This window comes from Engystomops pustulosus, chromosome 5, assembly GCF_040894005.1.
Source record: "Engystomops pustulosus chromosome 5, aEngPut4.maternal, whole genome shotgun sequence".
NCBI classification, from domain to species: Eukaryota; Metazoa; Chordata; class Amphibia; order Anura; family Leptodactylidae; genus Engystomops; species Engystomops pustulosus.
In genome coordinates, this window is record NC_092415.1 from 29,269,189 (window position 1) to 29,413,367 (window position 144,179).

Sequence of the window (144,179 nt, forward strand, 5' to 3'; positions counted from 1 at the left end):
TAAAAATTAACATTTGTATCATTTTAACTTTTGGCCATGACTAAGTCATAACATTGATTTTTCTTTTTTTAAAAGTGACGCAGCCTGAAAAGGCTCTAGTGACCTGGCATTTTTAGCACATTTTTGTTTGCGCCAGTTTAAAGGCCATAGCTCTTTTTTTGCCAATTGTTTTCAGGACACAGCTAGTTATAAAAGGTAATAAAAGTTTAAACATTTTTTCCCCATTTTTCATTTGGGTTAAAAGGTTTTGTAATTTATATAAGTACTTTTATTTTTCAAATTAACTCAAAATGAACATTAATGCATTCCCTATATTGTTTCGGTCATTTTGATATACAATATGTATGATCTCAGGCAAAACGGGGCAACTAAGGTGATGCTTTTTGTAGTGTAGCAGGGGATTTGTTTTTCTATTATATGGGGAAATGTCATTGATTTTTTTTTGTTTTTACTTTATATGTCCCCAAAGAGGTCATAAAAGAACACCTGTGACTGGGGACTGATCAGAGCTGTACTGGGTTTAACGAGACCCAGCAGCTCCGATTAACCCCTTTAGACCCGGCGGTCACATGATGTCTTTGTAATCTATAGAGCCGGTGCCACGCCAGCTCTGCTCCTCTATGCATCTCGCCCAGTATGATGCTGTGAGGAGTGGAGAAGTGGTAACAAAGAGCATCTCCCTAGTGTCCTGCTCCCGCATCGAAAGAAGTCGCTGCAGATTCTGGACCTGCGCTCGATAACGTCTAAAGACAGCAGGTGGTCCGAATAGAGTTAGTCAGGACTGGAGGAAGAGTTCTCCTTTAACCACCCTGAAAAACGTCTGCACATCCCCTTCCCAGAATCCTCAGCATGCATGGCCATTAAGGTTCTGGATGCCAAAGAATATTTCGGCTTTAAACATAATGTTACTTTTAATTTGATAGTGATATGTAAGGTGAGGCCCCATACCCACCAAATGTATGTGAAATATGCCTAAAAATAACTAAGACTGCAATAGGCTAAAGAAACATTTTTATGCCAGTTTTTGGCAGTTTGTTACAGGGGGAGAGTAATCAAGGAACTGGAGTATAAAAAGGAAGCTGCTATAAGTGAACCTCCAGCCTTATGGTAGAATGTCCCCAAATTGTACTGTCAGCACCAAATTCTGGGAAATTTCATCTCTTATGCAGGAGCAGACATGTAAACAAGTCACCTTAGCCTGGTTGTCCAATTTTAACCTCAAATGTTAAAGGTCATCAGCAAAGAATAAGTTATCCCGCATCTTCCCATTAGAGGATAAACTGACCCGACCACTTGGTCCTATTCCATGTCTTAAGTTAAGGGATCACCGCTGCTCCATTCATGTAAAGGAGTGTGAAATAAACCAAGCAGTGGCAGATGTATAGAGAATGGAGTAGAGTGACTGAATGGCCTTTACATGCATTAGGGCTACAGCACTTCATCTTGGACATCCCACACTTGGAGACCTACAGGTAAGCACACAGCGAAGATTAGGGGGCACAAGAAAAATGGATTTCTCTACAACATACGTTGTAGTCACTGCATAGTACAGAGCAAGGCTGTGATTCACATCAGCCAAACTTCTAGAGAAGAGTTTAAATTAAGTTAAAGGGACCCATCTCCAGATTTGACCCTATTAAACTATCAGCTTAAGTTCAGAATCCCCCTCATGAAATCTCACCCATGTAACTACACTGCTCAAGAAATAAAAGGGAACACCAACACATCCTAAATCTGAATGAATAAAATTCTCATCGAATATTTTGTTCTGTACAAAGTTGGATGTGCTGATCACAAAAAACCATCAATGGAAATCAAACTTGTTAACCAATTCAGGCCTGGATTTGGGTCACAAGCAAAATTAAAGTGGAAAAACCCCATTCCAGGCTGATGTCATGTCCTTAAAACAAGACAAAATTAGGCCCAGTATTTTGTGTGTGGCCATCATTCATTACCCATCACACAAATTTAGTAGAGATGCACTGAATTACCACAACTTGACTCAATGTTTTAAGTAATTTTATTAAAGCAAGAATTTTATAATCCAAATGATGTTTGTGCCCAGCTATCTTTCCCACAAGACCAACTGTGGCGAAATTCTGGACTTTTGAACAATAAAAGAATTACAAAATCAAAGAAAGGAATGCTTAACTTCTCGTACTGTGTTCAAAATGCCTTTCCCCGGGTCTTAAAAAAACAATTCCATTTGTTTTTATTATTTTTGCTATTTTTTTGTGTATTTTTTATTTATTTTTTAATATCTAGGACCAGCACTGATAGGCCGGACCTGGCATTTGTGTGTACGTAAGCATTGTCGTTTCCTTCCTTTTTTATTTGATTTTCATGTTTTTCAGTGTTTTTCAAGAGATTTACATTTTTCCATGTTTTGATATTTTTCTCAGATAAAGTGAAGTTCCCAAGTTGCCTAGGAGCAAAAAGGAAAAGGCAATTAGTACAATTTTCCAGATTGTTTATTTTGATGTACCCAATTAAAAACCAGGAAATCTACCATCAAAATCCATCATAATAAACCAGGGCCACTTGCCTTATATACTTGAGCATAAGCCGAGGGCCCTAATTTTACCACCAAAAACTTGGAAAACCTATTAAAATCGAGCACAAGCTGATGGTGGTAAATGCATTGGTCAGCCTCCGAGTATATAGCCTGCCCCCTTTAGTAGCTGTTAATACCTTCTCCCAATCCCCTCTGCCTAGTGTAATCTGAGAGTATAGGGAGGCATTTCTGCACAGTGTAACAGCCTGTGAAGCTTTATGCACCACAGCCCTTTTGCCTCAGCATAATTTTAAAAGTGTTTTTTAGGAGGACACAACATTACCAGTCACAGTGCTTGGTTCTACGAGTAAGTGTCTGATTTATCAACAAGGATTTAGGTAGTACATTTCCTTTAATCTTTTTGGCAGTAGGTTAGTAGCTTTTGGCATTTTCTGTACAGCTTTTTTTACATTTCATGAACACATTTTATAAGTTATTAAATGCATTGTAAATAAGCTGACAAGTTATCACCCCAACAACAGGATAGGGGCGTACTACACCAGCTTCACTGCATCATAGCATAGGCACTGTAAGCTCTGGACCGAGATCAGTTTGACTTTTGCTGTGGGCTCTACATGGCAATTTTAAGGGAACCTGTCACCAGGGTCCTCATTTTCACCAAAGACATATGCAGAAGCCCATTACACCAGGATTGCAAAGATAATGTCTTTCTGTGCATTTGCATTACAATATAATTGTGTGTTTTAACCTACCCTGCATCCTGACAGAATCCTCCAGAAAGTCCCAGGTTTGGATGCGCAATAGAAAAGAAAAGTGACTCATCTGTGCCGGTTATTCACTCTGCTCAGCCCCCACATTTGTGCTCCTGCACAACTCCTTCCCTCCTGTCGTCATCTAACCAGGCCATGAGCTCTGTCCCTGTGTGAGTGAAGGAGCAGGAGGAAGGACTCATGTACAGGAGCACAAGGGTGGGGGCTGAAAGCTGAGTATTGAGGTAAACAGCACAGATTAGTCACCTTAAATGGAGCCAAACCAGGTACTTACAACGCAATTCTGTCTGGGTGCAAAGCAAACACACAATTATAGTGTAATGCAAATGCACAGAAAAGGCAGGGAGACATCTTTGCAATGCAGCCCGTCTTCCGTGACAATGAGGTCTGTGGTGACAGGTTCCCTCTGACCAAATCACCAATCCATAAGGACTTGTGGGAGGTTAGCGTCCAGAATCAGCCTGAATGCTTCATTTAAATATTTCGGTAGTGTGGGAAGTTGCCAAGCACGGCTTGTTCTCGTACAGTGGCACTAAATGTCTATGCGAGTGCAGAATGTAGCCGAGAGCTTTGCTCAACCATCTGACACTCCCTTACATGTCAGATGAATGAATCAGGAACTCTACTCTGCAATCTGGAGAACAAGGGTCCCCAATTCTGAGGGTCAGTTCTTGTGATTTGTGAGGGTGCCAGCAGTATTAACCCCCTTTTCCCCTGTGCCATGGATAGGGAATAACTTGCAAAATTGGTACACATCCTTTAAAGGGGAATTCCCATTACAGCAAAAGCAAATTGTATTATAAAAAGTTAAAAAACATACAAGACATACGAGATTGGAAACATACAAGTTACATACAAGATTGGATCGAAAGGTTTGTTCTTAAGTTGAATTTGTATGCAAGTCGAAACTGTACATTTTATTGTGGCTCCACACATTTCGTTTTGACCCAATGACAATTGGAGTTTCAAAATTTTTTGCTGTAATGGGACCTTAGATGATCATTGCAGTCTGGGACTATAACCGAGAGCTTCACCATAGGTCACAGTGGGAAGAGGGGTTCGCCTGTAACTAGGGGTCATCCAAGTCTGGTGTCCGTAACGGGACCGCCTGTACTTTCAGTTCCTTCGTTTTCTAGGTTTCTGCTTGCTATTCTATATTCTATTGTGTATTGGAAAGAAATCTGTCCATGTCACACACGTGCGCGGCTCGTTATGACAGTAATCAGAGCTGTGGGTTATAACGAGCCGTGCACATGTGATCATTGCCAGTTTTCCATCCACAAGTAGTAAACATTGAAGCTTTCAATAGAATGACAGCAAGCAGAGATCTAGAAGAGTTGAATTGATACAGAAATTATATTGGAAAGTTGTATATTTTATTTTATTACACAAATATCAATTACTTGCTGAAACGGGAATACCAATTTAAACTACAACACCCAAAGCTTAGTTGGTAGGAGCAGAACCAGTCCACAGTAAGTGACCTGTACCAATTCACGGAAAAAGTGCTGATATATCCACAATATTTGTGGGTGTTAACCCATTGATCAGCAGCGGCAAAGCCACCAGAACTTGGGTGCCCCCATGTTGGCTGAAATAGTTGCTCCCAGTACTATCAGGGTGTGGCGATCCTTTGCTATGGCAGCCTCAGCCACACAGAGCCATGGTAATCTTGTTTTACACATTGTAATCCATGTGCAAAATTCCCATACTGTAGTATGGCAGCAATTCATGATCAGACAGCCTAGGGTTAAAGTACCCTGTATATCATATGATCAGACATACCCTAGTTGGTCTGAACAATTTAGAAATAAGTTCAAAATTAAAACTAAAAATTCTAATCATCCCCTTTCCCTATACTGATAAATACAAACAGTAAAAATCATAAACATGTTAGTAGGCATTGCCGCTTCCCAGTGTCCAATCAAAATATTTATCGGAGTCTAACCTTGTAACCGAAAATAGCGTCTGAAGTTGAAAAAGCCACTTTATTACCATTTTTTTAAAAAAATTCAATACTGTAAAAAGAAAGCTAACGGCCACAGTCCTTAAAATGGTAGCAGTGATAACGTCAAGTCACAAAAATGATACCACACAGCTCCGTATACCGGAAAAAAAAAAACATTTGTGCCAGAAGATGGCAAAATTTTTGAACAGGTTTAAATTTTTGTAAATTTAAGAATTCCCGTGATCGCACCAACCCAAAGAATAAAAGGAGACACGTCAATTGGGACGCACAGTGAAAGCCGTAAGATACAGGTCTACAAGAAAATTGTGCGAAATGCAGCGGTATCGATTAAATACCAGCACAATGAAGTGCAATTCGTTACGCAGAAAACAAACCCTCACACAGCTCTTTACATGGAAAAAAAAAATTATGGATTTTTGAAGGTAGGGAGTGAAAAATGGAAACGCAAAAGGGCCGGGTCAAACTATTGTTGAAATGTCTTAAACGCAGCATGGACCTCTGTTCGGTCCAATTGTGACCGGTGTGGAATTACCACACATCTAGTTGGTGACTAAAGTTGCTAAAGCGCCAGCTTCTTCTATACTGAAGTCATAAATGCAGGAGCTCGGCTGCACCACTTTTTTTTTTTAACTGATTTATTGAAAAGAAAAAACATTGTATCGTACAAACAAAAACAAAAATTTGTTATCAAGATCGTACAGATTCACATCTGAAAACACAGGCAGTAAAAACGGTACATTAATAGAAAACTTTAAGGTGCGCATTTTATCCCTTCACGACTGCCATATGGCTATACATGTCCGAGCAAGAACGTTTACAAAGCTGAAGGGAAGACTTCGCTTACAGCTTGCAAAGCTGTAGAAGTACATGCACCCTCTGCATCTAATGAACGGGGGAAAGGGTGGGACTGATGCTGTAAATATTTATAACATTTTGTTAAAAGTTTATTCAGTTTTATTTAAAAACGTTTTCACAAGTCATGAAAAAAAAATCAAAGTAAAAGCCGTTTTGATACGCAAAGCTTTTTCCAAAGATAGTCACGTAAAGAAACGCTTAACTGTAAAAGTTGTCCTGGACATACAGGCGTCAATGACCCTCAGTCACGAATGACGTCAAAGGGTAGGGCCCATAGAGTTCGTATTCCAGTAATATGGATTATATGGAATGTCGGAGAAGTTAAAGAGTCACACCAGTCATCCCATTTCTTGGACCTGACCACTCCTTTTAGAGGGTAGGAGGAAATTTTAGAGGATGACATGGGAATAGGGAGTGCACTGCAAGCTGTAGAATAGTTGAGTTAGTATATAGTTCCCCCACTGTGGACACCACGTTGCAGTGAATACACTGATAGTTTGTAGAATGAATGTGACAAAATCCGTTCCGATTCCCTCGAGCGCGATCGGTTCATCAAAAAGGAGTAAAATGGGACGCCTTTGTTCATCGACGCTGCAGATACGACAACAATGGATAAAGAATACAGTTACCTCTGCATTAGGAGAGACGCTTTAAAAATGTGTCCGATATATAGAGTTTTACACCAAAGATCTACACTACGTGTTAGACTTCTGTCCTTTTAAAACAGGGAGAGCACAACTCACATGCACGTTAGACGGCTGCCACCCCAGTAGCGTTGTTCACAGCCTTCTGTGCGGCTTCCTTAGCCTGATGGGCCTGCAGCACAGCGACCGCTTCATCAACCTAAAATTAAGAAAGCACTTGTTACCACTGTACACTTACACCATGGCAGTGACAGCCACTAGGAAATTATGCACTACGCTGCACATACCTTAGAGCGGAGAGATTCTGGTGACTCAAGCATGTGGAGAAGCTCAGAGTTATCGATCTCCAGTAACATTCCTGTGATTTTACCGGCCAGCGTTGGGTGCATGGCTTGAATGAGAGGGAAGAGACGCTCACCTAGAAAACAAGAGCAAAGTCACGTCAAGCTCTGCCATTTCACAGTGTGCACTATATGGTGGTCATGTAGAGCTGTACATACCCAGCATTTGTTTCTGTTCCTGTGGCGGAGCAGAGGCCAGCATAGAGGCAGTCAGCGGCTCTTGTCCTTGCACATGGACAGCAGGCTGCAAAACAAACATTTATACATTAACACACTACACAAATCAATGTTTCCCCAAAAAATGTGCACACAAATTTGAATACAGTCAAATAGAAACAAAATACACCGCCTTATACTTTGATCTGCAGGCATAATGTTACATATAACGTTTCCTAAAAATAGTCACATCTAATTTCACTGCAGATTTTACCTTGGGTCACCCCTTCATTATTAGACTAAGATGTAGCGAGCAGGGCCTTCTCTCATTGTTCTTTGACTTGGTAATCTAATTTATTTTTTGTATATGTCCCTTATGATATGTAAAGCACTACAGTATATCATTGTGCTATATAATGGCACAAGCTCCAAGAACAATTTAATTTTTGTCCCCGGAGGTCCCGCTAATATTAATGCATTTTTATCTCATTGCACCCAGATCCATCCAAGAATCACATTATCTACCTACAACTATGGCAACAATTTACACTTTAGTTTACAAGTCCATATGGAGATTAATTGGATTTGACAAAGAACTAATCACTGCTTACCTGCTGCATAGCGCATTGCGGCTGAGCATTAAGGTGTTGCTGAGGATTACGAACACCAGCAGCGTATTTATACTGAGGCACAGAGCGCACATTGGAGGTGGCGGCTGCTGCAGCAGCTGCGGCCGGGGGACGAGGTCCCATTGTTTGCGTTGAAGTATTTGCTGTGAAGAGAAAAGAAAAACTAACTATAGGTAAACATTTTATGCATAAAGTTGTGTTAAAGTGATAACATTTTGAAAATCTTCTACCGCATGAAGACTTTCATTTAGTGCAACTACCGCAATAGTGAGGGGAGCAGATGTCATGCATGAGCAGAAATTTACTCCACACACTAACAAAAACCGGTATCCCAGAACTTACCAACACGCTGAGCTGATACTACACGTGGAACTGAAGTGGCTGGTCTCATTGTGCCGAAAGTTGGAGGTCTTGGAGCAGCAGGTCTGATGGCTCCTGGCATATTCTGGAATGCTGTTATACAAAATTGAAAGTTCATATTATGCAAATTATTCAATTAAAACCAAGCCAACAACAAGGAACAAAGCTGCACCAGTACCATTTAATTTTAATAAACTACTTACGATGAGGTCTAGCTCCTTGCGCTGTCCAGCGAGGACTAGGTCTAAGCTGAGCGATTTGTCCAGCTGGGTAGTATGCAGCACGGTTTTGAGCCTAAAGAGAAAGCAGCCATTTAGTAAAGCCAAATTTTCACATGACCCAAAGTTAATTTATGGACTGTAGTTATTAAAACATACCGGTGGAATAGCTGCCATAAAGTAGCTGGATGGTGGGGGCTGGTAAGGATTGATGACTGGGTTGGGTACAGCCCTGACACTGGCCATTCTCTGCATGTACTGGTTGGTCAGATGAGCTTGACGTTCCTCCTTGCGCTGGGCCAAGGCGACATACAATGGCTTGGTGGCTACAATCCTACCATTCATTTCTGTGACAGCTTTGGTGGCTTCTTCTGGAGAGGAGAAACAGACAAAGCCGAAGCCTTTGCTGCGTCCGCCTTCCATCATGACCTGAAACATTAGATCACATTTAATAAAACAGAAATGAACATGATCAAATAAAATATTTGATTGTTAGATTTAGTTTTACACGTCTCCTTGTTGAAAATGGATAAAATTGAAAATTGCAATAGTAATATGATGGAGCTTATAAATTTAGGAGAACCACACTCACCTTTGCACTGGTGATGGTACCAAAAGGGGAGAACTCTTTCCTGAGCCTTTCGTCATCAATTCCATCATCCAGATTTTTTACATAGAGATTGACTCCCTATAGACATAGAAATTTGATTAATAACCCATCGTCAACATTAAAATACACAGAAAACCAAGATGACACAACATACCTGATATCTGGTGATTCTGTCCTGCTTCATTTGCTCAAACTTCCTCTTAAGCTCAGTTTGCCTCTCAACTTTCTTCTGGGCTCTTCCAACATAAATGGCTTTACCATTCATGTCTTTGCCATTCATTTCATCCACAGCCTAAACACATAATTTTCATAGTTAGCTCGTGTAGCCTTGTAATTAGGGGTATCAGCGCCCACACCAAACAGAACATGGGTAAGCCAGTTTCGCCATTCCATACAAATATAAAAAGGGCACATAACACTTAAAACTTTAGTCATATTTATGTCAGGTTGTACTGCCATTTACTGTTGCACTGGCACTTTACAATATTTCTTGTGATAAATCTATGTATGTATATCGGGGCACTGGCACTTTATAATACCTTTTTGATTAATTTACATGTGGACAGTAACCTGGATATATTCCTGTGGAGTGTGGACGCTTTAGTGGAACTCCCGAGGATAATTTAATTTTTGCTTGTATTTCACAAATTATATTGTCATACTGCTGTTTTTAAATAAGTGTAATGATTAAATAAAATGAATTAAATTTTAACTAAACGGTATAACGAGATTTCTATGAACCAGATTTCACTCATGTGCTCTTTTAAGGTGTTGTTGAGCCTTGTAATTAGGCATTTTGTACAGAATTTCCAAAATATGTATACATAACGTTAAGCCTAATAAATGGACAAGTTAGTTGTTTGGCCACTTGACTGAAACCAACTAGCATTTAATTTTACCAAAGCATTCAAAAAGCCCCAAACCCAGTTTTTGCTCCAACTTACTTTTTGTGCATCCTCATGTCTCTCAAAGCTAACAAAACCAAATCCCTTGGACTTCCCGCTTTCATCAGTCATAACTTTAACGCTAAGCGCTGGTCCTAAAATGATATAAGAATGTAGTTCAGCTTACAAGTGAAATAGGTGGTAGATGATTGGACATAAAACTGCAAAAACAAGTGCAAAGGTCTTTACCATATTTGCCAAACATCTCCTTGAGCCGTTCATCGTCCATGTCCTCACCGAAGTTCTTAATGTAGACATTAGTGAACTCTTTAGCTCTAGCTCCAAGTTCTGCCTCCCGTTCTTTGCGTGACTTGAAACGACCAACAAATCTTTATTGGAGGAAAGAGAATAATTATTCAGATGCAGGGTTTTTTTTTTATGTCTAAAAAAGCCAGGGGAAACTAATAATTATGGATTAGGTGCTCCTTGGATCACATCTGAAAGTGATGCTCAACTTCCGACCTATGCACAGTGGCCTATGGTTATCTATATGGGCCCTAAAGGAATATGGCCAGACTGTTCTCAAAATACACCCACATAAAACTTCACATCATTGAGGAAAATACATACACTTTGCGGTCATTTAACAGCATGCCGTTCATCTTGTCAATGGCCCTCTCTGCAGCTTCCTGGGTCTCAAAATGTACAAATCCATAGCCCTTAGATCCGTTTTCATCACAGACTACCTGTAAATATCATATTGTTAGTTACACATTGATACAGCAAAAAAAAAAATTAAAAAAAAAATCTTTAAAAAAAAATATCTAAAGGGTAATTACCTTGCAAGACAGGATATTGCCAAAGGCAGAAAATGTGTCGTACAGGGCTTTGTTGTCAATGGATTTGTCAAGGTTTTTGATAAAAATGTTGCCCACGCCGCTCTTGCGCAGAGATGGGTCACGCTGAGACCACATAATGCGAACAGGTTTTCCCTTAATCACGTCAAAGTTCATGGTATCCAGAGCACGTTCAGCTGGTAATAGAGGAAAGAAATTAGCCAAGTATTCACACGAGATCTTTAAGAGTCTTTAGTACAGTCTAGCCAGGAGACCTTAAAGTTTAATTTGTCACCTCTATACAAGATGAGAGATTATGCATTACAGGGATGGGTGTCATTATTTTACTTCTACAGAACTTAATTCAATACTTAGGAAGGCTTCATTGGAATCTGCAGCCCTGTAAACACAATATAGAAGCAGACGTTCCATCCTGCAACCTGAACCTACACCCAACTTTGCAACATACATGACTTTAAGCGTAGATGGTCTTGTGATTCACAATGTTTAAACCATATGTGCATGTCTGACCACACACAAACAAAACAGTTCTTACCATCTGCTGGCTGCTGGAAGTTGACATAAGCATAGCCCAGAGATCGCCGGGTGATCATGTCTCTGCATACTCTGATTGACAAAATGGGACCGGCAGGACTGAACTTTTCGTACAGCATGGCCTCTGTGACATCAGGGTGAAGGTCCCCCACATACAGGGATGCCATAGGATAGCTGGGAGCACTTGGATTCATTTTTTCCGGTGGTAAGGTTTAACTAAAAAAAAAAAACAAACAAACATAAGCCAGTTAATCTTACAGTCAGACATTTGTCACATGAATATAACCTAATGGGACAGTTCTTTGTACTTGGCTTAGGTTTAAACCTAAGGGCTCTTGTACTGCCCGCAGAATTATTCTGGCTCATTAGCACAATTTTAAAGTGTATTTTAGAAGGAAAGAGCCATGGGTGATAATTATAAAATATTACCACCGTCACAGGGCCTGGATCCAAGTCCTTGGTTCATCATGATTTTGATGTTAGATTTCCTTTATGGAGACCAGCATGAATGGCTGGTGCAAAAGTAAACTCCATTTGGCCTATTAAGCAGGATCGGCACATATGGTTACAACCCGTCAGGTACACTGTATATAGTCAAGCTCATAAGGTTTTTCCAGGGACAATTGGTATTTAATATATAATTAAGGTCAAACATTAACCTAACCTACCGTATAATCCAATGTCTCACATGTGTTATGTGGAGGCAGAATATAATGTGTATTTTAGAAAAGACGACAAGGGAAGCAGCTGTAGTACTGCGCTCACATGAGTCACACATTGCCAGATCTGACCATGTACATCATAAGCGTGATATCAGGAAGGACACACCTCATGTCATGCAGAAACAACCTCCTACAACTACTACTAAAGCCTCCGAAGGGATAAACAAGGCCTCAATAGCAAGAGACCAGCAAGAGCGGCCTCCATGCCACCAGCTGTCAGGTAGTTACACTGGTACAAGAAAATGTCAACTTTGTCATATCGAATACAGTAACAAAGAAAAGCAGGAGAATTACTAATTACTATAACAAGCCGAGTTCTGCTCCGCCACCGACCCACCTGGACTCTGCTATCAAAGACCTTTTCCCATGTGACCTGGCTCTGGGTCATGTGATAAGAGGAGATTCCCCAATTCTGGTTATTTTTAAAAGGGGGGGGGGGGGTCTTTAAATTCCTGTAATCATGTGTAATACATGTGTGACCGCACACTGACACACACAGGAGTCACTGCTGACGTCAGAGATTGAACGCCATATATGCATGTGCAGCACTGTCATCACCGAAACACATGGCAAAGGCAAGGTTTAGGAGGAATCAGGGCAGCAAGTAATAAAGCAGGTGGAACAGAACACCTTATACATACTCTAACATGCTGCTTTAAACAACCTGCTCAGCTACATCTGCTCTATAACATGCTGCCTTTTGATTGCTTTATAATCTACTTTGCTCCTCCTGCTCTATAACATCCTACCTGCAGATAGGAAACAATGTACAATCCATTCAGCTCCCCCTGCTCTATAACGTACTGCATAGTTGAGGTATTCTATGCAAACTGCACATTATAGAGCAGGAGGAGCTGAGCAGTCATACAAAGTACACTAATCCTACACATACAGGAAATACCAAATCCATATAGAATATTCTGCACAAATTCATACCTTAAAAAGGTAATTCCAATCTATACATTAGCCTACCTATAGATACTAACAGGGGGAATACCAAACCTATACAACACCTACAGAGGAGAGATGGATACATACACAAAATAACAAATATATTCAAACACATGAGAACACTACCTACACAATATCAAACCTATAGAGTACAGGGTACCTGTAGTTATCCATACAAGGCATGTATATACAATACCAGATCAATACAGACAAAATACGTTATATACTGACAAATATACAGGGAATACCCATAGAGTACCTCTACACTTCTATATAGACACTAGGGCAATAACTTACCTCTACATAAAACCACAGGGAATACATATACTAAGTATACAGTTCCTATACATTGGAGATATTGTAGCTATACATTATATAGGGACTACAATCTCCCTACCTATAGATCTACAACACTAACCCTTACAGAACTACTAACCCCTGACCCCATTTACCGCAGATATAAGCAAAAATAAAGATTTTACAAAAATAATAAACCCTCCATTCCTCTATCCAGGAACACGGGGAGGATTTACCCCACCACACGGAGGGTGCAGCCCCCACCCTCTCCCGGGCCATGAGCAGGGCCATGGCGGCCGCCTCCCCCGGGCTGCTATGAGGAAGCTCCGGCCATGTTGTGTCTGCTGCCGGAGCTCCATGAGGCTCCCGTCCCCCACCCGGACCCCGGCTACTCACCGCTGCTGTTCACGACTCCTTGTGACGATTCTCCTGCGGTTCTTCACTTCGCGTTACTTATTCCGTTTTTTTTTTCTTTTGTAGAATTTTTTTCTGTTTTCTCGAACGTTAAAATCGGCGGCGGGATGAGAGCGCTTCTGCTTCTCGTGTTAAAATCCACAGAAAAAAAAAAGTGAAAAATAAAAAACGTCAAAAGAGAAGAGGAGCTGAGGTGCGGGGGATTTTTCTAGGATTTTTTTGAAGGGAATTTTCTGCTTTTTTTTTATTTTTTTAAATTTTTTTTAATAATAAGAAATGTGTGCCGAGGCCAGGCTCCGAGCACACACTCACACACAGCACTAACAGCCGGGGTAGAGGGGAAAAGGCCGCAGTGCCGAGGCGCACTATTTATACGGGCGTACGCACGTACGGCGTCCTTTGACGCGCCTGACGTCACCAACTCGTGACTGCAGTGGGCGGGGCCCGGAGGGGCGGGGATACCTCGCAATCCTCTTCGCAGTCGCCGCCATTTTGTATACTGATGACGACAACGGTGGAGAGCGCGGTTAGCGGCGTGTTCTAAACATAACCGTTACCGGGATATGTATTACATAGCGACATATAACAGAAACTAGCCCGTTCGTATAGAGTTAGAAGGACCTGGGCTCGGAGACGCTTAATGGACTACAACTCCCGGCGTCCCTCCGCGCACTTTCTAGCGGCTAAGCATGGCAGTGCATGCCGGGAAATGTAGTTTCGTAATTTTAAAATGCTGCTCGTTTGCCCGCACGTGTGCGGCACATGTCTTTTTTGCAACCACATGCACACGTCATGCACTGAGCTACAGGCGTGGTTTAGACATGGCGACTGTGTGCCGGGCAGGAGATTACTGTACTGATAAACTGTAGACCTAATGGTTCAGCTTTATATTAAAAAAAATAAATATATATAAAAACATACAACCAAAAACAATTTACAAAACTGATATGTGTAGACACAGCTCAGACAGTCGTAATACATTTATATTTCCCCCAAAACTAGCAGCTTGTGAAAGGGGTAGTCATGGTGGACCAACACAAGGGGCTCCCCTAAAAAACAGATACCTCAGCTGAACGGCGAGTAATGACGCCTTTCTTATTATAAATGATAATAAATCTTCATATAGCGCTATCATACTCCTCAGCGCTGTACAGAAAAAATACGGCATTACTAAGTAATAACATGGTTAGGAGTGAGGGCGCTTTCACACAATGCTTTTCGTCCCGTTTTCTGATGCGTTTTTGACGCATTCCAAAGGCTTGAGCTTTGATCACATGCTGAGGTTACATTGCGTTTTAGCAGAGGAAGTGGAAACACAATTTAACCTTAGCTGAAGCCTTTGGGTGATGTCACACATGGCGTTTTTGATCCGTTTTTAAACATCCGTTTTCAGTCCGTTTTTGGCTGTTTACCATGCGTTTGGCTGCTTGCAACCTGTTTATCTATTAAGATAAATGGGAAAAACGGACCAAAAACGCCATGTGTGGCATCACCCTTTGGAATGCGTCAAAAACGCATCAGAAAACGTGATGCAAAGCATCGCGTAAACGCGCCCTCAAAGTCCTGCTCACAAGAGTTTACAATCTATCCCATGCTGAAGGAGAAAGCTGAGCAGATGCCGTAACAATTTACAATATAATTTGAGGGCCACTATGGGCAATTTACTCTTTGGTAAATGGTAAGCTTGATAAGGGGCATATCTTAAGATATGAAAGTGTTCATTTTCATGAATCCACATTCCTTTATTGTCTAAGGTCGCGGTCACACGTACCGCCAGGCGTCCGTTCATAACGCGACGCTGGCGCAATGGGGGCAGTCCTCGCCCCGAACGCACATGTGAACAAATGTGTGTTCCGGCCAAGGACCTCCCCCTGTGCGCTAGTGTCGCATTATGAACGGACACCTAGCGGTACGCGTGACCGCGACCTAAAACACAACGCATTACATAAAGTGGAACAAATATGACAGATGTGTGTTGTAAATCTTCTACAGACTTTGCTAATAATTTCCCCCCAGGAGATCAATAAAGTTGTATTGTATGTAATACTGTAGTGTCTCAGACCGTCTACATAATGTGGATTCATTGTTCTTTCATTAACATGTTAATTGATATTCACACTGTTACTGTGATCCCTTTTGTCTTTCTTGGTGCCGGGGAGGTGGTGGGTTTGTTTTAAAATAAACCTGTTTAACAACTTGCAGTCCTAAAAGAACTTAGTCATGAATAAGCACTTCCACACAAATTAAAGGGGTTGTACCAAGTTTGATTGTTATCCCCTATCTGCCTGCTGAGACCCCCACTGATCACAGGAACAAGGGTCCAATTCTCACTAATTGATGGAGCCGCAGGTCTAACATGTGTCCTGCCTGCCCTTGTAATACTATATAACCTAATACACACAACTGTTTTTTTTTCAGACACAAAAATGGCCAGCGCAAGTTTTTTTTTGTGTCGCAAAAAGGCCCAATTGACTTTAATAGCCGATGTTTCTGGTCACCTCATTTCTCACCACAGCATGAACTGACCGTTTTTAATGTTTTTGCGATACGGTCTCACCATAGAAGTCTGTGGGAGTACAAAAAAAGGCCTACATACAGTGTTGTCCACCACAAAACAATGGTCTGCTGGGCAACTTCAAAAAAATATAACATGGGTGCCAGCCTACTGTACGTTTGTAGATATGGGTTACATACAGTTGACACACGGCAACCTCAAAATGCACGCAGTCATATACATGAGGCCTAAGGCCTACTGTCCATGAGCAATTGACCTGCCTGAACCATAATCTTATATTCATAAATACTATCATAAGTTTGCGGCAAGGTGGTTCATGAACACTAGGAGATCACATGACCCTCCATCTGCGGCCATTTTATGGTCAGGAATGTTTGGCTGATGAGGTAAAAGACAGGAGTTTTCATTTTACATATCAAGAAAGTGGAGCAGAACTTCTTATAGATGTATTTGTAAATTACCTAATATCCTGCCCCCCACACTTGGGGCTCCGTAGTTTATTGATTTCCATGGATGCCTCTCAAAGCCATTGATTTCTATGGGTGTTTTCACATTGGCTTGTATTTTCACTGATCCGTTGGAAAAAATTATGAAACGTCCTTTTTTTCACTGATGTGGATCACGGAAGGCAATAGAAGCCTATGGGTTCTCCAAAAAAAACTATGATACATCAGTTTTTTTTTACTGATGAGTCTGAAATTTCAGATGTTAAACCTTCAGTTTTTTTTTTAATTTGTTTGTGTTCACAGAGATAAAACGTACGGATGACGGAGAAAAAGTGGAAAAAAAACAGAGACAACGCAGCGAATGCGCAACTGAAGCGGAGTAGCAACACCAATGTGAAAGAGCCCTCGTACACACATTACAAAAAAAACATGAGGTAAAATGGCCAATCTTTTTAATCTTTATTTAAGTGTTTTTCACCATCTGTATGTAGTGTATCAACAAGGGTGATGCGTTTTGAACCCGTTTTGAATCCGTTTTTGGCCTGTTTTTAAGCAAAAAGCATGTGTTTTGCTTAAAAACGGGTCAAAAACAGATTCAAAACGCCATGTGTGGCATCACCCTAAGAGAACAGAGTTATTCTCGATGATCCAAGGATCCAGTAGAAGCTGCAGCGCTGCCTCTGATTCAGCGCTATGTAGTATGAATATGAGAGGAAAGAACCTGTAATAAAACAGACTCAGAAACTGTTCCATTCACCATCAAGAAACAGCGGGTGGTCATCATCCTGTTTTACCGGGAGTGATTGTGGGAAAGAAAAACATATACTAAGGCTACATTCACATGGCCGTATGGGGGACGTATATACGGCCGATGTATATACACCGAATATACGCCCCCCCCCCATAGACGGCAATGGGAGCACCCCGCCATACAGGAGCGGAACCAAAGCCGGGAGAAAGATAGGCCATGTCCTATCTTTACCTGGAATACAGCTCAGTGTGCCATATATCGCTGTGGTGAGCAGCGCTCACCCCCTCCTCCTCTACGGTACGGAGGGCACACGTTCATGTGAATATAGCCTTAGGTTGGCTACTGATTCCCACATTGCTCCAGCACTTCCGGATTCTGGTCCTGCGCCCATCCACAAGTTCCAATTGGTTATGGTACCCGCTCATGACTTGTCATCCATGATTGACCTGAGAAGGCTGTTATTTTAAACGTGGCCGATCTGTGGCCTTATCTTTATATATATATTTGGACATAACAACAACCAAAAAACTCCAGAACATCAGTTTTTTCACATATTCTTTATCTGAGTTTCTGTGGTTTCGCTGACCCCCACCACCACTTCTGAAATCAGCATTTAACAGTAAATAGGAGTCAGTTTACTTTTGGCCAAATGACATGTATCTTATCACAAGCCAGGCTGCAGATGCATTATGTAAACCCGGTGTAACCTTGAGAACAGGCTCAGATGAAGACTGCTTAGTATGCGGCTATCAGCAGTCTGAAGATTGCAATCTATTGTGTACTCTTATGGCTGAAAACAAATGTAGAGTGTTTACTATGCAAATGTGATTGTCCCTCAAGAAAAAGTCACATTGTACATACCTGTGTTTGTATCTGAGTTTTAGTGATATAGGGTAAGTGAGGGGGTTAAGGCCCCTTTCAGGCCCCTTTCACACTTGCGTTTTTCACGCGCGTTTTCTGCGCGTGCTTTTGACGCGGAGAACTTGCATTGCACTCTGACCCATTGTAACCAATGGGTCTTTTCAGACTTGCATTTTTTGTCACGCACACACGCGCGTTTTTTTTAACGCGCGTTTAAATCTCGACATGCTCTACTTTTGCAAGTCACGCGCGTGAAAAATGCACCATACAAATCTATGGAGATGCATCAAAAACGCATTGCACTCTGAGACACTTGCAAGTGCAATGCAAGTGCAATGCGTTTTTCACGCATCAATTGCCATAGAAAAGATAGAGCTCAGTCCTAAGTCCATTTCACGCGCATTTTCTGCGCGTGAAAAACGCATTGAAATTGCATTGCAATTGCATCAAAAACGCGCGTGAAAAACTGAGACACTGAACAAACTCTGACTGAAAACTGATTGCACTCTGATGCAAAATGCGCGTTTTTCACTGACCAAACCCTGAGCGCACCCTGATCAGACTCTGACGTGAAATGCAACGCGAGTGTGGAAGGGGCCTCACACTTGCGTTTTTCACACGCGTTTTCTGCGCGTGCTTTTGACGTGCAGAACTTGCATTGCACTCTGACCCATTGTAACCAATGGGTCTTTTCAGACTTGCATTTTTTTTCAAGCACACACGCGCGTTTTTTTTAACGCGCGTTTAAATCTCGACATGCTCTACTTTTGCAAGTCACGCGCGTGAAAAACGCACCATACAAGTCTATGGAGACGTATCAAAAACGCATTGCACTCTGGACACTTGCAAGTGCAATGCGTTTTTCACGCATCAATTGCCATAGAAAAGATAGAGCTCAGTCCTGAGTCCATTTCACGCGCATTTTCTGCACGTGAAAAATGCATTGAAATTGCATCAAAAACGTGCGTGAAAAACTGAGACACTGAACAAACTCTGACTGAAAACTGATTGCTCTCTGATGCAAAATGTGCGTTTTTCACTGACCAAACCTTGATCGCACCCTGATCAAACTCTGACGTGAAATGGAACGCGAGTGTGGAAGGGGCCTAACACTCTGTTTTCAGAGTATCCCTAACATTGTTCATGGGGTCGTATTTCTCGTCTGTGGTCAAAAAACTCATATGCAAAATGAGCAAATATTGCCGGACACACAAATTATGGCTGTTTTTTAAATTAATATTCTTTATTATTAGAACAAGAACAATAGAATACAAAAAAAATCAAGTATAAACAAATGTAATGTCCTTTACTGAATGCTGCACCTAAATAAGTCCTGGTTGGCTAGAGAGGGCATGGCTAGCTCTCAAGGTCCCCTGCAAACTCAGAGCACCTTTAGGCCGCGGTCACACGTACCACTAGACGTCCGTTCATAACGCGACGCTAGCGCACAGGGGGAGGTCCTTGGCCCGAACGCACATGCGTTTCCAGAGAAACGCATGCGATCAGCTTAACAATCGCATGCGTTTCCCTGGAAATGCAAGTGCGTTTGGGCCGAGGACCTCCCCCTGTGTGCTCGCGTTGCGTTATGACGGATGCCTAGCGGTACGTGTGACCGTGGCCACACAGCTGGGTCATCCCTTTAAGAGCCATCAGCCCCTTTATCTATGTGCTCAGCTATCCTGTGGTAGTTAGTATTTGCATTTCACACTGTCTTGTTCCAAAATGGTTAAACATGTTTGATGTAGTTTACTTGTATCTTCATCTTAGGTACTGCAGACTGCTCATTGGCTATTTTCCAGGAACCTTCCAGAAGCCAAATCTTGAAGATCTTGATTACGGTTTAGTGCTGCTGAGGGAAGGCAAGGATTTTTTTTGGCACATTTTGTGGCGCAAAGTTAGACCAACAAAAAGCAAGTCTAACACCTACTAAACCCCTTCATGAATGTGGTTTCACAATTCTGATGCTGATTTGTTCTTACGGTGCGCCAAATACATCGAGGGGCCACATCACAGTGCAAAACACTGCTAAAAGTTGTTTACAAAAAGAACAACTATCACCAAATATAATCCATGGTGTCATATTGGAGACGCGGAACGATGCCACACCACCGCTGGGCCGCCATTGCCGTCTATGGGGATGTATATACGTCCCCCAGACAGTCAAGTGTATAGAAAACAAGCAGGTTGTTCGCAAGTTCACTGGATACAGGTCTTCAAGCTTCTACTGAGAACGTTTATGATTGTTAAAATTAAAATTTGTGACTCTTGAGCATTACGGCCTACAAGTAGAGCTATACACTATCTATACACTAATTCAGCAGTACATATACAAAATTAGGGGTTACTTTACTTCTGACAGTGTAACTATTTGTTTGCCATCCCTAACAATTTACTTTTAACTTAGCTCCCAATTCATTTTATACAAAATTAATAAAAGTTATATTTTATCTTGCCCTCTTTCCTTCTTACTCCCCCCCCCCCCCCTCCCATCTAATGTATCATATTGGTGGTGAACACTAGGGCATACATGCTAATCACCTCTATAAGTAAACCGTAGTGTAATCTAATCTGAAGGACAATGCCTGCACAGAAGATTTGCACAACTAAAGTCTTTGATGTACTGTGTGAAGAACACCTCCTGGAGGTGACAGACCCGCTCACATCATTTTCACCTCCCAGCAGTGCTAAAATGATTAGCTCCTTTATTCACAGTGGAAGATTTCCATTTTTTATGTGTTTTGAAAGCTATGGTAATATATTCATTTGTGTTATACAAATACATTTTGCCTGTTTTCTTGGTGTGATACGTAGAGATTTACTGTTATGTAATCCTTATTTTCTCACAACATTTCACAAACGTATTGATGTTAAAATTCACTTTACAGGCAGTCCCCGGGTTACATACAAGATAGGGTCTGTAGGTTTGTTCTTAAGTTGAATTTGTATGTAAGTCGGAACTGTATATTTTATCATTGTAATCCCAGCCAGAACTTTTTTGGTCTCTGTGACAATTGGATTTTATAAATGTTGGATTGTCATAAGAACCAGGAGTAACACTAAAGCTTCATTACAGGCACCTGTGATAACTGTTATAGCTGGTTATTGTAGCCTAGGGCTAAACTACAGTAAATTACCAATATCCAGAGGTTCGTTTGTAACTACGGGTCGTATGTAAGTCTAGTGTTCTTAAGTAGGGGACTGCCTGTACTTATTGCCTTTGACTTCTTGTATATTTGACAATCACAAAATCCCTGTGGGCCAGAGATTACTGGCTAGTAAGAGTTCACGTCATGACTAATATGTCCAGATAAAGACTCAGGGCGCATTCACACGATGTGTTGCGTTGTGTGTTGCGTTTTTGACGCTTTCCATTGGCTTCAGCTTTAAGTACATGCTAAGGTTACATTGCGTTTTAGCAGATGCAGTGGAAATGCAATGTAACCTTAGCATGTAATCAAGGCTGAAGCCAGTGGAATGCATCAAAAACGCAACGCACAACCCAACGCATCGTGTGAATGCTCCCTGCCACTGCCCATACACCTCTAATGGCTTTCGCCTGAAATCACATTTTGCTCACAGCTCATCTTATGCTCGACTGAGTGTGCATGTGTTTGGAATAGTGAGAAGGAAATAAGTACCTCTGCCATAATAATACTAAGAGGGGATGTTGAACCATGTCCAATTCAGATGTAGTTGAGTCAAAACACCCTAGATTAGAGGGGATCCAAAGAACAGTGAAAAACACCCAGGTACTGTCCAGGTTCCATTAATCATAGTGGTTTAGAAAGCTTGATAAATATGGCCTGTGAGGTCTCAAAAAAGTCTTTATTGTATTTGAAACGGATTGTGTGCTGATTTTTATGTGCAAATTTTGTTGCGGAAGATCCGCAGCGTAATACAGTAGCTATAAAGTGAATTGATTGTGATTTCATTGATTCAAAGTGATTTGGAAAAATAAAAATAATGCAGACCAAAAAAATTGTTGCTCAAAAAATAAAGTTATGATCGTGACACTTTTCTTGTGCCTTCTTGTGGATTTGTACAAGCATTTTATTTTCAAATCTGCAGATTCTTGCTTGAAATCAGATTAGGTGAAACAAAAAAAGAAAAAGCAGGAAAAAAAAGAAATATGGGAAAAAAACACATGTAAATCCGCATTAAAAACCTACTACAAAATACGCAAATCCGATTCAAAAGCGCAAGTAAAAACATGCAGGTTTAAAAAAAACTTTATTAAAAAAACTTGCAGATTTGCATGAGGATTTTCTGCATGATAATCCGCAATGTGTATAGATATCCGTAGATGAAAAGTCACATTTTTGTGTAGTTATTCCTAAGGGCGCAGTCACACAGGACGTTTTGGTCTGCGTTTGCAAAGGGTGATGTCACACATGGCGTTTTGGTCCGTTTTTGGCAGTTTACCATGCATTTGGCTGCTTACAACCTGTTTATCTATTAAGATAATTGGGAAAAACAGATTAAGGGCGCTGTCCCACGTTGCGTTCGCAAACGCAGACGCAGACCAAACCGCGCCCACTGGGGCGGTCCGCGGTCCGATCGCATCAGTGTTTTTCTATGGAAACGCCTGCGATCGGGAACGAGCCGCGCTGGCGTTTCCATAGAAAAACACCGATGTGATCAGGCCGCGGACTGCCCCAGTGGGCGCGGTTTGGTCTGCGTCTGCGTTTGCGAACGCAACGTGGGACAGCGCCCTAAAATCGCCATGTGTGGCATCACCCAAACACAACCAAAACGTCCCGTGTGACAGCGCCCTAAGTATTTGCTACACCAGGAGGAAACTTCACTAAATTTGTGCCTAAATTTCTGAGTTTTTGAAAAGTCACTGGCTTCATTGCATTGCAGTGCAGGCGCTGGGAGCACCAAAGATGGGTCCAAAGTGCCTCATCAAACCCATCACTAGGCAAGTATAGTGGTTTATTTAATTTTTTTTAAATAGTCAAACTTAGGCCGCGGTCACACGTGTGACACCCCTGTGCGCTAGCGTCTCGTTATGAGCGGACGCCTAGCGGTACGTGTGACCGCGGCCTTATGGTAGATGTCCTTTAGTCATTCTCTGGCTGCCTGGGTCACAACACAGGTCCTATTCCTACCTGTGATTAGGCCGCGGTCACACATACTGCTAGGTGTCCGTCATAACGCAATGCTAGCGCACAGGGGGAGGTCCTCGGCCCGAACGCACATGCATTATGACGAACTTTATGACGGACGCCTAGCGGTACGTGTGACCGCGGCCTTAGTGTGTAGTTAGCTTTACCCGGCAATTTTTTTTTTAGCAGGAATGAGACATTAGTTCTCCATAAAAAGGGTTAAAAGACAACAATGTCCGCCTTCAAAAAGTTTTCCACAGCCCCTACAATACATGTAAATATTTCCTATTCTCCTTGTACAGTCACCATTGACTTGCTAAGTGGTTTACAAGACAAGACCTTTAGTTTATCAATGCACAGCAGGAGGCCCGCTCCCAATTATCACATGCCTGTAGACTCTGGGTGTGGGACTATATTGAAATGTACTCCCTCTCCAGACTTCTGGCTGCACGTATTAGCACTTCAATGCAGTATTCCCCTGCCTCCCCTCTATGGGCTGTATTTTATTTGCACATCATTTGCATTGAATCCTCCTTTAGCATGTGAACATCTTTGTGAAGCTTCTTTTTGGCCTGTATAGTGCAGAGACCATGGTCACTTTGTTCCACCATAACTAATTTTAGCAGCACCACACACAGTTAACGTTTTCCCTGGTTCTGCTGTCCTGGCTGGGAAATACGCTTTCTCAGCAACTTTCATCTCAGTGTAGCAACAATAAGAGCCCATTCACACTCACAGTATTTGCATGATGTAAGTGCCTGGGATTGTTCTCATTGTTTTGCATGGGCATTGGAGTAGTATCACGTTACGGGAGCTCAAGGGTGTCATATGCATTTGTAAAGCCGAGGTCAACTTTGTCCCCGTTTACAACTACAAACTTTTCTAGTAGTTTGTGTGTTTTCTCTGTATTTGGCTACCTGCACACAAACAGGCTGCAAACAATGGACCCGTGGTCAGTTGTTTGCCGCCCATGTATCATCCGCATATGAGATCTAGGTGATGACCGGAGAAAAGACTTCCCAAGCTTTGCGACTTTGGGCAGGAATGGGACCTGCTCTGGCTGCATTCATACGTTGTGTTAACATTGCGTTAACATTGTATTATTTTTATGTCCAATACTACGGGATACAATACTCCAATATTTATTGATCACCATCCTTGGGACCAGTTCCCATCTGAGTTTTGGGTTCCATTCTGCGGTTTCATTTTTTTTTTTTAAACGGATTGTAATTTAAATAGATGTCCGAATAGTTATAATAACCCCTTAATAACTTTTGACGCACTACTGGATTTGTTCGTCATCGGGGATCGATAAACAGTTACTATGACAGCCTGGAGTCTTTATAAGACTCCAGGTCCCGTCATTGCTACAGATCTCTAACAGTGTGCCAGTGGCACACTCTTACAGATCTGTAGCAAATTCTCCATATACCGCTATGCAGTAGTAGAGCAGTATATGGTAGGAGCAGGGTTCAAAAAAGGGGGTTAAAAAAGTAGCAAAAATTAAAAACAAACTTAAATAATTAAAAAAAAAAATCTCCCCCTTTAGAAACTACATAAAAATTAAAAAAAATACTATCATAAACATGTTAGGTATTGTTGCTGCCAAAAAATTCCAATATATCAAAGAATTCCCAGAATTGAAAAATTTTAAGTGATCAAAAGGTCATACAGTTCCGAAATTGGCATTACAATCACAGTATGAAAAAGTTATTGGTATCAGAAGATGGCTGAAAGAAGAATGTTTTTTCCACACAGATGGTTAAAATTTTTTTAAAAATGTATGAAAACACAATAAAACCTTAATAAATTTGGACACATCATTTATGACACACAAGCACACAGAATTTTTTTTAAACGATTTCTCCGCATATGGATTTTTTTGCCACTTTGTTACAGTTTATTATGCAGAAAAGACATACCCTCTGCAGGCAGAAAAATAAAAAAAACTTATAGAATTTTGAAGGTGGGGAATGAAAAATGGAAACACAAAAACAAAAAAGGGCCAAGTTGTTAAGGTATTACAACAGCAAAGTATGTTTACCTTTAACTGATCTGTTAAAAAAAAACTTTTTGTTAGCATCAGGTAGTTTCTGTTTTTCATTCATATAAAACCATTGTTTTTTTTTATTCCTATTATCTGCTCAAATAACAGAAAGTGTAATGGGAGATGCAATGCTGTAGGGTACTGTCCAATTATTTACAAGTCCATTGAAATAAATGGGGGGGGGAATAATCTTTTATTCCGCAGTTCTTAAACTGAACCAGTAAGGGTGCGGTCACACGTCGCATTTACCGCATGCATTTAAAAACGCATTGCAATAGCTGAAGAGTGATTTGCCTAATTATACAGCTGTTAACACGTGGGTTTACAAAACGCAACCGTAAACGCATTGTTAACGCATGTGTTTGTTAACACAATGTTAACATATGCATTCATGCAAGCATTAACATTCACGTTTTGTAAACGCAAGTTAATAGCTGTTTAATGTATAGCTGTTGCAATGTTAAACACATGCGGTAAACGCAACGTGTGACCGCACCCTAAGGGCGCGTTCGCACTATGCGTTTTGATTGCGTTTGAAACGCATATACAACAGCTAATGAGAGGTGATTTTCCTAATTACATTACCATTTACGTTTGTAAACGCAATGTTAACGCATGTGTTAACACAATGTGTGTGTTAACATCGTGTTTACAATGCGTTTTGTAAACGGAAATGTTAACAGTGATGTAATTAGGCAAATCACCCCTCCCCAGCTGTTGTATATGCGTTTCAAACGCAATGAAAACGCTGGTCAAAACGCAATGTGTGAACGCGCCCTAAAACTAAAGCCTGAACACAGATGGGAAGTGACCTGCAGGTGATGAATATCAGAGGAGTTTATTCACCTCATACACTTTATATGGCACCGTACTTGGCAGCAAATGCTGTGTGCCAGCTGTGTAACCCTCGCCACTGTATTTCTGCTACGTACGGTCATAGAAGTCAATGAAGAATTATAAAATACGGGCTAAAGTACTTATAAAAGTAATTACTAGTAAATTATTATATTAATTATAATAAATAAATAATATAATAATAATTATTAAAATAATTATAGTTAATAATAATTTAGTAAATAAAAAGTAAAGTAATAATTAAAGTAATTATAAAATACGGGCTAAATATACGCTGCACCGTATGCTGCCGTATATACATGCGGTATCCAGAACCAGTGGGAGGTGCATGCTGTCAGCCAATAGTCCTCCATCATTTACCAGCCCACCGTATTTTATACGGACACGGTGCAATACGTCCCATATTAATGGCCAGAATACAGCCATATACAGAGAGCAGAAAAGACCATATGGCCGTGTGTGGCCAAAGGGTGGAAATATACGATGCGGCTGGGATGTCGCCAGCTGCTTCTAGTGAAGGAATTATTATTTAGTGACTGCCTCGTGTACTGTTAACATGATACAGTCACAAAATAATAATTCTGTAATGATTTATTGGCAAAATTTCTTAATTTGATGCGTCCAGTCACATTATAACTGGGCCACATCCCAGGCGCTCAATGGTCGCGCTGCATATTGGCACCCAAATGCGTAAAAAAATGCATCCGTTTTCAAAAAACGCATGCGTTTTTTAACGGACTGCTTAAAAACAGACCAAAAACGGTTTCAAAATGCCATGTGTGGCATCACCCTCAGGCGCACCAGATTATAAGGCGCACCATCAATAAATGCCTGCTAAAACGTCTAGGTTCATACATAAGGCGCACGGGATTATAAGGCGTACCTGATTATAAGGATGAATGACCAGCAGGTGGCAGACCTGTGCACAGTTCAAGGCAGTTGTTGTCTGTAAGTACCGTTCATATATAAGGCGCACTGGACTATAAGGCGCACCTTTGTTTTCTGAGAAAATCAAAGGATTTTTTGTGAGCCTTATAGTATTTTTGCATTTTACATTTGGGCAGTCATGGGCCTTTTTGCAATGGGGTAAACTTTTTTGTTTTTTTGTGAAGGGACACTGTGCTGCTGTGGACTTTATTCTTATATATTACACACACACACACATGCAGATTTATACAATTTTATGCTTTGTCTTTTTTGTGCTTTACCACCCATTGATGTTGCATCTGTTCATCAAGAGTTTGTATGTTCTCTCCGTGTTTGCGTTGGTTTCCTCCGGGTCCTCCAGTTTCCTCCCACACTCCAAAATATACAGGTAGGTTGATTAGATTGTGAGCCCCATGGGGGCAGGGACTGACTTGGTAAGCTCTGTGCAGCGCTGCGTAATCTGTGTGCGCTATATAAAGTTATTCTTATTATCATTATTATAAGTGAGCTATTAAAGTTAATAGAGCTTAGCTGCAATACCAAGTACAGCCACTATTCAGTGTGTGGCACTGTATTTGGTAAATTTAGTAAAGTAATCATCCAACCCTAAGAGTAACAGCTGATCAGAAGAAGTGCTAGCTGTTGCCCCCCACTAATCTGATATGGATCATCTATCCTATGAATTAGGGGATAAGAATAAAAATAGTTTTTTTAATTAAAAAAATGACTAATTCCTATAACGCCATTATATTCTGCATAGCTTTATAGTTCATGGGTTACCTACAGAGACACAATATTACATTACAGAGTAATAACATGGTGAGATGGAATGATAGGAATGTGGGGCCTGTTCCCAAGAGCTTACAATCTATTTACAAAACATGAAATACCCCTTTAATATTACAGCAGTGCACAAATTGAGACTCCACATGATCTAAATGCTCCTGGAAGCCACAGCTTCTTATAGTTATAGTCATATTTGACTGCGGATATAGGTTTTGATATCAGCTTTTCTCAATCCGGCGTGAAACCTGCCATATTAGTAATTATAATTGTGGGTCAGGACGTGGAGGTGTATAGTCATTGGTAATAAATGACTTTATAGGTTACGCTTGGAATATTTTTCTCCGTAGTAAGCAGCTGGTAGAGTCCACACCATTCCCAGGCGTTGCTCACCTGTCACCTTCCGCATGGTTTTCACAGTCATAGCCGAAAAGTTACAGGCTGGTGGGAGGGAGGATCCAGGGAAACCTTCTCCGATTACACAAGTGGTAGGATATTCTGGGCGCACACAGCGCTTCCTTTCCTGTTTGTTCTGTTCTACAGGCCTGAACAAACTAGGACTGTTCTAGTAAAACCAGATTATTCGGATGTTTGTGTATCCAGGGGGATGGGAGAACCTCGGAGACAGCAAAACACTGGAGATTCTTATGCCAGATTCCGACACTGGTCACAGGGAAAGACAAAATTGGATATATATTTACTTATCATTCTATTTGCTAGAAGTAACCAGAGCTGTATATTATTCTCAAAGTGAGACTATGCTCAGATATAATATTACATTACAAGAACTTCCAGTCTATGAGGATGAGGGGGTGACACAAGAGCTTACAGTCTATGAGGATGAGGGGGTGACACAAGAGCTTACAGTCTATGAGGATGAGGGGGTGACACAAGAGCTTACAGTCTATGAGGATGAGGGGGTGACACAAGAGCTTACAGTCTATGAGGATGAGGTGGTGACACAAGAGCTTACAGTCTATGAGGATGAGGTGGTGACACAAGAGCTTCCAGTCTATGAGGATGAGTGGGTGACACAAGAGCTTCCAGTCTATGAGGATGAGGAGGTGACACAAGAGCTTCCAGTCTATGAGGATGAGGGGGTGACACAAGAGCTTCCAGTCTAAGAGGATGAGGGGGTGACACAAGAGCTTCCAGTCTGAGAATGAGGGGGTGACACAAGAGCTTCCAGTCTATGAGAATGAGGGGGTGACACCAGAGGTGTAAGAGCTTGTATAATGGTCCAGCCATTCTGTATAAGGGAATGTGATAAAATAATTTAATAATAAAGATGCTGCGGCTTGAACCGGCCTTCAGCCACCATCTTATATACAGAGTCCAAAATGAATGTGACTGCAGAGAAGCCTGGAGCTTGGTATATATCTGGAGTTTGATAGATAACAGACCGGAAGGAGGACATAGAATGGGTTAGTAAAGATAGAGTTGACATTTCATGCAGTTAGTGAGTGAGATAACAATATGGGTTTGAAACTTTGGAGGTTGGGTATTAGGCTGATTGAGTCGTGCTTGAGAGGTTTGAATTCAGGTAGAGTTTATTTATATCACTGGCAAATCAAAGATCACGGGTTGGGCGACAGCTTGAGATAAGAGATCAGGTGGTGCAGAATTATGCAGAGCTTTGTGGATGAGGGTGTTTATTTTAAACTGTATTCGGGACGAGACAGGCAACCAGTGCAGTGATTGCCACAGACTGGAGGCATCCAATAATATATATACTCACCGGCCACTTTATTAGGTACACCTGTCCAACTGCTCGTTAACACTTAATTTCTAATCAGCCAATCACATGGCGGCAACTCAGTGCATGTTGGCATGTAGACATGGTCAAGACAATCTCTTGCAGTTCAAACCGAGCATCAGTATGGGGAAGAAAGGTGATTTGAGTGCCTTTGAACGTGGCATGGTTGTTGGTGCCAGAAGGGCTGGTCTGAGTATTTCAGAAACTGCTGATCTACTGGGATTTTCACGCACAACCATCTCTAGGGTTTACAGAGAATGGTCCGAAAAAGAAAAAACATCCAGTGAGCGGCAGTTCTGTCTTATTGATGCCAGAGGAGAATGGGCATACTGGTTCGAGCTGATAGAAAGGCAACAGTGACTCAAATCGCCACCCGTTACAACCAAGGTAGGCAGAAGAGCATCTCTGAACGCACAGTACGTCAAACTTTGAGGCAGATGGGCTACAGCAGCAGAAGACCACACCGGGTGCTAAGAACAGGAAACTGAGGCTGCAATTTGCACAAGCTCATCGAAATTGGACAGTAGATGATTGGAAAAACGTTGCCTGGTCTGAGGAGTCTCGATTTCTGCTGCGACATTGGGATGGTAAGGTCAGAATTTGGCGTCAACAACATGAAAGCATGGATCCATCCTGCCTTGCATCAACGGTTCAGGCTGGTGGTGGTGGTGGTGGTGTCATGGTGTGGGGAATATTTTCTTGGCACTCTTTGGGCCCCTTGGTACCAATTGAGCATCGTTGCAATGCCACAGCCTACCTGAGTATTGTTGCTGACCATGTCCATCCCTTTATGACCACAATGTACCCAACATCTGATGGCTACTTTCAGCAGGATAATGCGCCATGTCATAAAGCTGGAATCATCTCAGACTGGTTTCTTGAACATGACAATGAGTTGACTGTACTCAAATGGATGAATCTATGCCACGAAGAATTGAGGCAGTTCTGAAGGCAAAAGGGGGTCCAACCCGTTACTAGCATGGTGTACCTAATAAAGTGGCCGGTGAGTGTAATATATTTCATTCTATTGCCACAACCCATACTCCTAAATTTGACATTTATCTATGATTATTATATTCTATATTCCAAAACTTCAATTCACGAGCTGCACCAATTCTCAGTATTATGCTAGACTGCATCACACGGATAGTGAACTTCCAAAGTTTAAAATACACCCCCACCAAAAAAAAAACACAACCTTCTTAACGGACGGATTTCACTGACTGAACAGAGTCCACGCATCATAGTGATATCTGTGTCTCACACATGTGTATAGCAGAACATGTCAGGTACTTGTGTAGCTGATGTCTGTGTCTCACACATGTGTATAGCAGAACATGTCAGGTACTTGTGTAGCTGATGTCGGTGTCTCTCATGTGTATAGCAGAACACAGCATGTCAGCAGATAAAGCACAAGCACCTACTATACATTACAAATGGACATGAGCAATGAGCAGGGGGAGGAGAGGAGTAACAGGGTGACATCAATTTTTCAATGCGACCAGCCTCATTTATACAATAAAGAAAAGAGGATTTTAGAATCATTAATATATGAATTGACTAAAAGGCTGGGATGGATCCTTGTGAGCTTCTCCAACAGGTAGTGGTGACAGGACTAGTGACCTGATGACAGGTGTCCTTTAACATAAAAGTGTTATTACGAGTTGTAGGATACGCTACAAAACACTGCAAACTTTTCGGTAAAGATCCTTATGTGAAGTCACAAAAGTTACCATGCAATAATTTCAGATAAAGTTTACAATCAGCAATATTTATTATACAGTAGATATTAAAAATATACACATGTGTACATATGAGTAATTGGTTTTACTGGATTTACATTATTTTGAACCTGATAAAATGTATCAAAACTTTATTTACAACTTACATTATGCACAAATAGAATTTGTAATGAGGTGGGGGGGGGGGGGGCGGGGTCCATGACAAAACCTATCATGGATTCGGCACCGCTTTGATGCAGCATTTTTGTTCATTGTGTCTGATCAACATCTTTACTAAGGACTAGCATTGTTCTCCATTGCCATAGAACCATAGAACTATAACAATAAGGCGACACGTGAACAGGGCCTTCTACATACTAAGAGAAACCAAACCGGCTGCATATTCTTTATACTATTGTTTCTCATGCTCTTTGATCTCTTTGTTGCAGTTTGGCAGCCAATAGTTGGTTCCATTTCATCGGCTTTACTGGAAAAAAGGTGAAGAAAAAAGTAAAAACTAAATCAGGTATCCGTTAGGGCCCATTCAGAAGGGCGTTTTTAATGTTTTTATGCTATTTTTTTTGGCAGTTCTTTTTTTCATGGATGTGCAGCAGTCTATTATGGAATTCGATAGACTGGGAACTGCACCAGCAAGATTAAAAATAAGAGAACCAAGTATTCTGACTATTCATTCTGGATCTATTGGGAACCAGAGGATCTTAAGACAATAATTGCTCATAGTGAGAACAAAGGAAAACTACTGATTGTCGTCATACAGATCTGATGAATCACATTCTCTTAAGCTTGTATAAATGGGATCCTTTATTCCACAAGCAACATCTATCTGCAGAGATAATACAGGCATTTAGTATTCACCGGAACGGCATCAGTGATTTTTAAGTGTTTATCAGGTCTGTAAAAAAAAAAAAATAAAAAAATAAAAAAATAAAAATATTATAACATATAAACACACATATATATTATATACACACACACATATATACATACACACAAAACACTACTACTAGACAAAGTGCAGTACCTCATCTCTTAGTATGTTCCCTGAACACCCCCAACTACACCCCTAGCCACAGATGTTAATTATTGCTGATCCAAACAGGATAAATATAAAATTTTATAAAATGAATAGAACAGGTGATAATGGGGTACATTCCAAAGTTTACATCTAAGAAAAAATTAATATATATATATATAATATATATATATATATATATATATATATAATTATTATGTACACAATCTGTCCCATGTTTTTGTTCCTTCTTTCTCTTGTAGGGAGCACCGTTTTGAAAGCCTTCTTATTAACCCCTTAAGGGCATAGGTGTCATTTTTTGCAAAATCAGCCAACGTTTTCATTGCTACCATTTTCAGGTTTGTGTGACATTTTGGTCACTTTTTATTCCATTTTTTAAGTGATGGAAAATGGTTTAAAAGTCGGGATTCGGACATTTGGGCGCTATTTTCCATTATGGGGGGTCACCGCCGCCAATTACCAGTTTTATATTTTGATAGTTGCTTGCGATTTTTACTGTTGATTACGTTTTATATCAGTTCTGGGGAAAGGGGAAGAACTTTTAGGATTTTTACTTTTTTTTTTAATTATTTTTGAAACTTTGTTGAAACTAGATGGTCTGATCGTTCCTACCATATACTGCTCCACTACTGCAGTACACAGCATTTCTGTACAGTATACATTACAACGAGCCACTGACTCATTGTAATGAATCTGCATAAACCAGACAGCATGGGTCTGCTGAAGACACCAGGCTGTCATGGCAACCAATCCGCCCCCCCCCCCCCCGGGGGAGCAATGATCCAATCCAAGATGGCGCCGCCCATGCGTTACCTTCCTCTAATTGCTGCCAGGAAATTTTTTTACGCAATATGCAACAAACCCCACCTGTGTATGAAGAGGGCTCAGCAACTAATGACATAAAAGCTTTTAAAAGATTTTAAGGTCCCATTTGAATATGAATTATATTTATTCCTGGACTACCTCTATAAATTAGGAAGTACGGCAGGGGGAAAAGAAGGAACATTTTTCTGTAATAAAGTATATTACAAAGTTTTCTATTATCTGTACTGTATGAAAATGGTGTCTAATATGAAGTTAAGCTTTAGAGAAGTTGTTTAGGATAGTGAATTTACATTCATTTAGTAGATGTACCTTTTTGGGATTTCTGCTCAGAATATTTGATGAGGTGATGTTATCTTGCTGAAAAACAAAAAAAAAATAAAAAAAATATGTATAAAATAGAAAATCATAGAAAATGATGAACATGAAAAATGGTCACTTACAATCTCCAGGTTCTCCTTCACACAAGGCAGTGGTTGCTCACTCAGCATCTTTTTTATCCACGTACTTAGCAGGAACGCCTGAAAGTGACAGGGAATTTTATCATCAGGATTAGAATACTACCAAGAAACTAAGGATTTTATTTTTGATGTAGGAATTATCTAGATTTTTCTTTCCCTGGTTAAAACATGTCCAGCTCAGAACTTCTTTAACTGAAGAGTAAGTTCATATGCTGCAGTTTCCTTGGTAACAGACTACAAATACATTTCATGTAGTCTGAGTCAGCAGTCGTTCTACTCCATTCTGTTTTGACTCCTCCAAAACAAATCTGAAGGATCCGACTATAAATGGGGTTTTTAATGTATAACCATGGAGATACATAGGTTTGCATTGTACATACAGTTCATATAGGATCTATCTACATTAAAGGGGTTGTGTAATGTGTGTGCACAAGTGTGAGGGGCAGGATATTAGGTAATTTACCAATATACATCTATTAGTAGTTCTGCTCTGCTTTCTTAAAATGAAAAGTGAAGCCTCCTGTCTTTTAAACCATCAGCCAGAGATTCCTGACCATAAAACGGCTGCAGATGGAGGGTCATGTGATCTCTATCTGCCCATGAGCAATTGCCCTGCCAGGACCTTATGATTTTATTCATGAATAAGAGATTAAGGTCCTGGCAGAGTGATTGCTCATAGGCAAATTGGAGGATCCTGTGATCCTCCATCTGCAGCCATTTTATAGTCAGGAATAACTGGGTGATAGATAGGAGGCCATACTTTACACAAATAAAGCGGTGCAATACCTTTAACCCCTTAACAACCTGGCCCTTTGTTTTTTCATTTCCATTTTTTACTCCCCACCTTCAGAAATCTACAACTATTTTTACTCGAAGAGCTTTGTGACAGCTTGTTTTCTGTGTAACAAATTGCACTTCATGGCATGGAATATGCAATACCATCACTGTGTACTGGGAAGCAGGAAAAAAAATTCCAAATGCAGTCAAAATGGTGAAAAAAATAATTGCGCCGTTTTCTTGTGGGCTTGGATTTTACGGCTTTCACCGTGCGTCCCAAATTACGTGTCTACTTCTTTGGGTCGGTACGATTATATTTTTTTGATTATGCCTTCTTCTGGCGCTAATAACTTTCATACTTCGATGTACGGAGCTGTGGGTGGTGTATTTTTGTGTGACTTTTGATGACATTTTCAATGCTACCATTTTTAGGACTGTACGACCGTTTGATCACTTTTTATAGATTTTTTTTATTTTTCAAAATGGCAAAAAAAAGTGCCATTTTTGACTTTGGGTGCCATTTTCCGTTACAGGTTTAAATGCAGTGAAAAACCGTTATTATGTTTTGGACGTGGAGATACCTAATTGTTTAGGATTTTTTTATTTATGTTTATATCAGTTCTAGGGAAAGGGGGGTGATTTGAATTTTTAGGTTTTTTTATTATAATTTTTTTTTATTTTATTTTTTTATCTTTACTTTTTACTGTTTTTCAGACCCCCTAGGGCAGTGGTGGCGAACCTATGGCACTGGTGCCAGAGGTGGCACTCGGAGCCCTTTCTGTGGGCACCCAGGCCTTCACCTCAACACAGAGTTTGCCAGCTAGGAACAAGGCTTTCTCCTATGATACAATACAGCCCAGAATGTGCCAAACTCAGCGTTGTTTTAAAGCGACATCCTTGGCTGCCAGGACTACAGGAGGAGCAAGAAGGTGTGGATTGAGATGGATTGTCATTGGAGCTCCTGCTCTGGGTCCCCTGATTCTTCCTCTTCAGGGGACCCTGGAGGGAAGCTACAATCCAAATTTCTCAATGATCTTTCGTATTGGTGAACTCAGGACGCCAATACGATTAAAACCTGTGATACAGCAGGATCAAGTTCATTGATCATGTTGGCACTTTGTGACATATAAGTGGGTTTTGGTTGTAGCTTGGGCACTCTGTCTCCAAGAGGTTCACCATGACTGCCCTAGGGTACTTTAACCCTAGGTTGTCTGATTGATCCTACCATATACGCCCATATTTCAGTATGGCAGTATATGGGGATTTTTCTCCGAATTCATTACAATGTGCAAAAATCGCACATTGTAATGAAATGGTTTAAACATAACAGCCTCGGGTCTTTGGAAGACCCGAGGCTTTCATGGCGACCAATTGCCGCTTCTAAAGTAGGCTGTGATGGCCAACACAGGATACTACAACTCCCATGTTCTCTCACTTCTTAGTAAAAGCTCCCCCTTATGCTTTGCTCCCAGTGATGATCTAACAGTCTTTCCTGCTCTGTTACTATAGTAATGATGTGTAACTGCCATCACTGCACTGAGACGGGTCTGAGCACAACACAGGCCACACGGGGTACTGCAAGCAATTGACAAACAGCCAGACAGAGTGATGATCACATGACCTGCTTACCCCTCCCCTCTCCATAGAGAATCATGGTGCCCGGCCGTAAACACGGGAAAAGATAAAGCATGCTCTCTTTTTCCTGTGCATGGTACAATAGGGTGGCACATGGTGTTCGCTGGCTGTATATACTTCCCCACAATGCCAGTGTAAAAGGGGCCTTATATTGTAATGACCCATTTGTATCAAGGGGTGTTCCAGGAAGAAGCAGAATTTATATTCAGTCATCTGTGGCCAGAAAACCCAATATTAGATGCACTATTTGATCAGTGCTTTATCACGACTAACCTGTTTTGTCCGTATTGAAATCAATTTTGGAACTTGTCCATCTATGAAACACAATTTGCACTCCTGTTGATCCATGGTATTTTCTGGTTGCTGGAAAAAAAAAAAAAAATAATAATAATAATAATATTATATATATATATATATATATATATATATATATATATATATATATATATATATACACACACACACAGGTAGGTAAAGGGGTATTTTTGTCTGGGCATTCAGATTCAGTTTCATTAATCTGCCATACATAAACATTTCTTCAATTAGATGTTATTAAAAAAAATGTTCCTGTGTGAAGATAATTTCTCATCAATGTAGTCATATGGTCCCTTAGAAAAAAGACTGTGCCCTTGGATACGACCACCTCTGCTGGAGGGATTGCATAAAGACACAAAAAGTTTCTGAATATTAAATGTCCAGGAGTTACTGCATGTCTCACATCCGTACTGTGGTAATGATCACTGAAGCCAGGGGGTCAGGCAGGACTCAATAGCACATGTCTGGCCACCGCTGCCAAAATGTTAGGTGGTCATATCCGAGGAAGCTGATCTCATTTCAAAGGGACAACATGACTACATTTATGAGACATTATCTTCACACAGGCACATTTTTTTTAATAACATCCAATTGAAGAAATGTTTACATTGAATTTAATTAAATGTGAATGCCCTGATGGTAATACCCCTTTAATGATATATTCCTCTACGGCAGCCATCTTGGAGCAAGAGAACCAAACAGAAGCCATTTTAAGCATTAGCCGGGGGTCAAGCACTGTCCAGCTAAGGTCATGATTCAAACTTAACTTTTATGCTCGCCTGCCAGCTAATTCCCTTGACATTCAACCTCTTCCCAGAGACTTATCCGCCGCTGAGATGATGCCGACTCAGCTCTGGATCAGAGCCAAACCGGCATCGGGAGACACGGGGTGCCGGCTGTAACTAATAGCCGGCACCCCAGTGCAACACCCGCGGTAGTAGTGGGCTCCGATCGCAGGTGTGTAACCCATTAAGCCTGCAAGAACTGCCGCTAAGATGGAGAATGTGACGTCATCTTACTGGCACAGTGCCAGCCTATGCATGTGCATAGGCAGACACTGCTAATACTCTGCAATGCATTAGTATTGCAGAGTATTATCATGAACAAGCAATCAGATGAATGCTTGTTCATGTCCCGTGGTTGAAAAAGTGAAAAAGAAAAAAAAAAAAACAACAACAACGTTATTCAATAAAAAAATAGAGTAACAAATCAATAAAAATGCCCATAACCCCCATAACATATAAAGAGACATATAACCCAAAAAACGTCTAGATCATAACACAAACCCCACATATATAGTATCAGCGCGTCCATACAAACCCATAGAATAAAAGTAAATCACTATTGAACCGTAACGCCTTAAAAAAAAAAAAAATTAAAAACCGACCAAAAATTCTTTTTACCTATTCAATCTTACAAAAAGTGCAATAAAAAGTGATCAAAAAACATATGTACTCCAGAATGAAATTGGTGCAAAGTACATGTCCCGCAAAAAAACAAGCCATAAACCAGCTCCGTAGCCAAAATAGTAAAAATGTTATGCCACTTGGAAGACGGCAATGCAAAAATGATAGATTTTTCCCACATTAGGGTTTTATTTGACAAATTTAGTAAAATGTAAGAAAAAAATATTCATGTCTGGTGTCCCCATAATCGTATCGACTCATAGGATAAAGATAACATGATTATTAGGCTAAACAGTGAACACGGAAAAAAAAACAAAAAAAGTAAAAAAATCCAGTATAGAATTGATGCTTTTCTACTCCTTCCCTCAAAAACGAGTTCCTAAATTTTCAACAATAGGTGATACCAACCCCAAAATGGCAACACTGGAAAAAACATCTCATCCCGCAAAAAAAATGCCGTCACATGGCCCAAATAACGAAAAACCGAAAATTTTATAGCCTTCAAAACAGGCAACAACAAAACTAGAATCCTGGCAGTTGCAGGGCGCTTCTTCCCTTCTGCCCCTCGCTGTGCACCCATAAAACAAGTTACGACCACATGTGGGGGGGTCTCTGTACTTGGGAGAAATTGCAGAACAAATTGTATGGTGGGTTCTTTTTTTTATCTTTTGGAAATGTGTAAATTTTAGGGCTAAATGAACATATAACCGACAAAATTTTACCATTCTAAATTTCACCGCCATTTTGATTCAAATTACAATGAAGATCTCAAGAGGTTAACAATCTTCCTAAAAATCTGTTTCTGATAGTTTGAGGGGTGCAGATTTAAAAATGGGTTGGTTTTATAGGGGGTATATGTAAAATTTCATTCAAAACAGTATTTATCCCCAAAATGGTCAATTCTGAAAATACAGAAAATCGCTATTCGATTTGTAAGCCTCTTCTATTATGCAGCTGAGACTAATAAATTGGGAGAAGATTTTCTACATACACTAGTGACTGATGTGTCTAGGTTTGTTCTCATCTTGGTACCCGGGAGGCATTTTTGGCCATAAAAGAGTTAATTTGAAAATCACCTTTACAACATGAAGTAAGGGCGGTCAGTATACAATCTAACACTATTCTATCAGTGCTTTATCAGGACTAACCTGTTTTGTCAGTATAGAAATCAATTTCGGAACTTGTCCATCTATCAAACACAATTTGCACTCCTGTTGATCCATGGTCTTTTCTGGTTGCTGGGATAATAATAATAATATTATATATCTCGTTATCAGCATTTTAAGCTTAGCCTTCAAGGATACTCATTCACTTTGAAAATGTATGACTAGGAGCTGGGCTAGGATTGTGGGTGGTACAGGATGAGAGTGTATTTAAATACAGGCTGCAGTCTTCTCCTACCCTCTCTTCTGGATCACGTTTTCCTACCCTCCCTCCCTTTGTTTGATGGGTAACTAACAGCTGACATCCCAGAGTAACACCCGCAGTCGGAGTGGGCTCCGATCATGGGTGTTTATCCGTTAAATGCCGTGGTTGACACGACCGCTGCATTTAACGTGCCTGCTACGCCAATTTCTGTCATTGCAGCCCTGAGTTTCGATCAGGACCCCAGGGCTGTCCGCAGGCAGTGCCTGTAAGATCTGAGTCTGTGACGGCATCTAAAATGCAGTGTCAGCCTATGCATGTGCAATACATCAGTGGAACTAATTAAAAAGTAAAAACACAAATCAAAAGCATAAACACAAACCCAACATAGACAGTATTACCGCATCTGTATTGGCCCGTAGATTTAACCCCTTAAGGACGCAAGTCGTTATAAATCGTCCTTATCAGCAGGCCGTTGCCGAGTGAGGACGATTTATATAGTCTTTGGGATACATACAGTTACATTCAGCCTGGTCCCTGCTGCTTATGCCCGACATGGAGATCGCTCCACACCGGGCAGTTTAACGCCATAACTGCCACGAAGGAGTACGAACGCAGCAGGGACAGGGTCTGACAAAGACCTCCGTGTCTGTCATGTACGGTGGCCTAGGAGATCCAGTGCAAGACTGGATCTAACAGGCAAAATGTCAGCAAAACACAGACAAACACAATACATTTCAAAACAGAAGTGCAGTGTGTGACAGTAAAAAAAAATACAATAATAAACAAAATTTAAAACACTTCCCATTTAAGAGGAAAGGATAGAGCAGGAAAGAGTTAATATATTTGAATCATCATGCTTTTTTTAACCATAAAAAATAAACCCATTGAAAAATACAAATCAAATACAAGATTTAAAAATGGGTTGATACATAGGGGTTTTTTAAAAGGTTATACATTTAAAGTTTTTAATAAAACTGTATTTATCCCCAAAATGGTCAATTATGAAAAAAAAAAAAAAAAATGATATTCGATTTGTACTGTAAGCTGTACGACATCAAAATAAATTATCCAGAAGTTTCAAAAATTATGAAAAAAAGTGTAAAGTAGACATATGGGAAATGTTATTCAGCAATTTAGGTGGCAAAATAATCTGCCAAAAAACCTGATTATTTTGAAAATGGCAAATTTTTCAAAAAATAATTTTTTTTAAATAAACGCAAGAATTATCAGCCAAAATGTACCACTAAAATGAAATACAACATGTGAGGAAAAAAGTTAATCTCATTATCGCTTTGATAAGTGCCTGTGCCTTTAGCTACATAATGGCTGCTTAGAGGGTTAATTAATAACTTACTGTATATACTCGAATATAAGCCGACCTGAGTATAAGCCGAGGCCCCAACTTTTACCAAAAACTGTGAAAACCTATTGACTCAAGTATAAGCCGAGGGTAGGAAATGCATTGGTCACAGCCTCCCAGTATATAGCCAGCCCCCAATAATATACAGCCAGCCCATCCCCTGGCTCTAGTTCGGGTGGTTCCGATGCTCGGCACGGCTCCGGTCCCCTGACATCATAGTATGCGCGTCTCTGCCAGCTGTTACAGCAGACAGAAGACAAGCCGCGGGGACCGGAGCATCGTGTAGAAGACAGAAGAGGAGCCGTGCTGAGCATTGGGGGCGCCAGAAGAAGAGTATGCTTTTATTCGTGTATAAGCCGAGGTGAGGTTTTTCAGCACTTTTTTTTTTTTCGGCTTATACACGAGTATATACGTTAAATATATTTGAAATATGTAATATTTTTAAGAATTTAATTATCAATTTATAATAAAGATGTGGTGGACCCTCATGTTAACCCACAAGTTAACTTTTGGTTTGAGGATAAAAGGGCCTGTGTTCTAAGTGGTCTGGGTTAAATTTTATTTGGGCAGGTTCTTTTACATGACCAAATTAGGCCCAATAGTAGCTTCAATGGTTGAGAAAAAAAAAAAAAGTCAATCAGCACTTATGGACCCTAGTCCACTAACAATACATTGAGCCTACTGCACTGAGAATACGCTACTTACATGGAGCGGGACATGGCAGCGAGTAATTTTGCTAACATGGACACTGATAATCTCGGTCCTGTTGTCGGAGGTCTGAAGGCTGCAGTACATCTCATTATTCCCCACAGACACAGTGGCCACAGTGTTGCAATTTGGATAATCTGTGACACCAGGGTTCAGCTTCTGGTAGCTGTAGTGCTCCACTTGTTGCATAGTTTCCAAGAACTGTGAAATAATCGTAAAGAATCTTAGGACAAACTCTGGCCAGTGAGAGCCGTACAAAGTAATGTTACCCACATTCTTAAAAAGTCCGAGTTTGTTTGTTTTTTGTTTTTTTTACTACTGACCAGTGCATTTTCCCTTTAGAATCCATTGTGGATTTTTACTTTGGAAAAATATGCACGTGATCACTTTTGTCACTTTAGTTCACGTTTTCTGTAATGTACGGGATGAAGGATATTAGATGAATTTCCAATATACAGATATGAAAAGTTCTGCTCCGCTTTCTTGATATGTAACGTAATGCCCCTCATTTTAACTCATCAGCCAGAGATTTCGGACCATAAAATGGCCGCAGATTGAGAGTCATGGGATCTCTACCGATGAGCAATCTCTCTATTTCTGGACCTTATGATAGTAATCAAGAATACAAAATTAAGGTCCTGGTAGGACAATTGGTCATGGACAGATAGAGATCACATGACCCTCCATCTGCGACCATTTTATGGTCAGGAATCTCTGCCCTGATGAGGTAAAGACATTTCAAGAAACCAAAGCAGAACTCGTAATAGATATATGTTGGTAAAATACCTAATTTTGTGGTTACTTTAAGTCATGTAGAAGTGGGACGTTAGAAAAAACTTTATTCTTGGTATTTACTTTCCTTCCAAAAGGATCAGGCAGTGAAATGTCAGTTTGCCAAATATCTTATCACTCCCCCCTCCATATCTGCCATTGGAGTAAAGGTAGTGAACACCATACACATCAGATGTCCTGGCAATCCCTCCAAAAATCAACTGTTTGAGCCGAGATTCATCCAATGTGTATGTGGTGTTTACGACTGGACAAGACTATGGCAGGTCCATTACCTTAACTTTGTTTTCTGCTTTTATTAGTTCTTTCAACATCTCCGTCTGCTGTTCTGTCGGTCTTGACCAGTTCATCTCCAGTTCTTGAACAGCCTGTGAATCAACACAAGTAGAACAGATGCCATGATTTGTCTCGGTTCATATATTCTCCATACACAAGTAACTTCCTTTTACAATTAAATATGGACTAAAGATATACAAGTCTTAAAATTCTCTGGAAAACCAACTATCGGATCCTTAACTGGGTAGAAAAGGAAAATAAAAGAAACCCGGGGGAAGTATTTTCTACCAAAATAAAAAGTAAAAAAATAAATAAATTATAATATATACACAACACAATGTGCAAAAAGTGAAATGATTAAGGCCCAGTTCACATCTCTGTTAAGTCTGCAGTTATTTACATCAGTTCTTGTTTGCCAAAACCAGGCGTGATCACTACTGGTTTTGGTGATAACTAAAAAGGTCTAATGGAGCTGGACCTTAGGGCTCTTTCAGATGGACATTACGGGGGCTGTGATTTGGTCGCATGAACAGATAATGACCCCCCCATAGACTCTATGGCTTCCGGTTACAGTGCAGTGAGCACATGGTATGTGACCGCGCCGTCACCGAGTGAGCCACTTGTCTGCCTACGAAAGGAGGTGGGGTTAAAAGCACTAACACCTCCCGATCCTGTGCTCGCCCTGGTTCTGGTCTGGGTAGGCAACTGTCTGTCTGAATGTACACCTGTCTGTCTAGGTGTACAACATTTCTATAACAAAAATCACCTTACATCATACCTGGGCATAAAGCAAGTCAATTGCGCCCCCACAACCCATTAGCATAGCATCAGTCGTGGGAGTCGTGTACCTGGAGACACAGGAATAGCAGAACAATAAAAGATCCAAATAAAATCTGCATAATCTAGAACCATTTACTTCATATTAATGAACTTTGTCCCCAATGTAGTTTACATTACCAGTGCAACCCCTTTAAATGAGTTTTGACCAAGTAATTGTGTCGTCTTTAGTAATTAGCCAGATATCTGCCCCTCTTAAAGGGTCACTACACTGGGATTCACTGGTCCTGCAGGTTTGTTCATTTTAGCCTAGGAAAAGTGGCAAGACCCAATTTAGTTTGTGCGTTATTGGTGTAATTCATGCACTGAATTTAATAGTTGTAATACATTCCAATGTTGCTAACCCATCACCATTAGGATCTGAGGTAGGGAAATGTATGCATTAATTTATTTTATATGCATTAATTTCTGGCTCCTCACCACTTCCTGATGTCAATCTGATATGAATCATCATTGATGTGCCATATGGTTATAAACGGGATTTCAAAAGGTGCAATCTTCTTCACCACTAGAGAGAGTAGAGGATTAGCCATAAGAATATGGAAATGAAGAGCGTGCACATTAATTCTATACATTACCAAATGTAGAATTGATGCAAAGCTACCTTATAATCCTTCTAAATGATGGAGAACAGTTTCCTGGACCTCCAGCAACTAAAATGGGGTTTGTTGGGTGCCCATTGCGGTACCTGTTATTTTATTGAACAAAAAAGTCCAGCTTTCCAAACTTTTTTGTCAATGGTTCATAGCGGAAAAAAAGTTAAATAGCCTAATAATGGGGGGAATGGATATCAGTGTAATGATATACAATCCTTACAGAAGACCCCTATATACTTTCTGATTGGATTAATATATCCAACCAATGACCTTTGTGTTCAATGGGTCTGTGGATATTCCACATCTGGACCCTGCACCGATCTGCAGAATAGGGGTCCCCTGCACCTCTTCCATTTCATAGGGCAAAGAGTAACCACTGACCACAACTAGAGAACAAATGTGGAGGCATATGTACATTGTAATATCCATAGGCAAATTTTTAGTTCCCATAAAAGTAAAAAAAAATGTAAAGCATCCATTAGATAACTATGGTCTATACTGTTAATATGCAAAGTCCAATTAGTACTAGACAAAGATACCGGCATGTAAAATACAAATATATATTTTACAAAAATGATTTCATCAGTCACTAGGGGGAGCTCATTACACTCTTATCTCCCATTGAACTAAATAATAAAACCACATGCAATAAGCTCCCCCTAGTGACTGATGAAATAATTTTTTTGTAAAATATTTTAACTGTATCTTTGCATCTAGTACTGTGGTTTATTATTGAGATGCACAGTATAATCCTCTATTTAAAAAGGAATCCACCATTAAAAATCGAGCAGAATAAACATAACTCATAGATCCAGGCACCGTGTCTGTGGTAACCTTCTTGTATTTGTTATCCATGGCCTCCTTCCTTCTAAAATCAACTTTATGCCAATGGGCCTGAGGGCTCAGGGGAGGCCCCTCCATGCTGTAGATTCACAGTCTGATCCTCGCCCCTCTCCCTCAGCATTTCTCCCGCTTTATTGTCTAATTTTATTTCAATATACCGATATAATATAATGAATATAATAAAAAAAAAATCTCTTCAGCTCTGTCAGATTGAATACTTTGTAAAGACAAACCCAGGAACCTACCTGAGTAAGCGCCTTCAGAGTCTTTATGTGTTATGAACAAGCCGAAATATTCCACAAGTTCTCTGGATACATTTAATGTATACAACGCAGCCTGTGAACAAAGAAGAATGGGAGATTATTTACCAATCTCTAAACTACAAGCAGTCCCCTACATAACACAAGAATTACAGACGGCCTCTAGTTACAGACAGACCTCTGGATGTTGGTCAGTTACTTTACAATAGCCCTAAGCTGTAATGATCCACTGTACAAGTTATTAAAGGAGTCTGTATTTAAACTTTGTTATTCTTTGTGACAATTGAGTTTTAAAAATGTTGAGTTGTCCTGAGACCAAAACTATTTTGGCTTCTGTTACCCTTACAAATATATCTGTTCCGATCTACATACACAATTCAACTTCATACCAAATCTATAGAATCTATCTTGCACGTAACCTGGGGACTATTACCAATTCCGAATAAAATAATTATATATATATATATATATATATATATATATATATATATATATTACACATACATATGTGTTATGTATGTGACAATCTATGCCGGAAAGGGCTCCAGTTGGTTAGTCCAAAATCTCCCAGTCTTGGATTGCTAGGAAATTTAAAAATAAATTTTAATTACAATTGAATTCCATTTTGTCCAGTTCAATCAGCTCCTCTCTATTCCTCATCTAAAACAAGCTGAGGAACACAAGCAGCCAAATGCCTCTACCCTAAAAGTATCCGACCACAGGATTTCCTATAATTTGTTACAAAATCCCATTCCTTGTATCCACTAAAAATTATTGTGGTTGGACAAAATAGTCAGAAAAGTTGGAATGTACATGAAAGTAATAAGTTAATTACCTCCAGCACTCTCTCCGCAGAGTCAGAAGTCTTGGAGTCTACATTCACCTGTCTGCCGTCGGGCAAGTAAACTTTAAGAACCACTTTTATACATGGCAACTTAAAGGTTTCCTGGAAAACATGTATTATAAAGAATTATTATTAGATGTATATAATCAGTTCCCATTGGTGCGCATTCACACGATGTGATGCGTTGCGCTGTTCGTTGCGTTTTTGACGCATTCCAATGGCTTCAGCCTTGATTACATGCCAAGGTTACATTGTGTTTCCACTGCATCTTCTAAAACGCAATGTAACCTTAGCATGTAATCAAGGCTGAAGCTAGTGGAATGCGTCAAAAACGCAACGCACAACGCGGCGCAACGCATTGTGTGAATGTGCCCTTACAGGATCTTCACAGACAGGGCCAGCTCCAAGTTTCAGTAAGCCCCACCGCCCACTGCTTGATGGATGATGCAGTGGGAAAAAAAAAAAAAAAAAAAAAAATAATAAATATAAATATATATATATATATATATATATATATATATATTAGTCAGCCACCAATTGTGCAAGTCCTCCCACTTAAGATGAGAGGCCTGTACATCATAGGTAGAACCTCAACTATGAGAGACAAAATGAAGAAAAAAAAAAATCCAGAAAATCACATCTGATTTTTAAAGATTCTATGATTTTATTAGCATGATGGAAAATAGGCATTTGGTCAATAACCAAAGTTAATCTCAATATGTTGTTTTATATCCTTTGTTGGCAATGACAGAGACAAAACGTTTTATTTAACCCTTTAGCGCCCCCCGCTATTGGTTCAGTACTAGTACAGCCCTGAGCCAATGCCGGTTCGTCTTCATCATATCCGAGCCAGCATCGGGAGTCGCGGGGTGTCAGTAGTTATCTACCGCTGACATCCCAGAGTAACACCTGCGATCATAGTGCACTCCGATCGCAGGTATTTAACCCCTTAAAATGCCACGGTCAGCGCAACCGATCAGGACCCCAGGGCTGCCTGAAGGCAGTGACATTTAGATAGCGTCTATGACTTCATCTTAAAAGGCACAGGGTCAGCCTATGCATAGGCTGACACTGCTAATACATCAGTATTACTGGGTATTATCATAAACAAGCAATAAAAAAAATAAAATCAATAAAAAATGACCATAATCCCCAAAACAAAAAGAGACATAATGCACAAAAAAAAAGGCTTAAATCATAACACAAACCCCACATATATAGTATCAACGCATTCGTAACAACCCGTAGAATAAGTAAATATTTAACCCATACAATGAACGCTATATATATATATAAAAAAAATATTCAGGTATGGTATCCCCGTAATCGTATCTACCCATAGAATAAAGATAACTTGATTATTAGGCTACATGTTGATTGAGGCTTTTCTACTGACGTCAGCCGCTCGGCACACACTATGATGTCAGCGAATGGACACGGAGCCGGTGCAGGAGCATTGCGGTATAGAAGAAGACCTGGCCGCGTCGGAAGGCGAGTACAGCGTTTTTTTTCCTACAGGTATTATATTGCGGGGAGGCTGGGCAGGCTGTATACTGCAGGGGGCTGGGTAGGCTATATACTACTGGGGGCTTGCTGGCTATATACTTGGAGGCTGTGACCAATGCATTTAGGCATTTCCCCTCAATATACTCGAGTATATACTTTCCCCCTCCTCCACTGTAAACCGCCCCCCCCCCCCCTTAGTCTTGAATAAATTTGAAGTCATTACCACTTTAACAACTTTTTCTAGGACTACCTTATTACTATATTATGAGACATGAGGGTAGAGATTCTGACCACTAAATAGGTCAGACTAAAAACAATCCTATACCCTCCCAATGGCACATACATACCAGCTGGAATTTCTTAAGACCCGTGATGAAAACGTCGCTGCCGGAAATAACAGAATCTGAAACAACTGGAAAATAACAGAAGTAAAACACTTGTTTTTTGTTCTTGGAATTCAAAAGATTCAGAATCAATAGGGATAAAGTTAAAGCACATCCTCGGCACAGTGAATGAAGGCTGAGCATCCTACATTTGGGGATTTTATGTGCCCCAAGGAAGCAGCATTCTCTATGAATGATAATTGGACATATTTAAAAAGGAAATCTACCAGTAAAATTTTCCCTTTATTAACGCTTAGAACTAGACTTGATGAGAAGTGCTCGTGCCCCATCGGGGTCTCTAACTGTTAAAGGGCATCTACCACCAGGATGAAGGACTGTATGCAAATGAGCCCGATTGGCTCCAGGCTATGTATGCAAATGAGCCTGAGGGGCTCCAGGCTTTATAAACACCTACAGTCTTTCATCCTGCTAGTAGAGGTCCTTTAAAGTCTCCTCCTGAAGCACTTGGGAACCGCCATCTTGCTCCCTCCGGCTGTCTGTCGAAATCCAGTGGCAAAACAGATCTCATATTCACTTCTTCTGAAAGATTTTGGAAGTAGGGCATAGCTAGGGATCTGGGAAGGGGGGTCCCCAAGTGCTTTTGGGGGCGACAACCCCCCAAAGATATGGAGTTAAGCAGAAAACTAACGGACATTACCTCCTTGCAGGTACTGCTCCAGTGTTACTCGCCTTTCCTCAGCCATAGATTCAGTCATTGCCAGATAATATTTAGGTGGAAATTTTGGCAGCCTCTTTCCAAATATATCATACATCTGTAATACCAACCACATCATTAACATATATAGGCACACATCTAAAAAAGGGTAACATTTTCGATTTACCGTATAAACTTGTGTATAAGCCAAGTTTAGCAACACAATTTTTTTTTTTTTTTTTTTTTTTTTAAATGTAAAGAAAATTGTGACGGGGGCTGCTGCATGGGGCATTTCTTTACTGGGGATAGCTGTAATCAATGTATTTCCCACTCTAAAGTTTAGTTTGAGTCAATAAGTTTTCCCAAAATTTTGTGGGAAAATAAGTAGCCTAGGTTTATAGGATATTAAAAAGAAAAATAAAAATTGTAGCACATACAAGAAAATCTATCAAAATCCATCATAATAAACCAGGGGCACTTACGCATAGATCCATGGCCTCCTTCCCTTTAAAATCAACTTTTAAAATTATGCTTATGAGCCCAAGTGGCTCTGGGGGAGATACAAGAGCCCCTCCGTACTGTAGCTGTCCAGGCTGCTACATTGTCTCCACCTCCCCCATGCTTCCTCGGCTGCGAAATAACAAAAGGAAGTGCTCACTGCACAAGTGCTGAGGGAGCGGTGGTGGGGGTTGATTTTTGTGGTTGATATTAGAAGTAAGGAAGCCATGGATAACAAATATAAGAAGATTACCACAGACACGGTAACTAGCGATTTGAACTGGCGTCCTGTGGCCTTCCTAGTCAGTTCACTACCACTGTACTATATAGAATGATTGTTTTATACCGGTTTTCTTGTCGCTGGCATTTCTGCATTACCTGCTGGTGTTTTTAGGCCTCCGCTAATTTGTATTATCCTCTCACGAGTGACCGGGCTCAATTTAATGCTGGTTTTGTCATTCTGTATTCGGTATTTGTATATCTGCAGCTTATCCCTTGTTCTGTAGGAATAGCTATACTTACCAAGTAGCTGGTTTCTTTGACTGTAGTGGAAGATTCTGTGAAGTTTGTCTGTTCTCTTGTATTCACTCACCACTTCCCAGTCTGTTTCCCTTTGTCAGCGTTTAATTAATAGTGAATATTTTGTGGACCTGCTCTGGTTGTTACCTATCAAGTACACCAGACCCTAGAATCCTTTAGTCCTTTTCCTACTATCTGGAAAGGTCTTCGTGTCCAGAGAGAGAGAGGAAGAAGTTGTCAGGTCCGGGGCTAGACTTGATAAGATGACCATCACCCACAGGCAGGGACTATAGATTTGATTATATATTTCCTTTAAGGGATTTTTGAGGTTATTCAATAAATATATATATAGCGCGCCTTACAAGGAATGATACTCAATTGCTGATTTCACCTGCATTTTTAAAACTACTCCATCAGACCGGGAGATTTTTCTTAAATTCCCACCAAAAATCTAGTAGATTTTCACTTTCAGCTACAAGTTTATTGGGAACATACCCCATACAACTTTGTATCTAAATTTCTGCACTGTCCTACATTCCAGAACATTGTGTTCATGTAGCAAAAAAAGGTTCAGAATTCTTGTAAAATAAAAACAAAAACCTGTCTTATCAGTTCATCATAGTGTAACAAAACCTGGTTATGTCACCTAGATCATATCATGTTCTCAAAACAAAGCTTTAAAATGCATGTAAAGCCGTTTTGAAAAGAGCTCACTTTAGTGACTGATCTTGTGTTTTGGTCCTTTATGACACAGAATGTTTTTTTTTCTCCTCCTGGACATGTCCCAGGATCACCAACCATTTACTATTTAGCCATAGGAGGGGCTATTACTGGAAGAATGTTTGCAACGTACAATGGGGCAGATTTACTTACCCGGTCCTTTCACGATCCAGCGGCGCGTTCTCTGCGGTGGATTCGGGTCCGGACGGGATTCATCAAGGTAGTTCCTCCGCCGTCCACCAGGTGGCGCTGCTGCGCTGAAAAGCACCTGAACGCACTCAAGTTCACCGAGCCGGACCAAGTGAAGGTAAGCGCGTCCCAAGAGACACTTTTATGGTTTTAAATGCGGCGGTTTTTCCGAATCCGTCGGGTTTTCGCTCGGCCACGCCCCCCCGATTTCCGTCGCGTGCATGCCGGCGCCGATGCGCCACAATCCTATCGCGTGCGCCAAAATCCCGGGGCAATACAGGAAAAAAAAAAAAAAAGGCGCAAATCGGAAATATTCGGGTAACACGTCGGGAAGGGAAAATGCGAATCGGGCCCTTAGTAAATGACCCCCAATGTGTTCCATAAACATCATAATAACTTTATTCTCTGGGTCAATACATAGATATCAATTATTGATATAAATCAGGGTCGGCGTTATGGGGTGGCAAATTGGGCATTTGACCAGGGCCCCCTGAAAGAGGAGAATCTCTTTCAAATTAATCTAAAATTGTGTTTCTAGGTGTCAGGGAACTGGAGATATTCAGCCATCAGGCTACAGGGAGAATTTACAGCACACAGGAGCTGCTGACACCTCACAGATAATGGAAATATTCACTTTATATGTAACTAAATTTTGATAAGGGAAAATATCCACTAATGCTCATGTTTTTAACCCTCTCCTACAAATTAAAACCGTGACCCAGGACATGTCCATAAAGTTATACGTAACGCCAAAAACACATGTTTCAGAATAAAAATTTTTATTACACAATTTTCTCCATTATTTTCACCGATGTTATGACGCTCTCACTCAATTTCTCATGAACCCCGAAAGGTTCTGTTATTGGGCGGCTAATACAATGGCGCACATCTCAAAGCAATTTATACCATTAGCTTGGTTTATAGATATATAGTTATTTATTTGGGTTACCATTGTGTAAGGGAGCATTCAATAATATGTGTGTGAAGAGCAGTGCAATTTTCTGCAAAAATTGTTTGGCGCCACCTGTGGATTTAAAGTTCCCTTTGCTGCATATTTTGGTTAATATACACGTGTGGTATGTAGGAATTATTTACATGTTACCGTTTTATATAAGCATTCTGGATTTGTACATATTTTAGAGGAATTTTCATGCAATTTTTGCATTTTATTTCGGTTTGTTGCAAAGTTGCATGAAGGTGGTAGTGTGTATGAATTAAAAAGTTATTCTCGTTTCCATGGTGATTTGTGGGGGGGGGGGGGAATAGATTTTCACAGTATAGGAGCTTTTTATTTTGTGTGGTTTTTTTTTTTTAAACACATTTGTGGATAGCAACCAAATAGGACATGCGTTTTTTGAAGCATTTTTGGTAGTGCAAATTCTTGATGTTGTGTATTGTGGTATATATATATATATAAATCTTCTCACCGTGTTATTTTTAAATCCCTTATTGTGCGTAAAACCTCCGCTTTGATGTGAGTTTTATGTTTTCATGACATTTTCAATGCACTTTTTGTTTAATAATTTGCGTTTGTCACAAATTTATATGAGGGTGGTACAGACTGTCAACTGTAAATCAAAGCAGATGCAATCGCCTTGTTGTCTGCTTTCAAAAAATATATAGGGTTTAGGGATGCGTGTACTTTTTAATCTGTTTTATCGCTATATTTTGCAGGTTGCAACTTAAAATTTCTGTCTGGAAAGCAAATATTTAGTCATTCCAGTATTAGTGATATTAGGATTTATATATTCATGTGAACATAGGACTATGAGGTATATGTGAAGTCTTCACATGTCCATCTATTACATTTAGGAGATGGGAAGGTAAATATTTTCAGTTTAGTGCAAATTTTTTACCAAAATTTTATGCATCTTTTATAACAAGTTTCAGTTTGAATCAAAATTGCATGAAGGCGCCTTTGTCTATAGACTGTAATGCAATTTTGAAAATGGGGCAAGTGTCTGCTTTCAGAAAATATGGGGTTTGCTGCGCTTTACTATAATTCTTTTTGCTGTCATTTTGGTTTTATTTGTAAACATCAAAATTGTTAAAATTGCTCTGGCCAATAACCAACAACATTTCCAGAAATGCCGGGCGGTGAAAGGGTTAATACTAGAGATGAGCGAGCACTAAAATGCTCGGGTACACGTTATTCAAGACGAACTTTTCCCGATGCTCGAGTGCTCGTCTCGAATAACGAACCCCATTGAAGTCAATGGGAGACTCGAGCATTTTTCAAGGGGACCAAGGCTCTGCACAGGGAAGCTTGGCCAAACACCTGGGAACCTCAGAAAAGGATGGAAACACCACGGAAATGGACAGGAAACAGCAGGGGCAGCATGCATGGATGCCTCTGAGGCTGCATAATCGCACCATTATGCCAAAATTATGGGCAACAGCATGGCCATGACAGAGTGACAGAATGAAGCTAGATAGCATGTAAAACATCCAATAATTGACCCTGACACTATAGGGGACGGCATGCAGAGGCAGCGGCAGCAGGCTAGAGAGTGTCATGGCGACATACCCTAAATGGACTCAGGCTTCAAACCAATGGGTGGCAGAGAGGAACCAAAGGAGGTGAGCAAGAAGCGCTCAAATAATATCGGTACATGATAAAAGTTTGCCAGTATATTTTGTGGATTACACAGCGGGGTGGCGACAAAGTTAACATGGAAGCCATGAAAACAACCCAAAATTCTGCCTGACACAGCTCGTTTGATAAGGGGACCATGTATGGAGGCAGTGAACTAGTAGTAGATTAAAGGTGCTGCAGTTAAAACTATGTTAGTTGGATCTTGGCATGGAGCTGGCGCTCCGCTGCCAGGCGAGCTTTCGCCAATCCAAGCCCCTGTCTCTAGGCTACTCCCCAAACAGCACTTCTAAGAACCTTTTGTATAAGATCAAGTGTAGTAGCGTTCTTATAAGTTTGGGATATGGCGGGTGAGGGGAATGTAAACAGATGCGCAAGAAGCGCTGAAATAATATCGGTAAATGATAAAAGTTTGCCAGTATATTTTGGGGATTACACAGCAGGGTGGCGACAAAGTTAACAAGTTTGATGTGGAATGCCCTGTAATAGCTCTTGGGCGGTGTGCCTTTTATCGCCTAGGCTCAGCAGTTTGAGCACCGCCTGCTGTGCCTAGAGCTACCGACTGATGGCGCCATGGCCACGGATGGTAATTCGGAGGAGGAGGCATAGTAGGCCTTTGAGACCTGGACCGAGGTAGGCCCCGCAATCCTCGGCGTCGGCAGTATATGACCAGCCCCAGGGTCAGACTCGGTCCCAGCCTCCACCAAGTTAACCCAATGTGCCGTCAGCGATATATAGTGGCCCTGCCCGGCAGCACTCGTCCACGTGTCCGTGGTCAGGTGGACCTTGTCAGAAACGGCGTTGGTCAGGGCACGGATGATGTTGTCTGACACGTGCTGGTGCAGGGCTGGGACGGCACATCGGGAAAAGTAGTGGCGGCTGGGGACCGAATACCGAGGGGCGGCCGCCGCCATGAGGTTGCGAAAGGCCTCGGTCTCTACTAGCCTATAGGGCAGCATCTCCAGGCTAAGCAATCTGGAGATGTGGACATTAAGGGCTTGGGCGTGCGGGTGGGTTGCACTATATTTTCTTTTCCGCTCCAGCGTCTGGGGTATGGAGAGCTGAACGCTGGTGGATGCTGTGGAGGATCGTGGAGGCGACGATGGGGTTTTTGTGCCAGGGTCCTGGGCAGGGGGCTGACTATCAGCTGACACAGGGGAAGGAGCAGTGGTGTGCACGGCCGGAGGTGAACGGGCTTGTTGCCACTGAGTGGGGTGTTTAGCATTCATATGCCTGCGCATACTGGTGGTAGTTAAGCTAGTAGTGGTGGAACCCCTGCTCATCCTGGTTTGGCAAAGGTTGCACACCACAGTCCGTCGGTCATCTGGTGTTTCCTTAAAGAACCTCCAGACTTCTGAAAATCTAGCCCTCGCCGCGGGAGCCCTCGCCACGGGAGCTTCACTACGTGACACATTTGGCGCTGATGCACCTGCTCGGGCCCTGCCTCTCCGTCTGGCCCCACCACTGCCTCTTCCAACCTGTTCTGCTATAGGACTCTCCTCCGTCTCAGAAGCACTGTGTTCACCCGGCCTCTCAACCCAGCTTGGGTCTGTCACCTCATCATCCTCCGATCCCTCAGTCTGCTCCCCCCTCGGACTTCATGCCCTGACAACAACTTCACCACTGTCTGACAACCGTGTCTCCTCATCGTCGGACACCTCTTTACACACTTCTTCCACTACGTCAAGAAGGTCATCATCACCCACAGACTGCGACTGGTGGAAAACCTGGGCATCGGAAAATTGCTCAGCAGCAACCGGACAAGTGGTTTGTGACTGTGGGAAGGGTCCAGAAAACAGTTCCTCAGAGTATGCCGGTTCAAATGCCAAATTTTCCTGGGAGGGGGCAGACTGGGGGGGAGGAGGCTGAGGTGCAGGAGCTGGAGGAGTGCCGATTTCGGTGACATGGGTGGACTGCGTGGAAGACTGACTGGTGGACAAATTGCTCGAAGCATTGTCGGCAATCCACGACATCACCTGTTCGCACTGTTCTGGTCTCAACAGTGCTCTACCACGAGTCCCAGTAACTTGAGACATGATGAACCTAGGGAGTGTAGCTCTGCGGCGTTCCCCTGCTCCCTCATCAGCAGGTGGTGTCTCACCCCACCCAGGACCACGGCCTCTGACCCCTGCAGTAGATGGACGCCCACGTCCCCGTCCTCGTCCTCTACCCCTAGCCCTCGGGTTAAACATTTTGAAAATGAAATTTTTTTTTAACTTGTTTTTTTGTGTTTTTTAGTTTTTAAAACCAAACAATGCTATCCTATTGCTATGGCTATTTTCTAGCCAAGTATGAAAGCACACTGCTATGCCAGATGAGATGACGCTGAGTTATGAAAAAATAAACGTAAAATAAAAAGGAAATGGCAGACTGTGCCTAATTGAAATCCAACCCCTAATAAATTATCCCACTTCGGTCTTTGCGATGGATATGTGCGTCACTAAGCGCTAAACACAGCGGTCGCAAGTCTCACTACAAATTGCTCACAATTGGCTAGTAGATGCACTGCAGCAAGGACAGCCACCAGCAGATCAACCAGAAATAAAATATATATAACGCTATTGTAGGCGTAAGTAAGCCGTTTGGATTCTCCTTTGGCTATTTTCTAGCCAAGTATGAAAGCACACTGATGAGATGACGCTGAGTTATGAAAAAATAAACGTAAAATAAAAAGAAACTGGCAGACTGTGCCTAATTGAAATCAAACCCCTAATAAATTTTCCCACTTTGGTGTTTGAGGTGGATATGTGTGTCACTAAGAGCTAAACACAACGGTAGCAAGTCCCCCTGCAAATTCCTCACAATATGGTACTAGCTGCACTACTAGTGCCAGCAAGCCCAGCCACAAGCAAACAAAAAAAAAAAAGTATAACGTTATTGTAGCCCTAAGAAGGGCTGTTGGGTTGTTGTAGAATTACTCCTAACAGTAAGCTAATAGAACACCCTAATGCTGTCCCTGACCAGCAGCAGCTCTCTCCCGAGCGGCATCCAGACACAGAATGACGCGAACAGCGCGGGCAGCGGCTAGTCTATCCCAGGGTCACCTGATCTGGCCAGCCAACCACTGCTTTCGACGTGTAAGGGTACCACGTCATGCTGGGTGGAGTGCAGAGTCTCCTGGCTTGTGATTGGCTCTGTTTCTGGCCGCCAAAAAGCAAAACGGCGGGAGCTGCCATTTTCTCGAGCGGGCGAAGTATTCGTCCGAGCAACGAGCAGTTTCGAGTACGCTAATGCTCGAACGAGCATCAAGCTCGGACGAGTATGTTCGCTCATCTCTAGTTAATACCTCTTGGTTGAATGTCCGGTGAAGATGCTTATCTCCTATAATCAATCTGTTTATCTAACCATTTATATATCTTGCTTTTTATTATTGTGCAGGTATAAAGGAGCCTCTTACTGACTGACTGCTCATAAAATAGATTTATTTGGGGCCCCACTTTGTCCAAAACCGGCCCTGGATATAATTTGTTCCCGGGTTTTGCTGAATAATACCAGTTTAAAAAAAAAAATATTATTCCTGCATGTGTCCGATTTCCTTCCCAGGTCCATAGCATGGTTTTTATTTTCATGAACAGAGCTGTGTGAGGTTTTTTTTTTTGCCTAGCGTAGTTTTCATTTGTCCAATTTTTTGTCATTTAAGGCTTTTCAATCACGTTTTTTCACTATTTGACAAATGGACATTCATGTATGTGCTCTATAACACTCTGCCTTAATATATAACACTTTGTATAATCTGATCAGCTCCTCCTGCTCTATAACATGCTGCCTGCAGATAGGACACCATATTTTACTTAACAGGACACCTTTATTTATGCCCAAGTTACATAAAGTTGAATAATTTAGCAATAGTTTGTGCCCTCTTCGGCAGCACAAATATTAAAATTGGTAAGGATGATATGCAAAATTTGTGAAGTGTCCCTTTAAATTAATTAAAATAATTTAGTGGCAAGTATGGCTAGACAAAACAAACAAAAAAACAGCCCGATGGACCAGTGAATCGTGAAGGTATTAAAAACCTGAGATGGAAGTCAAGTCTATTCATAGCAAACATATGCCCCTGGAAAGCTGTACAGACAGTCGACTTAAAACTGAATGCAGGGATACAGGGGAGAAATCTATCAAAATTGGAGCAAAGAAATTAAAGTTTTCCGTGACATCCAAAGAAATGTCAATGGAATCTGATTGGCCGTCAAGGGTGAATGAATGAATGTTCAAGTTTTCATTCTTTTTTAATCCTATTGGCAAATAGACACCAACATTGTTATTGTCAGGTGCTACATATAACTACCTACCTGTTCATTCCAGAAATGAAGATCTTTGTATCGCACTTTGAAGAGTAGGAATCCCTCAAGATACACAGAATATAGCTGCAATTAGAGAATTATACTGTTAGTATAGGAGATGGTCAGCAAAACCCCGTCCCCACTCCATGTTTCTAGATCAGAATCCTGTATCTGAATTTGTATCAATACCATCAAATAGTTTGGGTTGCCATTTATCCCGATTTTATGGAAGCATCCGTTGTTAAAGGGGTCTTCCCACAAAACAAGTTAGGTGATACCAACACAGGGCCCAACTTGCTGATCGGTCGGGGTCTCTGTGATAAGACCCCCCACAGATCACGCAAAAGGAGGGGGGGGGGGGTCTGTGGTACCTCCATTGGACCCCTTGTCGCTCCCCGAGACGAGTAGAGCAAATCTCTGCACATGTCCGTTCTGCTCCAATCACTTAGCTATAACAAAATAGAATAGGGTATTGTCTGCAATTGACTGTATATAAAGCCCCACAGAATTAGTGTACACTTAAAGGGGAACTTGTCACCAATTTTAATTCCCCCCTAAACAAACATTTTTAAAACTACTATTAGAAAACAGTGCAACCATCCCAAAATTTTTCATCCTCATGCCTGTAGATTTTCACATTCTGTTCCCAAAGTTACCTCACCATGTATGCAAGAGAGTCCGATCTGAGCCCAGCACAGGGGCAGCGAAATGGGCAGGCAAGAGGGCAAGTGCCCAGAGCCTTCAGCCATTGGCCTTCTGGGTGGGTGACACCGACAGCCGCCTGAATCACCCATCACGAGTTCAGATCTCACTTACCAAACATATCAACAGCTCCTGTGTTAAGACGCAGGTGCCATTGATGTACAGAGTGGGGTAGACAGACAGGTCTTGTATTCCTGTGGGTTGCTATTCTGTATATACATTGCAAGTGGGGCTGTTTGTACATGAGGGAGCTGCTATAAGTAGACTGAGGGTCTGCATATAGACTGGGGGTAGCGGGGCTGTACATAGGCTGTGGTCATATGATGCATTTCAATTGTGTTTTGAAATGCATCATCAAACCCATGCGCGTTATATCAGTACATTGCTTTTAGTGTTTTACATTGTTAATCCTTATTAAATATTGTTAAAACGGTGTTACTTATACAATTGTAACTAGTGCAATAATATTATTAAGTTCCTGTATGTATCTTGGTGACATATTGTAAGCGACTGTAATATTTTTAGGGACGCAGTGTGGAAATGAGCTGAAGACACCTGGCCGCGAATCCAGCAGTAAAGTCATGGCCGGTTGAAGTATTAATGAAGTTTTCCTGATGGAGCAGATCGTATCCTTTAAAGGTACTAGATGACACCAACGTCTCCTTCAGTGACTGACCCGTAGTGCGCGAGACCGCATCATCTATTAGTAATGTTGTTATCTTTTTAGGATTAGGGTGTTGATGCTTTTTAAAGATTTATCTGTGAATTCAGTGAGAAGAATAAAGCAGGGGGATCAAGGGGCTGTAAATCCATCTACCGTATTTTTCGGACTATAAGGCGCACCGCATTATAAGGCGCACCATCAATAAATGCCTGCTAAAACATATAGGTTCATATATAAGGCGCACCTTATAAGGATGAATGACCAGCAGGTGGCAGACCTGTGCACTGTTAAAGGCAGCTGTTGTCTGTAAGTACCGTTCATATATGAGGCGCACTGGAATATAAGGCGCACCTTTGATTTCTGAGAAAATCAAAGGATTTTTTGTGCGCCTTCTAGTCTGAAAAATATGGTAATCAAAAATAGCAATCCAGGTATCAGGTGACACTTTTTTCCAACCTGTAATGTTTCAGCCAAGTAGCCTTTTTCATACTTGAACATTGCAGCTTATTTCACCCGATACCGGGATGGTTCATAAAATAGTTTCACTTTTAGTTTTGCCCAGGGCCTCACTTTGTCTAAAAGCGGATCTAGGATTCACAAGTTTCAACCATAGCTGTGTCTACAGAATAACACAAAGCAAACATCATGTTTTTTTTGGCAAATTCCTTAAGAGAGCAGACATAGGCCGGCGGCACATGTGGCGTTTTGAACCCGTTTTTGGGCTGTTTTTAAAGCAGCCCATTTTTTTAAAAAAATGCATGAGTTTTTGACCGGTTTTACCAATTATCTTAATCAAAACGGGTCAAAAACGAATGTGTTTAAAAAAAACCTCATGCAATTTTCAAAAACGCATGCGTTTAACGGACTGCTTAAGAACGGCCCAAAAACAGGTTCAAAACACCACGTCATACACTCTCAAGCCTCATGCACAGATTCGCAGCAGCATGTGTTCCCTGAGCTGCAAGCCGGCTGGAGAAGAAGGGGGTGCCCTTACCCTCTCCATAGGGAAGCGGAGTGGGTGCGCTGGCAAGTACAGTACCTGCTTCATGTTTTGCGGCGCAGCCACTCGGCTCAGGCACAGTGCGGTGTGTAAATGAGATATTCCTCTACAGCGGCCATCTTGGACCAAGAGAACCAAACAGCAGCCATTTTAGGTCTGACCTGGGTGGGGGTCATGCTGACCACTGTCCAGCTAATGTCATGATTCAAACTTCATCCAGTGTGAAAGTGTTTAGAAATGCCTATGTCTTCATTTTTAGCTCTGATCTGTCTGAAGCTCCTCTGTGTGAAGGCCATATTATGACTTAACAGAGCTAACACAAGGGCAATTAGTATGAACAAACCTCTGAGAAGAAATAGTTTATAATTTATTAACCTCTTCGGAGAATGTCCTGGTAAAATTCATTATGGCCAATAGCATTGCAGTATTCTATTCACGCCATTTTGAGGATTTTCTGTCTGTGATATTATGCAGCTGAGACTAATAAACTTTTACATACACTAAGAGACAGATGTGTCTTAGTTTTTGTTCTCTCCTCCCGGTACCGGGCAGCCAAGAAAAGGGTTAATTTGAAAGTCTCCTTCACAACTGATAAGGGCTTTTTAAGTCCTAGATAAAAAAAAATCTCTAACAGGTGAGACAAAGATGCATTCACCTAACCAGCATGATACAATGCATGTCTATGGAAGCCATGAGCATGGAGCCTCAGCTGTATAGATTAGACAGCTGAGCTTTAGAATAGCCAAGCCAGTTCCTTTGTCTATGCATTGTCCTAGCAATTAAACCATTGTATGGAGACATCCAGGCTGCAGCTACAATGACTTCATGAGTGGTAGGGCAAATCCATTGGTCTGTCCATAATTATAGGGGCTGCCATTTTGGCTGAGCTTTGGTAACAGCATTCAGTGATACGCTTTACAGCCGGCTCATGTAAGGCGAGTTGTCCTTGCATGCTCTGTGTAGACTGGAGATGTAAATAGTCTATGACATCATCTATTGTAAGAAGAAGAGGAAATGGAGTTTTCAATAGACATGTTTTCCTTTATCATAACACTGTCTGGCTCTTTTGTGATGTAAATGAGGGGATTGCTGCACAGAAAATCCCCTACAGAATAAGCAAAGGTCAGTCCATTATTCAGCCGAATGTTCAGAGTAAAAAAAATTGCAGGATATAGTAAAGATATTGAAAATAAAAAAAATAATAGTAACACATTCTCTTTAACTTGTAGTTCTGTTGCTTCACAGGGGTCAGGACACTACACTGGTCCAGCAAGAGCATGGAAAAGTATTCGGCCCACTTGAGCTTTTCCACATTTCAGGCTGCTGCCACACGTAATACTTTGTCTGCGTTTCAAAACGCAAACAAAGCCGCACCGACTGGGGCGGCCCGATCGCACCGGCGTTTCTATGGAAACACCTGCGATCGGGAAAAATTAATGCAAAACACCGGCTGCTCCTTCCCGATCGCAGGCGTTTCCATTTAACCGCCAATGCGATCGGGCCACGGCCTGCCCTGGTAGGCGCGGCTTTGTCTGCGTTTGCAAACGCTGACAAAGCATTACGTGTGGCACCAGCCTAATAAGGCTTTAAACAAAGATATAAAATTGTCATTTTTTTGGTGAAGAAGTGGGACACAATTGTGAAGTGGGCCAAAATTTATTGGAGATTTTAGACTTTTGAAAATAAAAAATTATTGAAAAGTGGGGCGTGCAAAATTATTAGGACACCATTACTTTCAGGGTTCATTCAAGCGGTCAGTTTTTCAGATGCAGTGAAAAAAAGTGGAGTAGCAGCACCTCAGGCTGTGGTCACACGTACCGCTAGGTGTCCATCATAACGCGACGTTAGCGAACAGGGGGAGGTCCTCGGCCCGAATGCACATGCGTTTCCAGGGAAACGCATGCGATTGATAAGCCGATAGCATGCGTTTCTCTGGAAACGCATGTGCGTTCAGGGCGAGGACCGCTCCCTGTGCGCTAGCGTCCCATTATGAACGGACGCCTAGCGGTACGTGTGACCGCAGCCTATGTGGAGTTTACACTGATTTCTTGCTATTAACTTCAGCAACAAAAAAAAAACTGAAATTTGGGGTATACAGATCCCCAAAAATGGACACCCTGTAATTGGAGCGAAAATCACTACTGAAACTATGTGGATTTTACACAGATTCTTCCTATTCACTTCAGAAACAAAAAAGAACTGCTATTTAGGGTATACTACTAGCCCAAAACGGACACCCTGGGATAGGAGCAGAAATTGCTACAGCATAGTACAGTACAAGCAGCTAGACGTTACAGACAGCACATGCAGTGTGAAATGCCAAGATTGCAAATGGCCGCCCGTTGTTATAGGGCTGTGTGATATCACATAAGCCTGCCGGTCACCGATTGGCTTGTGATGAATCCGAAGGGTTTAACTTAAAGGAAAACTACCATTTGATTTGATGCATTATGAAGGAAACATACCTTGCTGTATGCTGTAGCTACACTGATGCAGAAACATATCTTGTTTAATCCCTGAGCTGAGTGGTTTTTCTGAAAAAACTATTATGACAAGTTCCATGTGTAATGTGTTTATGTAGGCAACCAGCCTCACCCAGCTTTCCCAAGGTCCTGAATGTTATAACACACAGAGCTTAGTCAAGACATGACTAATCAACCTAAGCTCAATCACGCATGCACAGCAGCCGAGGGATGGTGCAGCAATTGATTGTTCTGCCTCCAGGTACAACCCAGGGACTACATCATCATGTGAAGCGGTGCATAACTAATGTGCTAGGAGAAGCGCTGAGACCAGGCACAACAGCCAGACTGCTTCATTATCATAATTTTATAATTGTTTTTATTATTAAAACCATTTAGCTCAGGGAATAACCAAGATATGATCCTGCATCAGTGTAGCTACAGCAGTCTCACGGTATGTTTGCTTCATAATGCATTAAATGGTAGGTTTAAGGGGACTGAATAATATTGCAAGGCACTGTAAGTGGCAATGCCCTATGTAATATATATAGAAAAATCTGAAGGGGAAGGGGGGTAATAGAGCTTCCACTCACCAATAAAGTCAATGAACAAAACTTTTAAAAGGGGAAAAATAAAAAAATAAAAAAAAACAAAAACTATACATGTACATCACAATATACATGGGAAAATTCCAACAATGTCCACCCTGAACGGGCAATCATTTTATATGGTAATGCAAGTAAAGCAGTAATTTTTGTAAAACGGTTAGCAAAAAAAATAAAATAAAAAATTATATATCTGAAGGCTGCTAAAAAAAAAAAAAAAAAAAGTAAATAAACATGTACTTACCTCCGTACTTACATGTACTTACCTCCATGCTGCGGCCTCTCCATGCCGTGCCTCTGGAAACAAACAGGTGCTTAGACCAACTTCCATCTGGCCCCGCCCAACCGGTTACGGGCGGTCGTGGTCAGCCGAAAGCTGGTCTTAGCGCAGCTTCCACGCGCCTTTACAACACACAGTACGAAAAGACTGCGGCGCGGGACACCCCGATGGACTGAGGGGGTAAGCAGGTAATTTTTAAAGCAGCCCTCCAGCCACATAGCTCGGTTTTTTTTGTATCTCTCGGACAACCCCTTTAAACAGGCCAAGGCCCTGTTCACACGTTGAGTTTTGTTTGCGTACACACATATATATGCGTTTTGGAATGCATTACAATAGATAAGGGGAGGCGATTTTCCCCAATTACATTATTGTGAATGCTTGCATTAACAAAACATGTGTTAACATCAAATTGACATTGCGTTTTGTAAACACAAGCGTTAACAGTAATGTGATTAGGCAGATCATCTCGCTTCAGCTGTTGCATTCTTTTTGCGTTTACATTGCATTTTGAAACGCATTACAAAGTCTAAATGCAGCCTGAGGGCGCGTTCACACTTTGCATTTTGGCCCGCATTTTCCTCAACAGCTGAGGAGAAGGGATTTGCCTAATGTTTACAATGTGTTTGTTAACGGGAATGTTAACAACACGTTAACACATGCATTTTGTTAACGCATGTGTTAGCAAATTACCTCATCACTGATATCACAGTCGCCTATAGTCAGGATGACTGGTAGCTCCAAACTTACGGCCTAAGGGTGAAGACACACGTGGCGTTTTTAGGCCGTTTTTACTAAGTGCGTTTTCAGATCTTAAAAAAGCATGCTCTAAAAAATGCATCCGTTTTTGTCCAGTTTTGCAAATTTGCGCAATTAAAAACGGACAAAAATGCATGCGTTTTTTACGATCTGAAAACGTGTGTCTTCACCCTTAGGCCGCGGTCACACGTACCACTAGGCGGCCGTTCATAACGCGACGCTAGCGCACAAGGGGAGGTTCTCGGCCTGAACGCACATGCGTTTGATAAGCCGATCGCATGCGTTTCTCTGGAAACGCATGTGCGTTTGAGTCGAGGAACTCCCCTTGTGCGCTAGTGTCGCGTTATGAACGGACGCCTAGCGGTATGAGTGACCGCGGCCTTAGGGTGATGGCACATGTGACGTTTTGAACATGTTTTTGGCCCGTTTTTAAGCAGTGCGTCAAAAAAAAAACGCATACGTTTTTGACCAGTTTCAATTAAGATAATTGGTCAAACCTGTCAAAAACTGATGAGTTTTCAAAAACGCATGCGTTTTGACGGACTGCTTAAAAACGGGCAAAAAACGTGTTCAAAACGCCCCGTGTGCCATCTCCCTTAGCCAGAAGCAAATTGCCAGGTAGTGTGTCGCCCAATTTAAGTTTTAGCCCCCCGGCCTTCTTCCAGGGCGTATAGTGACAGAGTCAATATTTAAAAACCCAGCTCCCCCATGTTTGTGTAAATGTCAAATTTCCTTCAGTCCATTTTCAGGCTGTCAGTGTGTCACAAATAACATCAAAATGTAAAACCTGTGAAATAACTGATGTGAGGAATGAGGTCACTGCAGGGAGGCTGCGCAGCCCCAGACACAAGAGCCACGAGGTTTCCTCATTCCTGCTCTCCAGAACACAGCGCTGATAAAACACTGCGGTACTGGTGGATCCTGTCCTACCACTACAACAAGACAACTTGTTTTGTTACTCAATACCCTCTGTCCTGATAGATACATTTCCTGTTGTAAACAAAAGTTACTTTTAATTTTTGTGTCAGATCTATGTAATTATTTAGAACGCCCTATTTTTTTTATTATTGCAGTGATCCGATGCGATCATAGGGTACAGTCACACATCGCATTTAACGCACACGTTTAAAAACGCATTGCAATAGCTGAAGAGTGATTTGCCCAATTAAACAGCTGTTAACACGTGTGTTTACAAAACGCAACCGTTAATTAATTGTTAAGACAAGTGTTAACATCACGGTTAACACATGCGTTAACGCATGGGTTAATATTTGCGTTTTGTAAGCGCAAGTGTTAACAGCTGTTTAATTAGGCAAATCACTATTCCAATGCGTTTTTAAACGCATGCGGTAAACGCAACGTGTGACCGCACCTATAGTGATTATGAAATATGTATAACCAAACTGAAAAACTGTATAGCTCCCAAATGTAAGTGGAAACTGCTGGGATCCAATCCCAAATCTGTCCCGCAGGGGGACAGTGTCCCACAACACAACGTTTTTGGTCCGTTTTTAGTTAGTGCGTTTTCACATCGTTAAAAACGAATGCGTTAAAAAAACGCATCCGTTTTTTGAAAATGCATGCGTTTGTCAGTTTTTCCGAAATTGCGCAATTAAAAAACGGACAAAAACGGATGCGTTTTTAACGATGTGAAAACGCACTAATTAAAAACGGCCCAAAAACGCCACACGTGGCGCCTTGTCTGCGCTTGCAAACGCAGACAAAGTCACTCCCACCGGGGTGGGCCTCGGCCCGATCGCATCGGCGTTTCTATGGAAACGCCTGTGATCGGGAACGAGCCGCCGGTGTTTCGCATGAAATTAACGCAAAACACCGGCGGCTCGTTCCTGATTGCAGGCGTTTCCATAGAAACGCCGATGCGGTCGGGCCGAGGCCCGTCCCGGTGGGCGAGACTTTGTCTGCGTTTGCAAGCGCAGACAAAGCGCCACATGTGGCGCCGGCCTTTGTCTGCGTTTGAAAACTTAAACGCAGACAAAGCCGCGCCTACCGGGGCAGGCTGCGGCCCGATCACATCGGCGTTTCTATGGAAACGCCTGCGATCGGGAACGAGCCGTCGATGTTTTCCGTTAATTTAATGCAGAACACCGGCGGCTTGTTCCAGATCGCAGGCCTTTCCGGTGGGCGCAGGCGTTGTCTGCGTTTGCGTTTTCAAATGAAGACATAGCGCTTTGTGTGTCATCACCCAAAATGATCCAGGTTTTATAAACCCAACACAGCCATGTAGAAACAGCCTGACCATAATTATTCCTGCTTGAATATGAACATATTTTACATGGATGCATTTGGATGCTGTAGAAAACTCAGAGCAGATTCTATTCTTGCCATGTTTGCGTCTGGCGCCTTCCCACGGGGAGCGTAAAAACTATGGACGCCTTAAGGATGACACCTGCACTTCATATTTGCAGGTCACTTGTCAGGTAACACAATCACGTGACCCTTCAAGATGGATGACATATGAACCATTATTGTTGACTTATTGCTTAGCAAAGAATTACAGCCAGTCCGCAGAAACGGATCCGTTGTTTGCGGCTTTAAACAGCACATGTTCATTTGAAAGGAAACCTAATGATTATGCGATGGATTGCCACAATAGTAAGGCACTATATAAAGTGTAAATGAATAGGGTTAAGCTGCAATACCAAGTACAGCCTCTCCACAGTGTGTGGCAGTAGAAAGTCAGGAGACCGCGGTGCTCGTCCGACAGCTGTCGTGCAGATCTCAGATACCCCTCAAGCAGAGATACGTAGTGTATGTAAGAAAGCAAAATACAGCATCAGGTATTACACGTACAATTTACAGGGCGGTCATTTTTACTGCGCCATTCTAGATGAATTCATAGGGTAATCACCGGAGGGTGCAATCCCCATAAAAAAAAAGTCTAATACATGATATCAAACAATCACCTGTTCAGACATTCACTCTAGACAGACTTTAAAAAGTTAGTAAAACAAAAACTAATACTTAACCACATAACGTCCACCTAGATTGTCCACCAGGTCCTGGGTGACGGGGATGCTGATGTGCATGGTGCGCGGCAGGTATCAGGAGAGGTGGCACAGCAGAGCTCTGCGCAGTGTTGTAGTGTGAGTGCTGTGCGGGCGTGTTATGTGCTCATTCAGAGGCGGAGACACCTGTGACCTGACATACCAGACATACACCTGTATGGCAGGCCCCTTATCAGCATCAGGTTTTTCCTAAAAAATGTTTCCTCTCGAATTTGGAAAAAAATGGCCTATTACTCATGGTGTTGCCCTACTTGGCACGAGACGCCTGGAGGAGGAGGGAAAGTCCGTGTTCTGCTCTTGTATATTGGAGCAAGGTATATACATTATATATTAGGAGTGGAATCACAAATCAAAGTCCGGTAATAGTTTTTACAATGGGTTTTTCTAAATACAGCTCTGAGTGCGCATTCACATGATGCGTTGCGTATATGGTAGGAACGATCAGACCATCTGGGGTTAGGGTCTAAAAAGCAGTAAAAAAAAAGTTTCTAAAAGGTTTCAAAACTGATAAAAAACATTAAAAAACTAAAAGAACTGATAAAAATATAATAAACAGTAAAAATCACAAACACATTAGGCCGCGGTCACACGTACCGCTAGACGTCCGTTCATAACGCGACGCTAGCGCACAGTGGGAGGTCCTCGGCCCAAACGCACATGCATTTCCAGAGAAACGCATGCGATCGGCTTAACAATCGCTGGCGTTTCCCTGGAAACGCATGGGCGTTCGGGCCGAGGACCTGCCCCTGTGCGCTAGTGCCGCGTTATGACTAGACTACCGGTCTAGCGGTAGGTGTGACCGCGGCCTTAGGTATCACCACGTCCAAAAATGCCCGATCTATCAATATATGAAAAAGGTTATTGCCAGCAGTGAACCACATGATGGAAAATGTCTGAAACGCAACTTTTACACCATTTTACATCACATAAAAAATGGAATAAAAAGTGAACAAAATGTTGCACAGACCTCAAAATGGTAGCAACGAAAACGTCGGCTCCTTTAGAAAAAATGACACCTCACACAGCTCCGTACACCGAAGTATGAAAAAGTTATTGGCGTCAGAAAATGGCAAAAAAATGTTTTCTTTTTCGTAAATTTGGTATCACTGCGATCGCACCGAACCAAATAATAAAGTCGAGGTGATATTTAGAGCGCATGATTAAAGTCGTAAAAACTGAGACCATAAGAACGCGGTGTGAACATGTTTTTTTTTCCAATTTTCCAGCTTCCTAGTACACGGCATGAAATAATAAATAATGTGACAGAGAAGTAAAATTTGTTATGCACAAAATAAGCCGTCACACAGCTCTGTACACGGAAAAATTAAAAGTTATGGATTTTTGAAGGTGGAGAGTGAGAAATGAGCAAAAAAACCCGTGTCCTTAAGGGGTTAATTTACATGCCTGCAGGGAGATTCCCTGTCTGATCGGAGCTCCCCGAAGCATTTTCGGGGAGTCGATCATTGCTATGGCAGCACCGTGCCTAATCTAAGAAGTATGTCAATCTATGCGATCGCATCAGGGTATTATAATGAACAAAAAATTCAATGATTGCTTGGTCATGTGCCATAGTGTGACATATAAAAAAAAAGTAAAAAAAAGTTTACAAAAATGTTTTTAAATAAAAATTAACTAATAAATGAATAAAAATGCCCCAAAAGCCTGTTACATATAAAATTTACACATAAAATTAAAAAAAGGGAAAATCACCTACAAACTCCACATATATAGTATTGTAGCGTCCATAATGGCCCGTACTGAACAAAAGCCGCAGTGTTAGAGTGATAGCGTTACCGGTAGTGGTAACGCTATCTAACACTGCGGCGGGGTACAGTGTAATTGTCGGACAGCTCGCAAAGCTGTCAGACGTATTCATGAGGGGGCGGGGTTAGGGGCGGTGACTGCCGCATGACGCGTTGCAGTCACTGTCGGCCTAAGGACCAAGCGGGGCGGTCCGGGGAAGAGGCAGCGCCTCCGACCGCCCCCTCATGAATACATCGGACCGCTTTGTGAGTGGTCCGATGATTACATAGTACTCCGCCGCAGTGTTTGATAGCGTTATCGGAGGTTTCCGGTAACGCTAACACTCTAACACTGCAGCGTTTGTTCAAGCACTAGGAGCTGCTTACTTTAGTAGGCAGCTCCTAGTGCCGAAATTTTGGGTTACAGGTCCTCTTTAAGAAATGCGTTGGACGCGAAAAAAAAATTTAAAAATTAATTACAGGATTGATTGTTTTTTTTCTACAACCCTCTAAAAGAAAAGTTAATACATCTTTATCAATTGGGTATAACCCCCCACCAGAATGGTATCGCTGAGAAAATGCATCTCATCCCACAAAAAATAAGCCCTTACATTGCAACATTTACAGAGAAACAAATGTTTTATAGCTCAAAATGAAGCAGCTTAAACTATTACCTTATATACTAGAGTATAAGCCTAGTTTTTCTGCACAAAATTTGTGCTCAAAAATCCTAACTCGGCTTATACTCGAGTCAACTAAAAACATAAAGACAAAACTCACCTTTCTGACGTCACCCATAGGTCCTCTTCTGTCTGAGACAGTCTGAGACAGAAGAGGACCTATGGAGGACGTCGGAAAGATGAGTACAGTGTTATTTTTTTTTCTTCTACAGGGGCTGGGTAGGCTGTATGCTACAGGGGTTGGGTAGGCTGTATGCTACAGGGGCTGGCAGACTATATACTGGGTGGCTGTAACCAATGCATTTCCCACCCTCGGCTTATACTCGAGTCAATAGGTTTTCCCATTTTTTTGTGTTGAAATTAGGGGTCTCGGCTTATACTCGGGTCGGCTTATACTCGAGTATATACGGTATATCCTACAGGGAAAAACTGGCTAATGCATGGCCCTAAAATCTCGGAATACGGAAAAACCTTTTTTGATTTGTAAGCCACTTGACATCAGAATAAAGTATCCATACACTTTAAAAATTATGAAAACATAATGCAGACATATGGGTTGTAAAATTATCTGTCTGAAAAAAAAAAGATAATTTTGAAAATGCCAAATTATTCTTTTAGAAATAAACGCCCCCACTTTCACTTTTTAAGGCCCCCCCCCCCACTAGTTTATGACAGTCAGCGACTCGCTGACTATCTCTGTGTGCAATGCGCAGCGGCCCGTGGCCTCCCGCATCGCACAAATGGGTCTAGGATTTCAGCTGTGTCAGTGAGACAAAGCTGCCATCACTGGGGGAGATCACCGATGTTTTGGCAGCAGCAGGTTGTGATGGTACGCCGGCGTGATGATGTCACGCTGTTGGTGTCTGATCACTACATGCTGCTGCCAAAACAGTGCATCAGCGATCTTTCCCAGCAATGGCAGGTGTGTCTTGAGTGGCCGGTGGCTGCCTGAAGAGCTAGGAAGTACCTGCAGCGTCGTGGGATCACTGGAAGGGAAGGTGAGGGAAGTATGAAGTTTTTTATTTTGTGGCCATTTTCTACAGGGGATTGGCAGCTAAATTCTACAGGGTGCTGGTGGCTGTATTCTACAGGGGATTGCAGGCTATATACTACAGGGTCTGGCAGGCTATATACTACAGGGGTCTGGCAGGCTACATACTACAGGAAGCTGGCAGGCTATATACTACAGGGGGCTGGCAGGTTATATACTTCCAAAAACATTGTTAGAAGGGCCCCCACCAGTTTGCGCCCAGGGGCCCCCACCACCCTTAATCCGGCCCTGGACGTAAAGTACAACATGTGTAGAAAAAACGCTTTCAAAATCACTTTGGTAAGTTAAAGGACATCTACCACCAGGATGAAGGATTGTAAACCAAGCACACTGACATCCTGGTGTGTGCCCCCCTGCAGGATCCGCTTTTCTATTAGCTTCTTATGCCCTTGTTTTTTTTTTTAAATGCTTTTAAAATTCTACAAATAAGCCTAAGGGGCTCTGAGCTCCATGGGTGTTGATGGAGCTTGGAGCACCTCAGGTTCACTTACATAATTTTTAAAGCCTTTTTTTCTAAAAACAAGTCTGAATGCAGACCTAACAGTGTTCAGGGTGTGAATTAACGACGACATGTTGGCTGTATTTCTCAGACTGGAGACTGGACATTCAACATCATAGTCACGTAGAATTCAGTAGGGAGGATTTATGAAGGCTTGCATGGCAACCTTTCCCCTCTTATTCCACCTCCACGATAAGTGGGTGTGAATGGGCAGGGCCGGGGAATACGCTGACTTGCATAGAATTATTCTCCTGCACCATCCAGAGCATCTTCGTATGTCCGGCGTGACCTGCAGGGCAGTGTTAACATCAGGCACTGGTGCATGAGTTATTGCATCATCGGTGGAACGCTTTCCCTTAGGCCACACCTGGCATTTGAATTGTGTTTCCAAGCACGCTTGGTGCTGCCACGTATAAACTATAATTTATAGTATCTTTGTCAGAGCTTATACAACAATTTTCTTGCACATAGGCAAGAATTTTGACAATTTTTCACCTTAGTACCAATTGGGCGGGGGTTCCTGCCCAACTCCGGCATATTAGCTATAGCATGTATTCATTCAGGGGCAGGTTAAAGCACAATTCTACATCCAAGGCAGCCATCATGAGGGGTGTAGTGGGACTGTGTCAAAGGGCCCCCCGTTTTACTATCAAAAGGGTGACCCTAGGGACTCAAAGCACCACTAAACCCCCCATTCTTGGGTCCTATATGAGTAAAAAAAAATCTTTACCTTTCGACTTTTTTCCCCCAGCCCCACAGCTCTGTCTTCTGCTCTTGCGGCCCGGGTGCAACACTATGACGCGGCGGTGTCACGGCATATTCGTCCATGGCAGCGACATGGCTGGGTTATAGTGATGCTGTCACGCACTAGGGTACAGGGAGAGTTTCTGAAGGAAGAGTCTCTGGACCACCGCCGGGGTTTGTATGGGACCCATGGTGGCAGCCAAGACAACAGATGCAGGAAACAGTCACAACTTGAGAAGACAGCAGGAACGCAGTGGAGCTTGGGTAACGCTGGAACGGAGTGAAGACACCGCTGGGCTGGAACCCTGGAAGGCACGGCAGAAGCACAGGAAGACAGGAGGTCACCACCGGACTAGAACCCTGGACGGCGCAGCAGGAGCAAAGTCGTACGGATACGGACCACAGGATACGGACCACAGGATACGGACCACAGGACACGGACCACAGGATACGGACCACAGGATATGGACCACAGGATACGGACCACAGGATATGGACCACAGGATATGGACCACCGGATATGGACCACCGGACACGGACCACCGGACACGGACCACCGGACACGGACCACCGGACACGGACCACCGGAGCTGTCTGGAAACGCACAGGAACATGGAGGCGTCTAGAAAACGCACAGGAAATGGGACCTCTGATTACACACGGGAACGGGAGCCCGGGAACACACAGGAGGCTTTCACTTCAGTTGGGAAGATCCCGCAGGGAGTGAAGGGAGCCGCCGGGTTATATAGGAAACCCGTGAGTGACCAGTGCCAATGGGAAGGACGCTGGCCTTTTGAGTTCAGGGAAGTGAGCGCGCGCCCTTGCAGGAGCCAGAAGAGGTAAGTGCAGGCCGGGGGACGGGGACAGGCAGCCCGGGCCGGAAGTGCAGATGACGCAGCTACGGGGCTAGAGAGAAGAAGCCGAAAGGGGAGTATAGATTTTATTTTAATTTTTCAAGAGGAGGGGGTGGCATTTGGCAAGACATTTCATTAAGGGGGGGGGGCATCTGGCAGGACATTTCATTAAAGGGGGCATCTGGCAGGACATTTCATTAAAGGGGGCATCTGGCAGGACATTTCATGAAGGGGGGGCATCTGGGGTGGACGTTTCATTAATGGGGTCGTCTGGCAGGACATTTCGTTAAAGGGGGGCATCTGTGGTGGACATTTCATTAAAGGGGGGCATCTGGGGTGACATTTCATTAAAGGGGGTATCTGCTGTAAACTGGGGGGCTGACTGTGGACTGGTGGGGCTATCTATATACTGAGGGGACATTTGCTGGGCAAGTGCAGAGTCTAGCTTGTCATGGCTCAAAAATGTTTTGGTCAAAAAAAAAATTGTGTATAATGTTATGTATCAATGTGGGAATGAACAATTTTTAACACAAAGGCGGACCTACTGTCACAGCAGGGATACTGTCACATCTATTTACAAAACTGCCATAGACGGCCCATTGGGCATATGACAATCTCAATTACTTGAAGATATTGCTAATATAATGTAGTGCCTCTGGCCCTATTGCCAAAGCGTGGTGGAGGGATTTGACCTCTACGTATATGACCCTACTCTGTCTAATGTCCCGTATATCACATATAGTTCAGCTGGCATTAACTGTGATTTAATCTACACTGCGTCTAAATAATCTCTTAATTCAATTAATGAAAGTGAAGTTTTATTTATATTCCTCTCTGCCCGGATATGGGTTATGTAAATAGTTTTGTAAATCAATGTGGAAATGGACAAAAGCGAGAGGGGCCCACAAAAATCTTCCAGTCAGGGGCCCCAAAATTCCTAGTGGTGGCCCTGTCTATGTCAGGCAATGTCTGGTGTAGAATTATCCAGCCCTGCAACCGGCCGCTGGAATTATCAGGAGCCACCGATGATATCAGGTAAATAATGGCTTTCTTTTTAATTTACTACTATTAGTTACTATTAATTACTCGCAAGTAATTCTCTAAAATTCCTGCACAAACCCAAAGCTTTTTGCTACACACCTGCCTTATGAATGGAAAAAGATATTCTTAGAAAAGTAATGTGTGTTTTTTGCTTCTGGCTTGACGTAAATGTGCAAAAGGGGAAATGCATAACTACTGCAAAAAAAATTTCAGACATGTCATTTTAGTTTAGTGAGGACACATGAGAGTCCCCTTTCACTTGCCTAAGTGAAACAGAGCCCTGTCATGCACGGTAGTTTCTGCCTCCAGCTCTTGCTAGATATAAGCCCAGTTTGAAATGGGATTATATTGGGCCAAAAGCCAACCCAGGTAGCATATATTTAACCAAAACATGGATGTGGCGATCGAGATAAAAGAACAACGCAGGATAAATTTCTATAGTGAATTGCCTTAAAGGGGTGTTCTCATTTCAGCAACTTATACAGTTTTCCAATATACTTTCTGTTTCAAATCCTCACTGTTTTCTACATCACTGCTTGCCATCATTCTATAGAAAGGTCCTATATTTACATGTAGACAGAATCTGACCATGGTCACACAGGAGCGTGGCTCGTTATTATCCAGAGTAACCTTGATGCCAAGCACCAGCCTCCTTTTAAAGTGTCCAGTTTTAACATTTGTATCATTCTCAAAACTTTTGGCCATGACTGTACACCTGATGAAGGGACTCTTTCGGAGCTGAAACGCGTTGTGAATATAATAAACCATCAACTTTTAAAGAAATAAAGTTGTCTTCTCGTCAAGACGCAGCACCATTATACGCAAAATTTCCTGTGTGCTCCCTAGAAACAGCCTTTAGGAAAATGAATAACCCCCTGAAATCTTCATAGTAATTAAATAAAAATGGAGGTGAATTTTTGAATGGTCCGATTTTGTAATTTCTAAAATGTACATGTTCACAAAAGCTAAAAAGAGAAAACCCATCTTAAAATTTGTTTTTCAATTTCTCCCAGGTACTTACTTGTTGCATGGCGCTCCTTCCCTTCTGAGCCTTGCTGTGCACCTCTACATTAGCCATATACGAGGGCGGTTCAATAAGTACCCGTGTTAGAAATGAAGATGCCATTTAAAAAAAAAAAATGTTTTATTTTTCAACACAGTCCCCTTTTAAAAAGATACACTTCTCCCAACGTTCCTGCCATTTTTTTAACCCCTCCAAAAAAAATAGGATTTGTCGTACTCTCCAAAATACACCTGTCTCAGCGTTGACTTCCTCGTTTGAGCTAAAAAAAAATTCACGCGAGCCGTTTCATCATGTTAGGGAACAAGAAGAAGTCGCAGGGAGCCAGATCAGGTGAATACGGGGGGTGCGGCAACAATTCATAACGCAATTAATGCAGTTTGGCGGCGACAACTCCAGATGAATGTGCTGGTGCGTTATCGTGGTGAAACAGCACCTTCTTTTTCACCAAATGGGGCCATGTCTCCTTCAATTTTTTGGTGAAGCGATCCAATAACTCACTGCAGTATTGTCTAGTGATCGTTCTTCCTTTTTCTAAAAAAAATGCATGAGGATGATGCCGTTCGCATCCCAAAAAATCATCGCCATGACCTTTCCGGTTGATGGGACAGTCGTCGCCTTCTTTGGAGCAGATTCACCAGGAAAAATCCATTGTTTTGATTGTTGCTTAGTTTCTGTTGTGTAATGATGAATCCAGGTTTCGTTAACGGTGACAACTCGACGCAAAAACGTCGCAATTTAACTCGCTTAAATTACTCCAAAGGGTGCGTTCACACATTCAGTTTTTCAGATACAGTTTTTGAAGCCAAAATCAGGTGTGGATTACAAGGGGTGAGACGATATCATTGAGAGAAGCTGCTTCTCCTCTTTTTTTAACTCCACTCCTGGTTTGGACATCAAAAACGGACCATGTGACCGTACCCAAACACTGCTTTGAAGTTAATAGCCGCATCCACTTGTGGTCCACCGGGAACAATCGCGGCACCCATCGGGCCAACAATTTTTTCATCGTCAACTTATCATGTACAATATTTATTGCCGTTCCGGTTGACACACCTCCGGCCTCTGCTACTTCACACACTTTCGTTCTTGATCAGCGAGTATCATGTCCTGGACTTTTTGAATGATTTCCACGTCTGCCGGGCGGCCTGGTCGCACCTCATCCAAAACGGATGTTCGCCCATTTTTAAATTTGTTGAACCAATATCTAACTGTGGTCATAGATGGTGAAGTGTCCCCATAAACAGCATCCAACTCTGCTTTTATCTCCTCACATTTTTTTCCCATCCAAAAACAAAAAGCGAATTACCGAACGATACTGCTGTTTTTCCATCTTAGCGAAAATCACGAAACACGTCTTACTCAAATGGCTGCCAAATCAAAACTAACCAATCAATCAGTCTGCAATTTGTTTTGCCGTTGTTTGATAGATGGCAGCACACAGTGATAACACCACCTTCCCTCAGGACTGCCCTCTGTAGTCAATCACAGGTACTTATTGAAATTGCTAAAAATCCCATAAATCTATCCTGAAGCATCCTTCATTGGAGGCAGCGTGTCAATATACTTGTTTTTTCTCCTATATTAATGATATCCTCTATTCCTATCTGTCTAATTCTGGATTATCAACTTTGAATTTGTAAAAACACTACAGATTATTTTTCAGGTTGGCGCCCTCTAGCGGCAAGATGGATAATCACAATCATTGTATTCCAAATAACCTGATAGCGTGTTTTGGAATTGGCCCTGTTCACAAACTGTTTTTGTATAAAGCAACAAATTGAAGGGATCAGCGAGAGACAAGTGTGCCACAGGGAAGACACAAACCGGTTAGTCACACAGGACCAGGAATGGCAGAAGGATATAGAAAAAACGTAGATGATATGAATATGAATGGGACCAACTTATGAAATACAAAAACAATACAAAAACATTTGAAACAACAGGATTGTGAGTCAAATAGTATTGATAGTAATGAGAAAAAAAATTGTGTTCAGGCAACAAAACAAAAAAAACTATTGTAATAACCATGTATCTTTGGGCACAATCACACGATGCGTTGCGTAGCGTTAAACCAGTCACAGAGGGCTGGTGCGTGGCTGCAACGTCCACCTAACAGGGCCTGACCGCAGTGTGGGGGCGGCTGGATTCCCTGGTAACTGAGCGGCTGCCTAGGGCCAGAGATATGTCACAGGTGGTTTGGTCCAGGTGAACAGGCCTCATTCACGTCCGTCAGGGCCAGCAAGGGGATGCAAAAAGAGGGGGAGGCTGCAATGTAATGGAGGGTTTCACCTGGTGTATGTGTAGTGATGGATCCCAGGGCATGTGGTAAAAGGGGAGGCCCGTGGTGTTAGCGGTTAAATCTCTTTATTGGCACACAGTCCAAGGCAGCAGCAGGTAACAGGCTGTAGATGTTCCTCTCTGCAGACTTCCACCAGGCAGTAGATTGGTTGGATGTGCAACATCCCCCACCGGGGCCTAGACTTTTCTTGGGGCCTGGAGGCAGCCGGGGCCCAGAATACCAGAGTGGCTGGCGGTTGCGGCCTAGGCACACTAGTGTCACGGTGCTTGGTATGGGGACCGGAGGGCTGTCCTACAGCCTGGCAGGTCTCCAGCAGGTGATGTATGCACGAAATGATATAGAGGGAGAGGCTGATGTACTGGTTCTCCCTGGGGCAGAGTCTGTATTATGTGCCCTGGTAGATGGATGGGGCGCCCTTGATGGTGATACAGCCGTAGCAGGGACCAGACGGAGGCAATGTTGTGCATAAAAGTAACTTACAGTTCTTTATTCGAACCAACTGCAGCAACAAGCCAAACGATTCTGTATAAAGGCAATACTGGAGTGATCTTGGAGAGGGAACCTCAGGAGTTGTGTCACCAGCCTGGATGCAGGGGCAGGCTGGGATGTAGCTGTGTCCAATGCAGGAAGCTGCAGCTTTGTCCTGTTTGCCCTGTGTCAGTCTGTGTGTAGTTGCTGAGGCCTAGGAGCTCCTCATGTGGTGAGAGCTGGGCCTAAGAGATCTGTTCTCTAGGAGAGCTGGGTTCCAAGACATAGGTCTGCTCACTAGAAGAGCTGGGCCTAAGAGAGCTAACACCTTCCCTGACTAAGGGTTTAGTTAATCCCCGGTCAGGAGGTGGCTCACTCCCCAATCACACTCCAGTTCACAATTAAGTGCATTGAGGCATCTTATAGATTTATATCTGGGGCTCAAACCCCTAATCATTGTAAGGTGACTTTCAAATTAAATGAGTCTGTGTCCAGCGCTGGAATTTGACTAACTTGAAAGAAAAGACAAGACCTGTCCTTGCAGGAAGTTAGCAAACAAGACTGATAAGTTTATTGAGGGACCGACATTTATAGGAAACCATAAGGCACTTTACATAAGGCGTGTAATTAGAAAAGCAGCAACTATAATTGGGTGTTCTCACCCAGGAAATGTAACACTATTGGATGTAAGCACACAAAGGAGTCTAATACTATTGGCTACATGCAAATACTGAAACTTCCCAGGTGTTCGCCTGGATACCTTCCACTAGGTAGTGCTAGTGAGCACTAAGTCTTTGTGTGCTTAGGGAAACACCCAAACTTAGTTATCACTACACAAAGTTATATGAAATGAATGCTTTAAAATGTCTGACAGTATGTAAGATGGCGTCTGAGTCCAGTATAATATCTTTAACAGGCATATAATTGGATAATGACAATGTTTATAATGTTTAACCCTTGCCTATCCAGGCAGTATCTATAGCTACATTATTACCTCTTTACATGTATTGTGTCCTGCAGAGGAGCTGATCAGACTCTCTACTAGGGGAACACACATATTAGGGGCTTATTCGCAACAACTCCTCTGCCTTGCATTGGCAGGGGTGTTGCAGATGTGTAGCTTGTTATGGGAGAGAATCTCAGCCCTGGTGCAGTAGTTAGGGGTAATCCTGATGCAGTCTCTGTGGAATTGGGCACACAGAACCGCTAGTCTGGCAGATGGTATCCCTCTGAAGAGAGACAGCAGCTACAGGCTGACTGTCTGAACAGACTTACTAGCTTTTCACCAATGCAGTTTGCCTGTGTAGTGTGCAGGGGCGCCAGATTCAGGCGCACGTTCTGCATGAATCTGGAGCCTCCTGCACTGCCCCGACAGACTGCAGCAACTTTTTTTTCGGTGCACCTTTAACACAGGGCTTGTGACACAATTCTATCGGATTTTGCATGATAGATGTGGCGCACGGTCTCACTGAGGATCGGAATGCCCCCAAATTTCTGTTGCATGAAGACTAGTGCAGCTACGCCACAAACAGGCCACGTGCAACACATATGTGGCATGAACACGTCTTAAATAAATGTGCAAGCAGTTTGCACCTAAAAGAACGTGCAAGTCCAAAGGAAAAATATATATAAACTACCTGTAGCTCCCGGCGTTGCCCGGGATAGTAAATAACTGCTCTTAGCTGCAACAAAATAGAAGGGGTTAACAAAAAATATTTTATATGTATCTATAAAATATTGTACATATTTCCATAGCAGTTGGCCACTTAGATTTCTTTATTATTTTTAATGGGGAGATATTTTATTTGTGCCATTAGGATCGGCCCTAATTTGTCCGCCTCTGTCCGTGTATGCGATACCATAATGGGACTGTGAGCATTTAGGCCGCAGTCACACGTACCACTAGGCATCCGTTCATAACGCGACGCTAGCGCACAGGGGGAGGTCCTTAGCCCGAACGCACATGCGTTTCCAGAGAAACGCATGCGATCGGCTTATCAATCGCATGCATTTCCCTGGAAACGCATGTGCGTTCGAGCCGAGCACCTCCCCCTGTGCGCTAGCTTCGCGTTATGAACGGACGCCTAGCGGTACGTGTGACCACGGCCTTAGGAGTTTGGTGAGCTGAACTACATTTAGTTTTTTCATATATATCAAAATTCCTCGTCCCGGCTCTGCTGACTAGAGGTGCAGAAGTCTCAGTGACAGTTACAGAAATGGTTTAATGATTGCCTCAAAAGGTTGTGCAACAAAATATTAACTTAAGGGAACCATCATTTCTGTCCAGGCCTGTTTCATAAGTTTTATTCTAAAAAAATTCTGCCAAAGCAATGTCCTGCCTTTCATTTGTTCACTTTCTTAGAAATTACTTTTTTTTAGATTCAAGTTATTTCTATGACCATTGTGGGTTTTTCTTTTATTAAACAGGGGGTGTCAACAATTCTGTCCACATGTGTAGCTTGTATGCCATGCAAAAGCCGCAATTCAATTGCGTCCCCCCACCAGGTAGTGGAGTAGGCAGGGGAAACCCTGGCTTGGTGCATTATTTATAGCCTGCGCCTGCCTCTTCTAGCCTGTGGTGGGCGCAGGTTATAGCGCAATTCTTCTCCAGGCAGGATCCAGGTGCGCTTTCCTAGTGTATTCGACACAATAAATTCTCACATTTGTATTTCCTTCTGTCACATACAGTAATATGGTTGGGTGCCCTGTCTACACCCGTAAAAAGGGGTTCTGTGTCTGGATGTTGAATTTCAGGGCTGTGTATGTAATGCATTGCTGTCTATATGAGCTGTGGATGTAATGCATTGCTGTCTATGTGCAGGGCTGTGTATGTAATGCATTGCTGTCTATGTGCAGGGCTGTGTATGTAATGCATTGCTGTCTATGTGCAGGGCTGTGTATGTAATGCATTGCTGTCTATGTGCAGGGCTGTGTATGTAATGCATTGCTGTCTATGTGCAGGGCTGTGTATGTAATGCATTGCTATCTACGTGCAGGGCTGTGTATGTAATGCATTGCTGTCTACGTGCAGGGCTGTGTATGTAATGCATTGCTGTCTACGTGCAGGGCTGTGGATGTAATGCATTGCTGTCTATGTGCAGGGCTGTGGATGTAATGCATTGCTATCTATGTGCAGGGCTGTGTATGTAATGCATTGCTATCTATGAGCAGGGCTGTGGATGTAATGCGGAGTTTTATGAGCTGTGGATGTAATGCATTGCTGTCTATGTGCAGGGCTGTGTATGTAATGCATTGCTGTCTATGTGCAGGGCTGTGTATGTAATGCATTGCTGTCTATGTGCAGGGCTGTGTATGTAATGCATTGCTGTCTATGTGCAGGGCTGTGTATGTAATGCATTGCTATGTATGTGCAGGGCTGTGTATGTAATGCATTGCTGTCTATGTGCAAGGCAGTGGATGTAATGCATTGCTATCTATGTGCAGGGCTGTGTATGTAATGCATTGCTATGTATGTGCAGGGCTGTGTATGTAATGCATTGCTGTCTATGTGCAGGGCTGTGTATGTAATGCATTGCTGTCTATGTGCAAGGCAGTGGATGTAATGCATTGCTATCTATGTGCAGGGCTGTGGATGTAATGCATTGCTGTCTATGTGCAGGGCTGTGTATGTAATGCATTGCTGTCTATGTGCAGGGCTGTGTATGTAATGCATTGCTGTCTATGTGCAGGGCTGTGTATGTAATGCATTGCTGTCTATGTGCAGGGCTGTGGATGTAATGCATTGCTGTCCCTGACTCCTCCCCCTGCACGTGACTGGTCACATGACATCCTCTGCCCTCAGTAGGCTCGGCATGTAATGTGCCCCTGTGATGTGATGGTGTAGTAATAGGCAGCTGCCGCTGGGTGCCGCTGCTCCGGTGCACACACACATACACTTACAGCGGCCGCTCCTCCAGCCTCCTGTATTATCACAATAACATTACCTACCGGCGGCTCGTGCAGTGCATAGGAGGCAGGTAAGTGCTCGTCTAGGATCTACCTGCAGGGTTCAAGCCTAAGCCTCTGCTGTAGTGCTGGGATGGGGGATCTAAGACCCGGATCAGAGAGCAACAGCGGAGACTGGCCTGCCTGGGCCTGAGGTGTGGGCTAGAGCTCCTCCGTGCAGGGGAGAGGGCTGATGTATGTACAGTACCCACAGCCTGGTATCAGCTATAATACTGCACCCACAGCCTGGCATCACCTATAATACTGCACCCACAGCCTGGCATCAGTAATAATATTGCACCCACAGCCTGGCATCAGTAATAATATTGCACCCACAGCCTGGCATCAGTAATAATATTGCACCCACAGCCTGGTATCAGTAATAATATTGCACCCACAGCCTGGCATCACGTATAATACTGCACCCCCAGCCTAGCATCAGCTATAATACTGCACCCACAGCCTAGTATCACCTATAATACTGCACCCACAGCCTGGCATCAGTAATAATACTGCACCCACAGCCTGGCATCAGTAATAATACTGTACCCACAGCCTGGCATCACATATAATACTGCACCCACAGCCTGGCATCACGTATAATACTGCACCCCCAGCCTAGCATCAGCTATAATACTGCACCCACAGCCTGGTATCACCTATAATACTGCACCCACAGCCTGGCATCAGTAATAATATTGCACCCACAGCCTGGCATCACCTATAATACTGCACCCACAGCCTGGCATCAGCTGTAATACTTCACCCACAGCCTGGCATCAGCTATAATACTGCACCCACAGCCTGGCATCAGCTATAATACTGCACCCACAGCCTGGTATCACCTATAATACTGCACCCACAGCCTGGTATCACCTATAATACTGCACCCACAGCCTGGCATCAGCTATAATACTGCACCCACAGCCTGGCATCAGCTAAAATACTGCACCCACAGCCTGGCATCACCTATAATACTGCACCCACAGCCTGGCATCAGCTGTAATACTTCACCCACAGCCTGGCATCAGCTATAATACCTCACCCATAGAATGGCATCAGCTATAATACTGCACCCACAGCCTGGCATCAGCTGTAATACTGCACCCACAGCCTGGCATCACCTGTAATACTGCACCCACAGCCTGGTATCACCTATAATACTGCACCCACAGCCTGACATCACCTATAATACTGTACCCACTGCACCCCATGTACAGCCTGGCATCACATAGACAGTACTGTACCCACTGCTCCCCATGTACAGCCTGGCATCACATAGACAGTACTGTACCCACTGCACCCCATGTACAGCCTGGCATCACATAGACAGTACTCTACCCACTGCACCCCATGTACAGCCTGGCATCACATAGACAGTACTGTACCCACTGCACCCCATGTACAGCCTGGCATCACATAGACAGTACTCTACCCACTGCACCCCATGTACAGCCTGGCATCACATAGACAGTACTGTACCCACTGCACCCCATGTACAGCCTGGCATCACCTATAATACTGTACCCACTGCACCCCATGTACAGCCTGGCATCACATAGACCAGTGATGGCGAACCTTTTAGCGGCCGAGTGCCCAAAAACCCTGCTTATTTATCGTGAGGTACCAAACAAAAATTAAAGCAGTAACTTATTGCTCCCTGCACTTCAACAGCTTTCAATCATATTGGCCTCCTGAGGGCAGCAACATAGTAGAAAGATGAAAAATTTGCATCATTGTAGCTTTTTTTCAGTGTCTCTCTGTACACAGAGAATCGTGGGGCCAGCAGGTGTTCCTCCAAAAATAATTCGGCCCTTTCTATACATTCTCCCTCTTCCTACAGTCCCAAGTAGCGAAGTAAGTATCAAAGTATGACTGAAAGCAGCATCTTTTAAGTTGTTTGGAACTGCAGGAAGATTCTTTATGTCCCGTCTGATGTGCTAGGGCGATGGCTCGGGTACCCACAGAAAGGGCTCTGAGTGCCGCCTCTGGCACCCGTGCCCAGGGCCGGCGCTATGGGTAGGCAAAGTGGGCAATTGCCCAGGGCCCCCTTAAAGGGGGGAATCTCTTCTTTCAAATGAATCTTGAATTTTGTCTCTAGGTGCCAGGGATCCAAAGATATTCAGGTTTAAAGTTAGAATATCATTTTTTATCACTTCACTAGATTCTTCTTGCTTAGGAAAAAAGAAGTGACGTTCTAGGTGTCACAGAGCCAGAGATACAGCCCTCTGAAGTGTGCTCCATCCCCCCCCCCCCTCCTCCATCAGGCTACAGGGAGAATTTGCTGCACACAGGAGCTGCTGCTCCTCACAGATAATGGAAATATTCACTCTATAAGTTAGTACATTTTGAGAAGGGATAATATCAACTAATATTCATGTTTTTAACCCTTCTTTATGCAGAACTATCTAAGAACACACTTTCTCTCTTATTGCCTTTTAATACAATACAATGAATACAATGATAGATCTGTGTGATGCTTAGTGAAATTTTCTGCAAAAATTGTTTATTGTCCCCTGTGGATTTAACGTTCCCTTTGCTGCATATGTTGGTGAATATACACATGTGGGGTCTGTATGATCTCCATCATATCTTACTGGTTTAGGAAAGTATATTTTCTTTATATAAGTATCTGGACTTGTACATATTTTAGAGGAAATTTTGAATGTTAATTGCCAAATGCATCGCCTGGTTGTCTGCTTTCAAAATTCTATAGGTTTTATGGCGCCTTTACTTTTTATTCTGTTTTATTGCTATATTTTGCAGGTTGTGACTGTCTTAAAATTTCTAGCTGAAAAGCAGATATCTAGTTATTACAGTTTTAGTGATATTATGTGGATTTATTTATGTGAACATATCAATATGAGGCATTTGTGAACTCACAATAGATGTCCATCTATTGTAATGTGTGTGCACGTAGAGCATGTGTCAGTAATGTGTGTATGTAGAGTGTGTCAGTAATGTGTGTATATGTAGAGCATGTGTCAGTAATGTGTGTATATGTAGAGCATGTGTCAGTAATGTGTGTATGTAGAGTGTGTCAGTAATGTGTGTATGTAGAGTGTGTCAGTAATGTGTGTATGTAGAGTGTGTCAGTAATGTGTGTATGTAGAGTGTGTCAGTAATGTGTGTATATGTAGAGCATGTGTCAGTAATGTGTGTATGTAGAGTGTGTCAGTAATGTGTGTATGTAGAGTGTGTCAGTAATGTGTGTATGTAGAGTGTGTCAGTAATGTGTGTATGTAGAGCATGTGTCAGTAATGTGTGTGTATGTAGAGCATGTGTCAGTAATGTGTGTGTATGTAGAGCATGTGTCAGTAATGTGTGTGTATGTAGAGCATGTGTCAGTAATGTGTGTGTATGTAGGGCATGTGTCAGAAATGTGTATGTATGTGAAGGAGCGGGTCAGTTGTCATAGGATTAGTAAACAGCAAGCCTGAAGGGACTTTCTGTATGGTTAAAAGCTCACACTGCTCAGGGGGGTATAGGGGAGGCTGGAGGGTCTTCTGCACCTGCATATCAGTTCAGGGGGGTCATACGGAGACCTATATACCCACATGTCTGTAGACTTTTTTTATTAGTCCCACTATGGGACATTAACATCAGGTGATTCCTTGTCCATTATAATTCCCTGTAGTACTGATGTATTGCAGGGTGTTATCACTGTCACCCTGTGCAGAAGCTGATACAGAGACTGTAAGATCCATCTATGTGGGTTCTGACTATGGACAGTCCTGGGGTCCTGATCGGACCTCAAAGTTGCCATAGCAACTACTGTCACCCATCAACAGCGGAATGGGGGGCTGATCATGGGGGGGACAATCCCCCAGGAGGCATTTGAAGTAAGCAGACCACGGCATCTAACCGGTCATACTCCTGCAATCAGAGCTCACACTCAGTGCGGGTGCTACACTGGGGTGTCAGCTGTTAGTAGCAGATGAAACCCGGCTTCCTGATACCGGCTCAGCTCCGGTGACTGATATTTCCTTCTCTGAGCAGCAATAGGTTAATGAAGTGTTTAGTTTTTACCTTCTTTGCTTCTTGAGGAAATAATTTTTAATGTATATCAATTGGCAACCAATCACAGAGCAGCTTTAAGTGCTTTAAGTGTAAGAGAGGATGGTCAGGAATGGAAGCTGTGCTGTGATTGGTTGGTATGGGTAACCAGGACAGTTCTGGCATATGTTATGTTACCCTGGGGGTGTGTGTACATGTGATACCTGTACAGTACATAAGGGGCAACCACTGGGGCAGATACATCTATAGGGGCAGTTACTGCACTATGTTCCCTGATGACCCTGTGAGATGTGATGTGCACAGACCTTGTATTCACCGGCCAAAGAAACCACCAAGAAAAATGAATTTAACCAAAAAAGATCCAATAAATAGACAAAAGACAAATAATTGGGAACTAAATAACCAAATATTTATTTATAATCCCATCCCATGGCAGACCCTCGACTCACGAAGAGTCACCCTTCAGCACTCAGGAGAGGAAAAACCCCCTGTGGAGGAAACCTCTAGGGAAACCATGGCTGAAGGATCGCCCTTCCTCTGGGCTTAGAGGGTTACTGCCAATAAATATCTGTCACCCAGGTATCCGGGGTCCACGCGTCCAGGGGTCCACGCGTCCAGGGGTCCACGCGTCCAGGGGTCCACGCGTCCAGGGGTCCACGCGTCCAGGGGTGCACACGTCCGGGGTCCATTCGTCCAGGGGTCCATAGATCCGCGGTTCTTCACGCCCCGACGTCTCATCACCCATTCCCTGCCCCTTCTGATTCAGAGGTCAATTTATCATAAGTGGGAATTGTGACATCAGCGCATCTATGAGGTCACACTCAGGATTCTGAAGGATTAACCTTTGAATGGCTGACAATTTGTCTGACTACAGGGGGAATTAAAATGTCCTTGTCTATTGTACTGGTAGCGACTGCATGAAACGCCCTAATATCTACATATTTATAAGTGACGCCTCACTCACGGCTTTTAATCTTATTTATTGGAACATATAATCATTAAATTTTAGTGGGGAAAAATATTGTATATTTTAATATTATATAAGGCTGCAGATTTATCAGGGACCGTGTAGAAGTTTTTTCCTGACACTGTGGGGTTTACTTTTGGGTACATGGTGTGAGCCTTTCTGCGTTTCATGAGGATAAAGGATAGTCCTAATGATGAATTGCTGGGCTGCCCACCACCATTGTAGCCAATCCTATGTGACCTCAGGGCTCATGCACATGGACATGACATGTGTGCTAGACGGTGTTTCAGTGGTTATCACACAAGCTGCTGCTGTGTGCAGAGGAGGCCGGCGGACGCATTGATATAACATCATCCCACCTCCCGGCAAGAGGAGGGAGCAGTGAGGGAAAGTTGGACACCAATATTGGGCCTCTGTATACCAGGAAAGAGGAGACTTTCTTCTTTCATAGGAAAAGAGGTTCTATGTGTCACAGAGCCAGAGATACAGTCCAATGAAGTGTGCCCCTCCCCATCGGGCTACAGGGAGAATTTGCTGCACACAGGAGCTGCTGCACCTCACAGATAATGGAAATATTCACTTTATATGTTACTACATTCTGAGAAGGGATAATATCAACTAATATTCATGTTTTTAACCCTTCTCTATGCAGAACTATCTAAGAACACACTTTCCCTCTTATTTACTTTTATTTCGTGATAGTTTTTTTTGCGAAAATTGACTGATACAATGAACAATTGACCCTCTTCGCCTGATGTTGCTTTTATATATTAACACCGCAACCCAGAACATGTCCATAAAGTTATATGTAACACCAAAAACACTCACACTCTGGAATAAAGTTTTTATTTCACACCATCCTCCATTATTTACACCTATGTTATGACATTCTCACTCTCATTCTTATGATCCGCGGAGGGTTCTGTTGTTGTGCGGATAATACATTGGCGCACATCTAAACGTGACTTTATTATCTCATTAGCTTGGTTTATGGATACATAGTTATTTATTTGGGTTACCATTGTGTAAGGGAGTATACACTGATAGATCTGTGTGACGCTCGCACAGTTTGGTGTCCCTGTGGATTTAACATTCTCTTTGCTTCATATTTTGGTAAATTTACACATGTGGGGTCTGTATGATCCTACAGTTTTTGGAAAATATATTTTCTTTATATAAGTATTCAGGATTTGTAAATATATTTTGAAATTTTGAATGTTAATTGCCAAATGCATCTCCTGGTTGTCTGCTTTCTAAATTCTATAGGTTTTATGGCGCCTTTACTTTTTATTCTGTTTTATTGCTATATTTTGCAGGTTGTGACTGTCTTAAAATTTGTAGCTGAAAAGCAGATCTCTAGTTATTTCAGTTTTAGTGATATTATGTGGATTTATTCATGTGAACATATCAATATGAGGCATTTGTGAACTCTACACATGTCCATCTATTACACTTAGGAGATGTGAAGGTAAATATTTTCTGTTTGGAGCACATTTTTTGCCATCCAAGTCAATTTTAAGTATTTTTTATAAAATGTTTCAGTTTGAATCAAAATTGCATAAAGGCGCCTATGTCTATAAACTCTTTGATGCAATTTTGAAAATGGGGGAAGTGTCTGCTTTCAGAAAATATATGGTTTGTTGGGTTTAATTCTTTTTGCTGTCATTTTGATTTTATTTTTAAGCGTCTAAATTGTAAAAATTGCTCTGGCCAATAACGCATCAAAATATCCAAAAATGCCAGGGAGTGAAAGGGTTGAAGATGCTTATCATCTATCTGTCTAATTATCTATCTCATATAATCTGACCATTTATATATCTCACTATTTCGCTATCTATTTATTAATCAATCTTCTATTTCTCTTCTACTGTATTTATCTCTCATATCTATCTACTGTATATATCATCTACTTTATAGTTCTACATCTAGAAATCTCTATCATCTTTCATATTTATTTTCTATCATAATAATAATAATAATTCCTTTATTTATATAGCGCACACAGATTACACAGCGCTGCACCGAACTTGCCAGGTCAGTCCCTGTCCCCGATGGGGCTCACAATCTATTCAACCTACCAGTCATTTTTTGGAGTGTGGGAGGAAACAGGAGGGCCCAGAGGAAACCCACGCAAACACTGAGAACATACAAATTCTTTGCAGATATTGACCAGCACTGCCAGGCTGTAGTGCTAACCATTGAGCCACCGTGCTGCCCATCAATTTCCCTATCATCTATCTATCTCCTATAAAATTCTCCCATATTACTGTTTGTTTTACCATACTAAAGGGAGCTTTTCCCACTTTTAATTTGCCCAGGGCCCCACTTTGTCTAGAACCGGCCCTGCCCGTGCCATGGGTTCGCCACCACTGACATAGACCGTACTCTACCCACTGCACCCCATGTACAGCCTGACATCACATAGACAGTACTCTACCCACTGCACCCCATGTACAGCCTGGCATCACATAGACAGTACTGTACCCACTGCACCCCATGTACAGCCTGGCATCACATAGACAGTACTGTACCCACTGCACCCCATGTACAGCCTGGCATCACATAGACAGTACTGTACCCACTGCACCCCATGTACAGCCTGGCATCACATAGACAGTACTGTACCCACTGCACCCCATGTACAGCCTGGCATCACATAGACAGTACTGTACCCACTGCACCCCGTGTACAGCCTGGCATCACATAGACAGTACTGTACCCACTGCACCCCGTGTACAGCCTGGCATCACATAGACAGTACTGTACCCACTGCACCCCGTGTACAGCCTGGCATCACATAGACAGTACTGTACCCACTGCACCCCGTGTACAGCCTGGCATCACATAGACAGTACTGTACCCACTGCACCCCGTGTACAGCCTGGCATCACATAGACAGTACTGTACCCACTGCACCCCGTGTACAGCCTGGCATCACATAGACAGTACTGTACCCACTGCACCCCGTGTACAGCCTGGCATCACATAGACAGTACTGTACCCACTGCACCCCGTGTACAGCCTGGCATCACATAGACAGTACTGTACCCACTGCACCCCGTGTACAGCCTGGCATCACATAGACAGTACTGTACCCACTGCACCCCATGTACAGCCTGGCATCACATAGACAGTACTGTACCCACTGCTCCCCATGTACAGCCTGGCATCACATAGGCAGTACTGTACCCACTGCTCCCCATGTACAGCCTGGCATCACATAGGCAGTACTGTACCCACTGCACCCCATGTACAGCCTGGCATCACATAGGCAGTACTGTACCCACTGCACCCCATGTACAGCCTGGCATCACATAGGCAGTACTGTACCCACTGCACCCCATGTACAGCCTGGCATCACATAGGCAGTACTGTACCCACTGCACCCCATGTACAGCCTGGCATCACATAGGCAGTACTGTACCCACTGCACCCCATGTACAGCCTGGCATCACATAGGCAGTACTGTACCCACTGCACCCCATGTACAGCCTGGCATCACATAGGCAGTACTGTACCCACTGCACCCCATGTACAGCCTGGCATCACATAGGCAGTACTGTACCCACTGCACCCCATGTACAGCCTGGCATCACATAGGCAGTACTGTACCCACATAACTACCAGTCATTCCATATACAGCACTGTACCCACTGCACTTCATGTACGGCTTAGCATGAGCTATACAATACTGTATTCACAGTTTGACATCACCTATACACACCCACAGTCTCTCATGTACAGCCTGGCATCTTGCAGTATACTCTACCCTCTACCCCCTTTCCTATGTACAGCTTGGCATCACATATGGTACTGTTCACACTTTGCCACATGTACAGCCTGGCACAACATTCACTGTGTTACAGTACTGTAGAGGCTGGTATCACACGTACCACATGTACAGCCTGGCATTACATACAGTAGTGTACCCCCATTTACATCCCATGTACAATAATGTGCAGCCTGGCAGCACCTGCAATACATGTAGACCAGGGACGCTAAGTATTTGGAAAGGGGAAGAAGAAGAGGATAGAATAGGGGCATAATGAGAGGGGGCACTATAAATAAAGGCATAATGGAGGGAGCATTATAAAAGGGGGCACCTACAATACAGGCATACTGAGAGGGGCCACTATAAATGGGGGCATATTAGAGGGAGCATTATAAAAGGTGGCATTTTGCATGTGGGTGTTATGAGAGCGGGCATTAGGTATTGAGTTAAATATAATAGTCAGTTTCTCTAAAACTATTCCAATATCTCACATGGCCCCATGGAAAAATACAGTACTGTAACATCAGCCCCTCATGTACCCCATGGCATCTATACCTACAATACTATTGTAACAGCCTGGCATGACATATAGTATAGTACAGTACCCACTGCACCCCATATACACCCTGGCTTCATGTACAATAATGTCCTGCCTGGTATCAAATACAATACTGTACTCCATGTGCCCCCATCTAAGGCCTGGCACCATGTATAGTACTGTGCAAACTGCCCCTGGTATACAGCCTGGCACCATGTATAGTACTGTGCAAACTGCCCCTGGTATACAGCCTGGCACCATGTATAGTACTGTGCAAACTGCCCCTGATATACAGCCTGGCACCATGTATAGTACAGTACAAACTGCCCCTGGTGTACAGCCTGGCACCATGTATAGTACTGTACAAACTGCCCCTGGTGTACAGCCTGGCACCATGTATAGTACTGTACAAACTGCCCCTGGTGTACAGCCTGGCACCATGTATAGTACTGTACAAACTGCCCCTGGTATACACCCTGGCACCATGTATAGTACTGTACAAACTGCCCCTGGTATACAGCCTGGCACCATGAATAGTACTGTACAAACTGCCCCTGGTGTACAGCCTGGCACCATGTATAGTACTGTACAAACTGCCCCTGGTGTACAGCCTGGCACCATGTATAGTACTGTACAAACTGCCCCTGGTGTACAGCCTGGCACCATGTATAGTACTGTACAAACTGCCCCTGGTGTACAGCCTGGCACCATGTATAGTACAGTACAAACTGCCCCTGGTGTACAGCCTGGCACCATGTATAGTACAGTACAAACTGCCCCTGGTGTACAGCCTGGCACCATGTATAGTACAGTACAAACTGCCCCTGGTGTACAGCCTGGCACCATGTATAGTACTGTACAAACTGCCCCTGGTGTACAGCCTGGCACCATGTATAGTACTGTACAAACTGCCCCTGGTGTACAGCCTGGCACCATGTATAGTACTGTACAAACTGCCCCTGGTATACACCCTGGCACCATGTATAGTACTGTACAAACTGCCCCTGGTGTACAGCCTGGCACCATGTATAGTGCTGTACAAACTGCCCCTGGTGTACAGCCTGGCACCATGTATAGTGCTGTACAAACTGCCCCTGGTGTACAGCCTGGCACCATGTATAGTGCTGTACAAACTGCCCCTGGTGTACAGCCTGGCACCATGTATAGTGCTGTACAAACTGCCCCTGGTGTACAGCCTGGCACCATGTATAGTGCTGTACAAACTGCCCCTGGTGTACAGCCTGGCACCATGTATAGTACTGTACAAACTGCCCCTGGTGTACAGCCTGGCACTACATTTAGTACTGTACAAACTGCCCCTGGTATACAGCCTGGCACCATGTATAGTACTGTACAAACTGCCCCTGGTATACAGCCTGGCACCATGTATAGTACTGTACAAACTGCCCCTGGTATACAGCCTGGCACCATGTATAGTACTGTACAAACTGCCCCTGGTATACAGCCTGGCACCATGTATAGTACTGTACAAACTGCCCCTGGTATACAGCCTGGCACCATGTATAGTACTGTACAAACTGCCCCTGGTGTACAGCCTGGCACCATGTATAGTACTGTACAAACTGCCCCTGGTGTACAGCCTGGCACCATGTATAGTACTGTACAAACTGCCCCTGGTGTACAGCCTGGCACCATGTATAGTACTGTACAAACTGCCCCTGGTGTACAGCCTGGCACCATGTATAGTGCTGTACAAACTGCCCCTGGTGTACAGCCTGGCACCTTGTATAGTGCTGTACAAACTGCCCCTGGTGTACAGCCTGGCACCATGTATAGTGCTGTACAAACTGCCCCTGGTGTACAGCCTGGCACCATGTATAGTGCTGTACAAACTGCCCCTGGTGTACAGCCTGGCACTATGTATAGTACTGTACAAACAGCCCCTGGTGTACAGCCTGGCACCACATTTAGTACTGTACAAACTGCCCCTGGTATACAGCCTGACACCACATTCAGTACTGTACCCACTGTGCCTCATGTAGAGCCTGGCATCACATACAGTCCTGTATCTCCTGTGCCTGGCATCACATACTATACAGTACACAAAAGTCCACCTGTGTAACCTGGCATCACAGTGTTGTCCCTCCTGTGCCTTGCGTAAAGCCTGGCATCACACACAGTACAGCACAAACTATGCCTTGTTTAGAGACAATCTTCACGTACATAACTGTACAGCCTGGCATCACCTATATGTATCCTAGCAGTGTGCATGGTACGTGTACACACTGTAACTTATGTGAAGCACCAGGTTTTTTTGAAAAATGCTAGACGCCTGAGTTACCAGACTACTTGTGCCCAGTGACGTCTGCTCAGCCCGGTATAAAGATTTAAGGAGGACCTTTAACCACGTGACACATGTGGAGTTTGTACCTTTCTCTAGGGGAGGATACAGAGATTTAAGGGGAATTTCCTTTCTAGCCCCCTAAGTTGCAGAGATATCAGCCCCAGTATCTGACCATTATAATCCTCTCCATTGTCAGAGATGAGGTACTGGAACAGAGGAGGGTGTGTATGTTATTCTAATCGTCTCAGTGGTGAAGCTGCTGTGTGGGCACAGTGTCATCTGGCTATCACTGATTGGAAGGTGTCAGAGAAAATTAGTATAAAGCATGCTGACACCTCTCCCCCAGCACCTCCTCTCTGACAGTGGTGAGGATTAGTAAAAAGTCAGAAACTGGGACTGATATCCTAGCAACCCTGGAGACTAGAAAAGTGCCAAGTTCCAAGTGCCCCCATATCTGTGTAGCCTCTAATGAAAGGTGTGTTCATCTGCACGTGTGTGAGGAGGTGATGAAAGCTGTCCTCGTATGAAAATAATTTTGTCTGGTATTATCAGGGTTGGTGAACAGTGGAGATTACCCAGGCATCAGTTGGCATCTTTTGCCAGATGATTATTGTATGTAATAATAACAATCTTTATATAGCGCCATCATATTCCGTAGCGCTTTACAAATCATAGGGGACATAAACAAATATAATATTACATTACAGAGTACAGACAGTCATATGGAACAATAGGAGGGAAGGCCCTGCTCACAAGAGCTTACAGTCTATGAGGATGAGGGGGTGACACAAGAGCTTACAGTCTATGAGGATGAGGGGGTGACACAAGAGCTTACAGTCTATGAGGATGAGGGGGTGACACAAGAGCTTACAGTCTATGAGGATGAGGGGGTGACACAAGAGCTTACAGTCTATGAGGATGAGGGGGTGACACAAGAGCTTACAGTCTATGAGGATGAGGGGGTGACACAAGAGCTTACAGTCTATGAGGATGAGGGGGTGACACAAGAGCTTACAGTCTATGAGGATGAGGGGGTGACACAAGAGCTTACAGTCTATGAGGATGAGGGGGGGACACAAGAGCTTACAGTCTATGAGGATGAGGGGGGGACACAAGAGCTTACAGTCTATGAGGGTGAGGGGGTGACACAAGAGCTTACCGTCTATGAGGATAAGGGGGGACACAAGAGCTTACAGTCTATGATGATGAGGGGAGACACAAGAGCTTACAGTCTATGAGGATGAGGGGGGGACACAAGAGCTTACAGTCTATGAGGATGAGGGGGGGACACAAGAGCTTACAGTCTATGAGGGTGAGGGGGTGACACAAGAGCTTAGAGTCTATGAGGGTGAGGGGGTGACACAAGAGCTTACAGTCTATGAGGATGAGGGGGTGACACAAGAGCTTACAGTCTATGAGGACGAGGGGGTGACACGAGCTTACAGTCTATGAGGATGAGGGGGTGACACAAGAGGTAAAAGAGCTTGTATAATGCTCAAGCCATTCTTTATAAGGGAACAATATAAAATTCTTTTATTTATTAAATTTTTTATTAAATTATGTGGCCATGGATGTGAACATTATTCGCAAATAAACATGATGGCAGAAGTTGATTATCTCTCTGAATGGAATTGTCTTCTCTATTGTTTGTCCATCACTAATCCCCCGATTCCTTGTTTGGTAAATTCCAGCGCACCCATACACCATCATGTCCTACATCTTTGTGAACGACTCATCCCAAACCAACGTTCCCCTGCTGCAGGCCTGCATCGATGGGGACTTCAACTACTCCAAACGCCTTCTAGAAAGCGGATTTGACCCCAATATCCGGGACAGCCGGGGTCGTACGGGGCTTCACCTGGCTGCGGCCCGAGGGAACGTGGACATCTGTCAGCTACTGCACAAGTTTGGAGCGGATCTTCTGGCCACTGACTATCAGGGGAACACGGCGCTGCACCTCTGTGGTCACGTGGATACAATACAGTTCCTTGTCTCCAATGGCCTCAAAATTGATATTTGGTGAGTCAAAAAATTGCATGCACAAGATCTTCTACATATAAAGGGTTATAAAGGGTTTATTAAAAAAAAAAAAGGAATATAGGATTTTTATCTCTAGCTAGCATTTCCAGTTCTTTAAATCACTGAACTACAAGTCTGATTCTAATCTTTAATATGACACCAGCATCTTCTAGGTACTATTGAACTGAAGATTGGGGCCCATAATCCACACTTTCACCCGCAGCCTTTAAACTTGTCTCGTGTCAAGCAAATATGACTCTTCTCTGTTCACTTTCACATGACTTTGGAGTAGATTTTTTTTGTAGTTACAAGGGTGAGATTTATGTAAGAGAGGCGATTCTAGAAAGGACATTTCATACCCTCTCTGAGAGGGCTGTTAGTTTAGTGGGGTAAAACCTGGTCTAAGCAGATTTTGGGACATATAAGTCATACCTGTTAAATGTACATCATCTAAACCCTGGATTTTGGTTTGGCTGACCATTTAATTCATACAGGAACATGGATCCCTTCATTTTCCAGATTTACTGTCTGGAATATGGAAGAGCGGACCCAATGGTCACTCCCTGGCCAATCATATCCATGACTAGTTGTCACGGGTGTCAATTTGCTGGATTGACTGTTCGGTCGGCAACCTGGCAGTATGTCCAGATCAAGCACCGAGCCCGACCTTATAGTCTGGAATACTATTCAAATGGACTGAATTCATGTTAGAGCAGTTTAGTTGAGTGGATGGGAGGGGGTGCTGCTGCTGCCACTTCCGATTGGCATGAAAATTTAGGGCAAAAGTCCCATATGAATCGTCATTTCAGTATTGTCTGTAACAGATTATGCCCTGAGTGATGGTTTTCCTAACTTTCTGTAATTCTCATGTCCTCCCAGCAATCACCAAGGTGCCACCCCTCTTGTTCTGGCGAAACGCAGGGGGGTGAATAAGGAGGTGATCCGCATGTTAGAATCCTTGGAGGAGCAAGAGGTCAAGGGCTTCAACAGGGGCACTCACTCTAAGATGGAGACCATGCAGACGGCTGAGAGCGAGCGGTATGTCCAGTGCTCGGAGCTGCTCATGGAGAAGGGGCACAGCACTCTGTCAGAGGGATCCACCGAGGAGGACTGGTATGTTGGGCACAGCTTATATTCCTTTATGCCTTTTGTGTATAGATGTTCACTTAGCATCAGAAGAGCCTGAAATAGCTGTAGTTCTAATTACAGGCCATATGCAATCACAGATAATTTTGTCTGACCATCGAAATCAGGGGAACAGGAGACACCACCACCACCACCTTATAAATTAAGCACCATTGAGCTTGCCAATCCTTTCCTTAAACGACATGACATGGCACAACGACATGAATAAAAGGAGATGGTCACACATCAGTCCTACTGATCACATAGCAAAGAAAATGAGATCTGCCATTACTACTTAGGAGGAACATAACTATTAGACATAAAAAGTGTAAGAATTTCACTGTTTTATTTCTAGAGAAGGTTGGGGGAGAGTGCATATTATAAATGTCATAGAAACAAACAGAAATCCTACAAAAAAAGGACGCTGGATTGCTGGGGGTTGGACCCGCTACCGATCACCTTGTTACCCTCCATCACAATAGCGGATCGCTTGGCTAAGCCTTTGTTGATTATCAGGACAATAAGGCCCCATAAACACAAGCGAGTGTGATGTATCCAAATCGCCGCAAACTCACTACTTGTGCTGGCTGGAACCTCTGGCCCGAATGCCGACAACCAGATCTGAACTCAGCGTGTCAGTTCATTTCTAGTTGTCCATCGTTTGGGCCGGACTTTCCAGTCAGCACAAGCCACAAGTTTAATGTGAGTTGGACACATCACACTCGCTTGTGTGTCCTGATGATCAATTAAGGCTTAGCCAAGATGGTGAGCTTCAAGGGGTTGTCGTAAGTTCAAATTATCCCCTTCATTCATGATGGGGGGTGACAAGGTGATCGTCGGGAGTTCAACCCCCACCAATCCTGCGTCCTGTTCTCACTAAATCGCGGATCACCAAATAGCACTTAGATCCATTTGTTAGTATTCGTTTGTTAGTCTACAATTACCTGTCATTGTGAGTGTTGGAGAGAGCTGAGCGCTGTGTTAAGCAATATATGACACTCCTTTACTATTTCATGCAGCTACAGGATGAGTATGCCTCCTGCTGCTACATGAAAAAGTAAAGGAGTGTCATAAATTGCCATCCATTAGTGAAAACCCTGTTCTCGTGATGAGTGGGGGTCCCAAGTGTTGGACCTTCACCTTGTTATTCCCTATCCTACAGATAATCACCTGAACAATATTTTGTCCTTGCTCCTTATTTTCTAGAGGGAAGCTCCTGCTGAAGCCAGTTGTCTTACAGCCTGGCATGTCCTGCTGAGGAGGAGGGGAAATAATATATATTTCTTATTTTTAATTGTAATATTAGGCAAACTATGAAGTTAACAGGGAAATGAAGGGAGCAAACGCCGGGGTATTTTGTGTCCATATTTACACTTTGTTGTAGAGGTCTTCACTCCATATATTACATTAGATTACATATATATACTATATACACCATATTTTACATATTTTTAATACAACATACAATAACAATGTCCTCCTACTCCCCACAATCTCTCCTTTCATTACGACAATCCTTAATCACATGAGGCTTAATCTTACTTAGTATTCACAGTAGAACGACCTTTGCTTGTCGTATAACTTGGGTTACACATTAGCTCCTAAGTGCCCGTGTGCTGCACCTTCAGGTGCTAAAACTTTGTATTGTTTCCTATACCTTTCCGTTTTATCCCAGGTTCTGATTTATGACCTTCCGGAACGTGGTGCCAGGAATTCAGCTGTGCCGGTACGGTATGACCGGTAGATTGAGGATTACAATAAGATTTCCTCAATCTAGCATTCACATAACCTGATGGGTTATTAAATATAAATGGTAGATCTTTTTGGTGTGAACATATAAATATTTAAATTGCTAATTTTCTTCGGAATTAGCGGAACCATTTTGGCGGTTTTTGTCTTGATCTTTGCCACTAGATATGACCGTGAATGCAAGAAATTTCTATTGTCTGACATTATGAACTCTCTGTTGTTTGAGCTCTGATCTCTTGTGGGTTTTTGACTTGTGACAGCGCATAGAAAGTGCTTGTCATCACAATGGAAATCGTTGATCCCGCACCGTACACCTGGTACCCAGGGGCTTCGGGCATCAGTAACAGACTCGCTTACCATCTGCTGTGGGTGTAGTATATATTACTATGCACTGAACCGGATCACGGATGATGCTTCTGCACTGGTAACAGGAGAGAAAAGAGCTTTTTTTCTTTGCATGTCATCCCCCTGAGTGTCCAGTAGGTGGCTGTAGATACCAGGAGTTCTCATCGGGGCTTCCTTTTTGGTGCCCTGAGTTACAGATATCCACTCCTATCCTCTCCTGCTCCTCTCTTATACCTGACATATGAATTATCAGTGCTACAACCATTCCATCCATAGCTCAGAGAAGCCCAATGCATCACGGTCCAGTGCCCTCCCCCACCCACATTGCACTTGCCCAGGGGAATAATAATCTGTTCACTTCTATAGCGATACGGTATTACACAGCGATTTACAGATCATAGAAGAACATATACAAACAAAATACGACATTACAGAGCAATAACAATGATACAATAGGAGCGCCCTGCTCACAAGAGCTTACAATCTATAAGGAAGAACCAGTGATCCAGGCGGTGAATGCACTTGTACAATGGCCCAGCCTTTTTTATAATACAGATAAAATAAATGCCCAATTCTGCTGCATGGGCCGTCACGAGCCACTATCCATATGTACAGAATCCATGGTGAATGGACCTGTTTAATGGTATCTATTGCAAAGACATTACCTAGACAGGAGGAGAAATCAGCAGAGGTTTGTGAAAGAGTAATGGGAGTCACATGCAGTTAGTAGAGAGATGATAGGCCTCCCTCGAGAGACCGGTTTTAAGAGCCATTTTGAAGCTTGGGTAGTTGTGCACTAGTCCGGGGGTAGGGAATCCCAAAGAATTGGCGAACGAAAGGTTTGGATTATAGAACCATAACAACCTAAGATCACTGGCTGATCAAAGAGCACAGTTTTGGTGATCGGCTGTGATGAGGAGAGGTAGAGAGGCGCAGCATTGTGCAGAGCTTTGTGGATGAGGGTGATTAGTTTAAACTGTATTTGGAAGGAGATGGGCAACCAGTGCGATGATTGGCACAGACTGGAGGCATCCGTGTAGCATCTGGACTGAAGGACGAGTCGGGCTGCAACATTAAAGTATACTTATTGTCAGGAATGTAATTTTTAGCTGGTGACAGGGTCCAATAGCCTATACCAGTGGTGGCGAACCTATAGCACGGGTGCCAGAGGCGGCACTCAGAACCCTTTCTGTGGGCACCCGGGCCATCGCCCCAGCACACCAGACAGGACTCAAAGAATCTTCCTGCAGTTCCAAGCAACTTAAAAGATGCTACTTTCAGTCATATTTTGATACTGACTTCGCTACAGGGTCGAATTATTTTTGGAGGACCTCCTGCTGGCCCCACGATTCTCTGTATACAGAGGGTAACTGGAAAGAAGCTAAAATGATGAAAATTTTCCATCTTTCTACTGTGTTGCTGTCCTTAGGAGGCCAATATGATTGAAAGTTGTTGAACAGGGAGCAAGAAGTTACTGCTTTAATTTTTGGTTGGCACCTCGCAATAAATGAGCAAGGTTTTGCGTTGCAGTTTTGGCACTCGGCCTCTAAAAGGTTCGCCATCGCTGGCCTATGCTGTGCCTTTGTCAGCATTCTGAATCAGTTCAGTACTTTAAAATAGTTTATTTTCAATAACCTGAATACCTGCCAGGAGCTTCTGGTGAAGCATGTGGAGGGGCAGCTACAGCATGTGTGCCTGTGTCTCTGTCTCCTCTCCTCCACACTCATCCAGCTCCCTCCCCCCTTCTTGTCATGTGTCATGTGAGCAGGGAGGGGGATGGTGTGGTCGAGAGGAAGAATGTATTAGAAGACATTGAGGCACATTTACTTACCTGTTCCTTGGAGTTCACAGAAAGTGCATTGTCCGACGATAATGCACTGTGCCGCGATTCACTGAGATTGTGCGCCCGGTATCCTGCATGTGTCACTCCCCGCTCAGGTCCGGCAGAGTTCACCCTCTTCCTGGTGCATGTAAGTGCATTGTCTTGCAACAAAATTTGAAAGTTGAATCCCGTAATCAGTCGGATCGTCCGACGTACCGCCCCCCCCATTTCTGCCACATGAAAGCCAGCGCAGCTGCGCCACAATACGATCACGTGCACCACAATCCCAGAGCAAACCCCTGTTAAATACCTGTCAAAGCTACGAAAAACCCGAAAACTGCAAACGGTCCAACAAAAGTGAGCAGCGCAACCCTTAGTAAATGAGCCCCATAGGGTCAGTGATTAAGAGTTCTCCTTACGAGAGTTTGCCAATTAGGCGTGTGGAGACTTCTAGCCATTGTTCCACTAGGGGATTCTGGGAAATATGCAAATAGTTTTTCTTGTTCCATCTAGAAAAACCTATGTCTCTTTTGGCAGCCCCCTTACTGTGAAGCATGACTTTCAGGAAGCCTAATGACATGATGCGGGATTAAAGCCAAACCAGTATATCTATTCCAGAAGGAACAGATTCCCAACTGTAGACAGCACTGTTTCAACCTGGTTGCATCTCTTCAGCACAGTATAGGGAGCTGGTTTAGCTGAGTTAGAGGCTTTTGCCTAGGGTTTTTTGAGGAGACACATGCACAAAAATATAGAGTGCTCCCACACACACCCATTTTTAAAATCAATATCAGTATTCAACATTCCTGGTGAAATGTTTTGCTTTAAAGGGCATCTACCACCAGGATAAAGGATTGTATGCAAATGAGCCTGAGGGGCTCAAGGCTCCAATGGTGTTAATGGAGGATGGAGCCCCTCAGGCTTATTTGCATACAGTCCTTCATCCTGGTGGTAGATGTCCTTTAAGCTGTTAAGTAAGGCTACATTCACATGACGTATGCCCACCGTACCGTAGTACGGCGGGCATAAATCGGCGCCGGGGAGAGGAGGAGGGGGAGAGCACGCATGTCCTATCTTTCTACGGTACGGTGCCACACGTGGCCGCGAGGCCCTTGCAGTGTATGGGGGACATATATATGGCGACCGTATATACATCCCTCATATATACATCCCCCATATGTTTGTGTGAATGTAGCCTAAGTGGAAGACTGATTTAATAAAGAGTTACAGTAAATAAGACGAGAATGAATCAGAGCAACAATTGGGGTTTACTAGGTTTCTATTAAAAATAAGGAAAGGGCAAGTTTTGGAAATGTTTTCTGAGGTGCATGCGGCAGGATTAACGGTGATTGAACGTACGGCGCACAGAAGAGATAAAAGTCGATGGCAAGCGGTTATCAGAGCTTCTACAGCAGAAATCGGGCGTAGAATCCCTCAAGTAATCGCGATGCTTTGCGAACCGCCAGGCATTGCTATTATTATCATCATCCCCGTTACGCCAACAGGGTGTGAAGGTGGGGACTGCTGGAGGTGGACTGGGGTATTCCTACCTAGACCATGATCGTCCATCATCTCCATCTTCTATGAGTGACAGCGCTGTCTACAGTTGGGTTCTTTGATCCTTATGGAATATACTGGTTTGGCTTAATCCCACATCATGTTATTAGGCTTCTTGTGGGTCATGCTTAATTTTGAGGGGGCTTTCAAGGAAGCAAAAGGAGGTGTGGTTTTCTATTTCCCACCTTGGAAAACATATTTGCATGTTTCCTTGAGTGATTTCAGTAGCACACAGGGTACAGTCTCATTAATGTAAATCCTCATTATAGCTGAGCCTGTGCCTGTGGGAACATTACGTTCTGCCCGCACTTTTTACAGCCTGCTGCCAACGTCCTTACGGCCTTCGGACGACAGGCTGCTCAGCAGAGTTTTTTGGCGAGTCAGTACGTGGTTTAAGCAAAACTTTGCTGAGAGCTACAGGTTCTAATAAGGGAGACTTATAACATTATGTATTACTATACTTGTAGAATGGCATAGGATGACAGTAATCTAAAGTGTAGCTAAACTTTTTACCACATATAATAAATGAATAGTGCACATTATAATACTCAACTTTGTTAGAAACTATTAAAAAAAAATCTGTCCTTCTTTTGCCCTTGCCTTTCTTCCTTAATTAAGAAGTTTGTGTAAATCGGCTTTCTGCTCTGTATCCAGAGACAACTGAGAGATAAGAGACTGATAAAGTGTCTAATGACTCAACTCTTTACAGACAATCCTTGGATAGTCTAATCTCAGAAATATACATCATCAAAAAAATATTTTCTAGGTGTGGAAAGAGTTAATCCTTAGCCTCCTTATCTGTCTGAAGTGGAGGAATTCCAGAAGACTTTCACATACACTACTCACTACAGTAGAGCAGAATAAGGGCACAGAGAATCTGCTTTGCTTAATGAAGTATAAAACAGAGTTTAAAACAAGACCATATTCTGCAGGGAATTCTGACCTTTCAACAAGGGTAAATAAGAAGGACGTAATATATTTAGAATTAAAGGTAGATAATTGGGCATAATATATTTTAACATGCAAGGGTGTAACTACAGTGGTAGTAGCCGCTATGGGGCCTGCAGTGTCAGAGGCCCTGTCATCTGACCTGACACACTAAATAATGGAAGATGAGCACCATTATATGCTGCATATGTGTATATATGCTGTACATTTGTATGTGTGTATATGTGATGTGTATATGCTCAGTACGTGTATGTGTGAAGAACTGCATGTTTATGTATATGTGAGTGTAATATGTTATTTTTAAGCGGGAAGGGGGCCCCAGAAGTCTGCCCCTCCTAGGAAGATAAGCTCCTTGCTCCTCTCTCCATATAGAAAACACATGCATGCTTGGCAGAAGATGCATGTGTATAGAGAGGATGGGCAATGTAGCTGTAAGTGTATGGCCTCTGTATAGACAAATCTAGGTAGTGTCCAAGCTCCGACTTTCTAATAGATGTGTCATTGGATGTGCACTGACTTGTCACTTTCTCTTCCAGTGCTATGGAAAGTCATTCCCTCTTGAATCCCAACCTTCAGCAGGGAGAAGGCGTCCTCTCCAGCTTCCGTACCACTTGGCAGGAATTTGTGGAGGATCTTGGATTTTGGAGGGTCCTCCTCCTCCTCATTGTCATTGCCCTACTTTCTCTTGGCATTGCCTACTACGTCAGCGGGGTGCTGCCATTTGTGGAAAATCAGCCGGAACTTGTTCACTAGAGGAAGAGATGAGGCTCTGCTTGTGATTTGTGCGTTTTGATCCTTTTCAGTACAGCGCTGGTTGTTGGTGCTGGACTTCTGAACAGAACCACTTTGTCTCCCCCCAGTAATTTTCATTACACAATGGGACATTTTTTTCGGAAGGCGTCTCCGTATCCAAGGACATTGGACGTATAGATGTGCCTGCTTCATCCTGATGGAAGACCTCATGTTATGAGAGCTTGCTCTTTGTATGGACAATAACTACTATGGGCTCAACCAGAAGAACCTTGAAGAAGAAGCTAATCCAGGTTCTAGAGTTCTGGATCCATCTGATCGCTTACTGGAGTTGGGTTTTGATAACATTTCATTCCTTCCCTTCATTCTTGGTCTGATGACCTGAAGTGTTACCTGTTCTTCATTTTGCTCTTTCGGTTCTTTTATTAGTTTTGTTACGTTATATATCACATCATGGACAGTTCTGTCACATCTTATAAGTTAAACTTTTATTCTATGGTAACTGTAAGAAGAGATTTCTACAATTATTATTCAACCCTTTACTACCCAGTAGAAATCCATTGTAGTCAAATCGGAAATAATTCACACCTAATTTTGTACAATACAGAATTATTTCATTTAGCTTTACACCATATAGTTGGGTTTTCCGTCGGTGGTTGATATGGAATCACCAATGTTTTTTTTTTTTTTTGGTTTTCTGCTGATATCTAACGTCCTGTTTCAAGGCTTTCAAATGGGTCAGACATTGACTGACAGGGCTACCCAAAAGTCGCACAGGAAAGATTTTTTTTGTTGGCTGCTGTCTTTACAAATAGAAGCGGAAGCCCCCAAAGTCACTTGGTATCATGTTTTTTATATGGGATTGGCAACGTGACCTGTGCACAATCCAACGCCAGTCCCTCCTCCCCAAGTCAGGATCCATAGATCCGTCACCATGATTGGGTTTTCCACCTATGGATAAGTGTGAGCAGCCGAGTGTCTCCCCTACAGCTTGGATAGTGTTTGGGGAGACCCGTCAGCTCCATTATTATGTGGAGGTTCTGTGAGCCAATGGCTGGTGATACAGTGATAGTATTTGATGGAAGTTTTGCATTAGCAATACATTATTTGGAAATGTATATGTTTTATATTACAGGTGGAATCTAAGGAAGGGGGTGAAATAAAGGAGAGCGCCCGTCATCTTTACCTTTAAATGGATCGAAAACCCATAGTGGTTGTGACTGTGGGAGTAACACTGCATTGTCCTTCGCTGTTAGCACAGTGGCGATCGATCAGATGAGCGCCCCGGGTACGTTAGTACAGGGGACTGGGCTCCAAAATGGCTGGACAATGGAAATGTCACATGAGGAACTAGAGCACATACAATTAAGAAATATCGTATAATTCTAAATTTGTTGAAACTTCCTTGAATTATACTCTGGGCGGCAGGTCTGCAGGTAGTAAGTTTTGGGCTGGCTTTACATATTTGACAATTATCAATCACTTGGTGCTCTTCCCTTCTACCCAATACACATGCATGCACAGCCTAAGGTACATGTGTTCAGCAATTGGGAAAGGGGGGGGGGGTGAGTCGTTTTTAGACTTTTCGGGAAACTTATGGTTCTGACATGTTAAAATCCAGCAAACCAAACTTTTTGTTATTCCTCTGCATCTGCCATTAAGAGATTCTAGCTGGATATATACCTGCATATATATGGAGAATGCAGATTTTAACTACCATTTAGGGGTCCCCAGGAGTTTTTAATTTCTTACTCATCTTTAGGAGGGGAGATGGATATTCCATTCTCATATGGTCTGTGTGCAGCTCAGTCCTACGTCATGCACATGAACATACATTTGGAGCATGTGCTTTGTTATTTCAATGGCTAGAAAGAGGCCCAATGTATTTCTATTGGCTGGGCTGCACATTTTGGAGCAGGCCCTAGTCCTGTTTATGTTTCTGGTTCGGGCAACATTTTCTTTGTACTTTGAGATCAAGACAGCAGCCGGTCACGAAAACGCCGGCTGTGCCATTCATATCTGGTGCTGAAGGAGATTGGTGAGTCTGGCAGTTGCCAATTTCGGTCAGTGTCATCAAGAAGAATGGAGCAGACGGCAAATGCCCAACCGGCTGCTCTTTTCATCTTTGGGTATGGCGGAGTTGCAAAGGAACCCCATTCTTGTGTTCCACCGGGTTCCCATCATGGGACCCCCAACAATCAGCAAGTTTACCGCTATCCTCTGGATCGGGGCTAACTTGTTTGTAGCTGGAGAAACCCTTGAAGTGAATAGAGCTAACCTGTAATACCAAGCACAGCCACTAAACAATATGTGGCGCTAATGAGTGGTGGAGAGGCCGCATCGCTCGTCAAGATGCTGCAGTCTCTTCAAGTGGTCAATAAATCCTGAATGTGATTAACAAAAAAAAATAAAATTTTGGAGAATCCCTTTTAAATCTGAAATGAACAACATATAGAAATGCAAATAGCTGAGACAAAACAAGAGATTCTGTATAGACATTGACCCAGTAATTCATTATTTTCCCATGGAATTAAATTATTTTCATCCAATCCCTTTTTCTATTTTATTTTTGTACATAGCTAATATTCTGCAGTGTTGTTTATTTAACTGTATTACATGTCTTAGTTTCTTGTTCTTTCTTTATTTGTACATTTTATTGTGTCTTTTTTCCCTTTTTAGTTTTCTTGTTTTTGACCTTTTATATTTGACCTTCTATTCTAGTCTATTGCAGTTACAAGTGTATGTCTGTAATGTCTGATTGACCATGGGCACCGTAGGCAAAAGCCGCCTATGTTTCCCTCAACAGCCCCTTATAAAATGGGGTATGGGGTCTCCTTGGTTGTGGGGGCAGCAGTGGTGCCTGGAAATGATTTTTTTGGCATATTGTACAGCCTTCCTATGTACATCCATGTAATGGGGCCTCACCAGAGGAGTCATACGCTGTCTGATGTAACCCGGTAGATAATGGTTGGTCTCTCCGTGTATGGGCTGAATTAAAAAACTGATTAAAAAAAAAATTACAAAATTTGTCTCATTTTAAGAATTATTTTTAGAGGTTTTATACATTTCTGAGCAGGGTTACTCTTTGTACAAGGACAATCATGGAATAGCATTGGGTTGGTCCGTCAGCAGTCCTACAAGGGAATGTGGAAAGGAGGTGTTGAAACCAGCCCGAAAACCCCAAATGTTTAGAACTTGCACTGAAAGTAAGTAAATTGAAAGGGAATCTGTCAGCAGATATTAAGGTAATATCTGCTGGAAGGTAATTTTTACATGAAAATTTTTACGTGTTGAGTCCTGGGAGAGGGGGTGGGGGTTGGGGCAGTTCAAATGAGAACTGCATCCGGTGGTGAACGGGGGGAGGGACCAGGGAAGGGGCTGAGGGGGGAAGCAATTTGTGAGGAGGAGGGGAGGAAGAATTGAGAAGAAGGTGACTTGTGCCATTTGAGCCACCCCCTTCCCCTGGGACTCACTACACACTGCTGACAGGGAGCTGGGTGGGTTACAATCTGGTGACAGGTTCCCTTTCCGTAACAAATGACCTTTTTATGTTGATATGCACAGTTATTCAAATATCTTTGGAATTACTGAATCTTCAATACTGTAGTATTGTGGCAATACTATAGAAGTGTAGTAATAATAGCGTAGCGAGGAAAAATCCTCCGGTAAGTAAAAGCGGAATCCAAAGTAACTACATGCAGATGACTGCAGGTATGTGGCAGTATGGGAAAAGGAGACCTAAAAGAAGTACAAAGTAATTAGCCAAGTAGGTGTGACATATGTATATTTATCATGATGGATTGGATAGATTTCTTTTTATAACTAAATATTTTTTTCATATTCCACTTTGGCCACAGGGGGGAGCAGTGTTATCACATAGAAGTCTATTCCAGCATTTCCTCCACTAATACAGTAATTCATTTGACCAAACAAAATGGAAACAGATTCTAAGTTGAGAAAAAAGAAAACTAAGCAATCAAGACTTCAGTCCAATGAGTATTAGTACACGTCAAATGCCTAGAAAAAAACCCCCTAATGTGTATGTAGGTGATTTTCTACAACTCATAAGTAGTCAACATAGACACTCATCATACAGAAGCATCAGGGATGCCGTTTCCCAGTGGAATTCTTAGCAGGAAATAACACAAGGTGAATTTCTGGCCTCATAAAATAGTGTTTTATTTTTGAATTATTTTATTCTAAGGTTGCACAGAGTCCCTGTCCCCATGGGGCTCACAATCTTATCGACCTACCAGTATGTTTTGGATGAAACCAAAGGACCTGGAGGAAAACCCACAGAAACACAGAGAGAACTTACAAACCCTTAACAGATGTTGACCCTGGGACTTGAACCCAGGTCCCCAGCGCTACAAGGCTGTAATGCTAACCACTAAGCTTCAGTGTGATTTTACCCAAATTATGTGCCGTAATCCATGTAAAAAATTATGAATAGGGTAGATATTGTTAAATCTGATGATATTGCTCTGTAGTATCTTATTTTGTTTGTATATGTATACCGACGATCTGTACAGTGCTGCCGAACATGTAGTGTATACTTAATGGGATGCCTCTCCATCTGGTACAGACAGGTCTCTTAATCTGATTAGGTTTCATATCGCTAAAAGGACTTATTGCCTATGGACCAAATTTCTAGGGATGAATTGTCAGGTCTTGTCCTTCTAACCTTGATCTGGTTCAGGCAAGAACCACCCACTTGGCTGTAGAGATCCCCAAGCTTCACGGCACAGTTGACAGGATCCATTCGGACTCTTCTCTAGGCAAGAATAGGGGTATGAGTCAAAGACCATGCCCAGATAGGTCTATTGGGAATACCGGTTTATAAAGTTTTGTTTTGATAGGTTCTATTTTAAATAACCAGCTGTACGTAGTGACCAAGTGATGAGGATTCTGTATACTAGATGAACTATTTAAAATTATGCTAATGATCCATGCTGTAGCTTCATAGGCGGTGACACTGTGCAGGAGCACTTCTTACCTCCTATGTGCTAAAACTTCCTGCTGATGTGCGATTACAGCAAGCAGAGGAAGGGGGGGAAGTGCTCATTCACAGTGTAACAGCCTGTGAAGCTACAGCACAAAAGGGCTCTGGTAAATGCCCCACTACCACCAAAACCTTTCTGACTCATTTGCGTAATTGTAGAAGTTGATTTTAGAAGGAAGGAGGCCATGGATAACATATATTAGAAGATTACCAGTCATGGTGCCTGGATCCATGATTAAGTGTCCTTGGTTTTTGCTTGACTTCAATGGAAGATTTCCTTTAATAATGTCAAAATGACCCTTCTATCCAGTCTCGGACATGGTGGGTGGTAAAGGCTGTTTCATGTTCCCTATTATATGGATATATCTGGAGGTGAGGGATGTCTGTGAGGATATTGCACCTACTTGTTTTTTCCCCCGTTCAGGTAGAAAGCCTCACTGAGTCAGAATATGGTGGACTGTACAGACTGTGTGGGATCCCCAGCTGAGGATATTGTTCCTATAAGAACAGCACAGGCAGGTAATGGTAGACTTTCAAAGCATATCGGAGCTTAATGTCAAAGAAAAATGGAATATTCTCATGTCCCCGCAGGGAGTTCAGAGCATAATTCACATAGCCAACAAATTACATGGATATAATCTGGAGAGGGTAATAAGCAGATACAGAGTACAAGATGCGAGATGTAGACTATAACATAGCAGATTCTATAATGTCTGTACAGTACTTTAAGGACACGTCCACTTGGCCACAGTAATAGCATCTGCTCCTGGCTCTGTATAGTGCTGGACCCTATGACTGTAGCACAGGGATTATTTGTAGTCTGTAACCATTTGGCCCTTACTATGTTCTTGACTATTCTCTGCTTCAAAATTCTGTACCTTGCCTCTGGTTATCCTGACTACAGTTGTGACTGTCTCTTTGTTGTCACCTTTTCTTAGCACATACTCGCGAGTAGGAAAACCAGTTGACAGTCGACCAGTTACTGCCTGTGGGTTAAAACAGGGCCTGGAAAGTAGGCAGGGACAGTGATTGCGGTTAATTTAGGGCCTGCGCCTCTTCCTCGTCTTTACAAAGTTTTTCAAGGATTTGTACAGAAAAGAGAACACTCATCCATGTGCTGTGGTTTCTTTACTTCGTACCCAGCACACTGCCATGCAATGTACAGTGGTTGTGCCTTTAATTGCAGCTCAGCCTTATTCACTTAAATAGGACTGAGTTGACGTAATGGCACAGGCCTTGGAATCACCAGAGTGTAGCAAATGCTTCAAAATACTCATATTGACCAACAATTTTAAAGATAAGATACCAACTTCAAAAACCTGGAATATTCCTTTAAATTAGATCATCTCTTTACATGTGGCTTGAAGAAAAGTGTCTGTGTTTTTCTCCAGCCTGACCAAGTGAATATTATAGTATAATTATTCATTATAATACACAAGTTGAATGTAGAACAGGTCATTGCTCCTTTGGAGTCAGTAAACGAACAGACGCATTACAAAGCTGAGCTCTCCGAAACTGATGTGTATGCCTTGACTTTAACTTAAAGGGGCATTCCTACTTTAGAAAACTAATGTTATTATTTGTATGATGAAAGATTATACAATTTTCCAATATACTCTCTGTATCAATTCCTCATGGTTTTCTAGATCTCTGCTTGCTGTCATTCTATAGAAAGCTTCATTGTTTATTTCCAGTGGATAGAAATCTGACCATGGTCACACAGGTGCACAGCTCGTTATATTACAGAGAGTAATCAGAGCCGTGTGATATAACAAGCCGTGCACCTGTGTGACCATGGTCAGATTTCTATCCACTGGAAGTAAACAAAGAAGCTTCCTATAGAAGGACAGCAAGCAGAGATCTAGAAAACAGTGAGGAATTGATCCAGAAAATATATTGGAAATGTGTATAACTTTTCATTGTTCAAACAATATCCATTACTTGTTGAAATGGGAAAACCCCTTAATGAGCTGCAATACCAAGTACAGTATGTCCACAACAAGAAGTATGTTGTTGTGCCCCAAACCTCCAAACAAATTTGAAAGCCTGGTTTACGCCTTTAATGTAATGTATCACCTATGTTATAAATATGTTAAGTTATCTTAAGTATTTATTTTCTAATTCCAGTTCCAACATCGCTCCTGAAGTTCCAGATGATCACAGAACCGGCTTCATCCAATGAGTGGCCTCCTCAGATCAAGGGACAACACAGGAAGGGATGTCCCCATGAAAACAGAAGTGACATCCAAATGTGATCAGCCCGAACTTCAGAAGCGATTTTGGAACTGATAGTTGGAGCTTAAGGAGGTTTTCCATGATGTGGAAACCCCCCCACAGGGCTAGCAAAAGGAATAAAATACATCTCTGCTTCCCTGGGACAGGTTCCGTATTTGTGGAAAACTCCTTTAAGAGGAGTATCTGACCCTTTAAAAAATACTAGCAGGTGGGCTGGGGAGGTAAGTTTGAAAAAAAAAAAGAAAGCTGTACTCTCCTCCTCCGTCGCTCCCGGGGTCCTGCGCCGGCCTCTCGCTAGTCCGTGCCCCTGTTCGTTTACAGGGCACGGAAGCTCCGCCAAGTTCGGAGGAACAGAGTCGTCAGGCTCAGACGTCATGGTGGAGTACAGAGTCATCAGACACAGATGTCAAGGTGAGGTACAGAGTCGTCAGGCAGGAGGTCAAGACGGTCAGCACAGATGTGCCGTCTTGGTTGCGTTTGTAAATGCAAACGCAGACAAAGCCGCACCCACTGGGAATGAGGCATAAAATTAACGCAAAACACCGGTGGCTCGTTCCCGATCGCAGGTGTAGAAACGCGGGGGGTGCGGCTTTGTCTGCGTTTGCAAACGCGGACAAGACGGTACGTGTGCCATCACCCTTATCATAGATTCCGGGAATGGGCAGCATCATTCATTAAATCTTGGGGGGCCGGCGCACGCGTGCCAGACCGGTGGAGGCCAAGTAGGAACGAGTATGAGTAAGTTAGTCTGCAGGAGCGCTGGGATGCGGTGGGGAGCATGGGTGTGACCGCGAACTGAGACACTCTCCCAAGGACTGGGACAGAAATGACCAGATTATTAACAAAATTGTACGAACCAAAAGTTTGGAGAGCATGAACAAATAAAAAAAAATTCTTTTTTGACCATAGGTCACATTTTGGGGTCATCTCTGTCGACTCTTACAAAGGTAGGGAAGGAGGCCTACATTGACTTTTAAGATTCTCTAAAGAGTGTACAATATCTACAAAAGAGAAAGGATACTAAATCTGGGCCAGTGTGTCCTCCGCTACAATCCTTGCACAATGCAGAGGAGAGAAGTAAAACTGGAGCAAAAACATACAAAACGGATTTGGTTCTCTTTATCATAAAGTGGGTCACCTCCTGAGGCCATTATGAAAAGGACAAAAGGAGTCCAATTATGCAACACATTACACAGTGCGGCCTGAGGACAAATCCCCCATCACACAACTTCTCAGATATTTCATTTACTTCCTTTTGTATATATCGGGCAGACAATACCATCGGCCGCGCTTTATGTCTTGCCGTTTCCCTCCGGCACAATAGATTCTTCAATCATTCTGTAAACATCTTTGAGAAATCCATCTCTTTGGTAAACATTAACGTTTCTAATGGAAACGGCAGTAATTGGCACTTTTGTACAAGGCAAGTTTTTTGTTCTATGACTGGAATGACACGTTGAAAATGGCACCTACTGTTCAGAATTGGGGACTGTATTTTAAAAAGAAAATGTTTCATTTAGTGTTGCTATATTCTCACAGTTGATTTACAGAGTTTTTGCTAACTTTTTGATTACCTTTAATTTTTTTTATGGAGGCAATGTAGCCACACTTTGTGGCTTAGATAATATATAATAATAATAATTCCTTTATTTATATAGCACTCACAGATTACACAGCGCTGCACAAAGCTTTGCCAAATCAGTCCCCCAGTGGGGCTCACAATCTAATCCACCTACCAGTATGTTTTGGAGTGTGGGAGGAAACCGGAGGAAACCCACACAAACACGGAGAGAACATACAAACTCTTTGCAGATGTTGACCCTGGAACTGAAACCCAGGTCCCCAGTGCTGCAAGGCTGTAATGCTAACCACTAAGCCACCTTGTATTATTTTTATATTTTTATGGTTATAGACGCATTGGGGGAGATTTATCATTAGGCGTCTCTTTGCGATAATTCTACGACTGCCTTTGGAGCTCCACTGCTTTTCAGATTTATTGAAGTGGTGTTGGCCCTTTAATAAATCTCTCTAGAAGTGACCTTGTACCTTTTTTGCGATTATTTTAGAAAATTATAAATCTGGTTTTGTAAATCACGGAGTTGTACTAGCCGTGGTTCTATGTTTAAGCCATTATTTCCTATTGGTGGGAAAAGGCTCTTGCAATTCTTTGACTCCAAAAAATCGCAAAAAAAGATTCTAATTCAATTTGGGGCCATTTATAGCCCCTCCCTTTCACATTAAATAGCATTTTGGGGGTGTGTATGTGATGTGTATGTTTTTGTATGGATCGGTGGCCGTATTTAAATGTATGTTGTTAAATAGCGGTTTTATATTGACAGCAGTATTTTCCCCTATGCTGGATAATAAAGTTATTGTTATATTCTAAATGAACCACAAACAAATTTCTTACTTGTCACCGTCACTAATGACCATTAGATATGATCAAATATGGCGGCACATGGAGGTCCAACATTTATTTGTAAAAAATAGCAGGTGTAGCTCTACATAACACTTTGTCCCGCTTCTATGGATAAGTGTTGGTTAATCCATGTGAAAAATTTTGGCCTTTTTTATTATTATTATTATTCAGTCTCTTTTGTTTGGATATTTAATTAAATGGATAATCCTCTCATTCCTACAGCAAATAATTTTTGGCAGAAGAAAGACTTTGTAATACCCACAGGGCACCATACGTTAGTTTTGCCACATATAGTCATTCTACTCTCCACAGCCAGGAATATTCCATTAAAAAATGCAATTAAAAGGGTTTTACAGGATAGGCTAAGTTCATTAAAGGGAACTTGTAACCATGGACCTCATTTTCACTAAAGACAGGTTAAAGAAACCCATTACAGCTGCATTGCACGTGTCTTTCTGTTTTCTCTAAGCATTTATATTACAATGTAATTGTGTGTTAAAACTTACCTTGCATCTTGACAGAATCCTCTGTGTAGTCCCAGAGGTTGGGCTTTGGTTTGGATGCATATCAAAAAACAACATGTGACTTGTCTGTGCTGCAGACTGCTCAGCTCTCAGCCCCCACCTTTGTGCTCCTGTACAGCTCATCCCCCTCCCACTGTTGTCAGCTCATCACACTGTGCTCTGTGAAGGAGCAGGAGGGAGGAGATGAACAGGCGGACAAAGGTGGGGGCTGAGAGCTGAGGAGTCTGCAGCACAGACAAGTCAACTTGTTGTTTTTTGAAATGCATCCAAACCAAAGCCCAACCCCTGGGTCTACAGAGAGGATTCTGTAAGGTAAGTTATAACACACAATTATATTGTAATGCGAACGTATAGAGAAAGCAGAAAGTCATATTTGCAAGGCAGCTGTAATGGGCTTCTGTAACCTGTCTTTAGTGAAAATGACATCCCTGGTGACAGGTCCCCTTTAATAGCATAAAAAATACAGCAGCAGTTTGCTACTTTTTTCCCTGCTATTAACAATAGCAGGAGGTGCATGAAGGTTTATTGAAGTCTATAGGAAACAGACATGAGAGTATAATGTAAAGCTCAAAAGCTTTACATTGGCCAGATCTATCAGGACTTGCAAGCCTGGAATCTGTCATGTAAATCCTGAAATACGCACAATTTGTGGCTGTCTACCCCCACCCCCATACATCACCTCAACTGTACACCAAGTGGAGGGGAATGAAAGGGGCATGGCCGTTGGTGGAGTGGGCCGGCGCTTGGTGTTCTTGTCCTGCTCCTGCACACAATCTATAGCATGCGCCCATTTAGGAGCAGGCAATACGTATTTCTATACCATGCCGGACCTGGCATAGAACTTCCCCCCTATCTAAGATTTATCAGGATGTTGGAGCCTCCTGATAAATCTGGCAGAGGAGGGGCAGATAACATGAATTTCTGTCGCACATAGGCCCAGTTTTACCATATTAATCTCTCTCTTACTGCCACTTTTCGTGTTTCTATGACCTGCGCACAACTATGGGCGTGTTGGGTCGTAGATCGGCCGGAGGCAGAGACTAAAGCAAAAGACGTCGCCAGTTCCGACCTGGTCTATAGGTCAGAACTGGTGGAGTTTGCGCCCATATTCACAAAGAGACCGGATCTTCTAAGTGAATATTGGCACAGGACCGCCGTTGAGGGGAATTTTAAGACCATGATAAATCTCCCCATTGAGTTATCTGATTTGTGTGGGTCGGACACCCTGCACCCACAACGGCACTATAGCCTGTAATCCACACACCGTGTCCAAGCCTTACAGCAAACCCAAAAATAACCACCGAAATATCAATATATCAATATCACTCAGTTGGGATAATTAGATATATATATATTTTTTTGTCCCTAAGTGGACTCCATCCCATCCTGGTTACCCCAGTTGTCTGTCAAAAGTGGCAAATGCACTATAGTATTGGTCTATATTCCCCAGTGTGAACAAAGCCAAGACAGTACTGTCCACCATTCGGTTTTGTAGATGACCTCATTGGGGCAGATTTACTTACCCGGTCCATTCACGATGCAGCGGCGCGTTCTCTGCGGTGGATTCGGGTCGGCCGGGATTCACTAAGGTAGTTCCTACGACGTCCACCAGGTGGCGCTGCTGCGCTGAAGTCCGCCGCGGCCTGTTGGAATGCACTGAAGTTCACCGGCCTATTCCTGGTGAAGGTAAGCGCGAGTCCCGCAACCCTTTTTTTTTTTAAATGCGGCGGTTTTTCTTTCGGCCACGCCCCCCGATTTCCGTCGCGTGCATGTCAGCGCCAATGCACCACAATCTGATCGCGTGCGCCAAAATCCCGCGGCAATACAGGGAAAATCGGCGCAAAACGGAAATATTGGAGAAACATGGCAGGAAAACGCGAATCGGACCCTTAGTAAATGACCCGCATTGTGTTTGGTAGCAGCAGAGCGACCGTCTCCAGACTGAAGCTGCCCGTGATGGATGATAACATACTGTCCCAAATGACTAGTGTAGCAGTGTTGTGTTACAAGCCCAGCCACGTATAGCACTTGCCAGGGAACATTGTATTCTGACTGTACGCAGTCTATGTTATCCCTTCATATATGACTCCATCTTTTCGGATTACATAAAGACAACATCTCATTATCACTTCCACTGCGTCTGGATTTGTTTGCTTTTTGTGGAGCTGTGGGGTTATCAAGCTTAAAAATAGCTTCTTCTGCATCACAGTGTATTTCCATCTTCCCTCCATCTGTTGTGGGGCTGGGAAGAATGAGGAACTCCCAAATCTCGTCTGCCAAAAATATCTCTTAGAGATCATAGCCTGTGATGCTGTTCACTCTCCAAAAACAAACAGTTTACACTGAAAGTTTTCAGCTCAATAATCGAGCCTACAGCTATACAGGCGGTCCCCTACTTAAGGACACACAACTTACAGATGACCCCTAGTTACAGACGGACCCCTCTGCCAACTGTGATCGATAGGGAAGCTCTAATCTGGATCTACAATTATAAAATAAAAGTTTAGACTTACATGCAAATTCAACTTAAGAACAAACCTATGGAACCGATCTTGTACGTAACCCGGGGACTGCCTGTAATCTAATGCTGATCACGGTATACTTGGTAGAAATGATTGAGAATCGGCATGAAGGTACGACACATCACAGGTATCGTTTGGTCTTGACATCATAATTTCTCTTCATTGTACACATCAACAGTGAAGGAGAAATTCCAATGTAATGACAGTATGGAATAATATGTAGGTTAGGATATAGAAAGTAGGTTAGAGGAAAGAATTAGAAGGCAAACAGGGTGCAGTGTAATCCAGGGATTATAGAGATAACTAAGACCATAGTACATGACCTGTCCAGCAGGCACACGTGGTATTCATGGCTGCCCAAGAACAATGGCTCAGGACAGCCAAGCGAAGAAAAGAGTGACAAATTGTATTTGCTGATACTATATCCTATCTCTGCACAATAGTGGAACTATAGGGGTACATGCACACGGTCAGGATTTGATTTTGCGTCAGTTTCCTTAAGCCAAATTCAGAAGTTGAACATACACAGAGAAATGGTATATTGGGACAATTCCGGGTTTTGGCCTAAAAATACTGATGTAAAATCCTAATCAAATCCTAAGCATGTACAGATACCCTAACAGTTCCATTAAGCTCCTCTCATAATGGATCTTGTAGGCTTAAAGTCTTGGATACATGTAAGGCAAAGCATAAGGTTGGGGGGAGTGCTTGGGATTTCCATTACACCCACGGAAACAAAAATTGGAGGGTGAATGGAAAGGCACTTTTGTCGGTTCGGTCACCATTTTTGGGGATTGTGCGGCTTTGACAGGTATATAATAGGTGTCTGCGCCGGCATTGTGTGACACACGATTGTTTTTTTTTAGCACAGCTGCACTGCTTCCATGCGGCACAAATCAGGGGGCGTGCCGTTGGATGATCCGACTGATTCGGACTGAGTGCGGTATTTAACTTTTAAATTGTCGCAAGACAATGCACTTACATGCACCACGAAAAAGAAGGTGAACTGATGAGCCCCATTGAGTCATGGACAAATAGCGCAATGAAAGAGCACATGTCCATAGCATATATATCTGCCAACAAATGTAATCCAATGTTAATAATCATATTTTGTACTTGAATGGGATGATCAGCAGTTTCTTTCATATTTGATCAGTAGAGAATTATAATATAGGAGGTTTGGGCGGTAGCCTAGGGCCCAAGCCTTACAGGGGGCCCATTGCCACCCAAACCACCCACCAAATTTTATACTGACAAGGACATTCACCCATGAAATCCTTGCACATCTGTTCATGCTCTCAATACAAATGTACATAAGAGTCATTTCAGGACTTTTGAAGGACATCCAAAGGTCCTCAAACCGCAGATTGAAAGCAGGCAGGATACATCCTCCATTCCCTAGACGTTTGATTCTAGTACCATATGTAAAGTGATTTCCAGACTTGTAGTGGCTATAATATTTATACAGCCCAGGGGCCATAGCAGTCTTAATGTTCCCTGTGGAAGTCAAGAATGCAGTGAATAATAGATAATATGTCAAGCGTGACATATAGCCATATAAAACTGACCCTAGACATTATACAGGTACCCTATACATGTTTGGCAGTGCTGGGATCCTGGCTTCGAATCCCACCCAGGTCAACATCTGCAAAGAGTTTGTATGTTCTCTCTGTGTTTGCGTGGGTTTTCTCCGGGTCCTCCGGTTTCCTCCCACACTCCAAAACATACTGTTAGGTTGTTTAGATTGTGAGCCTTTAGGGACAGGGACCAATTTGACATGCTTGTGCAGCGCTGCGTAATCTGTGTGCGCTACATAAATAAAGAATTATTATTATTATTACTATTATTATTGGCGGAATGGGTATGTCATTTGTATAGAGGTGGGGGGGAGTGGCTGTAAACAATGTATGAGACAACAGTGTATGAGATCTACTGAATAAGCAATGTGTTTCCTAGGACGGGCAATACACCTATGATAGGATAGGAATGTCCCATGAACACACTGTATGTTTGTTTTATAGTTTCAGTCTGTTGTGTAGCCAGGAGTTTCTGTCATCTCAAACGGGTTAGGCCACATTCACACAAAAAAAGAAAAAAAATCCCCTGGTGGTGACGATATTATGTACATATCGCAGAAACCTGTCATAGCTGCAGGGTCCACTGGCATGTACTGTAACCCTGTGTCACCAAATGGATTTCATATAGGGCTACTCCTATGGTTTTGTCAAGGTTGTCCCCTTGGTATTCACCCTTTAACTCTCATACATGAATCTGAACCGTGCTGCTGAAAAAACACCAGGCAACTACCTCCTGATATAGTTTGTGTTAAGTTATAGTTTACTAGAGAATGAGAATCACCCAGGTCTCATCTAGATGTTCTCTTGGTATTCACATTTCAACACCCATACAATGAAAGAGACTTCACAGCAATGAACCACCAGGAAATAGTCTCTGTTCAGAGAAGGTCAAAAGCGCAGCCGCAAGTAGAGACAAGGTCAGGGGATTGGCTAAGGTCATGGCGGAAGAATTCATGAAATGCAGTAAATTAGGGCATTTGTGGTGTTTATGTGTGTGTATATGTATATGTGTATATATATATATATATATATATAGAGAGAGAGAGAGAGAGAGAGAGAGAGAGAGAGAGAGAGAGAGAGAGAGAGAGAGAGTTAAGAAAATGGGTTTATATAGTGTCTCCATGAATATAGGCAGGGGTAGGTACCCTGCTCCTGGTACTTTCTGGTTTGGGGCCCCTGCTCACATAGGACCCACTTTTTCCAATGAGCAAACTCCTTGGACATGGAGAGTCACATCTGTTTTCTTTGGGATCTCACCTCCTGTGTCCCCTGGTCCACGGAAGCCACACATTGGAAGTAACATGAGACCCAGGAGCCGGAGCAAGGTAAGTATGTGTTCTTTTTTATCTCTGTGGTCTTTGTATAAGAAAAGAAAAAACTAAACTATAGAATATAATTGTTAATTATGTGTATACATACAAGCTACAACTTGGAAGATGGACACCCATATGAAGGTTTAGCCACATGTTGGGTTTAAACAGTGTTTTGTTCTGAATTTTTTTTCCAAACTTTTTTTTTACCAAACTTTTTAATCAAGTCTTCAGGTTTCCTGTACTTGTTTTACTGTCACAACCTGTTTTCATTCCTAGATCCTAATTAAAGAAACCAGGTCAACATTCACTCAATATTAACTTCACAGCTATCATTATGCTCAATGTGTTAACCTGCTTATGTACACCACTTCGGAGGAGGCAAACATACCCGTATATACTCGTGTATAAGCCGATCCAAGTATAAGCCGAGGCCCCCAATTTTACCACAAAAACCTGGTAAAACCTATGTATTTTTTACTCGAGTATAAGCCGAGTTTGGGTTTTCAGCACATTTTTTGTGCTGAAAAACTAGACTTATACTCGAGTATATAAGGTAAACCCTATTCTACCTGTTCAGGGGGCCTAGGGTTTTGATAAGAAGCATGTTCCCTCACTGTCTTCATAGGTCTCTCATAAAATGCCAATTGTTAACATGGTTCCAGCCGTAGACCACGAAACAATAACTGCACTCCTGATGCTGCCCCCCATCTGGCAGCTGGTGGTGCTGCCTGAGACAAGAGGCTCAATTCGCCTCAAAGCTGGTCCTAGTGATGGTACCATCATACATAAGGGAAGTTGCACATTCACACTACTCAAAAATATCATCGCCTTCTACGTTCAGCACTGACCATGGTACAACTGATAACACTCAAATTATTCCTACAATTCCAGTAACAGCACAGAGTTCATAGAAAATTATTTTGCCGCCTATTTACTTAGGAGACTGGAAGAATGTACTGAAGCTGTCATGTCCGGAGATCTGACAAGTCATCATTATAGAGATCAATATTCATTTCCAATGTGACAAATGGGCAAGGAATGTAACAAGGTCAGAATCGTCAGCACGTGACAGAGCCAAAATGTACAGATTTACAATGAGCCAGACATGAATCTGAATAGCCTGATCCTATTCCTGTACTGCTATCGCTATGTGTCGCTTTCATACAAGGTCGTAGATATTTGTATAAGGCAGAATAACTAAGGTAACACTGCCGTCACTATATAAGCCTCTCGCTGGGACTCTAATATGTAGGGAATGTGGGGCCGGGCCTCTGTAGGCGGATAGTAAACACTGGTTGCTGGGTTACACTATCTTAGGATCCATCTCGCGTCTCTGGTGTGTGACTCTACCTTCTGCCTTTCATATGTATTTTCACTTTCTGCAGTGTGAATAGTTGCCAGCGATGGGAATAGTTCCTACTTTCAGACATGTCATTGCTAATTAAATTAGTACAGAATCACGCTGCTCGTTTTGTTCCAAATTACTGATTTTAATTGAAACACCTGCTGCAGGAAGCTTTCCGTATCGCCTTCTCCCAGGACTGGAAATTAGTTTTTTTTCTAGAATGTATAATTGATCATTTAACTAAACTTTATCAGGATTATTTCTACACATTTCCCGCTGAATCCCGTCACCCTTGCTGGCAGAGACTATATCTCCTACGAGGGTGAAATAATAGTGTTACTGGTGGCAGCAGGAGGGAAAATAATTGACTTCATGTACCTCTAGTTGTGGAGAAGAAAGATGTCTGATTATTAAAGCGGACATTGATGAGGAATTGTACTTGTGTGTGACCCCCAGCAGAGTCTGTGAACCAAATCTTTACTGACAGAAGGATGATGGGCAGGGGCATAACTTGAGGGGGTGCATGGGTTGCGGTCGCACCAGGGCCCAAGAGGTTTGGGGGGCCCTTATGGTGTCACTTTCCCATATGAGAAGACTATTACTATAAACCATACATTATAGTCGGGGGCCCATCAGCTTCTGGTTACGCCACTGATGATGGGCACTACATGGGCCACTTTGCCTGTATATTTGTCTCTCTCTATAGCTAAGGCCTCATTCGCACAAATATTCAAAAACAGGCCGCAAGCCAGGGTCTGGTTTGTGGTCTGTTTTTGGCCAAGTGTAGATGAGGGGGTGAGCGCTCCTCACCGCTCCCATCTCTGTATAAAGTACGAGTAGCTGTGCTGCACAAACAGGCAGGAATAGGACCTTCTTTGTATTCTTTGTCACACACATACAATAGACCTAGCTCCCACCCATCATATAAGGTTGTGTGCATGAGCACTAAATATAATAAAAATACAGTTACATTTCCCTTAAATTGCACTAATTGGGCACAGCAACCCTGAGTAAATGATGCAATTAGCTACATGATGCACAATGAATGTTATCATATATTTTGAAACCATCCAAAACAGCGGGTGCTAGTTACTGATCACATGCGTTCCCATAGAAACACATATGTCGGCGCTGGCATTTACGGCTCTGCTATATAATCCGGCAGCTCCCAGCATCCCCTGCCGGATCTTCAAGTCATTATCCCTGAAGTGAAAGCCCTCCTGTGTTTCCAAGTGTTCCAGCGTTTCCAGGATTCCTGTGTATGTCTGTACTCCAGTGTTCCTCCGTGTTCCTGGGTTTCCTGTATCCCTGTGGCGGTCCTGTATCCCAGTGGTCTTCCTGAAGTCCTGCCATCCTGCCCAGGTCCTGCCATCCTGCCCAGGTCCTGCCATCCTGAGGTCTGTTCCTGTGTCCAGCTCTGATGGTCCGTCCGTGTGGTTCCTACTCCGGTGATCCGTCCCTGTGGTTCCTGTGCCATCCCGTGGTTCCTGTTTCCTGCTTCCCTACCTTGGCAGCCACCGCGGGCCTAGTCGCACCCGTGGAACGACCTGGTGGCACCAGGCTGCAGCAAGATCATCCCGCTTTGCGGCGGGCTCTGGGGAAGACCAGGGGCCATTTAGATTCCAGTCCCAGGTTGCGGCTAGTACCATCATCCCCCGCGGTGGTCCAGAGGGTCCACAGACTCTTCCCATTGAGACTTTTCCCTACACTTGTGCATCTGTGTAACATCCCATGACCAGGCACCGGTTTTAAACCATAGCAAGTAACGAATGAATCTTCTTGCTGCATGACAGCAAGCAGAGATCTAGAAAACTGTGAGCAACTGATACAGAAAATATATTGGGGAATTGTATCAATGTTCATTATACAAATAATATCAATTATTTGCTGAAAGTGAACAATCCCTTTAATTGTTCCTGGCAATGCTATAATAGATACTTTTCCTGTGTAAATATCATAACAAATACAATGAAGTAGCGATTGTAGCAGTTTGTGCAGCTAGTGTCATCCATTGTGTGCTGTAAGAGGTTAAGTCCCACTTCCCCTGCATCACATGTCTTCCAGGGCAATGAGCGTAAACAGCGCCCAGTAATTACTCCTGCTTCCTCGTAATGTAATCTACATCCAAAATATAACCGAAAAACAATAACACATCCTGCAGGCTGCAGCTATTCATTGTCAGCCGCCTTGGCCATGTATTTATCATCTCATGTTCCTACACAGGAGCGTCTGCCGCCCCAACATTGAAGCTCACAATCAGCTTTTCTCTTAATTCATTTTCTACTAGCGTGACCATGGTAATGACTCGTCATATTAATCTTCTTGTGTATTGGTAAGCGGCTGATATTTAACCTATTTTGTGCCCTAGCTCTGCAGAGAATCTCCAGCTAATGCTTAATACAGGTGGTCCCCTACTTAAGAACACCCGACTTACAGACGACCTCCTAGTTACAAACGGCTATAATCGTTATTAAAGGTGTCTGTAATGAAGATTTATTGTTAATCCTGGTTCTGATGACAACCCAGCATTTTAAAAATCCAATTGTCGCAAAGACCGAAAAATATTTGGCAATGATAAAATATACAGTTCCGACTTACATACAAATTCAACTTCAGAACAAACCTACAGAACCTATCTTGTACGTAACCCGGGGACTGCCTGTATAACATATAATGAAGACAACGTACAAGATGACCCCAGCGAGTTGCGGCGACAGCATTAACCCCTTGAGAATACAGCATCTTGTGGCGCCTATCCTACTTGTTATTCTTTGGGTTACTATGGTATCAATGTTAAATTATTTATAAAGGTTTTGTCATCTTTATCCTCTACAATCTAAAAAAAATATTTCCATATTTTTAGTTGAGTTTTGTTTTTTTTTACATTTTGAATCACTTTTTACTTCATTTTACTTAAAGGGGTTGTCTACTTTCAGCAAATAATTGATATGGTTTGTGTAATTAAAAGTTATCCAATTTTCCAATATACTTTCTGTATCATTTCCTCACAGTTTCTAGATCTCTGCTTGCTGTCATCCTATAGGAAGCTTCTATGTTTATTTGCAGTCGATGGAGATCTGTCCACGGTCACGCAGGTGCACGGCTCGTTAGTATCACAGAGAGTTATCAGAGTTGTGTGTTATAACGAGACGTGCACCTGTGTGACCATGGACAGGTTTATGTAAACATAGAAGCTCCCTATAGGATGACAGCAAGCGGAGATCTAGAAAACAGTGGGGAATTGATACAGAAAGTATATTGGGAAATTGTATAACTTTTCCTTACACAAACAATATCAATTATTTGCTGAAAGTGGACAACCCCTTTAATGCTAAGGGCTTATTCAGACAATTCCTTTTACTTATAGTATACTGACCAATTCTTTTATATTATGTACTTATTATTTATTTTTTTATCCCAGGCCATATATGGGCTCATTCATGTATCAGTTTTGGCCTCAGTTTGCCATCCAATAATATCTGACTGATACTTTTCACTCGATGTGAACTGTGAAATCAAATAAACTACACACATAATCCCCAAATATACACTGTACCCAGATAATAGCACCCAAAAAGTAAGACCACAACTGCCAGCTTAATATAAATTACTCAGTATGAGTCTATAGCAGCCGGATGCTACGGGATGGGTATTCAGCGACATCCTGTTTTACCATCTTGTTTCCATCCTGTTCTAAGATAAAACAAAAAAAAACTTATCTACACGGAAAAATATACAAGTGATTGTCAAAAAAACAAACTAGAAACCTTGCGTTCTAGGGTTCTATTTACACTGCCATCAGAGGTCATGCGAGCCCCGGGGCCCCCACCAGTGAGCAGGAGGAGGCGTTCCCCACCCTTTATGATCAGCAATATTGGTGTTCTATGGATGAAGAGGTTCTGCAGCAGCTAGGTGTCAATTAGGGGTTTCTGCTACAGCCTTCTTCTCAGAAAAAGTCTGTAGAACGATTATTTTTACTTTATTAAGTATTTACTTTATTTTTTTTAAAAAAGGAATTCATTAGGGGCCCCCACCACTTTTTTCACACCACCCTTAATTCCGCCCCTGGACATGTGGATAGGATCTAAAGACCAATACAACAGTCCTGCCATGATTTATAAATGTAGGTACGATTGTGTCATCACCAGGGCATGGTGACACCCCCGACACTTCTAGTGCTGGGTAACAGACAACCACCTAGATCTAGGAACCAACAATTGGACTCGGGTCAGTACACTGTAGTGTTTTTGTGTCCCTCATAGAATTTTTAGGATTCCTGGCTTCTGTACACACTTAAAAGTTGTTAGGCTACATTAATTTCTTGGGTTTTTTTTAATATGTCTAGTGTATATGCCAGGAAAGCTCCCAGTGTATACACTGAACTTCCCCATAGACATATACTGGCAGACTGAGGCCTCTATACATTGCATCCACACGGGATGGAAAGCTGCACTATATTGTTCTGCTTCCTGCTGCAGACCGCAGTATTTGCTCCGTGACGGCCATAATAGTCAATGGGGGATGGATGCAAAATATTGCATCTGTCCCTGGCATCCACTGAGCGTATGTTCTGGGAGGTCAGTTGGGAAACACCCTGAACATCGGCAGAAACAACCAATCACTGCCTGCTACTAATGTTCACTCCTCCTCCTGTTTTCAAATGGGAGGAGCTGAACCGGATTAAGAATCCCTCTCTATGTGCATACAGTGAAATACAACTTGGCCCTTCATTGTAAGGATACGCCTGGGAATCCTCTTAACATATTCTTACTGCGGACATGCTCAATGTACCCTTGATGTGAGTGTACCCTTGAACAAAAAAGTAGTCAGTCAACTGCTATCTTCCCTGACTCCCTCATTTCTGTGCATGATCTTCTGGCCCGGAACTGCATTTGTGCTATAAGGATAAGGGCGCTTGCTTATCTCCCTAGAAAGATTTGATGATCAGTTGAAACCCTATAAAAAATGTTTAATTATGCTAATAAGTCTGAGGGGCTCTGGGGGGGGGGGGCATTACTAGAGCTACTCTGTGCTGCAGCTGCACAGACTGTTACACTGTGCAGATGGACATTCCCCTCCCACTGTGTGATATTACAGCATGGAGAGGGAAGGGGAAGTGCCAAGAGAGAGGGAAACAGTGTAAGAACCTGGGAAGCTACAGCACGGAGGAGCTCTGGTAACACCCCCAGCGCTCTACTGGCTCATTAGCAGCATTTTAAAAGATGATTTTAGGAGAAAGGATGCCCTGGATGCCCTGGAACAAATATAAAAAGATTACCACAGTCACGGTGCCTGGATCTATGAGTAAGTGTCCTGGGTTTATCTTGCTTCATTTTGATGGTAGATTTCTTTTCCTTTAACCCCTTCACGCTCCGTGGCGGATATATCCGCCACGGAGCGCAGTGACTTAGCGCTCAGTGGCGGATATATCCGCCACGGCGCTTATGCCGGCTCGGCTCTGGATCAGAGCCGAACCGGCATCGGGAAACACGGGGTGCCGGCTGTAACTAATAGCCGGCACCCCAGTGTAACACCCGCGGTCGGAGTCGGCTCCGATCGCGGGTGTGTAACCCGTTAAATGCCGCGGTCAGCACGACCGCGGCATCTAACATGTCTCTGGGGTGTCTTTCCCCCACGATCGGCCCCCCCCGAACCGTTTTCGGGGGGCACCGATCGCTGCTATGGAAGTGCTGGGGTCCGATCTGGTCCCCAGCACTGCCTGCAGGCACTGCCAGTAAGATGGCGTCTGTGACGTCATCTTACTGGCATAGTGCCAGCCTATGCAAGTGCATAGGCTAACACTGATAATACCCTGCAATACATGATTATTGCAGAGTATTATCATGAACAAGCAATCAGATGATTGCTTGGTCATTTCCCATGGTGGAAAAGTGAAAAAGTAAAAAAAAAAATGTTATTCAATAAAAAATAAAGTAATAAATCAATAAAAATGCCCATAAGCCCCATAACATATAAAGAGACATATAACCCCAAAAAAGTCTAAATCATAACAAAAACCCCACATATATAGTATCACCGCGTCCGTAACAACCCGTAGAATACAAGTAAATCATTATTGAACCCCCCCGATAAACGCCGTAAAAAAAAACTGCTATAAACCTTCCAAAAATTATGATTTTTAGCTATTCAATCCCACAAAAAATGCTATAAAATGTGATCAAAAAACCATGTGTACTCCGACATGATACTGGTGCAAAGTACAACATGTCCCGCAAAAAAATAAGCCATCAACCAGCTCCGTAGCCAAAAAAGTAACAATGTTATGCCACTTGGAAGACGGCAATACATAAATGATAGATTTTTCCCCACATTAGGGTTTTGTTTGACAAATTTAGTAAAACATAAGAAAAATTATTCATGTCTGGTATCCCCGTAATCGTATCGACCCATAGAATAAAGATAACATGATTATTAGGCTATACGGTGAACACCAAAAAAAAAAAGAGTAAAAAATCCAGTACAGAATTGATGCTTTTCTACTCCTGCCCTCAAAAAAAGTTCCTAAATTTTCAACAATAGGTGATACTAACCCCAAAATGGTAACAATGGAAAAAGCATCTCATCGCGCAAAAAAAATGGCATCACATGGCCCCAATAACGCAAAAGCGAAAATTTTATAGCCTTCAAAAGGGGCCAATGAGGAAACTAAAATCCTGGTAGCTGCAGGGCGCTCCTTCCCTTCTGCGTCTCGCTGTGCGCCCATAAAACAAGTCACAGCCACATGTGGGGGGTCTTTGTACTCAGGAGAAATTGCAGAACAAATTGTATGGTGGGTTTTCTCTTTTTATATTTTGGAAATGTGTAAATTTTAGTGCTAAATGAACGTATAAGGGAACAATTTGACCATTCTAAATTTCACCTCCATTTTGATTCAATTACTATGAAGATCTCAAGGGGTTAACAATCTTCGTAAAAGCGGTTTCTGATAGCTTGAGGGGTGCAGATTTGAAAATGGGTTGGTTATATAGGGGGTTTTGATGCTAAATATGTAAAATTTCATTCAAAACTGTATTTATCCCCAAAATAGTCAATTCTGAAAATCTGGAAAAGAGATATTCTTTTTGTAAGCCGCGTGACATCAAAATAAATTATCCAGACATTTCAGAAATTATGAAAATGTAAAGTAGACAAATGGGAAATGTTATTCAGCAACTTATTTAGGTGGTAAATCTATCTGCCTGAAAACGCAGTGATTTTGAATTTCGAAAATGGCAAATTTTTCAAAAAATTTATCATATTTTCTTTTTTTTTGTAAGTAAACGCAAAACTTATCAGCCAAAATTTACCACTAAAATGAAGTACAACATGTGGGGAAAAAACAATCTCAGAATCGTTTTGATAAGTAACAGTGTTCAAAAGTTATAACCATATAAAGCGACGCAGGTCAGAATCCAAAAAATCGGGCTGAGCCTTAAGCTACAAAATGGCTGCGTCCTTAAGGGGTTAAAGGGAACCTACCACCACAAATCTACCTATAAAGGTAGATTGGGTGGTAGGTGGATCAATGGGACGTGAGGATAGCCCTTTTAAGGGCTAATCCTCACGTCCCTGCACTTTTTTGATAACTTTTATTAGATATATATTCAAATTTACTTATGCGGCTACTGGGGCGTGGAGTAGCCACATCTGAGGTTACACGAGGCGGCTACTCCACGCCCCCGGTAGCCTCTTTTCCCCTCCTACTCACCCATCTTCGGCGCGCAGCTCCGCGTAGCTGCGCGCCCTCGTCCGGCGATCCTGCCGTGTGCGCAAGCGCAGAAGAGCAGGCCCGCGCCTGCGCGGTCACTGCTCCGAAACAGGCGCGGGCCTGCTCTTCTGCGCATGCGCAGACAGGATCGCCGGACGAGGGCGCGCAGCTACGCGGAGCTGCGCGCCGAAGATGGGTGAGTAGGAGGGGAAAAGAGGCTACCGGGGTGTGGAGTAGCCGCCTCGTGTAACCTCAGATGCGGCTACTCCACGCCCCAGTAGCCGCATAAGTAAATTTGAATATATATCTAATAAAAGTTATCAAAAAAGTGCAGGGACGTGAGGATTAGCCCTTAAAAGGACTATCCTCACGTCCCATTGATCCACCTACCACCCAATCTACCTTTATAGGTAGATTTGTGGTGGTAGGTTCCCTTTAACAGGACAGTATATATGGTTCCACTTGCATTAGACAGAGTAAAGACTGTTCATTCAGGATACATCTTAAGCCACTCTAGATTATTCACGTATTAGACCTTTTATTCCATCTTTTACTAGAAACCATAAAACCCTTTAAGGCTCTTTGTAAATTAAAAAAAATGGAAACATTATTTAATCTCAGCAATAACCTAAACATTTCCGAGGCAGATGGCGACACTTTAATATTCTCTCAAACACAATGTAAATGTAACGCCATGTAAAATGTGCTGACGTAGCAATACACAAATTCATGGGATATTCCATTAATATTCCATCTAAAGCAGCCCATAGCTAAAAGGAATTTTAGAAACTGTATAACCTCTTTTGTTTCCTCTGTGCTTTGTTGTTCTATTCTGACCCAAGCTGAACTCCAAGTACAGTTTAACATCACAATGGGGCAGATTTACTTACCCGGTCCTATCGCGATCCCGCGGTGCGTTGTCCGGCGAGGATTTGGGTCTGCCGCGATTCACTAAGGTTGTGCGTCCAATTTCCTGCATGTGTTGCTTCTCTGCTGAGGTTCGCCGGAGTTCACCTTCTTCTTCCTGGCGCATGTAAGTGTTTGATCTTGCGACACAATTTAGTTTTTAAATTCCGCGGTTTGTCCTCGATTTCTGTCGCATGCAAGCTAGCTCCTCCTGCTCTATATCATGCTGCCTGTGAATAGGATGTGTCATAATCTTATCGCGTGCTCCAAAAACCTGGGGCAATTTGCAGCAAAAGGGTAATAATCGGGAAACCCGACAGAATCGCGGTCTGCGGACCGCCCCAATGTGTCGAAGAAGACACATGTCCACCATGGCATCGTGTTTAAAGGGGTTTCTACTGAGGTGGAAAAACATGGCTGCTTTCTTCCAAAAACAGCGCCACACCTGACCATGGTTTCTGCAGGTATTGCAGCTAAGCTGTATAGAAATAAATGGAGCTTAGTTGCAATACCACACACTACCCATGGTCAGGTGGGGCGCTGTTTTCGGAGGAATCCCTGTTTTTGTAGAACCCCTTTAACCAGAGTTGGCTAAAGCCCCCAGAGTCTCATGAATTAGTCCCACTTGATGCAATCTACTTTTGCTACCTCCCTGGAAGCGATACAGCTCCATCATCTTTTCATTTATTCAGAGATTAAGCTTTATCTTTATAAAACTGCAGAACGTCTTAAATGAATCTTACATAAGACAAAGCAAACACATGATCTCTTGATTTGCTAATCTGTAAATCTGCTGCTTTTTGCCCGGTGTTTTTATTACACAATGGAGGTAACTGATCGCCAAAGAGTTATAATTTTACCACCCGAAAATAAATAAGTGACTTTTCTTATGTATAAACCACAAGTAAAGTATTTTCAAAACCGTCCTGTATAATGTGTTACTAGATCAGCTCAACACAATGTAGCGGGAATGTTACAGAGTATATTTAGTATAAATAATGTCACTTACAATTAAAGGGGGTTTCCAACCAGACACCTGGCCATCGGGATAATCAGCGATTATGAGAAAAGGGGCCCCTCAGTTATCTATACAAGTGGAGCAATGATTGGCATGATTGATTTGGGGTATTGACTTTTTGTCAGCTCCTCCTGCTCTATATCATGCGGCCGGTGAATAGGACACTGTACAATCTGCTCGGCTCCTCGTGAGCTATAATATGTTGTCTGCACTAATGACACTTTGTACAATCTGCTAATCTCCTCCTGCTCTGTAACATGCAGAATACAGATCGGACATGATGTGCAATTTACACCGCTCCTCCTGCTGTGTAACTTGCTACCTGCAGTTAGGTACAATCTTTATAGGCCCTCCTGCTCTTTAACATGCTGCTTGAATATAAGACACCATATACAATTTTCTCTACTCATGCTGCCTGCAGATAAGACACTGTGCAATCTGCTCAGCTCCCCCTCCTCTATTACATGCTGCCTGCAGATAGGGCACTATGTACAGTCTGCTCAGCTCCTCCTGCTCTATAACATGCTTCCTGCAGATAGGACAGTATGTACAATCTGCTCTGCTCCTCCTCCTCTATAACATGCTGCCTGTAGATAGGACACTATGTACAATCTGCTTAGCTCCTCCTGCTCTATAACATCATGCCTGCAGATAGGACACTATGTACAATCTGCTTAGCTCCTCCTGCTCTATAACATGCTTCCTGCAGATAGAACACTATGTACAATCTGCTCTGCTCCTCCTCCTCTATAACATGCCGCCTCTAGATAAGGCACAATTTACAATCTGTTTAGCTCCTCCTGCTCTATAACATGCTGCCTGCAGATAGAACACTATATACAATCTGTTCAGTTCCTCCTGCTGTATAACAAGCTGCCTGCAGATAGGACACTATGTACAATCCGCTCAGTTCCTCCTGCTGTATAACATGCTACCTGCAGATAGGACGTGATGCACAATCTGCTCATTTCCTCCTGCTCTATAACATGCTACCTGCAGATAGATATAAGCAACTGTTTCTTCCTATACATTAGACAGATCTAAACATATAAGAATTTCTACCCGTTCAACCCTTTGACTCTTTGGTTTATAAAGCAGCGTGTGAAAAAACAAATTGTTCTAAAATTGAATGTAATCACTCATAGATGTAAAACATCCCTCCTCTTCCAAAGAACATTTCAGTTGGGTTTATAGTTTTTCCATTGCCAGCTGGCGAGCTCTTCTGCTCTCCGTTATTTATGGGACGCCCTCAGCCCCTTTGTGACATCACACAGTGTCTATACTATACAGGAACAGCATTGTTATCATGCTCTGTACATGCTGGAAGTTCAGCTTTATGAGTATAACTGGAAGGGTACAGCACAGACCTGCCTGGAAATACCCAGACTTCTGGAGTTCATCTGTCACCAAGCGGAGCTTCATATAAATATTAAACCTATATATATACGAATAAAAGACACCTCCACTGCAACTTACGTGTTCACATTCCCAAGGATTATTATCCCGAGCTGAGAAGTCGCACATGGAATAAAGTACGCAGTTATTTGACCACATAAGCTGCGAAGGTGCTGCCTTTTTTTAATGGATATTTAAACGGGATGAGCCTCTTGTCATCTGTGTGATGGGGAATGGCCATCACCCAGATCAGGAGCCTCTGCTTCCTGATATCCATAGGGGCAGTATTAGTACGCCAGTGGGCAGGGGCGGTTTAAGACTTCCATGGGACCCTGGGCTGTATGAATATTATAGCCCCTACAAGTCTGGAATTACTTCCTACATCTGGTACTAGAATCAGCTTCTTGGAAAACGGAGGATGCGTTCCTTCTGCCTGCTTTCAATCTGTGGTTTCAGGACCTTCAAAGGTCCTAAAATGGCTCTTGTGTACACGTGTATTACAATAATTTATAATAATAATTCCTTAATTTATATAGCGCCCAAAGATTATGCAGCCCTGCACAGATCTTGCCAAATTGGTCCCTGTCCCCAATGGGGATCACAATCTTATCAACCTATCAGTATGTTTTGGAGTGTGGGAGGAAACAGAGGACCAGGAGGAAACCCATACAAACACAGAGAGAACATACAAACTCTTTGCAGATGTTGACACTGGGACTTGAACCCAGGTCCCCAGCGCTGCAAGGCTGTAATGGTAACCACTAAGCCACCATGCCATCCATTACAAGCAGGAACAGATGTAGGAGGTTTCATGGGTGAAGGTCTTTCTCGGTATAAAATTTGCTGGTTGGTTTGGGTGTCCATGGGCCCCCTAGAAGGCTTGGGTCCCGGGCAGATGCCCAAACCACCTATATTATAATCCACTATTATCTGTGGGCCCTGGCTCTAACCCATTACTGGACTCCAGAGGTGCAGCAGAATGCAATCCAATATGAAGAATACTAGGGGTCTATTTCTTAGGGGTTGATGGAGTGTGGACCCCAAGAATAATTTGTTTTGGTGGGCCCAGGTAATCTTAATATAACACTAAATTTCGGCTTAAGGGAAATCTACCATCAAAATCCAGCATGATGGACCAGGGGACACCTATAGATCCAGACACATTGGGGCTCATTTACTAAGGGTAACGCTGCACACTTTTGTCGGACTGTGCACCTTTTTTTGGGCTAAAACGGCTTGCACAGCTATTTAAGTAGTGTGTGCGCTGGGATTATGGCGCATGCGACCTTTTTGTGGCGCAGCTTCGCTGGCTTCCATGCAACACAAGTTTCTTTCTTTTCCCAGCAATAGCCGTAGATCTCCAGGGGTCCTAGGATTTGGCTTATCCACGGAACCATCTGTTCAAAAGGTCCAGTTTTAGTGAAGAGCAAAACAGCAATTGCTAAGATTATTTTCCAGGGGCCTCCAAGGACCTTCAGGAGCAACCTGCACGTCTTCCGGAAAAACACTGAAAGCCACTATCAGTTTTAATAGTCAGATATTGCTCTCTTTCCCTACATGAGTCTTTCCCAATCCGTTTACCCGAGGAAGAGAAGTTTGAGAGAAAGCTACATCTTTCCTTGCTGGAAACAAGTTGTCTCTTTCACTGCTCTGGGCCACCAGGGACTTTAACATAACGTACTGTGGACACTTCCATGGACAACTATGGTCTCTAACAGTAGCCGATCTAGACCTATAAAGACCGGTATGTCTGGGCATTAAATGTCATCTTTAGGCACTGAACTATACTATTTGGCGAGGGTTTTCTGGGCTTAAACGTCATACGTCCCAGGACACCCCTATATGACTGAACCAAAAGGGAAATTACATATCTGAATACCAAGGGCGTTGCTTGGGTCTTAAAAGGGCACAGGCCGCAACGCGTGCATACCAAATTATTAGTATCCTTTACATACCACAATCGGGGGGATTGTGAACCCCCCCTCCCCCACGTGCGCTTGCAAATACACCTACAACATGGCATCTGGGGTGGACATTTCATTAAAGGTGGCATCTGAGGGTTATATAAATAAGCACATTCAGCAATATTATATCAGACACAATCTGCTAGGATATATAAATATTAAAAACTGGAGCTGACCTTCAATCATTATTCTTATTATGAAGTCAGCACTGAACCTTCTGCAAAGCAAATATTCGGAGAGTGCACCTTGAACAATGAGAATAATTGAACAGTGAGTTCTAGTGTCAGGAGAATGAGAACGGAATTAATTGGACCTTGTGCTTTTCACTAGACCTTAGATTGTCATTGCAGTCCTACGCGGTAACTGTACAGTCAGGATGACATATAAAACCAAGCACGAAAATGTCTGTGTCTGCAGTAGAAGTGGATGCAGGGCCGGCGTTAGGGGGTGGCAAACTGGGCGTTTGACCAGGGCCCCCTGCATGTGAACTTTTGTGGGCAGAGGATGTATTGCTCCTTTATCCCTTTCATGACTAAGCCATTTTAGGACTTTAGGACCAAGCCTGATTTTTTTAAATTTGCCTTATGTCATTATAGGAGGCTATACCTTTGTAAAGCTTTAACGTATCCAGGGTATTTTGAGATTATTTTTCCGTCACACATTGTACTTCAAATTAATAGAAACATTTTGTTGATATGTTTTGTGATATGTGCTATGAAAAAAAAGAAATTTGGAAAATATTTCTAAAAATTATAAATTTTCTAATTTCTACATTTTTTGCTTTTCAGGTAGATAGTCGTAGCACCCAAGTAACTTTAGAACTAACATTTCCCAAATGTCGGCTTTATATCAGCACAGCTTTTTAAGCATCCTCTCTCTTTTCTAGGTTGTCAGGGTTGACCCTAGGTTCTAGGGTCAGAAGTTTGGGTGCAATTTTTTTAATTTTTATGAAAATTGCCAAAACCCAAATTTAACCAAACGGATGTGCAATTCACAAACTGTAATTTTTTTTTTAAACAATTCATTAATTTTGGCCAAAAATTAAACCGTCACAAGGTATTAAATGACAAAAAACTCTATAAATTTTGATACCCAATTTCTCCCGAGTATGAGGATGCCCCATATGTGTTGGTGACTGCTGTATGGGCATAGAAGCGAAGGAGACGCCATCCAGATCAGATCTGCATTGTCACATTTCACAGGCTATAAAATGTTTATTTTTTTGTAATTTGGACATTTGGGGATTTTTTTTGGGGGGGGGGGTGAGATCCACTTTTCAGGTACATTACAGAGCTGTTTTAGGGTTTGTTTTTGGGGGACAAGTTGTACTTTTTCCTGGTATCATTTCAGATTAAATGTTACTCTTTGATACATTTTAATGCTGTTTTTATGAGGTCAGATGTGAAACTTTCATAATTATGTCAGGGTTTTTTTTTGCGTTTCTTTTACGGCATTCTCTGTAAAAAAAATATATATATTTTGTTGGATGGGTTGTTGCGGATGTGGTGATACCCAATATGTAGTGTTTTTTGGTGATTTTCACTTTTTTATGTAGCATTTGATTTTTATATGGGATGGGACTTCTTCATAGGCTGACATCAGCACTGTTAGATTGTGTATTCGGCAAGATCCTAACAGGCTGCTACTGAAGGCAGCTCTGGGGTCCTTCATCGGACCTCAGAGCTGCTATGGCAACGATCGGCACCTCCGTGATCAAACCAGGGACTACCTGCATCCTATGACGGACAGTTACTTCAAGGTGCTGGAAGGGGTTAATACCCCTTGGTTGAATGCCTGAGTGAAGATGCTTATCATCTATCTCCTGTATAAATATATATATATATATATATATATATATATATATATATATATATATATATATATACCGTATATTCCAGCGTATAAGAAGACTTTTGAAGACAGAAAAATCTTCTGTCTGGTCTGGGGTCGTCTTATACGCCGGTCGGGCCGCGCTGCATGGAGAGGGCTCACGGGCTGAGCCCTCTCCATAGCCGGTAAGTCTTTGCTGCATATTGCAACAAAGGCTTACCGGTAACACCCGCGATCGGTGCTAGCACTGATAGCGGGTGTTTTCACAGCGATAGCTGCCGGCAAAACTGCCGGCAGCCTCAAAAAGATAGCGGCGCATGGGCGCCACCATCTTACCAGGGATCGCCGCTCCCCGTGACGTCATCGGGGGCGCCGATCCGTCTTCATGGTAGCCTCGGGTCTTCAGAAGACGCGAGGCTATTTCGTTTTAACCCCTTCATTACAATGTGCTGATAGCACATTGTAATGAATGAGGAGGAAAATCCCCATATACTGCCATACTGTAGTATGGCAGTATATGATAGGATCGATCAGACAACCTAGGGTTAAAGTACCCTAGGGAGTCTGAAAAATAGTAAAAATAAAAATAAAAAAAAGTAAAAAAAAAATTATAATAAAAAAACCTAAAATTTTAAATCACCCCCCTTTCCCTACGGAAAACGGAAAATAGCGCCAAAAGTCGAAAATGGCACGATGGTAATGTTGTTGTTGTATGCCTTATGTTTATGAGCGACAGTTTTCCTGCTATATACCTTCATGTCATAAGAATTTACATTAAAAAAAGGACCATGTTAAATTCAAATCTGTTTTTTTTTAAATTTTTACCGGTGTTTTGTATGCGTTGGAAAAGGGGTAGTCTTATACGGCGAATATATCTTAAACTCTATATTTTAACAGGAAAGTAGGGGGGTCGCCTTATACACCAGGTCGTCTTATACGCCGGAATATACGGTATATATATTTATATATCAACTATCCATCTAGTTATCCATCTCATATAATTTGCCTATCTATAGATCTCTAATTCTAACTATTTATCTAACTTTTTGTCTATTTATCTATATACCTTAAATCTACTTATGTATCTATTATCTATCATATTTATCTTCTATCTCACTTCTCTGTATCTATCTCTCATATCTATCATCTATATCGCTATCCATCTATATTATACTTTATATTTATGGATCTATAAATCTATCATCTATCTATGAATCTATTTAATCTTTCATATTTATCTTCTATCATCCATTTACCTTTCATCTGTCTAGCTCCTATTAAATTCTCATACAAACCCATATTACAGATTGCCTTACCAATAGGCTCCAAAAGGCATGGCAGGTGCAGTACGACGAAGAGCACATCACGTGACATTTTGGGTTCCACATGTGCTCTGCGTCCATACCAATTGGAACTACTCTGCCTGTTTGATACGTCCATGAACTTTTATGGCCATGACCCAAAGTAATAATGACTATATGTACCTGATTACTTCCCTACACAGGCGTGAAGCTGTGATTTATCATTACAAGAGACTTCCTGTCTACTACATATGTTAATATGGATTCATGCTTTAAAGGGGTATTCTCATTTGTTCATTCACATTTAATTGAATTCATTTGCCATATGTAAACATTTCTTCAATTGGATGTAATTAATAAAATGTCCCGCTGTGAAGATAATTTCTCAGAAATGTAGTCATGTTGTCCCTTAGAAACAAGTTAGCTTCCCCGGATACGACCACCCTGCACTCTGGCAGCAGTGGCCAGACATGCACTACTAGGTCCTGCCTGACCACCTGGACTAAGCATTCATTACCACAGGACGGCTGTGCGACATGTAGTAACTCCCAGATATTTCATTTATAAAAACTTTTTGTTTCTTTGTGCAATCCCTCCAGCAGAGGTGGTCGTATCCAAGGACACAGTCTTGTTTGTAAGGGACCATATCACTATATTTATGAGAAATTATCTTCACGCTAGTAACATCTAATTGAAGAAATGTTTATATATGGCAGATTAATTAAACTTAATGTGAATGCCCAGATGAGAATACCCCTTTAAATACACATTTATTATTAAAGTTACCACGCTGTGCTGTAGTGTTTTCCTGTGTGAATACAAGTAGACGATATGCCACGCTAGTACCCGTTCTGAGTTGTCTTAGTGTTCTTCACACAGGGCTGCCAGACAGGTTCGGCGCCAGGTTTCAGTAGGCCCCTGGGCGATAGAGCCTCAGTTAGCCCATTTGCAGTGACCTAAACATGGTGGCATTAAATATTCAAAAACAAAAACAGCCACCTGTTCCCTAGTTTATCATACCAAAGGCCCCCTTCATGGTTATTTTATATAAGCCCCCATCATCCCCATGGATGCTTTGTGTGCTCCCCAACAGCTCTGGGCCCCTGCACTTGCCCAGGTATGGCGTCGGCCCTGCTGCCCGGGGTTTAGACATCACCAGTAAAGGATAAATCAAGTCCCAAACATAAAGTGCATTGAAGGCTTAAACTATCAAGACAGAAATGGAAATAAAACATTGGATCTGATTATTATTATTATTATTATTATTTTTAGTATTTAAGTAGATGAGAACTTAAGAGTCTTAGAGGGCCAGAGAATGTGAATTTTTGGGGATATTTATGGCTGTGGTGACGTAGGTTACATTCCAAGCACAGCTGAGTCATGCTAGGGAAGTGGGAATAAATGCTTAATAACTCAAAATTGCATATTTTATTATTTATCCAAGCAGCTTTGTGGGATGACAGTTGTATCCACCATAATAATCATGGATGTCACAAGACATGTCTATTGTAGTGTGGCAAATCATTTGCATGAAATGACATCAATTGCAAGTTTCCAGCAATGGAAATTCTATCCAGTAGTGTAAGACTATAGAGCTAAAAGTAAAGGCACAGCCGGAAATATAATGCATCCTATGATCAGAAATTGAAATAGCCAACGCAAAATCTGATGTTTCACTCTTCCATTAGAGGCCTTCCATTATGGGTCTTCCGTTCAGCTTCCGTTCCCCATAGGGTTACATGTACGGAATACAACCTTCCATGTTATTTTCATTAATTATAACAATGAAAATGATACCAACAAACATGATGGGTCCATGAATCCCAGAGTGGTGGCTGGATTTTACAAACTGAATACTGTGCCAGGGTGTGAACTCCAAGCATCATAGTTATATATGATACATACTGCAATGATGATTACAATTGATACTGTGGGAAAAGGGGACTCCTTGCACATATATCACTATGATGCTTGGAGTCCCAGCCCAGACATTGGGGCACATTTACTTATCTGGTCCTATCGCGATCCCCGACGACCATGGACTCCGGCGCGATTCACTGATATCCTGCATGTCTTGCTTCCCCGCTCAGGTCCGCCGGAGTTCACCTTCTTCTTCCCAATGCATTTAAGTGCATTGTCTTGCGACACAATTTAAATGTTAAATCCCGCGCTCAGTCCGAATCCGTAGGATCGCCTGATGGCCCGCCCCCAATTTGTGTTGCATGAAAGCTGGTGCTAAAATTATTCTGGGGGCCTATCCCTTCATCCTTCCCTAGAAAATTAGCACTACCATCATCCTGCTAGCCTGTGGGATATAGTATTGGGTCAGAGGCTGGGCCCATCGGAGGATCCTCTGGTTCCCTGGTGGGCCAGTCAGACACTGACCAATAATGGTAAGCAGTTTGATTGCCTGGAGCAGAGGAGAAAATTAGGGATAGGACTGTTTGTTATTTTAATCAGTTGCTATTGCCTATCACAATATGAAAAGTCCTGGACAACCCCTTTAACTCAAATGGATTAGCATCCATTTAACTATTGTGTCACTTATTATAGATGGGCAACAGTCAGGATGGGAAATTGATACCTAATGATATTGTATGGTCACCAAAGCAGATATCATTCATGTAGCCGGGCTGTGAAGGAAACGCTGTCAGATTCCTGGAAGAGGATAAAAGGCTTAGCTAATAGTCTAGTGGCACTGGCACATGGAAGGAAAATCTCATGCCAAGTGGCTTGTCTCACCATTCGGGAAGCCCTGATCAGAAGAAAATCCCTCCCAGCTGCTGTCAGTCTTCTAGTATATTATATCCACTGAGCTCTGCGACTATAAATTGCCAAAATCAGCTGCAACTAGTCAGTGGAGCGAAGCGCTGTATTATACCTGCAATCTGCTGAGCGAGAAGATTTTCTATCACTGCAAGTGGGGAAGTTTCTGGTAAAGGGCGTAGATTGGTGGATAGAGATGGTGATGGAAGTCTACGTTGGACAAGTTTAGAGGGGTTGTCTGGGACCAGGGCCAAGGGGGGTATAAAAATCAAATATCGCCACTGGCCTATGTGTGTACATAGACTTCACGTTTATAGCACCTGGAGTGCATGTTGAGTGGTTGAGTACAACCGATTTGTTTTGTTTTTTTTACTCCCATTATTTGAACGCCTTGAAAAATTTTTTTTTTATAAAACCACAAAATCAGGATGAATGTTTGCAGGGTGTCCAACTACCAAGGCCATCCGCAATCAAACATTTATAAATCACCAGATTTGGGGAACACAATACTTGGCTAACCCATACACCATGAGACATTCAGGAATGGTTTGTTGGGCAGGTTGTCTCATCCTATGCTCCAATAACTTTACAGGACTTTCGGAACAGACTAGAGGAGGAACCAATCCTCAACAAACACAGGGCAACTGAGGGGGACGACTTGCTGTCCGTCATTTTGCGTTGGGAATCTCTGTAGTGGTCCATCATCATGGGGATCTCTGCAGTGGTCCATCATCGTGGAGATCTCTGTAGTAGTCCATCATCATGGGGATCTCTGTAGTGGTCCATCATCATGGGGATCTCTGTAGTGGTCCATCATCATGGGGATCTCTGTAGTGGTCCATCATCATGGGGATCTCTGCAGTGGTCCATCATCATGGGGATCTCTGTAGTGGTCCATCATCGTGGAGATCTCTGTAGTGGTCCATCATCATGGGGATCTCTGTAGTGGTCCATCATCATGGGGATCTCTGTAGTGGTCCATCATCATGGGGATCTCTGTAGTGGTCCATCATCATGGGGATCTCTGTAGTGGTCCATCATCATGGGGATCTCTGTAGTGGTCCATCATCATGGGGATCTCTGCAGTGGTCCATCATCAGGGGGATCCCTGTAGTGGTCCATCATCATGGGGATCTCTGTAGTGGTCCATCATCGTGGGGATCTCTGTAGTGGTCCATCATCATGGGGATCTCTGTAGTGGTCCATCATCGTGGAGATCTCTGTAGTGGTCCATCATCATGGGGATCTCTGTAGTGGTCCATCATCATGGGGATCTCTGTAGTGGTCCATCATCATGGGGATCTCTGCAGTGGTCCATCATCAGGGGGATCCCTGTAGTGGTCCATCATCATGGGGATCTCTGTAGTGGTCCATCATCGTGGGGATCTCTGTAGTGGTCCATCATCATTGGGATCTCTGTAGTGGTCCATCATCGTGGAGATCTCTGTAGTGGTCCATCATCATGGGGATCTCTGTAGTGGTCCATCATCGTGGGGATCTCTGTAGTTAAACCAACCTCCTTCCATCACACATGTGAGTTTATTTATACAAACTCAGTCTATATGTCACCCAAATTTAGAGGCCCACACCCAGTACATCCATCTGCACTGACATTCTGTCTACTCACCAGCTGCCCAACACGTGGACCAAGGTTGTAGGCACAAACTTGACCATTTGCCCTTGCCCTAAATAAAAGGTCACACATTAGTGGTCCTCCATCAACATTTTACAGCCCAAGGAACCCTAAAAAAAACAGAAAAAAAATGACCATAAGTATGAGATTTACATAACAAGTACAAGAACAGTGGAAAATCAATGAACGAACAGTGTAATAGATACATTCTAATAAATCACTAGAATTTCTGCTGATAAACAATTTTCATATGGCATTTTCTAACTAGTTCTATGCAATGTGCAGTCATTATGATGAAGTCCTATTATCGTACCGTTTTACATGGGCAGTTTTTCTTCTTCTCCTGGATACAGGAGATTACAGAGCTGCTCTAGTGATTTCTGACACACAACAATACTGAAGCTGTGTTTTACTGACAAAGCAAACCCAATGTATTAAATTTAAGCTTACAAAGCACCCTATACATCTGTCTTGCTTCTTAAGATAAGATAAGCACCAATTTAGTTAAACACATGAAGCTGCAGAAGTATTTCAAGCAGCTGAAGGGTTAATGGGATGTTCCAGTAATCTCCGACTCCCCTTTTCCACAGGATAGGGTATAAAGTGCTGATCATTAAGAACCATTATCCCCAATGTTTAGAAGAACCTGGGCCACGTTTCCCCTTGTGTGGTTGCAGCAGCAGGCCTTGCATGGGATCTGTAGCTGCATTATTCTATATCGGACTGCCAAAGACTAGAGAGGCCACGCATTATCTCCTGCGCAGTCATAGAAGTGAAAAAAAGTGGCATAATCAGTGAGGTCCAAGCAGATGGATTTTCACTTATCATAAGGATATTCAAAATCCTCTAGGCAGGGGATAGCTGGAAATGACTGGTCTACCCCTTTAAATGTGAAAATCCAATCAATATACTGTAGCAGCATAAGGAAAGTTTAAATAGATGATCTATAATCAAAGAGATCTCTATCACTATCATTATGCCACAGCTGATTCTTTTTTTTTGTTAAATATGATTTTTCAAAGGATTTTTTTAAATCGCAGCTGAATCAGGGTCCAACCAATCAACCATAAATGGCCTATCCTAAAAAGAGACCATCAAACCAATGACTCACAAATCGCTTTAATATTGAGAACTCTTTGCTCAATTTTAGCTGCATCTTGCTACATATGGAACCAAGATTTTAGGGGATTACTTAGTATAATACAGACGGTCCCCTACTTGAAGTGGCAGGTATAAGGGGGAACTACCGAGCACCAGCTCAGGGTGAGCTGGTGCCGGAGCTAATTTTTGTTAGTGTTTTAAACCGCTGTATCGCGGTTTAAAACACTTTTTAAACTTTATGGCTGCTTCGGCGCAGGGAGGTACGCGCTCGGCGCTTACCATGTGCGCGGCTACATAGGAAGTGAAGGAGAGCCGCGCGCATGGTAAGCGCCGAGCGCGTACCTCCCTGCGCCGAAGCAGCTTCGGCCATAAAGTTTAAAAAGTGTTTTAAACCGCGATACAGCGGTTTAAAACACTAACAAAAATTAGCTCCGGCACCAGCTCACCCTGAGCTGGTGCTCGGTAGTTCCCCCTTATACCTGCCACTTCAAGTGACTTATGGACGACCCCTAGGTACAGACGGACCTCTCTACTCTCTGGTGAAGCTCTCTGGGTGTTACTTTAGTCCCAGGCTGCAATGATCAGCTTTAAGGTGTCTGTAATGAAGTTTTATTGATAATCCTTGTTCCTGTGACAGCACAAAATAATGAAAATCCAATTGTCACATATAAAAAAAAAAAATCTTTGCTGGGAGTTAAAATGATAAAATATACAAATTCAACTTAAAGGACACTTAAAGTTCTAGTGTACTAACACAAGCTAAATGGTGGTAGACTGTCCTAATAAGCTTGCTCATTACCTCTAGGGGTTGCAAGCAGAGTTTTTTTTATTAGTTATACCTCTTCTGAATTCCTGAGAAATTAACTTTGTACAAATATGTTAATGAGCCTGAGGCACTCAGGATGACGTCACCTGAGCACCTCTTGGCTCCACCGACATCTAATTATGCACGTCCCCCGCCCCGTCCGATCTTCAAACAGCTGGTGACATCAGACGGCTGCCTGCAAATCTTGCACATGCGCGAGAACACCATTCCTTGCGCAGCCACATTGTAAGCTTCTGGCAGCACAAGGAATGGTGGTCGTGAGATCTGCTCTTTGATGGGGACGTGCATAATTAGTTGTCTGTGTAGCCAAGATGCACTCAGGTGATGTCAGCCTCAAGACCTCAGCCTCAGTTACATACATTTACAAAGTTATTTTCTTGGGAATTCGGAAGAGGTATAACTAATCAAAAACACTGCCCACATTCCCTAGAGGTAACGAGCAAGCTTATTACCGTAAGACAATCTTACACCAGTGAGCTGGTGGTAGATGTCCTTAAAGTACAATCCTAAAGAACCTATCTTGTATGTAACAACAGTATCAACAATAATAGATATAAAATGTTAAAAAGTGTAGGGGCTTGTACAGGAAGTCTGTCAGATACATCTTCGGCCAATAACTGCAGAGCAGGAAGTGACGTTGTCATCATTTTGACAAACCCTCTTGTTCATCAATTAATTGATATTGTTTGTGTAATGAAAAGTTATACAATTTTCCAATATACTTTCTATATCATTTCCTCACGGTTTTCTAAATCTCTGCCCCCAATCATTATAATCTAAAGGTAGCATGTTAAAGGTAGAGAAATGAAATGTGAATAGCAATTTTTAGTTATAATTTTTGACCAATTTAGCGTTACTGAGATATTCCCATTTTAATCTGTATGCTAATAAGGCAGTTGGTACACCCAATGTTTGTTCTTCCGACGTCAAATCCTTTTCTGTCAAATCTTCTGTGTACCTGACAGAGAAAGTAGTAGCCCGGGCAGGAATAGCAGTGATATGGGTGCTGAAGACATGCCTCGGGTGCACCAACTGCCTTATTAGCATACAGATTAAAATGGGAATATCTCAGTAACACTAAATTGGTCAAAAATTATAACAAAGAATTGGAATTCACAGTTCATTTCTCTACCTTTAACATGCTACCTTTAGATTATAATGATTGGGGGAGGTGGTAGAGTCCCTTTAAAAGGCATAACAAATGTGTAATACTATATTATATTATATAAAACCTCACAAACCAGGGTAGCCCTTTTTAAAGCAATGGTCCGAGATATGCTTAATAAGCCAGTAATCCATCTTCTGATAGATAGCTCAGCAGACAGTTTTATTAAATATATTTATCAAGTGTCAAATCTTTCCTTTCAATTACATCTAGGAGTGAATTTATGAATCTTTTGCAACAATAACGCCTCCATACATTACCATTGCACTTTTGTCTCCAGATTTAGACTTTTAAATCTATTACACGGCCACAAATGTACAACCAGAAGTAGGAATAAATAATCTGTAATCAGCAAAGTTCAGTTAATTTTTATTAGGAAATTAATACTTTTTTTTGCCCCAAATATACGACCAGTATTGTGATTTTGATGCTTACTATAATTTCCAGATGTGAATTTTTGCCATACACATGGATACAAATAGCTCAGCCATGACCCTCCATGGTACCAAGTCAAACTGTAGCCCCCAAATTCTTAATTGTGCTCCATTAAAACACCTCATGGGTATAGTTGTATGGCTTGTAGCGGTGGACAGAGGTCCTTATTCAAACATTTGTCATCTATTCAGTGGATTTAGGCCTTCTTAGTTTAATGCTGGATTTGGCATTGGTGATTGGCAGCT

General features: G+C 42.6%; 3 protein-coding genes and 1 long non-coding RNA gene across 7 annotated transcripts; 2 read left to right on the forward strand and 2 right to left on the reverse strand.

Annotated features, from left to right (window-relative positions):
- Window positions 1–2,002: 2,002 nt before the first annotated feature.
- Window positions 2,003–14,078, reverse strand: LOC140132560 (polyadenylate-binding protein 1). The gene is made up of 16 exons (XM_072151479.1): window positions 13,709–14,078; window positions 11,344–11,558; window positions 10,791–10,984; window positions 10,582–10,697; window positions 10,201–10,340; window positions 10,012–10,106; window positions 9,222–9,359; window positions 9,050–9,145; window positions 8,617–8,886; window positions 8,443–8,533; window positions 8,222–8,332; window positions 7,862–8,022; window positions 7,254–7,338; window positions 7,041–7,171; window positions 6,853–6,952; window positions 2,003–2,425 (listed from the first exon to the last, which is right to left on the reverse strand). Exons 2-15 carry the CDS (start codon window positions 11,534–11,536, stop codon window positions 6,860–6,862), a joined length of 1,914 nt encoding a protein of 637 aa, XP_072007580.1. The 5' UTR covers window positions 11,537–11,558; window positions 13,709–14,078; the 3' UTR covers window positions 2,003–2,425; window positions 6,853–6,859.
- An 87-nt stretch (window positions 14,079–14,165) lies between these two features.
- On the forward strand, window positions 14,166–21,580 carry LOC140132561 (uncharacterized). The gene is made up of 3 exons (XR_011855674.1): window positions 14,166–14,252; window positions 16,991–17,121; window positions 20,067–21,580. It is a non-coding gene; the product is annotated as an uncharacterized lncRNA (long non-coding RNA).
- A 9,945-nt stretch (window positions 21,581–31,525) lies between these two features.
- Window positions 31,526–66,839, reverse strand: SNX31 (sorting nexin 31). Of its 4 annotated transcripts, none has more exons than XM_072151480.1 (15): window positions 66,650–66,839; window positions 57,203–57,277; window positions 48,395–48,509; window positions 47,701–47,765; window positions 45,839–45,949; window positions 44,989–45,079; window positions 43,725–43,812; window positions 43,246–43,315; window positions 42,467–42,559; window positions 41,400–41,603; window positions 39,115–39,204; window positions 36,519–36,608; window positions 33,816–33,893; window positions 33,685–33,732; window positions 31,526–32,340 (listed from the first exon to the last, which is right to left on the reverse strand). In XM_072151480.1, the coding sequence occupies exons 1-15, from the start codon at window positions 66,707–66,709 to the stop codon at window positions 32,254–32,256; spliced, it is 1,365 nt and encodes a 454-aa protein (XP_072007581.1). In that variant the 5' UTR covers window positions 66,710–66,839; the 3' UTR covers window positions 31,526–32,253. The 4 variants fall into 4 exon arrangements, with proteins under 4 accessions (XP_072007581.1, XP_072007583.1, XP_072007582.1 ...); XM_072151482.1 differs by having other exon boundaries at window positions 31,526–31,983; window positions 66,650–66,838; XM_072151481.1 differs by having other exon boundaries at window positions 31,526–32,409; window positions 66,650–66,838.
- Window positions 66,840–80,911: 14,072 nt separating this feature from the next.
- ANKRD46 (ankyrin repeat domain 46) lies at window positions 80,912–105,434 on the forward strand. Its single transcript, XM_072151484.1, has 4 exons — window positions 80,912–81,067; window positions 94,326–94,653; window positions 95,533–95,766; window positions 102,736–105,434. Exons 2-4 carry the CDS (start codon window positions 94,343–94,345, stop codon window positions 102,950–102,952), a joined length of 762 nt encoding a protein of 253 aa, XP_072007585.1. The 5' UTR covers window positions 80,912–81,067; window positions 94,326–94,342; the 3' UTR covers window positions 102,953–105,434.
- Window positions 105,435–144,179: the final 38,745 nt, after the last annotated feature.

Bases quoted from the DNA above. Each gene is read 5' to 3' on its own strand.
- LOC140132560 (XM_072151479.1), bottom strand. From the start codon at position 11,536: ATGAATCCAAGTGCTCCCAGCTATCCTATGGCATCCCTGTATGTGGGG. The intron at 9,360-10,011 runs GTAAGTTGGAGC...TTATGTGTTTAG, and splicing joins GACATGAGGATGCACAAAAA to GCTGTGGATGAAATGAATGG. The intron at 7,339-7,861 runs GTAAGCAGTGAT...TTTGTTTTGCAG, and splicing joins CGCAATGCGCTATGCAGCAG to CCTGCTGTCCATGTGCAAGG.
- ANKRD46 (XM_072151484.1), top strand. From the start codon at position 94,343: ATGTCCTACATCTTTGTGAACGACTCATCCCAAACCAACGTTCCCCTG. The intron at 94,654-95,532 runs GTGAGTCAAAAA...ATGTCCTCCCAG, and splicing joins GGCCTCAAAATTGATATTTG to CAATCACCAAGGTGCCACCC. The intron at 95,767-102,735 runs GTATGTTGGGCA...TTTCTCTTCCAG, and splicing joins GGATCCACCGAGGAGGACTG to TGCTATGGAAAGTCATTCCC.
- SNX31 (XM_072151480.1), bottom strand. From the start codon at position 66,709: ATGCACATCAGCATCCCCGTCACCCAGGACCTGGTGGACAATCTAGGT. The intron at 41,604-42,466 runs GTAATGGACCTG...ATTATTTCACAG, and splicing joins AAGCAGAAAACAAAGTTAAG to TTCTTGGAAACTATGCAACA. The intron at 33,733-33,815 runs GTAAGTGACCAT...TTTGTTTTTCAG, and splicing joins TGAAGGAGAACCTGGAGATT to CAAGATAACATCACCTCATC.